The sequence below is a fragment of the Ascaphus truei genome, chromosome 5 (assembly GCF_040206685.1).
Source record: "Ascaphus truei isolate aAscTru1 chromosome 5, aAscTru1.hap1, whole genome shotgun sequence".
Taxonomy (NCBI): domain Eukaryota; kingdom Metazoa; phylum Chordata; class Amphibia; order Anura; family Ascaphidae; genus Ascaphus; species Ascaphus truei.
Window position 1 is genome coordinate 39,079,750 of NC_134487.1, and position 104,750 is coordinate 39,184,499.

A 104,750-nucleotide genomic window follows, 5' to 3' on the forward strand; every position below is an offset into this window, starting at 1 on the left:
CCCACACACTCTCGCTCTCTCCCCCACACACTCTCGATCTGGATATCTTAACTGCCCTATACTACACTGAAATAACCTATACTGCTTACTTCCAGATCTGACTCAAGCTTCACACGGAAGACATCGAACCCCCCCTAACCCAGAAGACCGGTAACGAACACCTCCCCTCCAATGTATAACATTGCGGGAATGAGGGCACCTGGACTTTGAGGGTCTGCGGATCAGGTAAGATCCCAGACGGGATTGCTGCTTTAAATATTGTGAAGCGGGGGCATCCAGACACTAGTTAAGGGGTGCAGGAAACTAGTCATCCACATCTGGCTTTTTTTTTCTAGATTTGACATTTATACACACACACACACACCAAGGACTAATTGTAGTATAATGTAATACAATAAATAAACTAATATCAAAAACGAATGTTCTTACTAGGAATTTATTCAATTTATGGCTTTTTTAAAAATGCGTGGCTGGGGGCGGGACTAGAGGCGGGGTTGGGGGCGGGGTTGGGGGCGGGGTTGGGGGCAGGACTAGGGGCGGGACTAGGTGGCGAGTAGATTTTTTGGTTCGGCGAGTAGATTTTTGGGTGATTTGTCAAGCACTGTATATATATATATATATATATATATATATATATATATATATATATATATATATATATATTTATTAAGTGCCTTCTGGACTGCCCCTTTGCAAAACCTGAATAGTCACTAAATACAAATAAATGAAACAGTTACTCTAATTGTGATTGAATCCTTTCTAAGAAAGCCAATGACACGTATAAAAGTTCCTTTAACCCAATACAAATCTCCCTCATTTATCTCCTAAATATCCAGGTAGGAGCTATCCTATCTTGGCTCGTTAGGCGCATGGCAGAGGACAAAGAGAAAGCCAATCGACTTTCACTTGGGAATTCACGGGAGATTTTTTTTTTTTTTTATATATATATATATATATTTTTTAACGTAAAATGAATGGGTTATGGTGAATGGGTTATGGTGAATGGGTTATGGTTTAAAAGGATAGAAGAAAATAAACCCACTGAAAACAAACAACATATAATTGCCGTTTGTGTTACTGAATATTTACTAAGTACTATAAGGGGACTGATGTTGAAGCCTTATTGGCTTCTCACCATATTGGGGGTAGTCTCTAAAGCAGGCGTGGCCAACTCCAGTCCTCAAGCGCCACCAGCAGGTCAGATTTTCAGGATATCCCTGCTTCAGCGCAGGTGGCTCAATCAGTGGCTCAGTCGAAGCTGACTACCTCTGATCTAAATAGCTTATTGCGTGTTGGGCTTTTCTAAATGTTGAGTATCTTTTCTATAACATGTTGCCCCGAGTTTCACCCCGTTCTACAGAAACGGTGTAACTACGTTTTCTAACAAAGTAACAAACAATGGAACCTCTTTATCTGAGATGGAGTGTTTGAAGCACGCCGTTGATAAATATCCCTATTATTACTACTCTTTCATCTACCAAAAGCCTCAGGTGCTTTTTTCTCTGACCAGCTATTTACTGGTGCATAGTTTGGCTCAGAGTTTTTAGTGCATGACCACAGCGCCTTTGTCTAAGTTCAATGTCACCTGCTGTTTGTCTGCCCTCTTCTGCATGTTGTCAATAGGAGCTATGTACTGAGCGAAGCAAATGACATTTCTGGCGTGAAATTGACGCACGTTTTATTGAGCGTATGTACAGCACTAACCTTATTTTCCTGAATTTGTCTCTTTGGCATCAAAAAATGGTTTTAGTCAAATATTTTGGAGCACAGAAATGGAATGCACAGGAATGTGCGTCAAAATGTGCGTCAAAATTATCCGCTAAATTGAACCTGGCGGTAAACTAAAAAATAGTATTTTTACATTTTTGTGCAGAATTAAGTTATGTATAAACCAAACATGTATTTGACGCCGCACGGATGTTTCATTATGTAGTTTAACAGAATGAATTATGTTCACAGTATGGCTATTATACATAAGATTTCGATAACCATGTACATTTACTAATACTAGTTATACATACAAAATGCACATCACTCCGTTTCCATTTTCATTGCGTCAATCAGATATCAAACATGGCGTGAAAAGCACAAGGTCAAAAGCGCACAAACGGTGTATATCCAATAATATATAAAGTGTACAAGATGAAAGTTAAGGTCAACAATATGACAAAAGTGTGGTGTACTTAAGATTATGGGAAAGTGCAATGAATAGGCTAAAAGTGAAAAGTGAAAATATGCCAATATAAAATATGACAAATAACTCCCCTTAGGGGAATAGGGGAGAGTCTGCGGCTGTGCACAATGAGAAGACAAGTCATCCAGATCTAGAGGAACAGAAAATAAAGTATAAAACCTCTCATGGTGCAGTGTCTCAAGTACAATGTATTAGATATTTATGCAGTGGTAAGATATGCACATAAAAAAAGGAAAAGTATAAAAGCAGTGAGTTAAAAAACATTTTAGCCAGACTGGAGACACGGTTCATTGCATCACGGTCCAAATCAGCCAGGTAATGTAAGGGTAGCGTGGGACATCCTCCCTGGAAGGCGGTGAAGGGTAGTTGGGAAAAAAATCACTTTACCAAGGAGTCGTCCACGGCTGCCGTCTTAACCTCCGTCTACGGAGCAGATCCTCCTCATGGGCTGTTCGCGTCTCCATCGGAAGAGAATTTCCACTCATTAGTCGAGTACGAGGGCTGCCTGCCCTGAGCAGGGGAAACCTCCGAACAGCTGACGCGCCTCCAGTGACATACCCAGTGACGTCTGTGTCCTCCAAACCGACAATTTCAAATTAAACAAGTCTACATCGGTGAAAGGAACTAGTGCAGGCACAATGTCTCAAACCAAGCAAATCATCCAACGTGTTTCGTGGCTGTGTGGCCACTTCATTAGGGAGCACAGCCACGAAACGCGTTGGATGATTTGCTTGGTTTGCGACATTGTGATGAGATTCTGTGCCTGCCCTAGTGTCTTTCTCTGATGTGGACTTGCTTCATTTGAAATGAAGGATGCCTATACGTCACTGGAGCTTTAGCTAGGGTTGGGGGCAACTCCAGTCCTCAAGGGCCACCAACAAGTAAGGTTTTCAATATATCCCTGCTTCAGCACAGGTGGTGCAGTCTTCGACTGAACCACCAATTGAGTCATCTATGCTGAAGCAGGGATATCCTGAAAACCTGACTTGTTGGTGGCTCTTGAGGAATGGAGTTGCCCACGTCTGAGCTAGGGGCTTTATATGTAATGGAGGAAATCATTCAGCGGGGACTCCACAATGCAGAGATCAATACGCAGCAATAAAACATTAACTATGCGAATAACTACGGCAGCTTTACTCACGTCAAGATTAAAAAACGCGTTACACAAACATTGCTCCTTAATAGAAAACAATTGCACATTATTGTAGAAAATAATATGATCGTAACAAGAAAAAGGAAACGGGCAATTTGTATAACAAAAAAAAAATGTAACTTAATGAGTGAAGCTTCACCTTTACCCCTGCGCTGTCATACAACGCCAGCCGGCAGGAAAAGGTAACATTTCTCAAGGGGAAGGTATCTTTATGGATATAGAAATCTAGGGCATTATCCACTCATAATTGATCCTGTTTAATTACCCCATGAAAAGTGAAGATTATCCAAGGATAGCAGCGGAGCACAGCTGAAGGATGGGGTCAACACCAGCAATGAAGGGGTTAAAAATATGCCTTTAATGAGACATGGTGCAAAACGGGGGGAGACAGCAACAACTCTAACGCGTTTCAGGCTATGCAGCCCTTTTTCAAGACTCTTTGAAAAAGGGCTGCATAGCCTGAAACGCGTTAGAGTTGTTGCTGTCTCCCCCCGTTTTGCACCATGTCTCATTAAAGGCATATTTTTAACCCCTTCATTGCTGGTGTTGACCCCATCCTTCAGCTGTGCTCCGCTGCTATCCTTGGATAATCTTCACTATGCTTACTTACCCAGCGTGATGCACGCAACAAATGGATCAAGGTTTCAAAGAAGAGTTTTGATTCTCCCCACTTATGGATTCAGGGGGAGTTGCTGACCAGTAACAGTGCCGCAGGTAAGAGAGTTTTTTCTAGTCTAGTGAGGTGCTTTTCTAGCATTACAAATGTACCCTCATTAAAGACAGATTACTCTATTATACCACTTCCTGCTTTATGATGCACTGGGTCCAATACTCTCAATCACTCATTTAGACCTTGTCCTAACCTGTTTATTTATATATTTTTGAGCAACAATTGCGATTGTACCCCATTTTGCTGTAGCACTGTTTATAGGGAGCCTTCCCTTACCTTCTACCCCATGAAAAGAGCGGTATTTTTTTGTTTCCCCCCCCAAGCAGTTAATGCTGTTTCAATTGAACACATAAGGGTAATGTTGTCATGTGAAGTGGTCGAATCCTGTATGTTGTGAATGTAACAATAAAAGGCAAACAGGCTGGCGGTGAGCAGGAACTCCCTTAGATACGCTTTTATCTTTGTTTGATTCTCTACTTGACAGTCACAGGAAGGGATTAGCTGACAATTAGGCAGGTGGAGCAAGACCTACCACTCATCAGTCCAGTAATCGTTTAAAGACACAGCGGAGACAGCACCGTGACGATGGAGAACCTAATACGCCTCTCCTTTCTGCTGGGAGTAATAGGACCGAGTAAGTTTATTCTTTTGCATGTGTTGCTATCCGTATCTTGTTTTGGGATGTTCGTATTATGTGATAGTGGGACTCATTTTAGCATGTTCAAGCTGCAACAGTATTGGGGGGAACACACAGAAACTTGGGTGATCATGTGTCAAAGTCCCCTACCTTCAAAAGTGGGGTGAGAACGGAGGAAAAAATGGCCCCAAATCTATCAGAGAGACAAATCCCATAGGAAACGATGGTATTTTCTTTGATAAATATGGTGCAGTTTTGGGCCACTATTACAGCCGGGAGATTTGACCCCAATATAATCTGTGGGTTCACCTAGTCTGCCCATGTCCCTCTCTGCAGTGAAACCTCAGATCCTATTTGATTCTTGTTTTTTTCCCCCACATTTATAATATTGTAATTAAACACAAGAGATGAAACCACTTCAATTCCAATGTTCTATTTGTTAAAAAGTTATCATGGGAAATAATAAATAAATAAAAAGAATATTTAAGCCATAGCAAAACTTTTAGTTCCTATGAGAAAAGCAACACACACACACACACACACACACACACACACACACACACACACACACACACACACACACACACACACACACACACACACACACACACACACACACACACACACACACACACACACACACACACACACACACACACACACACCAGGTAAATCCCAGGATCCCAGGACCACAAAGCAAGGAAGAGACAGCACACTCAGGAATATCAAAAGATGTGTATTAGAAGAAAAAACTGGCACAATCACTGACGTTTCGGTCCTAGACACAGGACCTTTCTCATATATATATATATATTCTACACTGTAGAAGACATATAAATAGCCATTAAAAGGTGACATCAATAAAATCAGTGTATTTTTACAGTATCGCAGATTGTATGTGTGAGAGTATTAGGGCAATTGGATCTAAAATAATTATTTATTAAAGTATTTTCGATGCAAAACTAGCACAAAAATGTGCACAGACAAAACAAATCAAATAACTTTTAACAGGATTTTATTCCTTCCATAAATGTGGTGCAGTATTTGTTCTCAGTGTTTGCAGCTGTGAAAAGTTGATAAATGACCCTTGTAACTTCCCTCAGTGAATGGCTCCCCAGCCCTACTACCATTCAAGGGGATAGCTAGGTTCGGACTCAATATACTAAATACACATGATGTAGTGATATTGAACTGAACCTCCTCCCTCCTAATTACATCCATTGAAAGAGATAAGATGACAGTGTAGCTATGTTTTACATATGGTGAATTAAGTACTGTGCCCTCTCATTCATATGCTGATTCTCTACATTGAATGCACATTGAATGCAGCACATGCAACAAAAACATGGCCCCCCGTTCAACATGCTTCCCAGTGTTGGAGAAGGTTTCAGCCCCACAACAGTAAAATATTGTATGGCCCAGGGAAGACAGCCTCCCAGCACATTGAACTTGGCATCTCGTTTTACATTTCAATGGTTGGATGCCATTTGCTTTGCTTTCTGTCAGCTTCGAGTCAGTGCTCATTTTTACATCTGGATGGGAGATTTACAAATCTGAAGTGCATTGCTAGCCTCAGTGATGGGTATAAGAGGGCAGCCCCCTTATAGCACCAAGGTAAACTAAATGTAGGGATAAGCGTAATGGGTTAGATGTAATATAGCTGACTGGGGACAAATCTGACAAATTAAAGCATTTGCAAATCTTTTTTTCATTTGTACTTTATTCGATGTTTTGTAGAATCTCAACATACTTTGTTTTATATTGTTTTCTATAAAAAGATGTTTTGAAGAGGGCATAAGGAATAAGGAATAAGAAAACCCTGGTGGTTTTAGGGCATAAGCAGACTGCTAAGGGACAAAACAAGTTCACTGGCTCTATTTATTCTGAGTGATTCAAATAATAATCCCATTAAAATGTGTTCGATTTATAACCCTCAATTACCCCTCAAACTCTTACTATGTGATAGTAGGGCTAATGTTAGAGTCATGTGGGGTACAATATACTGTAAGATCATGTTACCGTGCGACATAACCATCAGTTTTGCTCAACATCAGATTGTGGGACACACTCAGGACATTCAATTGTTATGTTGTAAAAAAGTCCTGATGAAGGTGCAGATCAGCGCTGAAACGATGATGCTACTGTATTGTAGCCCCCCCTTTGGGACTACTATATCATTTAATGGGTTAACTGTGTGGGCTCAGTCAGGTTTCTTCCCTCCCCATCATGTGATGTAGGATGACAACGCAGAAGGGATTGCCACTACCCAGTATGTCTGGTGACCAGTGATGTCACTATAGGGAGATAGAAGGGTTCATAGCTCCACCCAAAGTTCTAGAACAGGTTCTTCAGAGTTCAGACTGAGGCCTCACTGTGAGCCCTGTAAATTGGTTTGTGTGCATAGATTAATATTTTAAGATGAGTAAAGAAACGTGCCCCTTGAAGTGAGCGATAAAAGTATGGGTCCATGATTGTTCTGACTATTGAACTGGAGGAAGTATACTTTTAGTAAAGAGTTCTCAGTTCCGGAGTGTGTTTGATCCAATCGGAAGGCCACTAGTGCAATCCTGATCAGATAGGTATGGAAGAAGTATGCAGTACACAGTTGCGGGTTCCTATTTCAGCAGCCCGAAGTGTATTCCAGAGATGTTCATTTAACACGGGGTATCACTAACTCTATGTAAGATACTGACAGTTTAACCCTTACTGTGGGTAACAAGCCAATTACCTCCACAGAGTGAGAGCTACAAAGGGAAGATACATTCAGTACCTCTCTAGCGTAAGAGAGAGTTCTATAAAGGAAAGGGGGGATGTCCTGCATATTATTGTTTGCCACAAGTTATCAGTCAAGTGTGTAGTATGTCAATGTCTGTGAAGCATTATTGATGGATGTCCAATAAAACACTATATGTGTTTCTGGCGCCCGTCCTTGTTACATTTAAGCACCCACACCCACCCTGCACCTCCCTAGGTATGAGAGACTGAGCACAGCCATGTATATAGTCAATCTGTTGTAAACTCCTTGGGAGCCGTGTAAGGAGGGTCCCACTATAAAATCCTAAATCTGGTGATGCCGAGACTTATCTATTATATGCATTATTATTTTTTACCACCCCAGTCCCCCACTGGCTCCAGGGATATTTAATTATTCAATGTTTACTTTTTTTCTGTTACCAAAAATCAAGAGATTATTCCAAGAGCATTCCAAGGATTTAGTTTGTAATCATGATGTATTAGTTTGTACCTCAGGACAGCCCAGATTTCAGTAATATTACTATATTATTTTCAACAGCTGTGCCCATAATGTTTTTTTTTTTTTTTTTAACATACCTACAGCTGCTTTTTAAACTGTTCCCGCTCAAAAACAGTTGTTTGCCTTTAGACCCCGTATTCTGTTATTGGTCCATAAAGAAAGAAGCTCAAGATCTGGGGATTGGGTCTAAAAAAAAATCCCATTAAAAAAAAATAGGAATGTCACATGAGATTATTTTGTATCAGGGAAGCTATTTCAGATCCTTCTTGACCTGTAGTGATTGAAACCTGTGACCTGTAATACTATTTGCGGTGCCTTTTGCTGTAGCATCTGCAACATCAGTTGAAAACTTTATTTTGTTCCGACTTCCATAATTAAATACTGAAATGTCAATTGCATTTTTTAATGATTTCTTTCTATCACCCAGTTTCACTCAGGGATTTGCTTGTAGCAATGTTCCGTCTCTTTCCCTATTTCTTGTTAAGAACCAAAATCTCCCGGCTGCAAAACTGGTAGTAACACAGCATTATATTCATCGGGTGGGCAAGAAACATTCATTTCCAAGAGATGACATTTCTTTGCTGAACCTGGTGTAGTTGTTTGCTCCTGTGCTGCAGCTAAGAGACTTTCATAAACAAGAGATTAAAGGAGATAAGCTGTAAGCCACCATAGATAAGGTTCATAAATATGGCTCTAAATAGCCTACATGCATTTTTAACATCAATATGTCACGTTATTTCTCACCTGTTTCGTCAGCCAGCTGATGATTTGGGAAATGATTGCAGAATTAGTTAAGGAGCATTGATCAGAATGCATGTATTATATGTATGTATATCTTTATTTCTATAGCGCCATTAATGTACAGAGCGCTTCAGAGCAGTAATGCACGTGAAAATCATATAAATAACAAATAATACAAATAACACATATTGGGAAGACGTGCTTCAGACATAAAAGTGACACTTAGGAAAATTCATCTGTTATCCTCTTGAATAATGCTCTGCTTTAAGTAAGGTACTTAATTTTTTGGACAGATACAATAAATGCCTTTTTCCTGTGCATCTCGATCCACTGTTTGGGAATGTAATGCCTAATCTCCATTACCCATAGGAATATGGTGTAATAGGATATATCAAATACATTGTCAGCATTTTATCAGCTTGCAATGGACTATGCTGTACATCCCCCAACAATGTTACGTTTCTTACAGAACACCCTCCTACTGTCTCTGTACGTTCTTCCTACCTACCAATTAGATTGTAAGCTCTTCAGGGCAGGGACTCCTCTTCCGAAATGTTACTTTTATGTCTGAAGCGCTTATTTATGTGTTATTTGTATTATTTGTTATTTATTTGATTATCACATGTGTTACTGCTGTGAAGCGCTATGTACATTAATGTCGCTACATAAATAAAGATATACATAGATACAAGCTATACATACATTTGTTACAGCTTTTCATCGGCTCAATAAGTGGCTCAGTGAGTAGAGGCACGGACTGAAAACACGGTCTGTGAAACAGGGGAGCTTTGTTTAAATTCTTGTGACCTTGGGCAAGTCACTTCATCTCTCTGTGCCTCACACACCAACCATAGATTGTAGGCTTGTCGGATCAGGGACTGTGCCTGTATAATTCCATGTGCAGCGCTGTGTATGTAATTGTAAAGCGCCTTTAGGCCCATTGGGAGAAAATTGCTATATGAAACCAAGTTATTATTATTATTATTATTTATCCCTTTGTTGAAGTGAATCTTCTGTGCTGGCACCTACAGATTTTTGATAGGAAAAATCCCTTGTGTTGTAACAAAACTCCATCACGGAAGTGACGCCACTGCTATCAGTGACGTCAGGGGAGGGAGAGGAAAGACACTGACTGACACACACACTGACACACACTGACTGACACACACACAAACACACTGACTGACACACACACAAACTGACTGACACACACACACACTGACTGACACACACACACACTGACTGACTGACCCACACACACACACTGACTGACTGACCCACACACACACACACACACACTGACTGACCCACACACACACACTGACTGACCCACACACACACACACACACACACTGACTGACCCACATACACACACACACACTGACTGACACTCGCACATACTGACTGACACACACACACTGACACTCGCGCACACACACAGACTGACACTCGCGCACAAACACACACACTGACACTTGCACACTGACTGACACACACTGGCTGACACACACACACACACTGACTGACACACACACACACTGACTGACACACATGCACTGACTGACACACACACACACACTGACTGACACACACACACACACACACACTGACTGACACACACACACAAGCAATTCACAGTTACTATAAATATAGAAGTGAAAATAGCTAAAACACACGTTCTAAGTCAAACTTCTTTGCGTTTTGGCACTCAAATGGTATTTTGATTTTTCATTAAAAACATCACCATCACAAATACAATTTCTTTGACAAAACAGTGACAAAGGACAAATTCACTTAAAATGCGCGTGCTCGGCACACACTTTTTTTTATTAGGGTCTTGATACAAGTCTTTTCTTTTATTTGATGTTTACTATAATATGTTTATTTTGCTTACTCATTAGGTAGAATTCAATGTCAAATGTGAGTGACAGTCACATCTGTTGCAGAGTATGATTGTCTCTGATATCATCACTGCTGTACTCACGACTCTTGAACGTCAAATCTTCTTCCTGGGATGCTAAAATCAGTGTGGATACTCCTGTAGACTGTGTCTGCGAATCTTCTAGGGTCTCCTCACTGCAAAATTCCTCCGATGGTACCTCAGAGAGAAGGTGAGAGTGGCAAGAATTGATCCCAAACAACCAAATAATAAATAACTGATAGGGAATATGAGTATGAAATAAAATATTATATTAATCACTCACACGGGCATGTGTGAGTGCCCTTGTAGAAAGAATTTTGCAGACAATCTTTGAAGCTTCTGCCTCGTGTTTCATCCAATGGTACCTCAGACAAATAAGTAGAAACAGTGGGGGTTGGTCCCAGAACAGAATACCGGGAAATGACTTAGTATGGATATAGAAAATATATATATAGCCATGCATAATAATGGTATATTACTTTCTCTCTGTTGGCAGTAAGTCCTGGTAAGTACAGGTATGCCAGCAGTAGTTATGGAGGTTTTCCCTCACACCATGGTGAGGTGCCCTATGTATGGAGGGGAGTGGCTGTATGCTCTGAGTCCCTGGATAGTGACATCAGAGATGCGCCTGCCTCCTGAAGTATATAAGGCACAACACAGTTAGTTACAGTGTGTTCCAGCAGCTGTGGGAAGTTGTTGGAAAGTTGTATTTTCCTGCCTAAGGGATTGTAGGAACACTTTGTGACCCTAGTGAAGTAACTAGCGGTCCAGGTTGACCAATCGGCCTGTCTAAGCCACTCTGTGTCCAGGGACCTGGCACAGAGAGGATCTCCCCAGGAGAAGAGGGAATCCCACTTCAATTTGGAAGGGCGTACCTGGCAAAGGGACAGCACGGAGAGATGTGCGGCTAGAGCCGGCAGCTGCATGGGGCAGTCTGCTACATCCCAATCTGCAGTAAAGATGACCTTGTTAACGATACCCCCACTGTGTGAGTGTGAAATTACTCAGCAGTGGATGGCACCACCAAGAAGGAGTTCCTCACCAGGACCATCTCCCTGCGGAAGCACAGATCCTGATGAGGTGGAGGCACTGCACATGATGTAAGTTGAACTCGCACCCACTACCTCAGCTACCTGTCCTGATGACATCCCCTAATACCATCAAGCAGGAGACTCAGGAGTCCTGTTGCCTACAGGTGCACCACCAAACACAAACACGTAATGGGGGTTGGTTATTAGAGTACCCGGGCCAATGTGAGATTGGGGGGGGGAAAACCCGTTACAATTGGAGGCGCTGCTGAGAGATATATCTATTAGTACATGATAGACAGACAGAGCCCCTATATATAGCACTCTGATCCAGTGTGAAATGGTGAGATTCTTAAAATAACTTTATTAAATGACAATGTCGTTAAAATATTGGGGTTTAAAACAATGATTAAATGATACCAAGTGATTCTTACTCTATGGATAAGTGTGTCCAATTGAGTGTGCAGTGGTATATATAAATGTCCAGTGTTAGGATAACTCACTGGCCCTAGCAATCCTCTATAGAGTGGGTTAGCTAGGGTTCTTGATGGAAGTAACGGCAGTTGGAGCCACAGATGTAGTGCCCCTGTAATTTTATACTAGTAGGTGCACTCGTGAGTGGGACCTGTACTATGCTGTGTGTATACTGCAGCTAATAGTATATTATAGATTCGTTATAACAGATCTAGGTCTAAGTGCACCTAATGTGTTGTTAATTGCACTCACTTAAGTTATAGAATATGTAATTTTAGCTGTGTGGTGCTTAACACATGTATATATATTCCAGGTATATGATGGTCTAGCTGGAGTAAATACTAGTATTGCTATATATATTACAGGTATATATAGTGGCACTGCTGTAACTACTGTATATGCTTATACTGAGTTGTCAGCTGGGTACTACTCCTGGTAGGGTTTATATTCCGGTCAACTTGAAAAACCTTCCCCTAGTAGGGTATGTACTTTACATGTGTGGTGGTGATCTGGCACTTGAGGTGTTAATACCTGTGTTGGGTGCCGTTTTGCTCTATGTATGACCCCCTTGAGCTGATTGCTGTAGTGGGGGGTTAGCATTCAGGCTTCCTATATTGAAATGGTATTGTATTGCCAGTATTACTATGTGCCGTTGCTGTGTGGTGACTTATAAGATCATTGGATCTTATTTTAGTCCATTACTGTGCACGGGCTGAGATACACTGACTTTCTAAGTCTGACTGAGTCAGTGTACATGAACTCCGCCTCCGCGCGTGCACGTGGTCACGTGTTCGCCGACGCGCGCGTTTCGCGAGTGCTTTGTCAAGGCTAGGTAATCAGAGCCTCTATAGAGGATTGCTAGGGCCAGTGAGTTATCCTAACACTGGACATTTATATATACCACTGCACACTCAATTGGACACACTTATCCATAGAGTAAGAATCACTTGGTATCATTTAATCATTGTTTTAAACCCCAATATTTTAACGACATTGTCATTTAATAAAGTTATTTTAAGAATCTCACCATTTCACACTGGATCAGAGTGCTATATATAGGGGCTCTGTCTGTCTATCATGTACTAAGTTATATGCCCTTTGCAGCACCATTTCCTATGCTACATATCTAAGCTGTAGCGGGGGTAAACCATAAGTGTATACTGTAGATATATCTATTAAACAGGACAGGCTTTTGCTAGGGACACACTAGGAAACAGGGAAAGTGTATGCTGCCACTTTGTGCTGCATTGGGATGGAACCGCAGGGATAACCTGGGAACCTGAGAGGAGTTAGTGGGTCTGGAGAGGAGCTATAGCTGTCCGAGTCACCTTGAGGTCGCGCTAGGGGTAAGACGCCTGAAGGGATAGCCTGTTAACTAGGTCAGGACTCCTGGAGAGGGTCTGCACTAGGCTAACCAAGAGAGGTAGACGCCCAAGTACTGCATGGAAGCCCCAGAGTACTCTAGCCATTCCAGATCACTTACTACAGGTCACTTAAGCACAGATCCTGATGAGGTGGAGGCACTGCACATGATGTAAGTTGAACTCGCACCCACTACCTCAGCTACCTGTCCTGATGACATCCCCTAATACCATCAAGCGGGAGACTCAGGAGTCCTGTTGCCTACAGGTGCACCACCAAACACAAACACGTAATGGGGGTTGGTTATTAGAGTACCCGGGCCAATGTGAGATTGGGGGGGAAAACCCGTTACATATATAATCACTCACATGGGCTTATGTGAGTGCCCTCATATAACAGGTACTTGACTCTAGATATGTTGGTTAATACGCAGCTCCTCTTAATCATATAGTGGAAGGCAACGTGAGATTGGTAAAAGGCGGTAACAATTTTATTGGACATAAGGTTAAGAACAAAATAAAAAATTAAAATAAGAGGTGTTTCTACTTATTTGTCTGAGGTACCATTGGATGAAACACGAGGCAGAAGCTTCAAAGATTGTCTGCAAAATTATTTCTTCAAGGGCACTCACACATGCCCGTGTGAGTGATTAATATAATATTTTATTTCATACTCATATTACCTATCAGCTAGTTATTATTTGGTTGTTTGGGATCAATTCTTGCCACTCTCACCTTCTCTCTGAGGTACCATAGGAGGAATTTTGCAGTGAGGAGACCCTAGAAGATTCGCAGACACAGTCTACAGGAGTATCCACACTGATTTTAGCATCCCAGGAAGAAGATTTGACGTTCAAGAGTCGTGAGTACAGCAGTGATGATATCAGAGACAATCATACTCTGCAACAGATGTGACTGTCACTCACATTTGGCCGTGTGAGTGTATATTTGTATGATCCTTTTCCAACACCCTATTCTAATATTTCATTTGTTTTATCGCTGTTATCTTGTGTACATCTTTCATTCGAGGATCCAGGGAAGGTTCTCCTTCAGCTGAGCATCAGCGACAGTTTGGGCCTGTATAATTTCTAATACCTTCGGCCTCTCACTGCCGTTCACCCATTATCATATAACTGCATATCTCACGCCCTGTTATATTTTATTTGCACATCTAGGTAGCGCCCCAGTGTCCCCACTTTCTAGAATTCAATGTCCACTAGTATGTTATCATTATTGTCTCCAGTAAGGCCCCAACACACACCATGGAAATAATGACGCTCAACAGGCAAATAACTTAATGTCACACATTGTGTACTTCTTGACAGCTTCCAGAATAGCAGATGAATTCACTACACAGCCATTCTTATCAACACGCAAAGGCCCGAGAGCCATACAGAACTTTTGTTGCTGAAATGTTTTGCGTTTGCACAGTGCATTATTGAAGAAGAAATGTGATAACTTGTTCGGATCATCACAATGCCTCACAAAGAATGAGCCTCTTAGTTAAATATGTTTACTCCTATGGAGAAATGTTGCATGATCGCTTTATCCTTTGGCATTTCCTTTGTTTAGTTTGATGATGGAGGACGCTGCAGACTTTTCAGCTTTCGTACAGTATGTGGAAATCCTCTCATACTGTTAACATCCCTATGGTAATTGTGGCTGTGGTCATTATGTACGTATGTGTAATTTGTACGCAGAGATGACTGATCTGTAACCTGCGCTTTGTGATTGTACTGCAGGTGTAAGGTCAGCTGCAGATCAATATAGTTGGGTGTCACCAGCATAGAGGCGATAGCTGAGAGCCAAGGGAGTTAATGAGGTCACCCTGCTGACAGCGTATATAGAAATAAGTAGGGAACCTAAAGGTACATCAACAGAGAGATCCGCAGAAGAGGAGCGGGCAAAAGAGACTCTGAAGGAATGGAGGAAGTAAGAAAATCAGGAGAGTGTAGCGTCATGGAGGCCAAGAGAGTGAAAATGTGCAGGAGGAGAGGGTGATTAATAATAATAATAATAATAATAACATGTTCTTGTATAGTGCTGCTAGTTTTACGTAGTTTTACATTTTTCATTAACAATCATGAAAGCAGAGCAGAGGTTCAGAAGAATGAAAATGCAGCAGTTTCCTTAAGATTTGGCATGATGGAGAGAGCGTTTGGTAGACTATGAGTGTCATTAGACACAGAAATCCATTAAATAATAGGACAATGGGTCTTTTTTTTTTTTTTTTAAACCTCTCATACAAATGTGGGTGAACAGGTGTACAAGTCTATGATTAGTAGCATGGTTAGTGGCCTTACACCCCTACCTGTCCTTGTGTCATCCCTCTCCAATTCTTTATAGATGACAAGCTTTTGCACAACAGGGACTTCGTTGCCCAAGGTTTTAGAGCAGATAGGTAACTGGGCAGACACGATGGGCCACGTGGTTCTAATCTGCCGTCAAATTCAATGTTTCTATATTTCTACCTACTATGTCATGGTGTTTTAAGTTGTATTTATTTTTTATCTTTGGTCCTTGTCCTCTGAAAACTGGAAATAACTTTGAAAACGAGATGGCTTTTATTCTAAAGAGAATAATACTAAGGGGACATGGGATCTAAGGATGGGCAGGTTCGCGGGCTTGAAATCCAAAATCGACTGCCCGAGTCCACTTCAAAACACATTTTGAAACCGGAGAAAAATTTGAGCCAATTTTAAGAAACCGGGCAAACTTTTGGGTTCGCAAATGAAAAACCTGCAAACTTTTGCAGAAAAGTTCGAATTTTAAACATTTTTATTAAAAAAAAAATGACATTTATTTCTGTTTGTCTCCAAACTTTTTTTTTTTTTTACAAATTACAAACCAAAAACAATCACGCCCAGGAAAAAAAACCAAAATATTTTTTTTTATTTTAAAACTAACCAAAACACCAGTAAAATTGACCAACCTTAATGTAATCGTTTATGTACCGTAGAAGTACATATAGACACAATGCAAAGACTTTCCAGACCTTCCTCCTTTATAAATATATATATATACACTGTATACACACACACACACACACACACACACACACACACACACACACACACACACACACACACACACACACACACACACACACACACACACACACACACACACACGTGTGTTCTGGGCACTCAAAAGGGGAAAAGCAAGCAGTGCAGCCAGGATCACCATCCAGCAGCAAAAATAGACAGAATCCTGATACACAAAATCCGCAGCACTCACCAATTCAAATAAAAAAACCACAATTTAATGTAGTAACACAAGCATCAGGGGTGGCAACAGGAAAAAAGCTCCCTCAGAGATATATATCTCTCTCAAGTTAAAACATAAAGTAGATTATTGATTCAGGGTAAGACCTGATTACCATTGACTCAAGTCAGGAAGGAGTGTGTTTTTGTTTTATTGTTTTTTTTTTTTTACATGTGAAGCTTGTTATTTGAAGAAAAACAAATAAAATTGGAATAGCAAAAATACTGACCAAATAAAATAACCTTCATTACAGCTACTATACTGTATAATAAGAAGTCATTGCTGCCATTCGGTATTACGGAGAACTCTGTTACGTGCATTCTCCACACAACCTGTTTGCACAGTTAACACACCTCTAAACAAATGAGGTATTATTCACCCAACATGCTCTCTTGCACAATTAGTACACCAATGAACAAACAAGTTAGTCTTCACTCACACCTTTTGTTTGTACAATTAGCACTCATGTAAACAATTAGGTATTCTTCACCTGACCTAATTGTTTTCACTCTTTTATAGTACAATATCAGGCACTTATTTTCCTTGGATCTTAGACATACTGTACTTGACTTGACACAGCCGGAGGTGGAAATTCACCATTGGCCTTTTTTGTAAGAGCTTTGGTGTTCAGTAGGAGCATGGCACTGGAAATGTCATGCCATCCAGTAGTTTCATTGACTTTAAACAAGTACTTTGTACTGTGCCTCATTTCAATAAATTGTAATCTCGTTACACATTGGACAAAAGCTTCTTGGGTCTCATTTTAGAAACAACTGTGCAGGATTTATGCTAGAAAAATTGAAAGAAAGCCTTGTTTCCAAGGAATTCTTTACCATTATGGAACTCTTTGTTAATGAATAATTAGTAATACTTTGGGTTTGTACGTAAATTATTAGTGGTCTTTCATACCCATGAGTGCTACCATACTTCAAACACCATACTTCTCCGGTGCTGCTTAGGTCCTCAGTATATTGAGCAGGATAAACATCTGTTAGAGTCTCGATTGGAATGAAAGAGAAGCTCAATGGTAAGTATCTTCAAAGTGGAAGAACTCAACTGGAAATGCCGTGCCAGCATTAGAAAGGGCTTTGAGCACTTAGAATTAAGGCAGGGATTCATTTTAATTCGAACATAATGTCAGTCAGGCCATAAATAATAGGTCCATTCATAGTATTTCCAGTGTCATAATTTTACTCTAAACAGGATAAGAACGAGAGCAAAAAAATGTAGTATGAAACATGTCATGCATGCGAATCCTTTCCAAAGAGTAGCAGCTCGTATTCAATAATACATTTATTGTAAATACTTTAAACTAAACAGATTCACCCAAAGGAACAGCATACAGTGCAGTAATAAATAGGCGCCCCACCAAAGAAGCATAGTATGGGTAGCCAGGTCCCACTAGTTCACCCTCCTCTCCGCTGCCAAGGGAGAGTAAGGGAAGATTGCATCGAGTGCAGGGAGTGCTCCGGTGCACCGGAGGCTCCGCGGCAGCCCGAGTGTTCATGGCGCCGCCATTTTGGTATTAGCGCCTGCGCAGTGAGCCCGTAAGCGACGGCCACAGAAGAGAGGTTGCGCATGCGCAGCCAGGGGTTGCGGTAGCGCGCAAACCACGGACCAATCGGGCGACAGGAGCGTGGTAGGAGGTTGCGCAGGGTAGCACGCTGGTCAGAGAAGACCGAGAAGGGAAGAGGTAGGAGCTCTGTGTGTAGAGAGGCAAGTAGCCTCTACACTAGGCCCCAATACCACAGGCCCAGATACGCCCTGAGTCACAGTTAGAGTTAATGCAGGGACAGGCCCTAGAATAGGAACCTGTCACATTAGCGAGAGAAGGGTCAAGACCCAGAGACTGTCGTGGCACCATCCCAGAAGTTTGGGACCAGACCTCTTCAAGCACATCAGCAGCCAACCGGGTGGGATCGCCCCGGGCGGTACCTCAGGCAGATCTGCATCGTCGGATCCTTTGCAAAGTCTATTTGCAGGCCCGAATGCAGGAGCGCTCGGCAGGTAACGTCCTTAAGTGCACAAACTATAACATCAATACATAAGTGGCTACGCAGTCACACACACATACCTTACTTTGGAGGTGGGGTTGTGGTGTGGGGGAATTGGACACGGTGTGGGCACACGGTGAAGGGTCGCGTCCTGTGAGACGCGTTAGCTATTGTGTCTCCTAGATGAGAGACACCTAATGTATGACATGCAAGGTTATGGTTACCGGAAGTAAAGTCACTGTTTCTTTTATATGCTGTGTGCGTCGTATTATATTGTTGTCCTGTGAGGAACTACTCCCGCTCTGCTGGAGCCATCACAGGTGGAGGCGCTGCACTTGGTAAGAGATTATCTGTACACATACTTATCGCCCCAGGCTCTCCGTGGCGGAGGCTTAGGCCCTGCGAGCCAACAGGTTAGACAGCATTGGTAGCATACTGTATTCAGAAGGAACCAGGGCTACACATGATTTTTTTAAACTTGATCATTTAATCAAAGTGACAAATGGTGGATGGAGAAAATGGCGTAAAAATAAGTGTTTAATCTGAGGCGATTATTTACTTTACAGTACAGTAGTTTTAGTTTTTACCATGGTTTTTAAGTAACAACCTGAGCCTGAAGCATTTTAGCCACAGTAGAAGGCTGTGAGTTATCAGCAAAGGGATATTAAAGGTTATCGGAGAGTTAATGACGCCGTATTGTTCTGTTTTAGGTGGAGGCACTGTGCTGTTGGTTGGATTACCCAATGTGGTCAATAGTCCAGAAAACCAGCCGTCTGGCACTTCCGTCTTCACATTCTCTGTGAATTCCACCTCATCTTTGTCATCTGGATTTCCTTATATAATAAACTCAAGTCCGCTGACCAAGGCCTTTAAGATCTCTTCTACTCCAACCGATTATAAGGTAAGTATTCCTTTATGCTATGTCTTTGATTATATTTACTGTGCTTTTTTTCAAGAAAAACTCCAGCTAAGTGTAAGCCATTCAAACAAATAGTTTTTGAGTCTATGCACCAATGAGTAGTACTTTTTTTTAATTTATTTTTTACTTTCTAGATATATTGTAGATGGGGTATTTATAAAATTCTCCTGGTGGCTAAAAATTCAAATAGCACCACATTTATCAAAGAAATAAAAGTGTTTGTCAGAGTGTACCTACTGTTTGACACGCAGACACACACACACTCTGTCCTCCCCACTCCACACTGTCAGAATTGAGTGCAGGGGTGGGCTGAGTCCAAGAGCTCTCCAGCTAACTCACTCTTCCACCCACTGCGCCTCTCTCCTGTCTGCTGACCTATCTATACCCGCCTTCCCCCACCCTCGCATTCCAGACTGAGCGGAGCAATTCCCACCCAGGCTTCCAGCCTGCCCTGTTGCAGCAGTCTGATTGATCCATCTCAGGTGATCTCTGCGTTTACCCCTTGAGTGCCAGAGGGTACGCGGTACCACACAGCCACAAGAACTCTGGAAAGTTGCGATCATATGACTTGCAGACTTTTGGGTATTCCCTCCCTTCCCGCACCTACCCCCGGTGCCCTTTTCTATACGCCTACCTCTTCTCTTCTAATCTTGTGTGTGTCCTGGAGTTCTCTCATGCCATTTGGCGTTCCTCCCCTCCTTTCTCTTCCCAGCCAACCTGCTCTAGTCACTCACTCTATGCCCTCAAGGGCTTTATCGCAATGTGCCATGCATTCTTTGCCAGCAGCATCAGCCGGCACTGTATACCCTCCCTCTTCCATGGCTTACCCGTTACACTGTGCCAAACTCACCTATAGGGCTCTTTTTTATATACTTCTCCCGGGGCTGAGCAAAACCCTGCCTGGCCTTCCCACTGCTGCGGGCTGTGGGCACGCATCCGCTATCCAGTCACAGTCTTTTTGGGGGGATCTTAATTCTCTATCAACTATTCAACTAAAGTTAATTTGTTTACTAAGCCCAGAGGACAGGCGGTGTGGCAGCCATGATTTCTCATAGGTCATAACTAATCATAACTAATTTGTGCCTTTAAATATCAAACACTACCCAGACTCCTTTACTAACTGTAAAAATCAGAATCCGCCACCCACTCCTCCTTTTTGTATGCTCTCATCTGCTTAATATGAATTGAATAAACTGCTGCCAAAATTGACATTTTCAGTCTCCTATTGATTTAATTCAAAAGCTTCCCATTCATTGTTATTTGCCAGCCAAGGTAGACATACAGTATAGTCTGCGACCCTCTTCTAGTTCAATTTCATTCATTTATTTATTTATACATATGATACAATACATCTGGCTTGTGTCAACTTGTTAAACCAGGTCAACCTGTTATTCTTTCCTACATTTAAGTACACTATCTTGGCCCCAAATCCATGGATTGTGCACCTGCTTTGCTTCTATCAGTAAAAGTTTCACAGTACACGTTGTGTTTCAGGTGCTCACCACCGGGAGTCCCGTGCTGGATTTTGAAACTACACAGAACAGCTTTGATTTGCAGATTTTTGTTCAAGATGAGTTAGGAGATACTGACCTTCAGATCTTAACAGTGCTGCTCACAAATGTAAATGAGCCTCCTGTGTTTCTGGACAACTTGGCAGATCAAGGTCAGTGACCAATAACCTTAGAATAGTAAGTCATTAACACCATAACTCATGAACGGGGGGGGGGGGGGGGGGGGTCATTTAATAGTTGGGTGGAATATAGGAAGCTTAGAGACCATATATCAAGCACTAAAATCAGTGGGGGATTTCCTATTAGGCCCGGACCTAGGGCGGCAAAATTTTGGGGTGGCAAAAATGGCCGCCCCATATACATTTGCACCGCTCTCGGGTCTAGTGGACCTGTTGGGAAGGCCCTTAGCTGTGGCGCGCGCCTCCTTACATGCCACCCTCTTCCTCCTTGTGAACCCCAGCGTCAAATGATGCCATGACGTTGGTGACGTCCACGGCGCCATTTCCCGCTGTGGTTTAGAAATAGGAGGAGGGTGGCAGGTAAGGAGGCGCGCGCCAAAGCTAAGTGCCATGGGATGGCGGATTTGAAAATCACCGTTGACTAAGATGCAAATATAGAATGTATAATATGTGTACTGTAACCTTATTGTATTAAATGTGGTTACTTAAGCTGGTATTTATCAGCATTCATCTTGGGAAGGGGATATATAAAGCAGTGTCACACTGGCCCACCGGAGAACTAGGAAAACCCTGGTTGGCCTCCCTGACAATCACGGACTGTCGTCCACGGAGCTCCCCCTCCTTGTCTTACCGGACAAGAGCCAGGCAAGAGGTGAGGACACCACCCCACCTCCTCCCTTCTCCCCTTGCCTGACACCCACTCATTGTGGAGGGTTAGAGGGGGGGGGGGGGGGGGCTACACTTGGGTTCTCTGGTGGGCTCTAAATGCCCAAGTCCAACAGTAATATAAAGCAATCTGATGAGTTAAACCGGTAATGTCACCTAGCAGCAAAGTGAACTAAACATGGTTAAGGGATTCCATCTGGGTGATTGATGCCTTTCTTGCCCACGCCTGTAAGTATGTTCAATATGTTTTTTCTTTGTTATGTAAACATGGTGACCAGAGACTTGGGATTCTGGGATTGAGTTGCTCTGGTTGCTCACTTTTTTGTGATGTCACTGTGAGTTCAGCAAGTGTTTGCACAGGCAAAGCTCCTCCTCTCCCCCTCCACATAACTTTATTGGCTCTCTGGCAAAGACAGGGTAGTGGGATAAAGGTAAAGAAAACACCAGATTGACAAATATTCCCCCATTCAGAGGCCCTTAAGAAATAACATTACTAATTAATGAAAAAAAATCCAAGCAGCCAAGTTGTTGCTACTAGCATGGTTAGATTTGGCCTTTGTAGCCAATTAGACGTACATTCTTTAGAAAAGGTTATTTTCTGTGGGAATGCAACTTTGTTATTTTTCTCTAAAGCTTCAATATAAAGTATTTTAAACCATTAGGCTTGAGCTGGCAATTTTATATTATCTTTGTCTGCTGGGAAAAAACGGAAGAAAATGTAATTTAGCATGTGCTCTATACTTTAGGTGGTATAATAATCATACACATGTTGTTTGGCACTATTAGAATCTGGGAACTATTTTCTTGATATGCTCTATGCACAGTTTTAACCACAGCACTGTGCAATTGGAAGTAATAATTTGGCATTGTTAAAACCCTATTATTTTACATAAGCTATTATTTTTTATGCATTGCTTTTTTAGTTATCATTTTGATGTACTGTAAGCTTTATACAGCAGGCTTATGCATTTTTATAAAGTGCAGCTGACTGTAATTATTACTTAAATGTATTGCAATACTAGGTTATTAAAAATAACTACCAGTAAAACACTTATTCATTGTGAGAGATGGGTGTTCCCATTACTGGCTGACATTCAGAATTATGATTATTTTATCATATTTTTTCAGTTGTGATGCTTTATATCTCAGAAGGATCTAGTATTGGAGCTATTTATCAGATTAAAGCATCTGACCCTGAAGATTCAACAAATACACTAACGGTATGTATCTATAACAGTGTTTTTCAACAGAGCTTCCCAGGTCATCCCTAAACGGTTTGCGGAAATTTTCAGGTCATTTAAAAATTGTACTAAGTACAGAAGAATTTACAATGCATCTGATCTCAGACATGCTATTACAGCGGTGCGCAAACTGGGGGGTGCGAGATTTTTTTTGGGGGGTGGGCGGTTGCAGAGGTCCTGCACTCTTCCCTAAGGCATGTAAATGAAATGCCGGGGGACCGCGCGAGGCCTCTGCTACCTTTACGTACCGAGATTCAGGACCCGTGACCATGGCAATGCGGCGTCAAATGACGCCGCGGGGTCATGTGACATCATGGTTGCCCTGGTAACATGCTGCGTCATTTGACGCCACGCGAGGTAAGGAGGGGGGCGGCCAACGGAGGAGGTAAGGCAGGGCGGGCGCCGCAAAAAAAGTTTGCACGCCACTGCGCTATTAGATAGGGTTGCGGTTCCTTACAATGCATCTAATCTCAGACGGTATTAGAGAGGGTTGGGGTTCCTTACAATGCATCTGATCTCAGACACGCTATTAGAGAGGGCTGGGGTTCCTTGTGTAACGGGTATTCCCCCCCAATCGCAGATATAGTGTGGGGTGCAAGGGAACATACAATGTTACCATAGGTGTGGTGCGTTACCTGTTGGCTCACAGGAGGGCTGAGCTTCCGCCACGGGGAACCTGGGGCAATACAATACTAGGGACAACCACTTACTCGATACAGAGCCTCCACCTGCGATGGCTCCCACCAGAGGGGGAGTGGTTCCTCGCAGGACAATCAATAATAACATACACGGTGAGGTATAATAACTAAAGACTTTACTAACATGCAAACAACATATCACGGCAATACCATAATATAACCTGTGTCCCTCTCTAGAGGAGACACCTACTGCGTCGCGCAGGATGCTTCCCCAACACCAGGTGATCCCACCCAGTGTCCAATGAGTCCCACCCAATGTCCAGCACTCTTGGAGAGAACGTGGGTGACTGCGCAGTCACAGTTACACTAAGGGCCCGTTGGTGCACTTATGACTGTATAGTACCTGCCGAGCACTCCGGTACTCGGATCAGCAACTGGCTTCACAAAGGGTCAGACGTGTGATGAATCCGTCTGATCCTCCAACCGAACTCCTGGCACGCGGACCACCAGTGGCGATCCTATTCTGATGAAAGTCTCTGGGGACCCTAACGTGGGTCCGAACCGCTTCACAGGAACCGCAGCATCTGCTGAGTCCCTAACTAACACTTGGCACTAACGTGACAGGAACCCTAACCTAGGGCCTGTCCCTGTGGTACAGCAACCTAAAGTTGCTTTGGGGAAAACTCCTAGGGGCCTAACAGGGGTTAATAACCTGTCCCACTCCCTTAACTCTTCCCAGCCTGACTATGCTTAATAACACTTAACGAGTCCCAGTGCCTACAGCAGCAAGCTGTAGCTCACTGGATGCTGGCAGCCAACGTGCTGCGCAACAAGGTGCCTGCCTGTCAGGCCTCACAGCACTAACAGCCGTGACTCTGACAAGGCAGCACTCTACACTAAGGGCAGCGTCCCTATCTTGGGCCTCCCTAAGCACTTACTCACTAAGCTAGTGGGGAGTTGGGGCCTACCTGGGGTGTGGGTACCTATATGGGGCAGGAGCTGCACTCGCTCTGCGCACCCTTCTTTCCCTCACAGCTCCCTGACTCCAACTTCCTTTACCCTTTCTTCCCAGCTCCCACTAATGTAAGTGGCAGGGTCCCTAACCTGAGGGCTGTCCCTGGCAACACTCACGTCACTGGGGAGCTGAGCTATCTCGGGCCCTGGGGGTGCTGGCCTAGTTCAGGGAGTCCCTGACTCCTGTACCCTACCTCCTTCCCTGGGCTGCTCCGGTCTCTGACTGCCCACGCAGCTGCAAGCCCGCGAAAATGTATCCACTTGCCTCTCAGACTCTTGGCCCTCATTGGCCACACTGTAGCACCTGGTGTGCTTGGCCCTAAGCCTCATGGGAATTGTAGTCCTGTGGAGGCTGTACTTACATTGGGGCCGCGTGCGCACCTTCCCTGCACCTGCACTAACCCCTAATGGCCGCCACAACATCTCCTTCTCTATCCCTACTCTCGCGCGACTCTCCTGGCCTGTTCCTTCACTAGCGCGATGCCTACCTGACTCCCGGGGCTCCCTTGCGCATGCGCGATCACTGGGGGATAATGGCGACGCCCTCTTCGCTGGCCGCCGGGACCTTAGAGACGCGACCGTGGCCTTAGCGACGGCCCAATCGCGTCCCCGGCAACCGGCCCACTCGCGGAGAAGAGGCGCTGCTCCCTCCTCGGCCCCCACCCTCCGGAATGGCCGTCGGGTCTGCCCCTGGCCTCCGGCAGTACCCGACATCGGTCCTGGCCACGGAGGCTCCCTGGGAGGTCGCAGGGTGCAAAGGGTGATCTGGCTACACTCTCCCCCTGGTGAAAAACCCAACGCCCTCGCTTGGGGAACGACATAACATGGCACAATTTTACACACTGAAAAATGGCATTGCATAACCCGTACACTTAACAGATCGGCTGCAACATCCCTGAAACCTGACACATCACACCCATTATTACCCGAGGCCAGCTGAGTATCAGCTACTTGCTGAGACCATTTGTGGGGTGCCCCTGACTGATCAGGTGGGGGTACCTCACTTTTGCGTCCGTGAGCCTCCCCGGGGTGAATCTCTCGGAGAGCACACTCTGGGATAACAGTCACTGGTTTAGTACTACTTCCTCCCCCTGGTGGAAGGAATAGCACAGTGTCTTTCAAACCGGCCTTTACCTGGTCATCCATGGCCTGGAAGCAGCAGGCCAGGCGGCCAGGACCTTTCCCGCGGTCCACTACTGGGCAAATGGGCTGCTTCTTCTTGGGCGCACAGGAGGCAACTTCTACTAGCTCCCTTGCCACACAGTCCTTGTCCCTACGGACTTGCAAGGCTTCCACTGGGAAGCGAGAAATGAACAACGTCTCTTTCCTCAAAGTCTCTGTTTCACCTGGCAGGGGGTAAAGAGTAGATACCTTACCACTGTGGTGATTCGCGGTGGCCAACAGGTCCTCGGGGACGCTGTCAGTTCCCACCTTGGCTGTATCGGGACCTGTCCACAACACTTCTGGGACAGTCCACTCACTGACTCGAAACTCGGGAGCGTTGGATCCCAGTCCTGGGACCATCATTTGGGTTAGAGCGCACGGGCTCATACTCAGTCCAGGAGCCATAACTCTGGCCTTTTTCACGGCCACCTGCATCGGAGCCTGTGGGGGGCAAGGGGGTTCCTTACCACTCTACTGGCTTGCGATGGTTTTCTCTTCTTCTGGAACACTGTCAGGTATCTTCTGTGCTTCACCTGACACCACGACAGAGCTGACTGTTCTCTTCAACTGAACGGTATGCGGTAGATACTGGTCCACTCGCACGGCGGGACAGCTTTCTTCTAGGGAGGACACCTCCGCCAGATGCGATGTCGAGTGGAGCCATTCGCCCGGGTGTCCAGACTTAAGAAGCTATCGTGCTCCGCGGTCACCTGGAGGCTCACACCCAACACCCCTGGGGCAGTCAACCCACCCTTGTCGTCGCTAACAGGTACTGATCCCACGCCTGGGACCGATGGTACCTCTGTAGGCCGGACGGGCCATTGTAGGGCACACGGGCCCACAGCACCTGAATACACTGTAACTGAAGTAGTTGATTCTTTGGCCCCAACTTCACTGGTGTGGTCCGCCGGCTGGCGCATCACCACGAGTGGCTGGCGGCTGAATTCACTGAAAGAAAATGGGGGTACAGACACCTTGCCCTGTGATTCCTCTGTCTCACTGCTGGGGTGGTTCGCCGGTAGGTGCATCGCCACCGATGGTTCGTCCTTTTCTGTAGCTGGCTGGGCCTCAATCCTTCCCTCTTGGTTGCAACGGGGGACTAGGGCAGCCTTGTCTGTCAGCTCCTCCACCTCCGTGGTTGAGGTAGAGCAAGTAACAGCATCTTCATCTCTGGGTTCTGCCATCTGAGATTCCTGCTTGGGATCTGGGACTGTAGACTGCAGCAGCACAGGCTTTAGAAACTGTGCCCCGCAGCCGGCACACTTGGGGCCCCAGGTCTGTTTGCTTTCTGGGAAATCACACTGATTACAAACACATCGTATACACCCCTCGTCCTCCACCATGGCCATCCGATATTCTATTGGTAGCCTAAAATGGTTAAAGTCCATACCACCAGATAGATTCAAGTCCTTTTGTAGGCACGGGCACACCAGAAAGGATATTTTCCCTCCTTTAGACCGCCATGCTCCATATAAATGAGGGTGTATTTCTCTGCATTCTGTACTGTTTTTTTTTTTTTTCAACTTTATTTTTATTGGTTTTTAGTGCATACAATCAATAGGTTACATGACGATGGTAATTATTCCAAGTATACACGTCCCTTGCGAGGACAAACTACATATGACGGACGTACGTTGGGGAGACCCACAGGACAAGACCTTGACAGACAAACCACAAATTATGGGAAAGTAGGGTGGGAGGGGAGGGGAAGGGGGGGGAGGGGAGGGGACGGCGTAGACGAAACCCAGACTACTTGTCGAGCCGACGACCTGCGCCGGTTCTATTGTCAGCTCGCTCTAGAACTCCTCGTTTGGATCTCTGCGCTCTAACTGCTTTCTCCACTCAACCTTGTTCTGAATGGGGTAGAACCATCGCCCTGGGGGCGCCCTACTGTCCTTCCGTCCTGTGTAGCTCCCTGTCCATCATCCAAGGAGAACCCATTTCCGTCTATCAAAGCCATATGGTGGCCTCACTCATTCCCTGAATATCGGTCTGTGCCAACCACAATGACCAAACTTTTTCGAATTTATCGGCCGAGTCGTTAACTAAGCTCGTTAACTTCTCCATTCGGCAAATGAACCAAATTCTGTTCCTAATTTTGTCTATAGAGGGAATCGCGTTCTGATTCCACAGTGCTGCGGTCTCGCACCGCATAGCGGTAGCAAAGTGTGCGATCAGCTTGTTGCCCGACCGAGAAACCTCGTTTGTAGGTTTACCTAATAGAAACAGCCACGGGTCCAGCCGGATTTTGAGCCCTAAAAAGATCCTCTGTAGCCAATCTCGGATCTGGGTCTAGATCGGCACTATTTTCGGGCAAGACCACAGCATGTGTACCAGATCTCCTAGTTCCCCGCACCGCCTGGGGCAGAGCGGGGACGATCCCTGTTTGAATTTGGCCAGTCTAACTGGTGTGAGGTACCACCGAAGTAATACCTTATACGAGTTCTCCTTCAATGTTGTACAGATGGAGCTAGTGGCCGCGGCTTTGAATACCTCGGCCCAGTCCTCGTCCTCTAAAATACCCTGGAGATCCTCTTCCCATTGCGTCATGAACCGGGGTTTAACTGTCCTGTCTCCGTCCGTATTCACCACCTCTCTGTATAGGGCAGAGATCAGTCCCCGTGTGCTTGTCCCTCTCGCACAGAGCTTCTCAAAATTCGTTAGCGGTGGTCTCACCGGGTGTGCGTTGTAGTATGCCCTTACCTGGAGGTATTTCATAAAATCCGTGTTAGGAATGTCTGTTTCTGACTGTAATTCTGCGAATGATTTGATCTTACCTTTAACCTCCAGGTCCTTCAGCCGTCTAACCCCCGCTCTACCCCAGCGCCGGAAGCCCCTGTCTGTCAGCCCCGGAGCAAAGTCTGGATTGCCATGTAAAGGTGCCATCAGAGTATGTTTGGAGGTTAATGAGCTGTTAACTTTGGCGGCCTCCCAGACCGAGAGTGAGTTGAGCACAGAGGTCAATGGAATGAGAACCTCCTTCACCCGTTTCCTCGGGTACCAGATCAGGTCCGTGAGTTCCAGCGGGGTGCACACCTCCCTCTCCAGTGCCACCCACCGCCGCAACTCAGGGTCCCCGTGCCATTGTGTAATTTGGCACAATTGTGCCGCTTTGTAGTAGGAAATAACACTCGGCACCGCTAGGCCACCAGCTTCCTTACCCTTCTGCATCGTCTTTACTCTAATCCGTGGTTTTCTACCGTTCCAAATAAATTGAGATATAGATTTTTGGAGCCCTGTAATATCCGCTCTTACCACGGGAATTGGGAGAGTTTGAAACAAGTATAGAATGCGGGGAAGGACGTTCATCTTGACGCTATAGATCCTCCCTAGCCAGGAAACACCATATGCCTTCCAGTCCTGCAGCTCTTTCTTTAGAGTCCTCAGCAGTTTGGGATAGTTAGCCGAATATAAGGAGCTTGTCTGTTTTGTGATCTGCACTCCTAGGTATTTCATGGAGGAAGGGCACCATCTGAACCCAAAATTGAGTTCTACTAGCTTCTCCATCTCTCTCGGCATGTTGAGGCTTAGGGCCTCTGATTTGGACTGATTTATTTTGAAGCCTGAGATCTGGGCGAACCGCTCTAGAAGCTCAAACAGGTTAGGTAGTGAGACGAGCGGTTTAGACAGGGTTAGGATGATGTCATCTGCATACAAAGCCACTTTATGCTCCTGGGAGTGGATTTGTATCCCAGAGATATCGGCGTTGTTCCGAATTTGCGCTGCTAGCGGCTCGATGCATAGGGCGAAGAGCAGGGGCGAAAGCGGACACCCCTGTCTCGTGCCGCTTTTAATCGGGAAAAGATCAGACGGGTGTCCTTGGTGGACCACCCTAGCTGTTGGGGCCCTGTACAGAGCCTTGACTGCCTGTTGGAATATGTCTCCGAACCCAAATGCTCCAAGCGTGGACTCCAGATATGGCCAGTCAATCCTGTCGAAAGCTTTTTCCGCATCTAGGCTTAGGGCCACACTTCGGATCCCCTTGGCTCCTATAAATTCTATGATATCAATGATCCTTCTGGTGTTATCGGCCGCTTGTCTATTTCTGATGAAGCCAACTTGATCCGGGTGAATAAGCCTCGGCAGGATGACATTTAATCTGTTGGCCAGCAATTTAGAGTAGATTTTAACATCTGTATTTATTAATGATATCGGCCTATAACTCTGGCAACTATTGGGATCTTTGTCCTCTTTATGGATTACTGAGATTGACGCCTGGAGCATCTGTCCCGGAAAGGGCTCTCCTGCTAGCACTCCATTGAATAACTGGAGCATATGCGGGGCCAAAACTCCGATAAATTTTTTGTAGTACAGGTTGGAGAACCCGTCCGGGCCCGGGGCTTTTGACGCTTTTAAGTTTTTTACTACCGCCTCTAATTCCTCCCTCGTAAAGTCGCTCTGTAGTGCCTCACTCTCTGCCCTGGTTAATTGTGGTAGGGCCGCGTCTGCCAGGAATTTCCGTAGCTTACTACTTGTTCTGGCATTGTGAACTACCTTCTCCCCATTGTACAGTTGTGTGTAGAATTTCGCAAACTCTCCCACTATCACTTTAGGGTTTGAGGAACACTGGCCCCCGCTTGTTTTGATAGATTGAATATTAAAATTTGGTTTCCGGTTTCGGAGTCTGGTAGCCAGCATAGTGTCCGGTTTGTTAGCTTTCTCATAAAATTTCCTCTGTGTCCAACTCATGTCCTTCTCGGCCCTGGAGGTGAGGAGGAGGTTCAGTTCAATCCTGACATCCTTCAGCTCCTTAAGGGTGTCCTCTCTACCTGACCGGTTATGTAGTGTAGAGAGCTCATGTAACCTTTTGTAGAGCTGCGTTAATTTGGCCTCTTTTTTCTTTTTTCTATTTGCAGCGATGCTAATTAAAACCCCCCGTATTGTGGCTTTATGAGCCTCCCATAATATAGCTTGGGAAGCCACACTACCACTGTTTGTCCTAAAATAGGCTGAGATCTCAGTTTTGACTTTTTTTTGTAATTCCGGAATTTTAATGATTGACTCGTTTAGCTTCCAATTTGCTCCTGGTCTGACAAACCCAATTTGAGTGCATCTGAGCTCAATTGATGCATGGTCCGACCAAGTTATATCATGTATACCTGTGTCGGATATTTGTGGAACCATTCTGCCCGACACAAAGAAGTGGTCAATCCTACTGTAGCTGTCATGGGGATGGGAATAGAAGGTGTAGCTACGTTCACTCTGATGTTGCTCTCTCCAAATATCAACTAAGCCAGTTTGTCGGAGTCCATTCAGGAGTGCGGTATTACTTACTTTCCTTATGGATTGTTTGGATGTCGTACGGTCGACCTTAGGGTTGAGTACTGTGTTAAAGTCCCCTCCTAGTACAATATGGCCCTCGGCCCACTGTTGCAGCTTTTGGAAAAAAGCGTTAAAGAACTCCGTCTGACCCTCACTTGGCGCATATATGCATGCCAAAGTGATTCTGGTCTGTTTGAGTAGCCCGACCAACACGATATATCTACCCCCGGGGTCCCTTTTGATCTTTTCTACCTGGAATTGATTGTGATTGTGAAATAAAATAGCTACCCCTCTTTTTTTTTCCTCCCCTGAAGCCAAGAAAAACTGTCTGAAGTGTGAGTCCATAAATTTAGGGCTATGTCTGGAGCTGAAGTGTGTCTCTTGAAGAAAGACCACCTTAGCCCCTCGCCTCTTGAGCTCCGCAAAGGCGATCCTCCGCTTGTGCGGACTGTTGAGACCTTTAGCGTTCTGTGATACGAAAGTTACCGCCATATGGAGGCCAGTTGTGTGAGCAGATAGAGTGTAAAGGTGCAATTACTCTTACCCCAGTCCTGATGGGCTTGCGAACCGTTGTGTTTGTGCTTTCCGGTTGGGATCCGTCTAACGCCTGATGGGGCTGGGGAGGGGGCAGGAGGAAACATGAGGGAAAGATACAGATAAACAACACACATACAGATACAGATAACAGGAACCGTATTGGTCCTAACAGACCTCGGGTTCAGTGCCCGGCTGTGAACTTTTTTTTCTGGACCTCCCTCCCTCTTGGTCCCCCACCGTGGCTCTAGTGACCAGCCACGGGCAGCCGGGTCTTTGCCAGGAAGGTGGGTCTTACCCCATCTCCTGGAGTGGATGCACATACCTGCAGGCGGAGTGGTGGACACCCCCCCTCCCGCCGGCAGTCATGCTTAACTAAAACCTAGCCTCCAATCTCTAAACATTCAACTTGAGCTCCCTCTCCGTTCGCTAATCTACTTTCCCTCAGCTCTCAGCTACTTTGACTCTTAAGTCTTAACCCCCTTCCGCGTTCACTCTGCCCCCCTCTGTACTTTTGGACAGCCTCACTTGGCCCCCAGACTCCTTTCCTCGCGGTGGCCGATTACCCCTCTAGGGACCTGGTATCTATGAGGCTTCTCGCCCCCCTGTCCGTATGCTTGCCCTGACCCTAGCCAGGGTCCCCTTTTGCTCAGTCCTGAGTTGGGGCTGCTCCCCGGCGGCGGATCTCGCGTGCCTCCGCCGAGGAGCTCCGCATCGCATCCGGGTCGTCGCCGTCCTCCTGACGTCACAGCGCCTCTCCTCTGGCGCACCGATGCCTTCCGTGCTGCCGCTCTCGCGAGATCCTCTGCCCTGACGTCACAGCTCCGGGCGTGTCCTCCTCATTCGGAGGCGGGCTGCTGAGGGGCGAGGGCTGGTCCGTGGGCAGCTCCCTGGGCGGGTCCCACCGCCGGAGCATTCCTTCCCGCCAAGAGCTGCACCGCCATGGAGGGTTTCGCGCGTCTTCTCTGCCTTCCCGCTCAGCCAGGTAAGGGAACGCCATCTTGGGTCCTTCCGAACAATGTGTGCCCGCTGAACATGACGGCCGCCATTTGGGGCCTCCTGACTCTGGGCATCCCCTCCTGTGGTAGATTTCTCCCGGGAGGCGTCTGGGCAGCCTTGGGGAGCGCAAACTTAGTGGGAGGTAAAACAGAGGCGCAACAAGCGCAACCAGAACAGTTCATTCTGTAGTCCCTTCTGTGTGTTAAGGGCTTTTCCCGCCCCCATCTTTTCTGCTGGAGCCCCTTTCCTTCGGGGAAGAGGAACCCTGCCTTCTTGACTGGGAATCTGCGTTAGTGCCTTGCTGGACCCCCTCCGAGGAGGCAGCCGTATTTCCCTGCACCCCCAACTTTTTCAGGAAGGCTGTTCCCTCCGACGGGTGTTTGAGGACATGGGGTCTGCCATTTTTTGTGGCCACTAGTGCAAAGGGGAAAGCCCAGCGGTACCTGATTTCATTGTCCCTTAGAGCCCGCGTGACGTGGCCTACCGCTCTTCGCCGATCCAGCGTAAGGGGGGACAGGTCTTGGTATACCGTAAGGGTGATCCCTTCAAAGGTGATGTGGGGGGTTGCCCGAGCTATCTTACCCACCTCCTCCTTTATGGAGAAGTAGTGGAGGCGGAGAATCACATCCCTGGGGGGATTTGAAGCCAGTGGTCTGGAACGCAGGGCTCTATGACACCTGTCCATCCTGAAGTCAGCTTCTGTCTTATCCGGCAGGATGGAGGCCATCCAGCGTGTCAGCAGAGCCTCCAGATCCAGGATCTCCTCCGGGATCCCCCTTATACGTAAGTTGTTCCTCCTGTCCCTATTTTCCCCATCCTCCTGGCGGGCCTCCAGTTCTGCCACCCGCTGTTCTAGGGACCGTACCCGGGAATTTGTCTCCTCCTGATTCTGCCCGCTCACCTCCATGCGTTCCTCTAAGTCATTAGTTCTGGCCCCAATTTGCATTAGGTCATGCCGGAGCCCCTCCATTTCCCCCCTAAAAAACGACTTCAAGTCCACTAGGAGTCTGGAGATTTCTTTTTTAATGATCTTGGACTGTGCAGCTGTTGCTCTTGACCCCTCGGCATCCTGGGCAGAGTCGGAGTCCGAAACCGCTGACATCTCCGCGGCCCCCACCTTGCTTTGTCCGGGGAAGTAGGCCCTGACATCCGACTTGCGTCGGACTTTCTGCCTCGTCGTAGCCATCTGGGATTTGGGTTGATGTGCCTCACCGGGGTGTATTTATGTGTCTGTACTGTCCGATTTTATTATTCTGCGGTCGGTTTTAGTCTCTAATATCTTCGTTAATATGCCGGCGGTTGGTGGAGCTGAGCGACTAAGCGTCCATCACCAGCCAGCCGCGCATGCGCATCTTATTCTGTACTGTTTTTAATGGGAACAGCAGTTGCTGATGGCTGTTCACTTTGCTTGCTCCCCCTGGTGGAATGTAACAGAGGGGCCCGCTCTATCACTTATTGGCTCTGGCTCTGCACTGAGTCACTCACTTTGCGGGGGCGGAGCTCTGGTTTTCCCGCCAATCCCGGACGGATTTCTGCGACACAACTTAGTGCAGGCTTGCAGTCAGCAGCACATGTGCTCTCCTGCTTGGGCGGGAGATGCCATTTTAGGTGTGACTCCCTTGATGAGGGAGCCTCCATTTTGATCACAGTTCTGGTAATCTCACTAAGGCTCTCTGAGTATGCAAGAGGGTAGCCTTCTGGTGGGGCCTCTGGGAAATGCAAGGTCAGAGGGACATTTTCCCGGCATATTTCATGATCCGTTACTAGCCATAGTCTACAACACTGGTCAGTGGGGTCGTACCGGTGCTCTATCCTCTTCCACCCTTGGTCTATGCCCAGGAGTCTCCCTAAGGCCTCACAAATTTCCCTCAACTTCACGGCACTACTGGGAACATCCCCTACTACTAGCACATGTCGCGGGGATACTTCTGTCCTCTTGGTTCGTTCTTGGGCCTCATGGCTTGCGGGCCCAAACATGGTGAAAAATATAAATTGGACAATTTGGAAAAAATGAAAACAGGGCACCCCAGGTCTATCTCAGCAGCGCCTCCAAATGTAACGGGTATTCCCCCCCCCAATCGCAGATATAGTATGGGGTGCAAGGGAACATACAATGTTACCATAGGTGTGGTGCGTTACCTGTTGGCTCACAGGAGGGCTGAGCTTCCGCCACGGGGAACCTGGGGCAATACAATACTAGGGACAACCACTTACTCGATACAGAGCCTCCACCTGCGATGGCTCCCACCAGAGGGGGAGTGGTTCCTCGCAGGACAATCAATAATAACATACACGGTGAGGTATAATAACTAAAGACTTTACTAACATGCAAACAACATATCACGGCAATACCATAATATAACCTGTGTCCCTCTCTAGAGGAGACACCTACTGCGTTGCGCAGGACGCTTCCCCAACACCAGGTGATCACACCCAGTGTCCAAAGAACCCCACCCAATGTCCAGCACTCTTGGAGAGAACGTGGGTGACTGCGCAGTCACAGTTACACTAAGGGCCCGTTGGTGCACTTATGACTGTATGGTACCTGCCGAGCACTCCGGTACTCGGATCAGCAACTGGCTTCACAAAGGGTCAGACGTGTGATGAATCCGTCTGATCCTCCAACCGAACTCCTGGCACGCGGACCGCCAGTGGCGATCCTATTCTGATGAAAGTCTCTGGGGACCCTAACGTGGGTCCGAACCGCTTCACAGAAACCGCAGCATCCGCTGAGTCCCTAACTAACACTTGGCACTAACGTGACAGGAACCCTAACCTAGGGCCTGTCCCTGTGGTACAGCAACCTAAAGTGGCTTTGGGGAAAACTCCTAGGGGCCTAACAGGGGTTAATAACCTGCCCCACTCCCCTAACTCTTCCCAGCCTGACTATGCTTAATAACACTTAACGAGTCCCAGTGCCTACAGCAGCAAGCTGTAGCTCACTGGATGCTGGCAGCCAACGTGCTGCGCAACAAGGTGCCTGCCTGTCAGGCCTCACAGCACTAACAGCCGTGACTCTGACAAGGCAGCACTCTACACTAAGGGCAGCGTCCCTATCTTGGGCCTCCCTAAGCACTTACCCACTAAGCTAGTGGGGAGTTGGGGCCTACCTGGGGTGTGGGTACCTATATGGGGCAGGAGCTGCACTCGCTCCCCGCACCCTTCCTTCCCTCGCAGCTCCCTGACTCCGACTTCCTTTACCCTTTCTTCCCAGCTCCCACTAATGTAAGTGGCAGGGTCCCTAACCTGAGGGCTGTCCCTGGCAACACTCACGTCACTGGGGAGCTGAGCTATCTCGGGCCCTGGGGGTGCTGGCCTAGTACAGGGAGTCCCTGACTCCTGACTCCTGTACCCTACCTCCTTCCCTGGGCTGCTCCGGTCTCTCACTGCCCACGCAGCTGCAAGCCCGCGAAAATGTATCCACTTGCCTCTCAGACTCTTGGCCCTCATTGGCCACATTGTAGCACCTGGTGTGCTTGGCCCTAAGCCTCATGGGAATTGTAGTCCCGTGGAGGCTGTACTTACATTGGGGCCGCGTGCGCACCTTCCCTGCGCCTGCACTAACCCCTAATGACCGCCACAACATCTCCCTCTCTATCCCTACTCTCGCGCGACTCTCCTGGCCTGTTCCTACACTAGCGCGATGCCTACCTGACTCGCGGGGCTCCCATGCGCATGCGCGATCACTGCGCATGCGCGAGTGGCTGGGTAATGGCGGCGCCCTCATCGCCGGCCGCCGGGACCTTAGAGACGCGACCGCGGCCTTAGCGATGGCCAGATCGCGTCCCCGGAAACCGGCCCGCTCGCGGAGAAGAGGCGCTGCTCCCTCCTCGGCCCCCACCCTCCGGAATGGCCGTCGGGTCTGCCGCTGGCCTCCAGCAGTACCCGACATCGGTCCTGGCCACGGAGGCTACCTGGGAGGTCGCAGGGTGCAAAGGGTGACCTGGCTACACTTGCAATGCATCTGATCTCAGACATGCTATTAGAGATGGTTGGGGTTCCTTACTAGGCATCTGATCACAGACACTGTTGGAGAGGGATTAGAGGGGTTAGAGAATTTCACAATATAATTATAGGTCCCTGTCACGGGAGACCAGGCAATTACACCTTTATACCAGGATCATTTCACTGAGCAAAACAAGTTAATGAAATAAATCGTACATTTATTCACAGGAAAAGGCAAACACACCCAATTTACAGCTAAAAGGCACACTTACTTGGGCATTGGGGGTTGAAAACAAATTATACTTTCCAAGGTGTAGGGGCTTATCGCCAAAGCTTACCCTAAAAAGTCTTAGAACGGAAATCACCATGCCATTCCAAACAGCCCAGCTCCCTCTCACTCTCCAAAGGGCTGAAGTTCACTTACTGCTTAGAGTCTTAGAAAACTTTAGAGAGCCTTAGAAATCTGGAAAACTTAAAACTAACATAGAAAACTTAGAAGACCCTTACAAACTGAAAATCTGAGCTGTGTAAGGGTTTTTAAAACCTCTCAGGTTCATTCACAGAAAATCTACAGCCCAATCAAAAACGTTAGAAATTTCTCAGAAGCCAATCAGAGCGGGGCTCACCTAGCTGATGATGTCAGAGGCAGAGGCTTGTTGAGCCAGCTTGAAACAAACGTGTGGGCTGGAAATATGAGTCAGCCAATGGGAAATATTTCCACAAGCAGCAACTTCCCCCCAGCTAACCCCATACCGGGTCCGCTAAGTCTGGTGTCACAATCAGGGCCCCGTGGGGTGCCCTCTGTTCTCTACAACTGACACCTGGCCTTTTTCCTGCTCATCAAATGGTTCCCCACCTCCACATCCTGGATCTCCTTTGAAGGTGTGGAATCCATACGTCAGAACATCCCGTCTGTTTCTTCCTCCCATCCTACACCTCTTCCTAACTCTCCTCCTGCCTTCCTTGACTCTTTTTCCACTGTCTCAGAGGAGGATGTGTCACTGTTGATCTCCTCTTCTCCCTCTACCACTTGCTCTCTTGACCCCATTCCCTCCCATCTCCTAAAACCTCTTGGTCCTACTATAATCCCTACGCTCACACACATTTTTAGCTCCTCCCTCTACTTTGGTACATTTCCCTCTTCCTTCAAACATGCAACAGTTATACCATTACTCAAAAACAGCAAGCTTGACCCTACCTGTCTTTCTAACTATCGACCTGTCTCCCTCCTACCTTTTGCCTCTAAACTCCTTGAACGTCTTGTATTCTCTTGCTTGCTTCATTTTCTCAACACCTCTTCTCTCCTAGACCCTCTACAATCTTGCTCCGCACTACTCACTCCACGGAAACAGCCCTCACTAAAATAACGGACGACCTCCATGCTGCCAAAGACAGAGGTCATTACACTCTGCTCATATTACTCGACCTCTCCGCAGCATTTGACACCGTGGACCACCCTCTTCTTCTTCTTCACATTTTCCATACTCTTGGTATTCAGAACAAAGCTCTATCCTGGATCTCCTCACATCCCTATGCCCCTTTTACCTTTCTGGTCTGTGCTGAAGCAGGGAACTTGGCGTAACTGTTTTCAAGGAAGGATTTTGACCAGAGGTCTATGCCTATATATCCCCGGGAGTCTGACTTGATTCACGGATACATTTTTGGGGTGGCCAGCAACTCTGGGCCCCGTCTACCTAGACACAATGTGACCGCACTTTCTTCGCAACCCCCACCACTCCCCTTGAAACTCATAGCCTGTGAATCTCCACTGGTTGGTACTCCTGGAAAGGTAGAACACACATAAATTCCTTATCGTTGCACAATCACATACATTTCATGTACAACCCATGGGTCCAAGAGCTGACACTCTAAACCCACAAATATGGTTCAGAGGTAACCAGCCAGGCATAATGCCTTTATTGATGGCCTGGTTACCCCTTCAATGTCACAGTCTCCTTAACTAAAAAAAGGTTGGAAACCACTGATTTATAAGCATACTCTGCCCCCAAAAGGTTGCAGAGATATCTGTGACACCTAAGACTCCTGGGAAATATTAAAGAAAGAACGTTCCCTGGCACTGAGATAAAATCTTCATTCAAGAAGAGATTTTATTCATGCAAAATACTTGGAAATAACGTTAGCCTCCGAAACGTTGTGCATTAATTCCACATATTTTGCATCAATAAAGCATAGTTGAAATGTCTTCTCGACTCTCTGATGATTTGATATGAGTGCCAGGGAGCATCCTTTCTTCAATGCTCCCCAGAGTGAGAGTTAGAATTCCCCATATTATCTCTGGATAAGCAGTGGAACCACACGTCAATGCCTCTACCCTCTGTACTGACTTGTGATTCTTACTACTTGGGAAATAAGCTAATCTGAATATTTAAAATAGCTCTGTAATGCAATGATTCTGGATTCAGCCAATAATTTGCACACTCTGAGTCAGTAAACAGTCTTAGAAATGTAATGAAAAAGGAGTTTTACTTGGTCTCGGTTATGTTCTCAGTTACAGCTTGCACAGCTAAACAGCATATAACAGGAAAATGCTCCAAACACCCGGAGAATCCCCAATCAGTCTAGTCTGATCCAGAAAGAGCAAGGGGAATTCTTGACTTGGCACCTGCACAGTCCATGGAGACGCTTCTGGCGCTATCCCAGCCTAGGCTCTTATTCATAGCATATTTTGTTAGGCTTCCTCCAATCAGTGCTGAGTATTATAGCAAAAAATGCATACTTAAACTGACGAGTCACACTTCCTTTGTAGTAAACAACTCTATATATTGTAACAAACATTTGGCAGAGAGCAAGCTCTGCTTACCCAAAGCACATACCATGGCACACTTAAAGCTGCAGTTCAGTCTTTTTTTTTTACATTTATTTTTTTATTTCAATAGTTTTATGTGTGCAATCTCTAATTAGCTAAAGAACTGTATAGCTGCAGGTCAATTCGTTTTCCATGTATTGATAGGTCGAAATTTGGTGACATATTAAAAGCTGGGATTTGTTTATAATCTGCTTGACTGGCAGTGGAAGCTCATGAATATTCATGAGCATTCCTGCACTGACAAGTGCTAGAGGGAGGTCAGTGCTGACAAAGGGGTGTGCCAAAGCTTGTGACAGGACATGAAGGGGCAGTGCCTTAGCAAATGGCTGTTAAAATAGAATACAAGAAAATTGGTCTTTCAAAGTTGTTTTTTTATAAACAGAAAATGCTAAAAGTATTTTTTCTTACTACAGAACTGATTTATTAAAAAAAAACACACATGCAGGATATTGACTGAACTGCAGCTTTAAGCTGATGAGTGGTACTTTCCATATAGTCACACTTCCTTTGTAGTAAACAACCCTATATATGGTAGCAAAAATGTGACGAGAGAGAGATCTGCTTACCCAAAGCACATGTTATGGCACACTTAAGCTGATGAATGGTACTTTCCCATACAAGCTCATTTATATATGTTGTATAGTATAGACCGAGGAGTGTTTAGTGAGGTATATAAGTTAATGGGATCTCTAATAAATAAACCCTTCTCCCCAGTCCACTATCTCCCTCTCTTCATCATCTAAGATATGTTTTGCCATGTTTATCCCTGTAAAATTTCACACATCTTATTACAGAATAATTGAGTACATACATGTACCTAGGTAATGCAGCCTTACTTTATTGCAAAGTTAAGTAGTTCTTCCAGCTGTTTAATTAACACTTTGCTAGTTGATTACAGATGTAATCTACTTTCAGCCTATGGATGCCAGAGGCCTCTGTGACAGTAGGGGTAAATGTGACTGCTTTTAATAAAGGTCAAGCCTGCTATTACCCCTACCTGTGAGTAATACTATTCATGTATTATGTTTGTGTATATATAAATGTATTGTAAGCTTAGTTCCAGCACTTCAGGAACAAGGGGTTAATGTTATGGTCAGCTGGAATGTTGCAAAGTGGTCTGTGACCTTACCAAGTAATTCTTTGGACAAATTGTCCCACCAGTTTCCCTTGCTTCTCAAATGACTACTGGTAGTTACCAGATCAGCTACCCAGATTAAAAATAAAAAACAATAAAACTTTATTACATCCTTAAATTAGTGACTCTGGGCAATTATTTACAGTGTGTATTGTTTAAAAGAATCCCTGTTGGAGTGAAGTAGAGAATTAACATATAATTTTGGAGACTTGTAATCACATTAATATGTATGTCTTCCTGTAACATATAATATGTTTTTTCTACTTTGACATCTCTCAAGCCCACGGAATATATCCTTATATGGAATATAGGTATATATGGTGGATAAGTATAGCCTATATCTCATATATATTTCCTATATTGTAATCAAAGTTCATCACAATGAACGTAGCTTAAATATTCATGCTGTCTTGGCATACAAGTACTGGGATACAAAAAACTCCCCACATCACATATATTGGTTTGCTCGAATGATCATAAATCAGTGTGTATACGGTGGATTTATAATATCCCTAGTATGTACTTCTTAATGTACTAGACCACAGAATATGTATAATATTCCCATAGTGATGTATAAACCTTCAGGTTTTGTATAGAGAGTTGTCTCAGTTTGTCTCCTTTTTCGTGTCATTTCTAACTCTATACATTGTTGCAGTGCAGAGCCCAAGTTTCAGCAGACTCAAATAACACTGCGCAACGGTTATCAGTCTCAAATAACTCAACACACATAGGGTCCACAGATATTCCCCCACTCTCTGGTCTTGGCGGACCCAACAGTGGTAAATGGATGAAGCAAGGGAGGTCACGGCAGACCTATATGTACTTATTATCTGTCAAGCGCATTCAGACATATTTAGATACGAGCCGTGCTCCGTGGGGTAGAGATGTCGCTCCGATGACGTCAGACTCGACGTCCAAGACGCGTTTCGCGTGTCACGACGCTTCTTCAGATGGGAGGAGTCTTTTAAACAATACACACTGTAAGTAATTGCACAGAGTCACTAATTTAAGGATGTAATAAAGTTTTATTGTTTTTTATTTTTAATCTGGGTAGCTGATCTCGTAACTACGAGTAGTCATTTGCGAAGCAAGTGAAACTAGTGGGACAATTTGTCCAAAGACATAATAATATATATATTAACATAGAGTGCATTCTAGTGGAGGATTCTTCGTTTGGATCTTCTTTGATCATATCTGGTATTAATTGTATCTATCCTCATGCACCATGTTACTTACCTGAAATAAAAGTAAAAGTAAATATTATTAATAGGATGAGCGATTTATAAAGTTTATTTTTTGTACAAGTAATTCTTTGCATGTAACTGTGTTTGTTGTTGCATTTCTGTTTGTTGTTGCATTTCCCCCTCACCAATCAGGGGCTGGGTCATATTGCAATCACCGGGGGAAGAGGGACCCCTAGCTAGATCAGATAAGATCAGCTCAGCTTTAGCTGTGAGTTCAGAGTTCTTTAGCTGAGGCAGCTGGGAAGAAGCTGTGAGTAACTGGTAGAAGCTGCAGTTCCACTCCGGTGCTGGTGCCAGGCCTGGAGTCATATTCCAGAGGACATTGCAGGGAAGAAAGAACAGGGGGTATCTCCATAGGGAGGTCCCTGTACGCAGGTCTATATGGTATCCCCAGTTGTAAGTGTGTGTTGGTTGGCTGTAAATAGTTGTGTTTCTGTCTGATGAATTGATCCCTGGTGTGATAGTCCTGGTCTCCCGTGACAGCCTCTAGCAGTCTCTTGTTTGGAACCTAATAAAAGTAATTAGGAACATCTACTGTTTCTCCGGCATTCTGTTCAAGTGACAGTGAGCCTTCCTATACACATCATTATAGCATGGATTATCGGAAAGGCCAAATTCGTTTAACTCTTTGGGTGCCCTAAGACATAGTCACTATGTCATGGGGTCAAGCACTCTAGTTGCCAGACCCTTTGGCCTTAAATCATACCATGGCAGTGTTTTTGTTTAAGATTGCCTCCTGAGTTCCCCTGGAGCGCCAGATGCAATGTGCACTGTACGGAAATGGAAGAGGACTCCTCCTCTCCCGTTTCTGCGGACTTAAATCTCCGGCAGCACAGGAGCCAATAGGAAGACCCAACATCATCTGTCACAGCTTTCTATTGGCTCGCGTGCTGTGGGAGATTTCAGAATAATGGAGCAGTGGCAGCACCTGTGGAGGAAAGCATCTCTGGAAGAATGGGGTTATCGGGGCTGAAATGAACGTGGTTCAGCTCCAAAGAACCCCTGCCAACACAATAAAAAAATAGTCTGGTATGCTCCTTTAAGATGAAAGATTTTATCTTGGCTCCCTGTGAACAAGAAAACTGTAATTAAAATCTCCTCTGTCACTTGCTGTCCTCGACTCTTAGCTGTTCGTCTAATTCCGAAACAATATTTACTTCCCAAGGAGAAGAAAGGAAGGTGTGGAGGATCATAAGAAAAAATAGATTAAGATCACAAAAACTTTCCGGTGCTTCTGGTTAACATAAAATAGGACGTATTGAAAAACATTTTTAAAATGATTATATTTGTGTGGCCTTATGGCAGGGGTGGGCAACGCTAGTCCTCAAGGGCCACCAACAGGTCAGGTTTTTAGGATATCCCTGCTTCAGCACAGGTGGCTCAGTTGAAGTCAAAGACCGAGCCACTGATTGATCCACCTGTGCTGAAGCAGGGATATCCTGAAAACCTGACCTGTTGGCGGCCCTTGAGGACTGGAGTTGCCCACCCCTGCCTTAAGGCATCAATCACCTACATTGAACCCATTAAATGTATAATTGCCATTAGTCTCCTTTGGACCTAGGTGCTACTGCATCTTTAAACTATTCATTGAAGGGAGTAAGTCTAGCCAAAATAATTTCCTTCCAGCCCCTGCTGATACATTTGAGTTAAATGAAGAATTGTGAATGAATTAGTGAAGAGTAGGCACCCAGAGTTATCAGATATAGGGCCTCATGCAGAGAGCAGCGCTATGCAGAATTGGAGAGGGGGAAAAATTTTACCTTTTTTGGAGAGTTTTTATGTCCATATGCAGAAAGGGCAGAAAACTGCCTTTCTGCATATGGAGAGTTTCAACCAGCGCTATTAGCGCTATTAGCGCTGTTGAAACTACTGGGGAAAAAATCGCGTTTTTTTTTTTTCCCCCTCCACCGGCCGCGGAGCGCCAGCTGCTTGGTGGAGAGGGAAAATGTTGAAAATCGCGCCATTTTTTTGCCGCGAACAGCCACTAGATGGCGATCGCGGCTCTCTGCATACGGCAGAGAAAAAAACTGGAGAGATTTTAAACTCTCCAGCCGCGCGGCGAATTTGAAGGGGGAAAAAAAAAATGGCGCTTTTTTTTAAACTTGCCGGTTTCTGTCTTTCTGAAGGCAGAATCCGCCAATTAATGCCGCTTTCACTTTTTGCGCTGCTCTCTGCATGAGGCCCATAAACTCAAGTGGAAAGTACTTGATTAGTCATTTTTTCAGGTCTGTGCTTAGGCTTGTCATGAACATGAGTTTAATCAGCTACAGGGAGAGATTTCTCAACTGCAGTGAGTATATTCCTCCTAGGATCTAAGCTAGAAACCATTGTAGTGCCTGTTGTTTGCTAATAAGGAGACAACAAACATTGATATAGTGCATGAAATAGTTTGTATCAAGATTATATTTGTACAAATGGATCATGTAACAATAAATGCAATCTCAAATTCCAAACTGAAATGCAATGTCCACATTGCTTGAGTAGTCGGTTGTCGGACACTTTCATTTCTTGACCAGCGTCTGAGTAGCTAATTGTTTTTGTCTTTAGAAACTGAAATCTGAGAACTCGTGCTACATAATGATAAAGAATTAAATTATGAATTATAAAAATAATTTGCTAAAACAAAGAAAATAAACGACATATACGAGCATCAATCATGTCTATGTCTCTGTTTCATTCATTTTGGGAATAGTAGTACAGCTCAACCCTTTTATAGCGTGATCCGCTACAACGCGAATCCGCTTATAACACAGTTTGAGCATGGCTCCCGATTTGAAAGCCTCCATTTTGCCGCCTTACCGGCATCTCAAATCCTCCATTTTGCCGCCTTACCAGTGCTCTCCTCTTCCAGCTGTCCATGTACTCATCGGCAATGAGGAGGGAGAGCTAGATGCCAGTGAAATTTTAACGCGACCCTGGTTATAACGCGGTCTCGGGGTTGTGGACCCCAAGGGGGTTCAGCTGTATATATGTTTGAATAGCAAACATTTTCCTTAGTGGACAATATACAGAGCTATAGATGCAAAACCCGGCCTGGCTGAGCCTATTCCATGTTGTTTGAACCTGTGGGAACACATTGCAGTATTTTTGGAACTATATTTTAAAAATGTAAAATCTTACTATAACCTCAGTTTTTTTTAAATTTTTTTTTTTTAAATGTGGTTGAACTTTTACATGCACGAAACAAACTTGTCCCTCCTTTGTAAAAATGATCATTAACTGTCCATATAATTTTTGCAGTTCTCGTTGACGCCTGCGTCCGCTCCATTTAATGTCTCTCCAATCGGAGCGATTAGTTCTACAAAGATATTTGATTATGAGTCCGACCCACACAGGTAACAATGCTCAGGCCAGTTGTCATAACAAATGAAAATGAGATCTGGAAGGCTCCGGTGCAAACCCTCCTGTTATTGTTTTGTATAGTTATTCGTTGGTTGTGGAAGTGAAGGACCCAAAGGGATTGTCTGTTAATGGAACTCTGATCATCAGTATAACCAACCTCAATGATGAGACGCCCTACTTTACTACGTGAGTAAAAGGTGGCAAACACCACAGGGGGATAAACTATGCCCATTCAGTATGTGTACAACTTGGTTTTAATGGCCATAATTACTAAGCAGTGTGTGTATATCTTTATTTATATATAGCGCCCACAGTGCTTTACAAGAGACAATACAGTACAGGGAATTATAATACAATAAGTGCAACATCAGACAACAGGAAAATCTATGGCACCTAACAATCCATTTAAATAATAACTTTATTTGATATAGTGCTTTTCTCCCAATGGGAATCTAAGCACTTTACAATTAAAGTACAACGCAAAGTACGCAGCACATAGGAATTGTTACAGACACAGTCCCTGTCCAGGTGAGCTGACAATCTATATTTTTGGTGAGAAGCATGGAGACAAAGTGACTTGCCCAACATCACAAGGAGCTGACACTGGGAATTGAACCAGGTTCCTCTGCTCCAAACTCGGTTGTGGTTTACAGTCAGTGTCATTACTCACCAAGCCACTCCTCCTCCCTCTCAAATGTAGTCATACATCTTTCAGTTCTGTATTAGCCCTTACTGCTATTCCTTTTTTAAATTAAATATATAATTTTAGGGTGTGCACGTCCACAATCAGGATATATTTGCAGTATTGCCAATCTGTGAATATAAGTTATATTTTGAGGACCAGATAGGACATATAGATGCACTCTTTAGTGTGTTCTGCTTTTGAGTAACTTACTTGGGAATTCGTGGAAATTCACTACAATTTGCATGTTTCTTTCTTTTTTCATAAAGTAATCTGTTGCGTTACATACGGTAGTTATGAAACAGATGAGGTAGAAAGAAGACATATGTCCACCGAGTTCCACCTATGATACATTTATACTAGTGTTGGACCGGATCCTACATTTTTTAAAACCGGGTAACGGGTACCCGGAGGATTTGGGGCGCCTTGTACCCGGCCGGGTACCCAGCTACCTGATTTTTTACTTACCTGGGGGTGGAGAAAACTTACCTGGGGTGGAGGAAGCCCACGGCGACATCTGAACAGGTAAGCAGAGGTGCGGGAGCGGTTGGGCAGCGTCAGCGTCAGTGTGGAGCCCGCGCGGGAGCTGAAGGACTCCATACTGCACTGTGAGCTGGGACCAGCCGGCTGTCCAATAGGAAAGCTTCTTCTCCTGCTCCGGTCACATGGTCCCAGCTCACAGTGCAGTATGGAGTCCTGGAGCTCCCGCGCGGGCTTCACATGACTGTGATGCTGCCCGCCCCCGCACCTCTGCTTACCTGTTCAGATGTCCGCCCGGGCTTTCAGCAGGTAAGTAAGAGATACTTTTCAACTACCCTGACATTACCCGGATACCCGGCGCAGAGTCCACTTTCCAGCTACCGGGTCCGGGTACTTGCCGGGTAGCTGAAAAACCGCTGGGTACCGGGTGGTACCCGGTACACGTTACATCACTAATTTAGACGGCAGATAATCATCCTATGTTTGTATTTACATTATATTGATAGAGAGGAAGGCAAACAAAAAATCCCAGTGAAAAAAGTTCAATGACACTACAGTTACTCTATTAACGACTTCAGTGTATAACCGACTCCTTTACCATTGGAATGTTTCATTAGATGTAAAAGCATTATTTGACAAAACTCCTGCCTTATAGGATGCTGATCTAGGAATCAGATGTCTTGATGAATGTGAATCACGGTGATTGAAGTGTAGTTTACAGAGAACCACTATATTGCTTCATTTACAAATCTATATTTCCACCCACCCCCTCCAAAAGGAAAATATACACATTTGACCTTGTCTATCTATTTATCTATCTATCTATCTATCTATCTATCTATCTATCTATCTATCTATCTATCTTTCTATCTATCTATCTATCATTTTTTAAGGCTCAATTCATTCCTGGTCCTAATGCATTTCTAGTCTCTGGCAGTGACGGGGTTAATTACATTGGATCCGATGATGATCCTTGTGTATGTCTTGTGAATAAGCCTGTGGTTTTGATTTTGTGATAGAACAACTACAACATACCCAATTCCAGAGGAACAGAGACCGGGGACTATAGTTGCCAATGTCACCGCCCAGGATCCAGACGGTGTTGGTTTCATTAACACACTTCTTTACAGGATCAACACTCCAACTGAGTACTTCACAATAAATCAGCGTAAGAGAAATGTTTTATTTGTGTGACACTATGGTGCGATAATTTCCATATATTAACTGCAAACTTAGTGATCCTTAAAGCAAGCATCGTACTTGTTTGATTTCTTTGGACATTAAGAATGTTTTTATATTCACTAGTGGCTATGAAAAGAACATTACACAACTCAGTCAAGGGCTTCCTCCATCCTCACCCTGCTCCCCACTAATTCGAGATTGTCCCAGTGTAAGAGCTACTGTATCTCTACGCAGTGACCTCACGCGGGAGCCACAGGAAGTCAAACAACACCTGAATTTCAACTCACTTTGCTTACAAATTAAACGAATAAAAATACTTAGAGGTGTTTGATATTTCGTTTAAAAGGACATTCATTATCCAAATTGAACCCTTTGAACAACTCCCATCTGGTTCTGCTTTTGGACCGTTTTCAAGGTGTCTAAGTCAGTACCAAACCTTAAATTATATGGCATGCGACCAGTGATTAATTACTTACATATTTACAAATCAAAGTACAATCGTTATCGTCGCTATAAAAATAGAATGTGTTTTATTAGTTTCACTGCGCTTGTCATTCTACTTACACCCTCTCCATGGGAACCATATTTTTGGATTAGTGTATAGATATTAAGTTACTGGTGGCTATGTAGTGTGCCACATCGCCCGTATTTCACAGGGAAAATAAACAGCAAGGCGAATAATGCAGAATGGCGGGGGCACGCAAATGCCAGTTAAAAGCATGAATTGCTTTATATGCCCCAACTGTATATTTGATTGAATTAGGAAAAGTGAAGAACTAAATTCTAAGGGGTACCAAGAAATGTTTTATTTGATGCATTGCACTAATATTTGGTTGCTGTTGCATGAAATGTAAGAAACTCCGGCCTCTGTTTAACATGCTGTGAAACTGCTACTGTATGTCAGCGAAATCCATACACTCCATTCACTTGAATGGCGCTCCACAGTTTCCTTACATATTAGGGTTGGCAGACGTCCCGTATATTCGGGATTGTCCCTTATTTCATTCACCTGTCCCAGAAAGGTCTGTGAGGACGTATAATTGTCCCGTATTTGATGTGAAATGCCTAAACTTAAAATGACTGAAATTAAATTAGTCATAAAAATGTAATCGATTTCTACTCGAGTGTAATAGTTACCTTTTCCGTGCTAATTATTAAAATAATAATGGTAGGACACGGCCTGGTCATCTCATAATACCATGATACCTCCCCTATAGGTTGTTACTCTTTCTCCGACCGCTATGTTAGTTCAGTGAGCGTCACTCCCCATCCGGCCAAGAGCAGAGATAATAAAAACCAAAGAGTATAATGGTCAAGCGGGAGATACCATTCCGCTCGAAGCATTTGCTCATTATGATGTCACACTTTCATACTGGATTTTTGGTGTCCATATTATAAAAACTTAAATATGGCCACCCTATTACATATGGAAGATGCTTTACAGCATGTTGATTAAGGGCCTTGTTGATCAAGTCTGTGTCTGGTGGAGCTTATTAGCTAGAGAGGTTTGTCACTCCAGATCTTGGCAGATTTTTTTTTATTCCAGGAAAAAATAGAAGAAAAGGATGATAGGCAGAGAAGCCAAATTTGACACATCCCCAATGTACTGTACTATGTGCACGGAGTAACCTCTCACGCTGCACACATTAAATGACATATAGCACAAAGGTCAAGATAGGACTAAAGTGCATTTACACATAGACACAAGAGGAAAAATGCCTCTTTCCAGCAGTTCTGCTTTTAGCATTTGTAATATTCCTGTTTTTTCTTTTCAGTGACTGGCGTGATTCAGATTTCCATGACCATAGACCGTGAAGCTGTCCCGTTCAGGCTGCATCCTAATATAATCCTAGAGATTGAAGTGCGGGACAGTCCTAGTGGTGGACATTCTAGCACAACCGTTATAACATTCATTGTTCAAGATATGAATGATAACCCTCCTGTGTGCTCTGAGTATGCATTCAGGTATGTCAGGTTTCACTAAAACATGCAGCAGAAATGTCAACTGTCACTGATTTTCGGTGAGTCTCATTGATTTGGACTCAGTCTCACTGATTTTTAATATAAAAAAAAATCTCAAAGGGTCAGTGGAGTCAGGGTCTTACTGATAAAAATCGGCAGTTTTTAATGAAAGTACCATGTTTTGGTCCACAGCACAAAGATTCCCGTTTTTGGAAGTTCAAATATTGATGTAAATCTTACTAATACCAAATCTCTGCATGAAATGGGGGCTTCTGACATTTCCTTAAACCAGATCAAAAAGGTGTTAAATCACTGAAAGCTGAAGCCAGAACCAGCAAAGAAGATATTAACAGAAAAATAGAAAAATCCTAAAAAAAAAGGAGCATAAAGCCACTTTTGCAAGTTTAAGCCCGGACTGTACTAAAACCAGCCCAGTCATGACTCAACGCTGCCTTTAGTGCTCTGTCTCACTGTCTCAGGCAACATGAGGTAAATCTCACACTGATGGGAGACCCTGAGACAGACCCCTAAACCCTGGCACCATTGTCATAAGCCACCCATTGTCCCATATCCAGCCTCCGTACATCATAACCACACCCCTTTATGTCACCTCCCCCCCCTATCTTCTGCTCCGGAGGTGAGAAGCGGTTTCATGCTAATCTCATGCACGTGTGAGGCCCCTTCTCACTCTCCGGAGTGAAACCGTTCTGCTTAAATGTATTGGTAACCCATATTCTATGCAAATACGTGTTAGTTTGTATGACAGTAAGTTTATCAGATAAATTGGAGAAAAAAAAGTCCTTTAAAAGTAAAAAGTTTCCACACCCCATACAACCTTATCATGAAAATGTGTTGTGGGATTCACTCATGTTTAGCTGCTCATCATGTAAACAGTTGACAAGCAAGTCAAAAAGCACCTTACAGCAGCAAAACATGTGACATGTTATGTTTAAAAATAAAATTAAAAATCAGTTCTGTAGTATTAGATAGTGACATTTTTTATTTAATTCAACTCTTAAAGCAAAAACACAAATGACATATGCTGCTCACAAGTTGTGTGAAAAATAAGTATTGAGTTATGGATTCGTCCACTAATGCTAAGATTGGCATTGGGTGCATACTATGAGCTATATATGATAAATATATCAAAAATTAGAAGAAAATATGTTTTTAACACCTATATCTTCTAGCTAGAAGCTCATTCAGTGTAGCACTCCTGGGACAGTTAAAATATAACTTTTATTAAGTCTCATATAAAATAAAGTGTTCATATATTGAAAATAAAGAATACAATATTCAAATACAATGGAGGATGTTGCAGCGATGGAGTGAGGTTGAAATAAATTAGCCAATAAGCGTTATCTGGATATATATATAAATAAATACGCACTCAGGGACAACCAAAAAAACTAATTCTAGAAGGATAAGGTATCTCAATGCTGTATAGGATTGTGATATAGAAATGTGCAATATAACAAAAATGCAGTCACAAACACAGCATACCGATCAAACCAAACTCTTAAAGCAGCATTACTACTTCCCCTTCCCCCTTTTTCTTTTTATATGTAAAGCATGTGTCAATGTATAATTCTACATTCTTACCTAAGCTGGTAATCGTTTGGTGCTCAAACTGCTGGGAACACTGGCAACAAATTATCACAAACAGGATAGTGTTGCAAAGATCTTGCACTGCTTGGGAGGTGTGCTGAAGCCTGCTATAGAAATCACAGCATGCTTTAACACTCAATAAAAATGGCATTAAGAGTTACATTAAAAAAAAATGCAGTAAGTATTATCTAATACTACAGAACTGATGTATTTAAGAAAAAAACCATATAAGATTTCACATGTTTTGCTGTTTTAATGTCATTTTTGAGCTTTAAAGCATTCTTTGATTTCTATAGCAGATTTTAGCTCCCCTCCCAAGCAGTGCAAGATCTTTGCAACACTTTCCTGTTTGGGATCATTTGTTGCCAATGTTTCCAGCAGTTTGAGCTGTAAACTGTAACAATAATGTTACCTTAGTAATATAAGGATACATTGTAGCTGTTGTGTTACATTGACTGAAGGAAGGTTGAAACTGAAAGGCAGCCATTTTGTTAGGCCCACAATCAGGATTTTTACAGATTTGTAACAGGAGCACCAAACGATTGCCAGCTTAGGTAAGAATGTAGATGTATACATTCTCACATGCTTTACATATACACAAAGGAACACAAAGGGAATATAGAATTGTTGCTTTAATCCATCTCCTACGCAGGGGCGGACTTGCAAAACACTATGTTGCAGTCCCCTCTGGCAGCAAAAGGGGTAACAAATATGAGTGTTTGTGCATTAGATTCCTTTGTAATTTAAATGTATTTCAGATGTAAATAATAAAATACACACAAGATGTTCTAAAACTGGCACTCCCACCACGGATGTGCAACAATATAATGTATGTATATTAGTGGTTCTGTATATCAACTTGAATTCAAATCATATACCGTGATATACCGTGCAGCACCTGTGACTTTAAAAAGTAGTTCAAATGATATGTGAAATAATCTCAAATAATGTGACAAAATAGTGGAAAAGGTGACAAATCAAATATATAATGAAGTCCTTGCTGCTCAAACCCAGGTGATGAACTGTTCCTCCGATTCTTAAGGGTGATCAATTTTCTCCAAAAACAGGGGAGTGCAGGGAACCGATATAGAAAAGAATAGAGACACAAAATAGTGTAATATATTGTAATAATAGTGCAATATGTCCTCACAGGGGAGGAATGATGTAGGGTTTCGTGAATAATCCTACTTACATTTTCTGAAAATAAAACAGGCACATATCCTAGTCTGTGGCAGTCTTGTTAGCTGTGGTCTTTGGACCCCGATCTCGCCGCTCCTGCCTCTGTCAGCGTCCACGTGATCTCCGTGTCACTGTCGGACACCCAGATGCAACAAGCAGTAATCAGCACTGTGTCTCTCTCCGTCTCCAACGCTTGTTTTGTTTTCTGATACATAAAGATTTTGATAGGCAGCCTGCACTTATGTTTCCTCTCTATCTCCTTGAGATTACCCCTTCCAAAGGCCACAGCAAACAAGACTGGCTCAGAGAAGGATATGTGCCTGTGTTATTTTGGGCAAAGAAGGGTGGGTAGCCATGTTGATCCTTTCTTCTATGTAGTAACAAAGCTGCTATACCTGATGAAGGACCGCGAGAGACTCGAACGCTTGTAAAATATCAACTACTTGTTGGTCCAATAAAAGGTATCATACCCCCAACCCCCTCTCCCTCTTTTGTTACTACATGTTTTGTTTTGAGAAAATATGAGTGGGATTATTCACCAAACCCCACACCGTTCCTCCCCTGCGAGACTATATTACACTATTTTAGGTCTCTATTTTCTTCTATACCGGTTCCCTGGGCGACCCTGTTTTTGGAGTAAGTAACAAACTGTTTTAACCTCTGATAAAAATAGAACTTTTTTTTCAATTTATTTTACAGCAAGTCAGTACCTGAAACGGAAATAACCGGCACCCTCATAATAGATCTAAATAATTTCTGCAAGGACATTGACGTTGAATCCCCCAACAATGTGTTCAACTTCTCTGGGCTCGCTGGACTGGGGAGCAGTGAACGATTTCAACTGATCCCAGCGGGCTCTGGAAAAATAGTGGTTTGTTCTTTTTCTGTATTTTTTATTTTTGTGTCTTGTCGTGGTTTCTTGTTCCTTATAGCAGAAAATAAACACGGCCTCTTCCTTTGACCTGCTGAATGTTCTCCTGCACATAGTTTATTTGTGTGTATTAGTGTTCGAATGCTGGAATTTATGAAGACTGAACGTTTGCGTAACTTCTCAAAACCATATATTATTTTTCTCTCCTAGCTAACTGGTAACCTGGATTTTGAAGACCCAAATAATCTAGCAGTTGGCAATGAATATAGCCTAACTGTGGTAGTGCAAGATGTTGCACCTCCATACTATACAAGTACGTTGGCTGATTAATTTGGATATTGCTACATACATTGGACAATTTTAAGTAACAATTACAAATGTTCTTCGGCAAGTCTGAAATAGGGTGAAGTATACATTTCTCTGTCTTTCTCAGATAATATCTACGTATACGTGAAAACAATACCCGTTAATGAATTTCCTCCAGTTTTCAGTAGCCCTTCCTTTGTGTTCAACGTTTCCGAACTCTCCCCCCGTAAGTAATGAATGAAACAAGAATATGAATGTCTCATTAAAATCCAGTAACTTGTATGTTTGCAAATCATGAATGCTTTGTAGTCTATGCATCAGCAAAAGGTTCCGTTAGTATTATACAGGTATTAAACTAATCAGTGGTTTTCAACATTTTAAGAACAATGGAACTACTTAAAACTATTTATTGGGACTTCCACGTATCCTAGGTACATAAATACTATAACTGTGGTAGGGTTTATGCTATTTAAATACTAGAGTTTAGAATTATTTAGAACGTATAACAGTATTACTCTTTTTTGATTTATTCTATATATATATATATTTTTTTTTTTTTAAATAAAATAATTGTCTTGCCTTTTTTCTCAGGGAACCATTGGGCTAAATTATCCCCCTTGCTGCCCAAGGGGCCTGGTTTATATTTCTTAGTGAATTCAAGTGCATGTGCATTATGGTGTCCCATGGCTTAGCAAGTCTTAGTAAATAAGGTGCTAAATATCAATCATGGGTATATGTACATTATCTTATCTCAATGCAAAAGCTTAAGCAAAGGCTTATCTCATATGTGAAGAAATTGCCTATTTGGTCCCAAGGGGTCTTGCATGTCTAAAGGTCACAATTAACCATGGTTGGCAATTAAATGACAATCTGTAGATTTTCTCCGTACAATACAAATATTTGAGTAAATGTTCCGCACCATATAAGAATATAACAATAACATAACTATATTCGTGATAAAAACTATTATCTTTTCAGCTGGAACAAAAATTGGTCAACTGTATGCAACAGATAAAGACTTCCCATTCATTGGGATCACATACTCCATAGTAACTGGCGGAAGCACTTTGGGCTCCACTGACATATTTTGGATTGATCCAAGCACAGGGAATTTGCAGCTGGCTAATTATGCAGACTACGAGACAACACCAAAATATGTATTTACTGTCCAAGCTGAAGACTCAGGATCACTGGTTTCTACAGCATCAGTGAGTAAAAGTCTTTCCAATTCATTAAATACAGCTTATTTGAATTGTTTTTTCCAACTACACTAAATAATTAAAATTCAAAGGAGTCCGTATAACAAAAAAGGCAAAGTTCCCACAGTATTTCATTTTTTTTTTCATTTTTTTTTTTAATTTTGTTTGTAAAAACCATCCAGGGTAAAAAGTAAAAAAAATAAAAATAAATTTAGAAATACTTATATCTCCTTTTTGTATTTATTTAAATGATAGTTTTGTGTAGAGATGAGCACATTTGTCCTGATCCGCTTTGCAAAAATTCCCACTATTTTTTAATTTATTTTTTTAAATTGTAAAACCTTAAAATTTTTGAGCAAACTCAATTTGTTTATTACAATGGATACAAATGGGCAATTCCTGATTTATTTATGCAAATATTTGTAACCTTTGGCAATACTCGCCAGTATACAGCAATATGTTTGTGCAAAAAAAGTTAGCAAAAGTTGGAGTCATTTGTTGGCTTTTAGGTCCTATCTGTGCGACAACTCGCCAGCTGAGAATATCTAGATTTTGCACAATTTGTGAACTTCCATGAATATTTTGCCCATCTCTAGTACTGGGAATGCACTTTAACTGATCGTTAACACTGTTTCAGAAAGACATCAATTATTCAACAGACATTTAGCCTTCATTAATGCTAGAGGGGTTTGCAACATTTGTAGGTGAAATATCTCAAAGTGATACATTCACCAACTAGAGCAAGAGTGTCTCATCAAGTCTTTCTTTCTGATTTAGGTTACAGTGAATATTTTGGAAGCTAATGATGAAGAACCAATCTGTTTACCTAATTCATATGCCCTGTCTGTCCCTGTGGACCAAGCTATAGGAACAAACATTCAGGGTTTCAGGCTGACGTGCACGGACCGTGATTCTGGTCCCAGATCTTTCCGCTACTTCATTAATTCAGGTATCTTGCAGTCGCCGTCAGACTATACTTGTTTGTTCAGCAGATAGACGATTCACATCTTTAAAGTACATCAAATTCACTCAAGGGTTTGATTTGCACCAGATTAATTTATTGCATGTTTTGGTGGAAAAAAAACAACAAATGTGCTTTCTTCCTAACCCTATAGAATGCCAAAATACAGCAGCTAAAGCAGCAACGCAGCCTGGGATTTAAAAATAATAATAATTTTGTTACATAATTGTCATTGGGGGGGAGGGGCTCATCCAGAGCTCAACTGAGCTATTGTCAGCTTTGGGCAACCATAGTTTCCGAGACAGATACTGTTGCTTTCTTCTGGGGAAACAATATGGCCGCCAGATCTTGTGGGTTCCGCAGACCAGTAGAAGGACGAATTCTACATGGGAAAAACTGGGGATGAAAACAGTCATTATCTCTGGAATCTGGGGGGGTCCCCGGGGCTGAGTATAGCACGGTTCAGCGCCTGTGGATCCCTGATTCCAATTATGAAAAAAAAAAATCACATAACAGTTCTGGTGAGATTACTTCATTAATAAACCAATAGCTTTCAGAATGCTCCTTCATCATAATATCGTTTTAAATCCTATATAGCGCTGATAGTGTACGTACATAGATTTTTGCTGTCACTATGAGTCCCTGACCTGTAGTGCTTACAATCTAATGCTGGTGCCTGAGGCACAGGAGATGTAGAAGAACAAGGTCGCACAGAGGTGACACTTGGATTCAAGCCAGGTTCACCCATGGCAAGAGGCATTGGTCGTTTGCCTTTTTTCCTCAATGATAAAAGAGCGGTTTGCATTTGCAATATCTGTGATAGTCCTAGATGGAGATGTGTCAATATTTTCAACCTTGCTTCACAAATTTCTCCGTATTGTTTTTCCTTAAATTTCACATTTTCACAAATGTTACCTGAATTCCACAAATGTTACCTGAATTCTGCCCATATTTTCCCACTTACTACCAGAATTAAGGGAAAATGGCAGAAAATAAAGTGCCACCTGACCTTGCACATTGACATTTAATACTTGGCCAATTTTGTTGTTGTGATCTTTTTGGGGGTGGGTAGGGGGGAAATAAATCTAATTTCGTCTGGCTCCCAAACTTCAGCAAACTACATATAACAAGCAGATTTCTATAAAGAGGCTACGGCTCCTCACTAACTAACGTGTGTATGACAGGGAGCTTGAACTTTTCCCAGTGCAGTTCATGATCATAGTAAGAATTGATACTAGCCAAGTACTGGATGCCAGAAATGACGTTAGAAGCTGCAGCCTTAAGAATCCCTACTCCCTAATCACAACCACCTTTCCTAGCAGTCAATGAATAAAAAGCCAGAGAAGTTGTGACTTGACGACCTTGTGTGTAATGCACGGTTTGTATTTGTATGTGACTTGCAGGTAACATCAACAACCACTTTGCCTTCTCACCGGATTCTGGCTCCAATATCTCAAGCCTGGTTCTTGCCCGTCCATTTGACTACTCAGGAGGCAGTGACACCACTTGGGACTACAGTCTCAGGGTTTACATAACAGATGACAACTTACTTTCCGCTACGGCAAGATCCATTGGCGTCATTCAGACAGGCACTGTCACTCTAAACATCCACGCGTATATTCCTGGACTGACCACCCTTAGGACAACGACCACAGTAAGAATGCACATTATTTACCTTTCTTTAGCGTGCTGCTTGAGGATCTATAAACACATGGCTCTGTTTGTGGGGAACTCACAGGAATGCTGCTCCATCGCTTAGTTATTTAGAGACGAAGAAAAATTATTTCCAAAGTTTGTCCTTCGAGTGACTCTGAAATGATTAGGAATGGTGCTGAAATTCTGTATTCAGTTCAGTACTGATGGCTTTTCTACCACATTTATTTATTTAAAGCGGAATTATTTATTGCACTTTAAATATACAGTACATTTATTTTTCTTTGCTTATGGTTTTGGTACTATGTTCCCTACAACAAAAAAACACCACTGCATAAATGGAACGCAATTCATTATATATTTAAAACTGCCTTATTTCTAGATTAAACAATCAGGAAGCTGCCCCCATGCCTCTCATATCAGCCTAAAACTTCCACATACAGTATAGACTGTACATAGTTATGTGTCAGAGAGGGAATATATGACGATTCCTATTGCAATATGACTATACAGACAAACTTCCAAGTACTGCGGTTACAAGCCTCTCTTCTCTATGTTGTTCAAACAAATTTTCTGATGTAATCTTCCCATCATACATTTTGTCCTTGTCATGGTCTTTTGACATCTCTTGCAATCCTGTCAAGTGCCATCTTTACCCAAAGATGGTAATGACTTTGTGTGATACAGTATCTCCGGGCCACTGCCATTTAATTTTGTTTACCCGTGTGAAGATGCCACTGACTTCTGTATGATTTTGTACCCATCCATTCGTTTGCTGTCTCTATGGGTAGTGACCATCCAAATGTGAGCACAGGCATGGTACTCTGGTCTAACACTTTTCTCTTCAGGCACAGTGGATGGTTCCCTTGAAAGATTGTGTTTCTGCCACATACTCTCCATCCCATCTTCATGCTCCTATTAATTTCATTCAAATGGTTCCCATCCATTGATACCATATTGGTCCGAATATAGTGCAAGATTTTTTCCTGAAAATTGCCTTTGCAAAACCAGCACTCGTAGTATATGCGCAGCCTAGTATTTACACTGGGGGGAAGAAGCTCACAGGCACGGCCGATCCAAGATGGCCACCGGGCGCAATTGAAAACGGGTAGTCTTGACACGGCGGCGAACAGAGTGGGGCACTGAACGGAGGAGGTGAGAGCCGTAGCAGCGGGGACCCGCCTGGCGGTAAGGAGAGGCAGCCATTTTGTCCTGGCGCTTCACTGCAGTGCCGCCAACTCCCCCCCCCCCCTGCTCATCAGCTGTTCAGCCGGAGGGAACCCTGCGGTGGCCTCCCCGAACGGGGTAAACGACTGCCTGGGAACGGAGGAAACACACCTCGAGGTATATTCGAGACCTTTTGTTTCATGTAGAAAAGGGGTCGTATTATGTGCGAGGTCGTACTATATTCGGGCCAATACGGTACTTGCTGGTCAAGGTAGACATTATTTTCAACTTTTAGTTCTAATCCATTTATTTGGATCTTTTTAGAGTTCACACATTTCTTAAACTTCGGTCTTGCTGAGATTGATATGGAGGCCACCTTCTTATTTATTTCATCTGCATATTGTAGGGCAGGGGGGCGCAAACTTTATTCCTTGCGGCCCCCTGCCGGCAGTTCCTCTCTCTCTGTGCCCCCCCCCCCTCCCAACTCTCGCTTACCTCGGCTCCGGCGGCATGACATCACGTTGCCATAGCAACGTGACATCACATGACCTTGCGGCTTCATTTTATTTAAGTGCCTTCGGGAAGCGCGCGGGGCCTCTGGAAAACCCCTGCGCCCCCCGCAGTCAGTCTTGCGCCCCCCCTGGGGGTCACGCCCTCCACTTTGCACATCGTTGTTGTAGGGGACTCAAGTAATCACTGTTGATTTTGGTTTCTTTTTCTTCCCAATTCAGTGTCTCCAACAATTCCTAGTGTTGCTGTCAAAAGCTTTAGTGACGTAGTGTTTCCCCTATCGCTGATCATTATCTTGCTTGTATCGTCATGTAATCTAATGGTTGATGTGGCATTCAGGTCAATGTTTTTTTTAATAAAATCAATGTACGTTTCTTCAACACTTTGTCTTCCTAATGTATTTAAAATGGCTGAGGTGTAGACAGAATCAAATGCTTTTTCATAAGCTATGAATCGGTAACTGAGTGGTAGATCACTTCGGGAAATCACTTCTTGCATAATTTGGATGTGGTCCATGAGTTGTATCCACTGCAAAATCCTGCTTCTTCGCTAGGCAAAGTCCAGGGTCTATTGCAGGCGATTAACAAGTAACTTCATAAAAATCTGTGATTGGAAGTAGACTGATTGGTATGTAGGGCTTATGTATCTTGAGAAAGCTGTATCGATTCTTCAGCTCCAGTTTAAATTGTGTGTTGTTATTCTTGGGGTTCTTCATGGGAATGGTTTTTGTCTTCTTTTTAATTTTCTTTCTTCCATCTTTGGATGTTATTTGCAGCGAACCAATCTGTCAAAACGGTTATGAACTCTGCAGTCTTCAATCATGTGTTTCTTGTTAGCTAGGATATAGTCAATTTCATTCTTAATTCTATTGAGTCCACTCAGTGTCTGTTTTCTATTTGTATTCTTCATGGAGAATGAATTCACCATGTAGAAGTTTTCACATTCTCCAAATTGTGTCAATCTGTTTTTACATTCACGTTCATGCTGTAACCATGCTTACTAACTGATGTATCATCTTTCTACTGGGCACCAATAGTACATTTGAAATCTCCCATAAGGATCTTGAGGTGACAATTTCCTTTGTTGTTAAGTTGGTTGATTTCCTGTTAGAAGTGTTCCACTTCATTGTCCGTGAGACTTGATGTTGGGACATACACTTGGATAATTTGAAGCTTATATGTCTTTGTGAACCGAAGGATTCTGGCTGCTCGTTCTGATAACCGTTCATAACCTTTCATACTCTACTGTTGCTGGCAAATAACGTTACCACTTTACTTGGGTATATTGTTCAAGCTTTCATCGTATGGTTAAACCCACCAGCGCATGTGTTCTTAAAGAACCTGTGTATATGTTTATATGTGTGTGTGTATATACAGTATATAGCCCCCTCTAAACAGCACGGGCTATACCTATCTTCCTCCTACTGTGGTAAGTCCTGTTAAGGGCAGGCACCAGTAGTCATCATGGGTTTTCCCCCTTCCAAGCCCTGCCCTGAGTGGTAGATGCAGGCCCCTGACTCTGCTGCAGGCATGAGACAGAGGGGAGGTTCTGCTGACATCATGAGGGGTGGGGCTGACTCTATTTAGGAGCCAGCTCCTGTGAGTAACTGTCTGTTCTGTCCGAGGAGTTGGAGGAGACAGTGTGGTCTCACCTGTGCAGTCGTACAGGAGCAGAGAGAGGAGAGGAGAGACTCAGCCACTTTGAGTAGAGCTGATAGTATCATAGACCCGGTGGACCAATGCCCCTCACCCCCGGTCTGGGGTGATGGGGAGAATCCATTCCCCACCCAGAGGCTAACCTCTGAGGTGGGCCGCGGGGTATTGACACCCCAGCCCAGACCATCCTGTCGGAGGAGAGACTTGGAGGGAAGGAGAGGAGGAAGGACTTGTAAAGGGAGGAGAGTGGAGTGCTAAGCAGGACATTGCTGTTGTTGTTGTGGCTGCTGGTCGCCACTACATTTGGAGTCGCTGATCTGACCAATAAAGAGACAATACTTTTATACAAAGACTGTTGTGTGAGTCTGGAGCATCCACCCTGGGACCAGGGAGGTTCTTCTATACAGGTCCTATCCCATATCCCTGGGAGTATAGAGGATGGAGGCGCTGCACCACTAAACCATGGAGGCTACCACCCCAGAAGCCTGGTCCTGTCTCCCCAATAACAACGCGGGAAGCTCAGGCCCTCCTGTTCCACGCAGGTATGCACCACCACTACGCATGTAATCTGCCCTCATGCACCCTAGACACCACAGATGAGTCTGGGGGGGGAGAGGGGAACAAGGGTTATATATATATATATATATATATATATATATATATATATATATATATATATATATATATATATATATATATATATATATATATATACTAGCTGATTTAGCTGGGATGCCCGGCATTGAATTTTACCGCTCCCCCTCTCTCTCGGCACACCCTCTTTCTCCGCTCCCCCTCTCTCTCTCCCCCCCATTGCCCTCTCTCTCTTTCTCTCTCCCAATTGCCCTCTCTCTCTCTCTCTCCCAATTGCCCTCTCTCTCTCTCCCCATTGCCCTCTCTCTCTCCCCATTGCCGTCTCCCCATTGCCCTCTCTCCCCCCCCCATTCCACTTTCTCTCCCCCTGTCTGTTTCTCCCCCGTTAAACCCAAGTGATTCAGAACGGCGCTAAACAACTAATACAATCAAGTGTAGTGAAAAACAATTGAAAGTGAATTGTAAGATGAAATAGAAAGATTCTCAACCTTCACAGGGAATTTGTACAAGTTCCCTTATAAACAGTAATGGATATCCAGGGTTTGAAGGGAGCGATGATTCAGGAACACCCCAAAAAAAGAAAAAGAAAAGGACAAATATGGTGTAGCAAAGTCACACAATATCATGAAGCAGTGGAATCTTGGCTCATATAAATTGCCTACTTACAGCAGGTCAGTGAAGAGTCAGCATAAACAGGGGACACGGTAAGTGGAAACTAGCAGGTCAGTGAAGAGTCAGCATAAACAGGGGACACGGTAAGTGGAAACTAGCAGGTCAGTGAAGAGTCAGCATGAACAGGGGACACGATAAGTAGAAACTCTGAAGGGTTCTCACGCAGGGCAGCATTCATGGAAAACAACGAAGAGAGACCATGGTGTGGACCAATATAACGAATTTATAGCAGTTTAAAAAGCATAAGAAATGTACTCACAATGTGTACATCAAAATAGGGCACATAAGGTTTTCTTGAGGCAGTAGATCTCACATCAGGAAAGGTGGTAGTCTGCTTGTTTGTTTCGGAACTCCCTCTGTCAAACCGCACTGAATGGCGTCTGACGTCACATCCGTCAGGAACCGCACTTCCGGTTGGACGGAGGGGGAGGCAGGTAGCAGAACGGCACGGCAGATTCTTCACCTTCAGACCGGGAGCAACTACTGGTGGTTTTGTACCTCTACACGTTTCGCTGAACTGGCGGCAGCTTTCTCAGGAGAAATAAGCAAGGAAGCTGACGCCAGTTCAGCGAAACGCGTAGAGATACAACACCACCAATAGTTGCTTCCAGTCTGAAGGTGAAGAATCTGCCGTGCCGTTCTACTACCTGCCTCCCCCTCCGTCTAACCGTAAGTGCGGTTCCTGACGGATGTGACGTCAGACGCCATTCAGTGCGGTTTGACAGAGGGAGTTCCGAAACAAACAAGCATACTACCACCTTTCCTGATGTGAGATCTACTGCCTCAAGAAAACCTTATGTGCCCTATTTTGATGTACACATTGTGAGTACATTTCTTATGCTTTTTAAACTGCTATAAATTCGTTATATTGGTCCACTCCATGGTCTCTCTTCGTTGTTTTCCATGAATGCTGCCCTGAGTGAGAACCCTTCAGAGTTTCTACTTATCGTGTCCCCTGTTCATGCTGACTCTTCACTGACCTGCTAGTTTCTACTTACCGTGTCCCCTGTTTATGCTGACTCTTCACTGACCTGCTGTAAAAGGCAATTTATATGAGCCAAGATTCCACTGCTTCATGATATTGTGTGACTTTGCTGCACCATATTTGTCTTTTTCTTTTTTTGGGGTGTTCCTGAATCATCGCTCCCTTCAAACCCTGGATATCCATTACTGTTTCTCCCCCGTTGACAGGAATCTGGGCCCGCACATGAATGCGTCCCCCATGTTAACAGCTCCGGCTCCCCATCACACCTCTGTTCCCCCCCCCTTCACATGTCCAATTCCCCCCCCCTTCAGAGCTCAGTGGGTGGGTCAGTGAAGTGACTGGGTGGGTGGGTTAGTGGTTGGGTGGGTTAGTGGGTTAGTGACTGGGTGGGTGGATTAGTGGCTTCAGTGGGTGGGTCGGTCAGTGGGTGAGTGACTGGGTGGGTGGGTGAGTGACTGGGTGAGTGAGTGACTGGGTGGGTGAGTGAGTGACTGGGTGGATGAGTGACTGGGTGGGTGATGGGGTGGGTGACTGGGTGTGTGGGTGACTGGGTGGGTGGGTAACTGGGTGCGTGAGTGACTGGGTGGGTGAGTGACTGGGTGGGTGAGTGACTGGGTGGGTGAGTGACTGGGTGGGTGAGTGACTGGGTGGGTGAGTGACTGGGTGAGTGAGAGACTGGGTGGGTGACTTGACTGGGTGGGTGGGTGACCCTGACCCTTGAATGGGTGGGTGACTGGCTGGGTGGGTGACTGGCTGGGTGGATGACTGGCTGGGTGGTTGAGTGACTGGGTGGTTGAGTGACTGGCTGGGTGAGTGTCTGGGTGGGTGAGTGACTGGGTGACTGTGTGGGTGGGTGAGTGACTGGGTGGGTGGGTGACTGGGTGGGTGAGTGACTGGGTGGGTGAGTGGGTGGGTGAGTGACTGGGTGGGTGACTGGGTGGGTGACTAGGTGGGTGACTGGCTGGGTGGGTGAGTGACTGGGTGACTGTGTGGGTGACTGGGTGGGTGGATGACTGTGTGGGTGAGTGACTGGGTGTGTTATCTCTCCCCCCCTGCATTTCTCCCCCCACCCTGCATCTCATCTCCCCCTGCATCTCCCCCCCCTGCATCTCTCCCCCCGCTGTCGCCCATACCTGAAGTGGAGGCTGCAGGTAGGAGCTGGGGAAGGGAGAGGGCAGTGAGGCAAGCAGCGACACCCCTGGCAGGCAGCCGCAGCTGAATGGAGGGGGGTGGAAAGCGGTGCGGGGGCTGTGAGGCGCGGTGATGCGAGCTGCGGCGCCCCTGGCAGTCAGCCACAGCAGGATGAGGCGAGCGTCGGCGGCCGTGGCAGGCGTAGCTGAAGGGAGGTGGGAGGACTGCGGCGCGGGGGCGGTGAGGCACGTGTGTAGTGGGGTGGTGGTGTGAGCGGGAGGATGGCGGTGCGGGGGGATAGGGGAGACAGTGAGGGAGGCTATGGAGTAGCAGTGAGTGTGGGGTCCTGGCAGGAGTAGGAGTAACTGTGCTGTCTGGCAGTCACAAAATGGACAGTGAGGCCAAGAGGGGCACGCAGTGTGAGGGTGGTGTGACTGTCACGCCCTGAGTAGGCGTGGCCGTGACGTCAGCCCACCCCTCAGGCCAATGAGGTGAGGGTGCAAACACACATCCAGACATTTTTCCGTTATATATATATATATACTAGCTGAGAGACCCGGCGTTTCCCGGGATGTAATTTTGGGGGGGCGTACGACAGGGTTAGGCTTCCCCCCCCCCCTTGACAGCTAGGTGGGTGACTGAGTTGACTGAGTGTGTGGGTGACTGGGTGGGTGTGTGACACTTGACTGAGTGGGTGGGTGGGTGACTGAGTGGGTGGGTGACTTTGGGTCGGTTTGACTTTGGGTCGGTGGGTGGGTGACTTTGGGTCGGTGGGTGGGTGACTTTGGGTCGGTTTGACTTTGGGTCGGTGGGTGTGTGACTTTGGGTCGGTGGGTATGTGACTTTGGGTCGGTGGGTGGGTGACTTTGGGTCGGTTTGACTTTGGGTCGGTGGGTGGGTGACTTTGGGTCGGTGGATGACTTTGGGTCGGTGGTTGGGTGGGTGAGTTGGGTCGGTGGGTGGGTGAGTGGGAGACTGACTCGGTGGGTGAGTGGGAGACTGACTGGGTGGGTGAGTGGGAGACTGACTGGGTGGGTGAATGGGTGACTGGGTGGGTGGGTGACTGGGTGGGTGGGTGACTGGGTGGGTGGGTGGGTGGGTGACTGACTGGGTGGGTGAGTGACTGACTGGGTGGGTGAGTGGGTGACTGACTGGGTGGGTGAGTGGGTGACTGACTGGGTGGGTGAGTGGGTGTCTGACTGGGTGGGTGAGTGGGTGACTGACTGGGTGGGTGAGTGAGTGACTGACTGGGTGGGTGAGTGGGTGGGTGAGTGGGTGACTGACTGGGTGGGTGAGTGGGTGACTGACTGGGTGGGTGAGTGGGTGACTGACTGGGTGGGTGAGTGGGTGACTGACTGGGTGGGTGAGTGGGTGACTGGGTGGGTGAGTGGGAGACTGACTGACTGAATGGGTGGGTGACTGGGTGACTGACTGAATGGGTGACTGGGTGACTGAATGGGTGGGTGACTGGGTGACTGAGTGGGTGGGTGACTGAGTGAGTGAGTGGGTGGGTGAGTGGGTGACTGACTTACTGAATGGGTGGGTGACTGGGTGACTGACTGAATGGGTGACTGGGTGACTGAGTGGGTGGGTGACTGAGTGGGTGGGTGACTGGGTGAAAGTGACTGGGTGGGTGACTGGGTGGGTGACTGGGTGGGTGTGTGGGTGGGTGACTGGGTGTGTGGGTGGGTGACTGAGTGGGTGACTGGGTGGGTGACTGAGTGGGTGACTGGGTGGGTGTGTGGGTGGGTGACTGAGTGAGTGAGTGGGTGGGTGACTGAGTGAGTGGGTGGGTGACTGAGTGAGTGGGTGGGTGACTAAGTGAGTGGGTGACTAAGTGAGTGGGTGGGTGGGTGGGTGACTGAGTGGGTGACTGAGTGAGTGGGTGGGTGACTGAGTGAGTGACTGGGTGGGTGGGTGAAAGTGACTGGGTGGGTGTGTGGGTGACTGGGTGACAGTGCGTGGGTGGGAGACGGTGTGTGACTTACCTTGACCCCGTGGCATCTGGCTGGGGCAGGAGGTGAGTTCGGGAAGCTGGGGGGAGGGCAAGAGTGGCAGGAGTCCCGCGCCGCGCTTCCCCTCTCCGGTAGCGGCGCACGTGATGGGGAGAGCAGGCGGCCCGGCCCGCGCTTCCCCTCTCCGGTAGCGGCGCACGTGATGGGGAGTCCCGCGCCGCGCTTCCCCTCTCCGGTAGCGTCACACGTGAGGGGGAGAGCAGGAGGCCCGGGCCGCGCCGCGAGGAGGAAGGAGCCAGGGCCGCGCTTCCTCCGCGGCACACGGTGAGGGTGATGGTGCGGCTGGGGATGTTGCGGAGCGTGGGGATTTGGGTGAGGTGGGGAGGGGGGAGAGAGTGAGGGGCACCGGGAGAGGAGGGGCACCGGGAGAGGAGGGGGGGGGGGGTGTGTGGAAGGTGAGCTGCGGTCCAACTGACGGGGGAGAGTGTGTGTCCCTGTGTGTGTGTGTGTGTCCCTGTGTGTGTGTGTCCCTGTGTGTGTGTATGTGTCCCTGTGTGTGTGTCCCTGTGTGTGTGTGTGTGTGTCCCTGTGTGTGTGTGTCCCTGTGTGTGTGTCCCTGTGTGTGTGTCCTTTGGCCGTCACTCCGCCTCAGGCCAATGAAAGGTGTGCGGGGGCGGCCCAAGGGACCAATGAGATTTCCCCTAGGGACACCGGACATCCAGGCAGGCAGGCATGCATGCAGGCAGGCATACAGTGCTTTCACTAATATAGTATAAGATATATATATATATATATATATATATATATATATATATATATATATATATATATATATATAATATACATATATACATATATACATATATACACATACACATACACACACACCTCAAAGCATCAAATTGCTTTAGTTGCACAGCTAAGCGTAGGTTAAGGTTAAATCAGGTTTCAATACAATTTCCACAGAATTTAAATTGGACAAAGGCAAAAATAGGACCACTGCATATTTATCTACAATATTTCTATGGCCATGACATCAATCACAAGATTGATTACACATTCCACATCTTACTTGTGTGTCTCCTCTTTGTCTATGTTCCTATTACAACTAGCCTTCTGCATCCGCCCTGTCATAATATCTCACTTACTCTTCATATACACTGTAACTAGATACCATCTCTCTACAATACTGTATAAAATACCCTCTGCTTCTGCTATACCCGATGAAGATCCCGGCGAGGGTTGAAAACTTGTAATGTATCATGTATCTGTTGGGCCAATAAAAGGTCTCGCACTCATTCTCCTACTTCTGTTATTTTATTACATGAAAGAGAGGGCCCACACGGCTGCCCAGCCTTCTTTGCCTGAAACAAGAAACAGAACAGTCCTTCCAGCACCATTCCCTTATTCTGTTTGCAGAACAAACACGGAAATATTTATTTGAAATATTTCTAAAGGCATTTTCTTCTCTGTTAACTCTGGATGTTTTTAATGGCAGCCTTTGAATAAATGTGTTTTTGTTTGCCTCTGCTAAATGAATAATGCCATTTGAGCCGGCACTTTCTTTATTACCAAAAAGATTAAAGTTCACAGCTTCACACAATCACTTTCTGAACCAACGTGTCTCAGAGGGGGATTAAGGATTTTAGGAAGTATTTTTGTTGGCTTTGACTGAAACACGATCCTACTGAATGTGCTTATTTGTTACCGATATCTCCAGGTGATAACGATAACCATGCTGCTTTCACATATCACAACTTCTATTATACAAGTTAAACCACATACGCAGTCCCTGAGCAAAGGATATTTGGAGCCTATACTCATAACACACTGTAGGGGTGGGCAAGTCAGGGCATTTAACCACTTGGGTGTCTTGCAATGCGTTGCAGGACCTACTGATCCTACAACACCTATTTTGGAAACAATATTTTTATTATCCCCCTAAATACCCTTCTAATTTCACTGAAGGTCAAAGATGTCAGGGGAGGGGATTGTGGCTTTAAACTCACCTACAGATGTTTGAAGTTCCCTCAATGTGTAAAAATATATTGTGAAACTGCAAAACGGTAGACAGAAGGCCCTGTATCGTTTTGCAGGGTCTGGCATTATGTGTTTTTTGTTTTTTTTTCCATCCTAGTATTATATATGTGATGTGTTCTTTGTATGTTTCCATCCTAGTATTATATATGTGATGTGTTCTTTGTATGTTTCCATCCTAGTATTATATATGTGATGTGTTCTTTGTATGTTTCCATCCTAGTATTATATATGTGATGTGTTCATTGTATGTTTCCATCCTAGTATTATATATGTGATGTGTTCATTGTATGTTTCCATCCTAGTATTATATATGTGATGTGTTCATTGTGTGTTCGCAGTCTGGTATTGCATATGCCTGTATAATGTTATTTATATAGCGCCAACAGTGTACGCAGCCCTTTACAAAATGACAATACAAGGTAAATAAAGTACAGACAATGGGGATAAGTGCAGCAGGTAACTGACAACATAAGGCAAAGGGAGACCCTGCCCCGAAGAGCTTACAATCTAAGTGGTATGTTACGAGACTTGCAGACCCTGTAGGAGTAAAAGTGCATTATTCAAAGTGCAGTTAGGGGAGGTCAGTGGAAACTGGAGTTCGTAGCAAAGCGCAGAAAATGTAATGAGCTGCTTCTTTGAAGAAGTGGAATTTCAACTGGACTTTCAATGTACTGTAGAACAGGGGAGCGCAAACTTTTAGTGCTGCGCCCCCCTGTCTCTCTCCCCCGGCACTCGCGCCGCCTACCTTCATCCGCGTCAGATGACGCTGCAGTGTCATGTGACGTCACGTCATGTGACCCGTGGCGTGATTTGACGCGTGTGACATCACGTCACATGGCGCCGCGGCGTCAGATGACACTACCCGCGCCCACCCAGCAAAATCTCCCGCCCCCCTGGGGGTCACGCCCCCCACTTTGCGCACCGCTGGCATACAGTATGTGATGTGTTCTTTGTATGTTTCCAGCTCGGCATTACATACAGTATGTGATGTGTTCTTTGTATGTTTCCAGCTCGGCATTACATACAGTATGTGATGTGTTCTTTGTATGTTTCCAGCTCGGCATTACATACAGTATGTGGTGTGTTCTTTGTATGTTTCCAGCTCGGCATTACATACAGTATGTGGTGTGTTCTTTGTATGTTTCCAGCTCGGCATTACATACAGTATGTGATGTGTTCTTTGTATGTTTCCAGCTCGGCATTACATACAGTATGTGATGTGTTATTTATATGTTTCCAGGTTGGCATTACATACAGTATGTGATGTGTTATTTATATGTTTCCAGGTTGGCATTACATACAGTATGTGATGTGTTATTTGTATGTTTCCAGCTCGGCATTACATACAGTATGTGATGTGTTATTTGTATGTTTCCAGCTAGGCATTACATACAGTATGTGATGTGTTCTCTGTATGTTTCCAGCTCGGCATTACATACAGTATGTGATGTGTTGTTTGTATGTTTCCAGCTCGGCATTACATAAACTATGTGATGTGTTATTTGTATGTTTCCAGGTTGGCATTACATACACTATGTGATGTGTTATTTGTATGTTTCCAGGTTGGCATTACATACAGTATGTGATGTGTTCTTTGTATGTTTCCAGGTTGGCATTACATACAGTATGTGATGTGTTCTTTGTATGTTTCCAGCTTGGCATTACATACAGTATGTGATGTGTTCTTTGTATGTTTCCAGCTTGGCATTACATACACTATGTGATGTGTTATTTGTATGTTTCCAGGTTGGCATTACATACAGTATGTGATGTGTTCTTTGTATGTTTCCAGCTTGGCATTACATACAGTATGTGATGTGTTCTTTGTATGTTTCCAGCTCGGCATTACATACAGTATGTGATGTGTTATTTGTATGTTTCCAGCTCGGCATTACATACAGTATGTGATGTGTTCTTTGTATGTTTCCAGCCTGCAGTTACGTATGTGCTGAGAACTGCAAATGTCTATTCAGCATCTGGTTGGTATGTGCCGTTCGTGATCACACTCGGCTGTTTACTTCTTCTTGGCCTCCTTGGGTATCTGACCTACATTCTGGCAAAATACATTCGCTGTAGACCAAGTCCCAAACCAGACACCCAGCAGCTGTGAGTACTGTATCTAGAATCTAAAAAAATAAGTGAAATGTATTTTACTATAAATCTTTCCTACAAAAGCAGTTTTTTTTTAAAATTGTTCACACGTGTTACTAGTCAGGTAGCCATTGGTCACCTGTTGAAACCTAATATACGGGTTGCCCTTGTTCAGTAAATATTCAGACCTGATTTATCAGTCTTACTTTTTCTCGTTCCACTGTTATTTAATACACTGGGAAGCATTGGCTCGAATGGAGCTGAAATCTTCCCGAATAAGGAGATGGCGGCTTCGTAGAACAATGCATAGGGGTCTCTGTTTTATGCTCCCTATCACGTCTTTATCTCTCTCTCTCTCTTTGGCCCTCATTTAACCCTTTTAGTGCTAGCACGACGTGTTCTAGCACCCTGGGTGCCCCATGACGCAATATTTACGTCCCCCCCAAAAATGCTAGTTTTCTTAGGGGAGATCGCGTTCTGCGCCCTATGCGCTATCTGAATGGGGAGGACTCCTCCCCTTCCGTTCCATCATCAGTGATGGAGCAATCCATAATGTGACCGTTTCTTTATTTTTATTTTTCCAGAATCGGAACCGTGGGGTCTTTTTGAGCGGAACCGTGCTAATTTCTTCGCTCTGATGGTCCTCTCTGGTTCCTCAGATATTTACCTTTTTAGGTGCTGGTGTTTTTGGTGTCTCTTGGGAAATCAATATGGCTGCCATTCAAGTCTCACACTCCCACATACCAATAGGAAGCCACAATGGCATCAAAGCGTGACATGGCAGCTTCCTATTGGATGACTCCGGTGGCCATCTTTGATTTTACTTTAATTTTACCAGCAAATAAAAAAGTAAATATGTCAGGATCCGGGGGGATCCCAGAGCTAGAAATAATAGCTGTGGAATATCTCACAGTTCTGATTTATGCAAAAAAAATTAAATGCCAAAAATGGGGGAATTGCTGCTTTAATTTGCTCTGAAGCTTTTCCCCGTTATCAGAAAAGTTTAATTTTCAATAGAGCGGATCTCTTTTCCTGGGCTGAGAATTGGCCTCACAGCATATTAAATGCGGGCTCTGTCTCTGTTACATGAACACCTGATAAATGACATTGTTTAAATTAAGGTAATTTTATATTATCTGATTCACATTGAAATAAATATTTTAGTTAGCCCGTGTGCAGCAACTATTTCATTGCATATTTACACGGTTTGTGTTTTCTTTTACACAGGATAGAAACTCCAGGTATGTATCAGCCTTTTACTTATTTCTATTATATACATGCATCTCCATTATAAAGTTGACTGAGTGTTAGTTAAGATGTTTGCTGTCTAGTCATAGTTTAAAAGGGACAGAAATAAGGAACAACCCAAAGGGTGTACTCAAAACAGCACTCCAGGGTGTGGGGAAAAATATACAACGTTTATTACATAATCACAGCAGTGAGGAGCAAACAATTAAAGAGAAAAACACCAATAGGGTGTCGTCCTAATTACAGTATATGTTAATAGCATGGAGATGCGAGAGCCATAGATTTAGAGAGATAGGCACAAGGAACCCCCTCTGAAAATATGTACAACCAGTATCTGGATACTCGGTGTAATGCAGGAGAACACTGATAAACACAAACCAGGCAGGTCAAATAGACATCACTTAAATATACATAAATATGCAGCTCACACAGTGTATTCAGGCGAATCAAACCTGCACACAATTGAGCAGTGGGTACTCCGATCCAGAAAATCACACAGATTTGTCTGTGCCGATCTGGGAGCGCGTGGATGTGACTAGTGCCGCTGATACCGCAGATGCTTTTACTTATCTGATAGTTACCTACTTTGTCTTGAGGACACTAGCCTCCAATATTTTTGAACCTTTTACACACATCCTTGTGTAGGTCTTCTGGATCGGACCAAACGTTTACCGGAGAAATAAAGGATTATTGTGAACCAGGTCACAAAGGAATTAAAGTTACAGATAGCGAGGCTCACTTTCCCTGGGCCTACTCTAGTAGCTCCAAAGTGTGCGAAACCGCTTCTAAAGAACCTTTTGAAAGCGGATTGGCATGCTGCGCTATCCTGTAAGCCCTTCTCGCATGTTCAATCCGTGTCCAAAAGGCATTTGTAGAAATGGTTTCACTCTGGTTCTGCCAATCCGATCGGTTTGTCAAAAAATTCTCCAACTCACATTTTTTTTTATACTAAAACTGCTATTGTCGTAGCTCTGTTATGAAACAGCTTCTGAAAAACTCCCATTTTTCTCACGCCACCTCAAGGGTGGTGAGATTGGTATTGTGTGATACATGCAGTTATATGGATGAAGGACCCCGAGAGGTTCGAAAGCTTGTAACATTTCAACTACTTGTTGGTCCAATAAAAGGTATCATACCCCCTACACCTGCAGAGCCTGAAATATGGGTTTGGCTGAGCGAGCAAAACCCATAAGTCAGACAGGGGATGGAGTTGGCACCACCTCAGGCTATTCTGCTTTTAAAGCAAGTACCTCCACCCGTTTTGGCTGTTAAACCATGTGGTTTATCACTTATTGTTAGAAGCGTTTTAGAATGATTGGTTTGCAATAAAGAATACGGGTTTTCTCATATATCATTCTGCTACTTACGAATATGCCAAACCGTCCGGTTAGGCATGGACAACTTCGGAGCTACGAGAAGAGGCTCCATAGTCTGGCTACATCTGTAGGAAACAAATACTGGACAGAAATCGCATTCAGAATATCAACACTGGAGACACAAAGAGTTTACAATTACATTTTTCTATCCAGAAGTACAGGTAAATACACAGACTTGAACTAGGTAGTTCTTCAACCAGGTTATCCCATTTCATAGTTACTCTTTTAGTGCTCGATGAGTTAATATTAAACCTCTATTGTTACCCGATTTCCAAATCACCATAATATGGCATATTTATCGAAGACATAACACATAATTTTTTTTATCTTGTAGAAAAGAAAAAGATTAAGCATGATGTCTTCTGGGTAAGTTTAAAGGTTAAATTACAAAAGTGTTACGCCCTTCTGCTGCATGTCACTAAACATGTTTTTATTGTTAGATACCTACACTTACTGTAATAGTTTGGACATCCCATAAAAAATAAGAGGTTTAAACTTTAAACTAGCTGTTTATAGATTCGGTAATTGATACTTAGCGGGTTGCTGAACTCTATCTCGATGGGAGCTATACAAATATTGACAGTATCAATCTTATGTTATGTATTCACAGACTTAAGTACAGAAAAAACAGAGGGCGCCCTCTATTTTTTCTGTTTTTGAGTTATATTGAGGAGGGGTGGTATCCTGACATCTTGGGCTGCATTGGTTAACTTAGGGTTGCGCAAACTTCTCGAGTTGCGGCCCCCCTGCGGGAGCCGCAGCGTTCGTGCCCCCTCTCCTAAGACTCGGCGTCAAATGACGTAGTGGGTCACGTGACGTGACCCTGCCGCGGCATTTGACGCACGTTACCATGGCGACGCGTGACGTCACATAACCCCGCAGGGGCCTTTGACGCTGCCTTGCCATGACGACGCATCGCCGAAGACCGGGCAGAGACCAGGTAAGAGAGTTACAGAGCCCTCACGCCTCCCCCAGCATTTAAATGAAATGGCGCTCGTCAGGGGGAACCGAAAACCGAGACAGCACCCAAAAAGGTTAGGACAGAGCCCTAAAAACCGGGACTGTCCCGGCTAAACCGGGACATCTGGTCACCCTAGTTATGGGTAACTGAAATAGCATCCAATAGCCATCTTCATATGTTATATGTTTGTTACTTCACAGGAAAGTACCAAGATAAACACTGTCTTTGATGGGGAAGCACAAGATCCAGGTAAGATCCTCTGGTGATACAGCGGAGTCAATGCGCCCCTGACATAATCTTGTTTGACACATTCAGTGAGGAAGGAGCCAGAAACACATTGGTTTGCTAAGGAATCCTTCGCTGGGCCCTTCAACGTTGCAGATGTTGAAACAGCAGTTCAGTGAGAAAATGAACCTGGTGCTTTATAATAAAATGATAGAGTATCCCTAGGCACACGCAAGGTCCCTCCAGCACAGAAGAAGCTAAGGAAACGAGCTACACGGATCCTCGCCGCACCTAACACCTGATACATTTGCCCATATTGACTAAGCAGTCTTCTGCCATTAGACACCTTACAGCTCATTGAATGGGTGTTTCAGCGCTTGTAGGCGTCTTATAGCAGAAGACAGCTTCGTAAATTAGCCCTCCTGGGTCACAGTCCACCCATGATAATGATTTCGCTGCTGATGTTTGCTTTAATTAAAGGGCAGGAGTCCCAACTGTAATAATTGGAAAGAGCCAAACATATTTTTTGAGATTCTGTTCTCTAAGTACTGTATATGAAGCTTCACAGGGTTAGAAATGTATAGTGATGCTCAGTACCGCTTTACAATGCAGCATGTATGAACTGCAACTTCAAATTCTCCTTTTGCATACTTGTTTGTTGGCTGCCTTGTGACAAGCTTGCTTGAAATTCTACGTGCTTGACTGTGTGGGGGCTGTTTATTAAGGCAGAAAAGTGGAACCAATAGCAAAATCGTGGCAATTAGTTTGTCATAATTGCTTTATTTCTTTACTTTAAGATGTATTTTCTTTCCCTTTCCAACGCTGTCGTTATTTTTAAAAACTGATGCTCTGTTCAGGCCATATAAGCATTTATATTACGTCTACAGGTTACCATGGTAACCCCAGAAGCTAGAGATTAAAATCATGTTTTTTAACACTAGAAAAACTTTATTTAAAAAAACAAACAGAGGCGATGCTCGTGGGGCATTAAACTAATATTATACGAATTAAACTCATATAGGCTACCGGGGGTTATTACTGCTATACAGTAATGTTTGTCTGAACCCACGTCATCATGGTATCTTGATCTAGCTCTTTCTTTTACTCTTATCCCCATCTATTCTGTTTTTCATTAGTCCTATATAACATATTTGTTTGATTAAAAGGTCACAAATATTGAGTTACCAATGTTTTTTTTTTCTGTTTTTATATGACAACCATATTATTCTATCTGTGGAATCCTGGTTTTTGAGACTCTGTATCCCAGAAATGTAATATGGCGCACGCATACCACAGAACATGGTTTCCTGGAGCAGGAACAAAAGCCTCAATGCATTGCACGGGGTGTATTTCAGTGGAGTACCCATTGACTAACGTAGCTCCACAAACACTCCTTTATACAATACGTGGAGAGATCCTTGGGAAATGTGCTAATTGGGTTATGTCCCAGGTCTTTCAAGTGAGATCTCTCTCTCTGTCTCTCTCTTTCAAGGTGGAGTTAAGCCTATGCTAATGAGATATATAATGGCTGATGTTTTTGCATATAGATAGATTTGTGGATTTGCGTTAACCTCAGGGAAAATAACGGACGTTACTGAATTAGGTTACGTGCCGTTATGAGCCCCGATTTAACACAGCTCTGTGGATCTAATCCAGTGTGTGTTCTGCGCCTGCTCTGGGCACGGAGAGAATGCTGTATAATCTTCCGTGACAGAATGAAAGCGTCCAACAAACCATTAGACAGATCTGTGACAACAATAATTCAGGGGGACAAAAAGGCAGATTGTCCTGTGATGAACGAGCTCCAGCTTTGTGTTCAGAAGTGGAAACGTATGTTTGTATAAATGTCACTGTCTGTCCAGATGTAATGCATTCCTTAGGGGTGTTCTTTCTTCTTTTTTTACAATGCGTTGGCATTATTGTTTTACCTGGTTTCCACAGGTTTTGCAGTTGGGAGATTTTGATACATAACACACATTGTTTAAATTTTTTTTTTTTTAAATAGACCCATTTAAAAGATTTCAATTTAAAATGTAGTGATGGCTATAGTATAATTCATGAGAAAACAAATCATTTTTTCAGGTAGAGTTCTTGGTAGAAAGAAGAGACTATTGAGGTATTTATAGACGATATCTAAGAAGACCTATTAGAGATTGCGTTATCAAGCCCTGCATACTACTTACTTGGAGTTGGCAGGTACAGATGTAGCGGGCGTTATTACCCTCGCTAACTTGGAATAACTATGTAAATATCGCATGTAATATCATATTTAAGGGAGACAACGCAAGTGTTCCCATTGCTTTCAATAGTATACAAATATACAAAGGTCAGCACGCCCAAGATAAGTAGCAAGGTATAGCAAAGGTGCAGGAACGCAAACGGACCCCTAAATCCCTCAATATATACGGACAAAAATGGAAGGAGGGAAAGGAGCTAAGTATTCTTTGCATATGGCTTACTCTCATTCTGAGTCCGGTTTGTTTTATTTCAGCTCACTTTATATACTTATCTGTGTGTCTGTATTCACTGTGTATGGCGTTTCAGTGTAAAACATTTTTTTGGATTCACATACTTTCTCTGTTTGCCTTTTTGAGTGTGCGGGTTCCCTTCCTTCATTATTGCTTTTAATAGTACTCGCAGTAAATCTTGCGGTAATAACTGTATCATTAATGCATCCCATTAATGGGGTGAGGGGGCTGGCAATAACGCCTGCTACATCTGTACGGCAGCATCCAGGTTGTAAAATTAGGTCAGTGGTAGAAGTGTAATACTGTAGTACTAGGGAGTAAAGAGTACCATTACTTTTTAATTATACGGCCGCTGAGTACTACTACTTTTTAATTGACAGACAAATAGTTACATCTTCCGTTTAAAGAAACTTTGATTTCTAAGCATAAACATTGAATAAAGCTTCCCAAAATGTGGTGAAAATAGCTTCTCCCCAGTGTTAAATGAAGTCAAGCACAGAACCTCACCTCTTGTTGAAAGCCTCTTTGACGGCTCAATGGGGTTAATACTTTCTCTTTGCTATCTACAAAAACAAATGACTGTGCTATTTTTTTTTGGTTTTTAGTTACGGGACACATCTATGAATACAACTCGAAATCTGGGGCCAGGCGATGGAAGGACACGAAGCAGCCAATTGCGGCAGAACAAACATCTCCGCATGTAGCAGTCACTCCGAGTGGACCTACCCCAAGGGCTACTCCGACCAAGAGAGAGAAAACTCCCAGCAACCCAGTGAAGGCTGATGAGATTGCTTTAAGGCCTGTTACTTCCAACAGGCTTCAAACGCCTGGACAAGCATCACCCAAAGTGGAATCTGCAAACGAAGGTTCCGCCAACAGGTCACCATCTCCAAGAACACCTCCCAAAGTGTCATAAAGTGTCACATCAACAAAGAAGAGTGAACCTGGTAGAAACGTTGGTTTTTGCAACTGGGGTCATCTTTATCCCTTTTGAAGCAATGCATTGTGGGCAGGAAAATTAGTTAAATTGAGCATAAGAGCCTCCACATCTTTACTTTTAGTTCATTTAAAGTGTCAGTCCCACGTAGCAGGTGGAAAGATAAAGCACCTAATATCAAAGTACTCTTAAATATATACAACCTCCTGTTCTTTTTTTACATTTTTTTTATTCCTGTTCTTTTTATTCCTGTAAATCTATGGGAAGGAGTGGTTCAGTGAGTAAAGACACTGAGTTTGGGGCAGGGGAACCTGGTTCAATTCCCAGTGTTGCCTCCTTGTGACCTTGGACACTATCTCCCTGTGCCTCAGGCACCAAAAAAAAAATTGTAAGCTCCACGGGGCAGGGACTCGTGCCTACAAAATGTCTCTGTAAAGCACTATGTAAAACTAGCAGTGCTATACAAGAACATGCTATTATTATATTGGTGGCTAGTTTAACAAAACAAAAAAAAATAAGTACCTGGGACTGTACATTTAAAAAAAGGTTATGTTCCTAATTAGTACGTGAGCCTCTTTAGCAGTCATGGCGTATGCAGTGAACTGCAAAAAATTCCCTCAAGAAAAGGGGGGGGGGGGAATATATATATATATATATATATATATATAATCTATTTTAATAAAAGTGGGTGGATCCTTACAAAACTCTTTTAGCACTTTATGGTACCATGCTTTTTAATTTTTTAGTCCAACCATTGAGTTTTTAACTGTATACTCTATATATTTAATCTACTGAACATATTGTAAAAGCCTTTTTTGTGTGTATTTTGATGTCATTAATTTAATTAATGTAGGCGTTAAATTGTACTGATTGTGTGAGCTAATGAGTCACTGGATCACTTCAGTAAACATCCTTTATAAAAATAGATTCTATAACATTTCCCATTTTTATTCTGCAATCATGCGTGCAGCCAACGCTGGGGTGGAACTGTGTAGCCAATTTGCTGTGTCTATCATAGAGAATAGGGCAGAAATATATAACAACCCCCAGTTCTAATAGAGTAAGGTGGGGAAAATTCAATTGATTTCTTCAGAACTAACTGTATTTGTGGCAAAGGGCAGGTATTAAATAAAATAACCATATATTTTTATATTAATTAAACTGCGTGGTCCAATGTGGGCAAAAACCACGGGTTCCTTATCACTGGAGCCGCCTGCTTCACAAAGGACGTATTCACCAGGGTAGTCCCAGCTCCTGGTGCTAAGAGTGGGCACTGTCTGTTTCAGCCAGTCAATTAGGGCAATGACTCACACCATGGGGACATTCCACTCTCCTGGCTCGCTGGCAATGACATAAACCAATGGAGATTCTGATTGTCCTTTATAGTGGTAGAATGTGCCCGATCCAGTTAAAATAATGTATTACTTTTGCTCTTTGGAACCCATGGTTGAGGTAAGCAAACGAAAAATTACTCACGTAAAATACTCAAGGAAAACATGCAATACTGTGTGTGCTTTTATTACTCATCTATACTTTCTATCACCTACATCATTTCCTGCCAACAAAATGTCATTATGTTGCTATTTGGACAACTAAGTAATTACCAATATTTGTGCATATTTATGGATAATGATATTAAAATGAATTGTAATTGAAAGTTACATACAGTCTAATTGTTATATAGCCTTGTAGTGAAAGTATGTCTGTGTTTGTACACGGAAATGACCAGCCTTTAGTTAAATCATTTAAACAAATACTATATTTATATGGTATTGAGTTTCAGTGCTTGCCGGGTACTTATAAAAGTTCTATGTGCGCACTTTTATCCCAAATCCTTTCATTGTTCTGATTTAAATGCAGGTACAACCTTGCTGATTGCTGACTGATCCAGTATTTGTCTGCTTGTACATTAATGTCTTATCTCCTCATTGTTCTAATATGAGAATAAACACAGTTTTGCTTTTAATGTGCACTGTGCATTACCAATAAATAGGGGTGCTTGTTTGCCAATCTTTTATGTATCATATTATAATCCTAAATGTTTAACGCTCCTTGTTATCTGTTTAGCTTGAACTTTGCTAGCTGAAAATATTTGTTCGGGGGTTGAAAGTAACCGCACTGCTGGAGTGGTCGACATTTTTCTGCCATGAATAGATGGTCCCTGCAGCAATGATGGGATTAAGTTACAGGACTCGCAATATTGTGTGTGTGTGTGTGTGTTTAAGGTGTTGGGCGCTAGGCACTTTTCTTTGCGATATGACCACATATCCCTAGTGCAGCAAGGACAGGCATATCCAGTTTTGCCTCTTTGAACTACAGTACTAGGCTGTTAATGGCCCGCAGGTCTCACTATTTGATGTTCCGTGGCTGCATCACCCAGTGCTTTTGTTCATATACCACACGCCAGTGTGGTGCTATTTAGCGCCGGCTCATGCATTCAGGAAAGATTGCTCATGGAAAGTCTTCTATGAAAGGTAGCTGATCCAGAAACAACATCTTGTAAAGAACGTAACAATTGTATTTTCTTCTTTAAACAAATGTTACCAGGCTTAAAGCAAAGATTTGGCTGGTTTTGCTTATTTACAAATAAGTGACTATATTTTGTTCCTTTGGGACCTCTGATTGGTGGAATTTTTGTCAATCTAGTGTTACCTCTACCCTTACTCCACCCTGTTCTTGCTAGGCAGTGTCAGATTTCCCATTAGGCCCATGCGTAGGGGGCAAAATTTGGGGGCGTAAAAATTCCCCCCCCCCAATATGATTTTGCCGCGCTCTTGGGCCTATCGGACCCAATGGGAATGCACTTGCCCGTGTCAGCCGTCTCCTTTCTGCCGCCCTCCTGCTCCTTTGGAATCCCAGCGTCAAATGACGCCGAGGACGTCATGAACGTGGCATCACACGGCATCTCGTTGCCATGGCAACGTGACGTCGCGATGTCAAATGATGCTGTGTTGCCATGGCAACGCGCCACCATACGACGTAACGTCCGCGGCGTCATTTGACGCTGGGATGCCAAGGGAGGAGGAGGGCGGCAGAAAGGAGGCGGCCACACAGGCAAGTGCCAAGGATTTCAAAATCCACCGCTGGAGCCAATAAAGATAAGGAGGGGGAGAGAGGTTTGATGTGCCCGTGCAAACTCTTGTTGACCACACAGTCACATCAAACAAATGGGAATAACCAGATTAAATTAAACCTCTCGCAAGACTCAGCTGACTATTTACCGGCTAACTTTAAACTTTAAAAATGAATTAAACATACCTAGATTACCCAGATCTAACCTCAAACAGGTTTCTTCTTAGAGACTGTACCTTTAAACAACTTCCATTCCAACGAGAACAGTCTCTAAACCAACTGCTGGCCTTCAGCTGGGGACTTATTCCTGGACCAGGACATTTAGTCACTGAACATCACTTAACTGATGGTTTATGGAAGTAAGGCTTTCCAATGAAGGTGGCCAGGAGGATCTCTTGTTCTCACTGGTATTTTCTAGGCACATGTTTACTTCCCATAAAGTAGCAATCCCCCGCAGAAGCCTACTTGTTTCACTCCGATGATGATAGCATCTTGCCCCCTGACCAAGCCTGTCACATGGGCCAATAGGAAGCTGCAAGGGATGACGTCACGGTTTCCTATTGGCCCTCAGGACGCAAGACTTTCAAACTGCCATATTATGAACCCTGCTGGGGCTCCTGCCGGCAGCACCTACGGAGGAATGTATCATGGGAAGCAGGGCGTCTCCAGAGCTGAAATCACCACTGTTGAGCTCCGGAAACCCCCTGCTTCAAACCTATTTTTTTTAAAAAGAAAAAAAGGTGACGCCAGGAGTGCTGCTTTAAAATTAACTGTTTTATTAATCTTTGGGGTTTGAGGTTACTATGATAACCTTAGACTGTACAGGGCTCTGGGGAGACATTAATTAAAAAATTATACTGAAATACGTCTCCAAGAACAGTGATGCTAGGGCTGTGTGCATATAAGATTGCGTCATCCGCATACATGCGCATTGCAGCTCCTTTACAAGCTGTAGATAGGTCATTAATGAGGAATGAAAAGAGTAGGGTCCCCAGAACAGAGCTTTGTGGGACCCCACAGATGGCATCCAAGGGGTTGGAGTTAGAGCCGGAGATAGACATATGTTGGGATCTACCTGATAGGATGAAATGAAACCAGTTTAAAGCATGCTTCCCTATTCCAGAGCACTGCAGCTTGTTTAACAAGATGGCAAAAGCAAAATCTAGGAATATTGCCCCAGTCAGTTGTCCCAGTTCCATTCCACACTGGGTCTCTTTGCAAACGTTTAAGATAGTAGTTACAGTGGAGTGATTTGGGCGACAGCCTGATTGAAGTTGGCTAAGGAAATTTGTCTTGGTATAGTAATCGGTTAATTGGGGGTGGACACTTTTTCCCATGATTTTGGATAGTATTGGGAGAAGAGAGATTGGTCTGTAGTTGGAGACAATATTTTTGCCCCCACTTTTGAAGACTGGGACAACTCTGGCGGTGAGTCCAGTTGGTGTGTGCATTTAGCAAATAGCAGATGTGTGCCTTTTACCTATTACTGAAAGTGTGTCACATCTGGCGGTGCTAGGGCATGTTAAGGGATTGCAGAGGGATTTGGGTAATGGGAGAGGAAGTGTTGAGTGTGGGCACAAAAGTGTTGGGAGAGACTGCAGTAAAAGAACGTTGGGGGGTGTTAATTGTGCAGACTAACAGGCATGGGATAATAGTGTGAACAAATGAGCTCACCATTTGCGGTCTACTAATATCCTTGTGTAGGTGAATTTGCAGAAGAATCCAGTCTCCAGTCCACCTAGTCTGTCTAAATATTCACTTAAAGATTTTCATTTTAAGATGCTATGCGTCCCATGACTTATTTGAAATGTACTGCAGTCACATGACCTCCCCCCAATCTATCTGTTACAGGCTGAACAATTAGCAGACAACTCAATGACAACCAAGCTTTCGAAGGCTAAGGCCCCAGTGCACGGGCTCCCGGCATCAGCATAACCAGGTGGACTAATGGCGATGGGGAGGTGTGGCAGGGGCGCGGCATGACATGACATCACGCTGCTGAACTGCCGCTGTGATGTGGCCAATGCTCGGCATCGCACCTTCTGCGCGCACGCCGACTGTGACCTGCCCCATAGAGGGCTGTGCCTTGTGTGCGGCATGCGCAGCTGTGACCACTGGGGTCCTAGCTTAATCCTTACCCTAACCCTAAGAAATACATTCGGGGTTGGGGTGATTCTTGTATACAGGGTGTTACAGAGGGTTACAGAGGATTGAATGTGTTGAGCATACCTGTGGGTGCAGAGACAATGCAATTAGTTCAGTGTCACACCAGCTGAAATGTTCTATATATTGTTTTTTCTTATGTAGCGCTGCTAGTTTTATGTAGCGCTTTACAGAGACATTTTGCAGACACAGTCCCTGCCCCATAGAGCTTACAATATATGTTTTTGGTGCCTGTGGCACAGGGAGATAAAGTAAAGAGAGCAGGTAAAGGTAAAGGAGCAGACATCGGGAATTGAACCAGGTTCCCCTGATTATTATATTATATAATATAACTACTGTCTAATTACATATTCACTTAAAGATTCTCACTTTAAGATGCACACTCTTAAAATGCTCTGCTACTCATTGGCTATTAAGGATGCTCTGTCACCATTTATTGTTTTCAGGTGGGGAATGTGCCCTCTAAAGTTAGTGCCCGTAGTAATAGACCATATTATTCTCATTCCAAAGAGGAGTAAGTAGGTGCTCAGCAGGGAGTTCTCAGAATAGTAGCTCTGGATCATAAATCAGACCAGCCCCAAAGGATAGTCCTCAGTATACTCCAGATCCGACAAGTATATACTAAGGATGCCATATACCGAAACGGGGTAGGGTTCCCTGTGAATAGTGTGGGTCCTTCAACAAGTGTCCACCTGAGATAGGGAATTATTGAAGCTGTGCAGGAGGTTGACAATCTAACCAATACTATGGGAAACAAGCGTAAGTACCTTGCTAGGGAAGGTATGAGAGCTACCAGGGGAAGAAGCACAGTGTAACCATATTGTTTGACACCAGCTAATGTCTGAAGGGAAGTCTTTTACATGATGAGCATTGTGGGCGTCTGTGAATAAAGCTTTTGTTTGTGCTATAACATTTCCTGGTGCCAATCATTATTCTATCTGCATACCCACGCCCAGCCTGCATGGATCCAGCACCCTGAATAGGTGTGAGAGACTGAGCACAGCCATATATATGTACATCTCGATGTAAACTCCTTTAGAGCCGGGCAAGGAGAGTTACATAAATATTTTTATTTTAAATTGCGGTCATTAGTTCAGTTTAGTCCTATATGGGACTGAACAGTACCTTTCAGTCACAGGGGCATTCAATGATAGCCCACAAAAAAATAACATGTTAATAAAAGTTTCACAAAATAAGCATTGTATCTGGATGATGCCTTTATTGGCTAACTTGGGCTGTTTAATAATTTGTCACATAGCCCCCAGGGCACTAGAGGTTACAATGTACCACATTTCCTCATAATAACAATAATAAGATAACCTTTTCTAAATACAATTGCTGTGTGGAAACAAACCCATTGGGTGTTGCAACTTGTTCAGCTAATAGCCTGTCAGTGTCTCTTCTGCCCCTTCCAATAACACTGTGTATTGCATAACAAAGTATTGAAACAAACGTTCTGCCCCGTTTCGGCATGTTGCAAGTTTACGGTAGCCTACTGGTTACCATGGCTCATCTTATACTTTGATAGTAACCATGTAGCAGCTATTTAGAGCAGGACATACTTGGCCTACCTTTGTTTGTATGGGTCAGTCAACACTGATAAAACCTTCATGCTCCTACACGAGACCGGAAAAGGCAATAAAGACCTTAGTTGATTTACGACCTGCTATTTTTACACAAACAATTGTTTTGCAGCACATAACTTCTAGAAGTGCACTGTATGCTAAGAGATAATGGGGAAAGGCGGGTCTGTGGACCTGTCTGAGACGTGTGAAGGTGCTCACAAGAGGTCATTTTATTTGCTGTACACTGTACGGTGGAGAGTTTTTGTCGCTTTTTTTACCCACCATAACTTGTTTTGTGTCTGATAAGTGCAATGCGCACAAAGACACACACACACACACCCAGACACACACACGCACACAGACACACACGCACACAGACACACACGCACATGCAACTTTTCTTGTTTAGCAATCAGGTTTTACCCGTCTCACAGAAGAGGAAACTCCTCGTAGATTTGAATATCTCTTCAACTTTCCCTCTATCTTCCTTTGTTTGATTGGGGCCTTTGGTCTGCCAAACTATACAATCTCAGGTTGCAGCCAACGGTAACATCTGTACCACTCGAAAAGAAGAACTAGTAACATTAACGATCATGCATTTGGTTCAATAGAATAATGCAGGTGGAGCCGGGGTAACTGTCCCCTCTTGGACGTTATGATGGGATAATCATATGTTGTGATAAGCTGTGGGTGACACAACTGGTGACTTGTGGCTCCCCAGGTTTGATATCGGCCAACGTTTTTGCTGTAACGCAGGGCTGCTCATCTCCAGTCCTCAAGCCCCCCCAACAGGTCAGGTTTTCAGAATATCCCACCTTCCGCACAGGTGGCTCAATCAGAGGTTCAGTCAAAGACTGACTGAGCTACCTGTGCTGAAGCCGGGATAGCCTGAAAACCTGACCCTCGGGGAGGGGGGGGGGGGGGTTGAGCACCTCGGCTCTAACGTGTGTTTTAACCACTGCTATGCTGGAGGGGCCAGAAGCTGTTAAATTGAAGTCAGAAGTGCTGATCTCAGAGTGCGAAGGGCTGCAATCTTCTCCAGCTGTGGGAAGATGCCTTCCTCGTATATTTAAACAGGGACACACATCCTCCCCGCATCTAAAATGAGCATTTTGCATCATTATGAATTATCTATAATTACAGCAATGAAGTACACAGACAACGCTGCTGCTGCTGCTGCTAAACACTCCTGTAGCGATTCTCTGACAGACGGGGTTATTCCCTTTACTGACGATGGATAATACAATTTGCGGAAACCAACGATAGCTCAAAGCATTCTCTGTACTGTACAAACCGAGGAAGTTCTAGAGCGTCAGTGCAATCTAATGGGATCGAAATGCTCCGATGTGTCTTGTTATACTTTATAATTGTTCATTTTCTATTCAGTTCCCTGTTTACAGTACTAAACCTGTACATTTCCACACACGCCATTTGATGCAAATAAGATCCCTAATTTTAAGTCAAACCACTTTGATAAATAGGTAGAATAGACGGAAGAATAGATGGGGCTTAAAAGACTCTTCGGCCCTTAGTCTAGTACCTGCGTTTAGAAAGGTCAGTGGGGCTTTCAATGCAGAATAAGCGCCTCAGAATAATAGGGATTCAATTATTATCAGTGAAAAAAATATTATACTGTGTATATTGTCTCATGGGGAGAGATGTCAACCCAACGTCGTTTGGAGTGTACCCACTAGTGTCAGTTAAGTTAAGGGACTTACTTTAAAGAGTTGTCCTTCTCCGGCAGCGTCGCGGTGTCATGGTGGCATGTGATGCCACATTGCCGTGGCAACGTGGTGTCATATGACGTTGCGGTGTCATTTCATGTCAGTCACCATGGCAATGTGACGCTACAGGAAGCGGCCCGCTCAGGACAAGGTAAGACCTCTCTCAAAGAAAGAAAAAACACACACTACTTGTGAGGTGGCCGTGCCGGTCCGGGGGACCTGCGCTCCCTCCTCCTGTCGGTGCCTGGATCCATGTGCAGCCTGACAGCAGGGGGCAGCTGGAGGAGGGTGGTCCCCGCGCTCCCTCCTCCAGCTCCCCTCTCCCGTCGGGTGGAAGTTGGATCCCGGCATCGACAGGAGGGAGAGAAGGGAGCGGAGGGTGTATGCGGGGACCCCCCTAAGGCTGGCCTTTCATTGCTAATTATCCTAATTAGTGCCTATAAGCAAGTAAAATCTAGGCAAGAGCATTACTTATCCCCTTGAAATTTCACACCTGTGTCATAATATACTTACACTATACTGTTTTTTCTATTGTTTTTATTTGTTCACTTTGTACATGCGCCCAAGGATTTAAAACTATTTTTTAATCGCTTTCTAATTGTAGAAACAAGACAGAAGCAATACTATGTTTTCTTCCTACGATGTACTGCTAGGTAATTTGGCAGGCATACGGCATCCATGAGCCCAAGAGCTAATTCTGGTGCCTGAGGTCCAGAGAAATAGTGACATGGCCAAGGTCTTCAGAGGACCTGGCACTGGAATTCACACCAGGTTCGTGTGTATAGCCAAAACAAATACCATACATGCACCTTTTACACGGAAGAAATTGAGAGCAGCTGACATCATTACACGTGTTTATTGTCATGACATGTTAATTAATGGCTTTGCTGGGAATGTAGTGAACAAAGTCTTCATTTTTTCCCCGATGCCATTAACTATCTATTAAGAAGTTGATAAAGTGCAACTTTCATTGCACGAAACGCGTAGAAGGTTGCAGCCTTCCACATTTTAATGCCTCTTTAATAAAGAAGATTTTTGCCAGACCTGCTGTCACCCCCTCTTTGCTGTGCGTTGCATCAACCTACTCTGTACTTTAATGAAAAGACTGATATATGCCCACCCTTTGCACTTTTTTTTATTTGTAATTCGGATTGAAATAATTGTGGGACTGCTAGATGCAAAGTAGGCCTAATAGATAGATATTCCTCACTGTACACATAGTCAGGAAGCAGAAAGCTGTTCCAAACCTTAGCCCAAGATTGCACGTGTGGAGAATTATTGGCTTTTTCGAATTTCATAAAGAAGTTGAGAATGTGTTGAAAATTGCCCAAAAGCTCATTTTTTCCTTAAAAACATTTATTCAAATTTGGCGATTTTTATTTTTTAACTACACTCAGCAAAACTTGCAAAGGCAATGAATGTACGTGTAAGTATAACGAAGTGACACTACAGGGTGTGTTTGTTTGCTTGTGAACGTCAGACAAAGTTCGCAGACCTTTTCGCCTTCTGGATTCTGACAAATGTATTAGAAAATGTGTAAATCTAACGCAGAGAGAGAGAGCTCTGCACAGCTCCAGTCGCGATGTGTGAAGAAACACTGACATCTATTGGTTGTTGTTGTAGTTGTAAAAAACAGCTCTTGTAAGATTTAATGAAGAAAAAAGTGATCTGCGCTCAAAAAATTGTGATATTGTGCTCTTAGTGATCTAAGTGATTAAATAAACAATGATAACCTGTTTACAAAAATGGAGATTATGCTGCTGCGCTCGTGGTATCGCTCCACAAACCGAACTAGTGCAAAAACAAAAAGAGAGACAGCGCAAAAAACCTCATTGTGCAATATATAAACAAAATTGTATTGGTAAACTGGTAAGTATCACACGTACATCAATATGGTAAAAATTAGGCAAGACATGTTATGGACATGTTACCACTCTGTGCTCTGGAATTCTTGAATAGGGGACACCCGGATCAGCTCACTTCCCGCAGGTTCCGTGGAATAATTGCAGACCGTTTTGTAGATCAATCCAGGACCTCCGTTCGGCAAGATGCAAGCACAGTGACTGCCGCCACAGAGGCAGGAACTGCTCCGGTTCTAGCCACCGCAGTAGGAAGTCTCACAACCGGTTACTCACTCCTCGATCGCCAGCTGCAGGCACAGTGACCGCCGCCACACAGGAAAAAACTGCTCCGGTTATAGCCACCGCAGTAAGGAAGCCTCACAATCGGCCACTCACTCCTTGATCGCCAGACGTACACCTGTGACGTCACCAAGTGGCGTCAGCATAGGATCAGTGTCGCACGCGAATGAGTCACCGTTTAGGGGAGATAGAAGTCCCGAGAATGTCCAGAGTCACAGATTAACATAAATAAATGGCATAAAAACCTCAAATAGGTAAAAGAAGAATGCGGCCTCAGTCCAACGCGTTTCGTGTATCAAACACTTCGGCAGGGAATGGAGGATTTGTTGAAGGGGGCGCTTGATATACCCACAGCCCTCTTGTGATTGGCTGATGACAAAAGTCCAGCCTCTCACATGGGAGGTATAACGTACAATCTAGATCACAAATACTTATTAAATAAACATACATAATACACAAATTATTTATTAAACTAAAACATATTTGCGATGTTGCTAGAAGATAAAAAACATAAATTAGTATTGAAATAAAAAACAGAGTTAATTATCGGTGAACTGATCTAAATATGATAATGATAGTAAAAAAGGAAAGAGAAAGAAACCGATAGATCAAGAGAAAATCTCTATAAAGGATTGGCATCCATGTGTATTAAAAATACATATTAAAAATCACATAAAAATCACAATGGAGTTCAAGAGAGAGACCATACATCGAGTTCTTCATTTAACCCTAACCCCCATGTGAGAGGCTGGACTTTTGTCATCAGCCAATCACAAGAGGACTGTGGGTATATCAAGCGCCCCCTTCAACAAATCCTCCATTCCCTGACGAAGTGTTTGATACACGAAACGCGTTGGACTGAGGGCGCATTCTTCTTTTACCTATTTGAGGTTTTTACGCCATTTATTTATGTTAATCTGTGTCTCTGGACATTTTCGGGACTTCTATCTCCCCTAAACGGTGACTCATTCGCGTGCGACACTGATCCTATGCTGACGCCGCTTGGTGACGTCACTGGTGTGCGTCTGGCGATCAAGGAGTGAGTGGCCGGTTGTGAGGCTTCCTTACTGCGGTGGCTAGAACCGGAGCAGTTTCTTCCTGTGTGGCGGCGGTCACTGTGCCTGCAGCTGGCAATCGAGGAGTGAGTAACCGGTTGTGAGACTTCCTACTGCGGTGGCTAGAACCGGAGCAGTTCCTTCCTCTGTGGCGGCAGTCACTGTGCCTGCATCTTGCCGAACGGAGGTCCTGGATTGATCTACAAAATGGTCTGCAATTATTCCACGGAACCTGCGGGAAGTGAGCTGATCCGGGTGTCCCCTATTCAAGGATTCCAGAGCACAGAGTGGTAACATGTCCATAACATGTCTTGCCTAATTTTTACCATATTGATGTACGTGTGATACACACCAGTTTACCAATACAATTTTGTTTATATATTGCACAATGAGGTTTTTTGCGCTGTCTCTCTTTTTGTTTTTTTGCCCTTGTAAGATTTAAAGCTGCAATACTGGTTCACTTGAAAAAAATGTTTTTATTACGTGTGAAGCAGGGGGTCTTGGGCGCTGAATCCCATTAATTTCAGCTCCGGGGACCCCCTGCTTCCGGAGATACCGCCGTTAGGGGAGTGCCGGTATCTCTGCAGAGTTTAAAGGTCCAGGTCACGACTCGGGCCAATAGGAAGCCGCACCAGATGATGTCACAGCTTCCTATTGGCCCGTATGACGCGGTAAATTTAAAGCGCAATTAGATTAAGGATCATAGTTTCTCTGCCTGCAGAGTTACCAGCATCACTACGGAGGTAAGTATCTCTGGAAGCAGGGGATCCCTGGAGCTGAAATTAATGGGGTTCAGCTCCGGAGACACCCTGCTTCAAACCTGTAATATATATATATATATGTAACCATGCTGTAAAATGGCTGCAGTCATCTCTCCTGCTGACAATAAGGCCTGGTAAGTTATGGGCATGCCAGCAGTAATTATGGAGGTTTGCCCTCACACCCTGGTGAGGTGCCCTATGTATGGATGGGAGTGGTCACATGCTCTGAATCCATAATTAGAGATGTCAGAGTTGTGTCAGCCCCCAGAGGTTACATAAGGCAAAGCACTGATCAAAAGTTAGTGGTTGCTAAGCTGTTGAAGGATTAGGTAATAGTTCTTCCCAGTTATGGAAGGAGTTAAGAGTGATTCTCTTCTAAGCTGCTGAGTATGAGACTGTGACCAGGGACCTGGCACAGGGTAGATATCCCTGCGGGGATAGGGAATCCCTACATTAGGAGGACTGTACCTTTCAAAGGGAAGTACGGTGAACAATGGAGGGCTAAATACACCCATTGTGGAGGGCAGCTGGCCCACCGTATTCAATAAAGATGTTCCTGATTAAAGACACTCTCGTGTGTAAGTGTGAAATCATTGCACAGAGAGGAGCACCACAGAGGAGTTCCTCACCAGGACCATCCACAAGCTCACGCTGGGATCCTGATGAGGTGGAGGCGCTGCACTGGATCTAGGTAGGACTCAAGCACACTACCTCAGCTGCCTGTCTGGGTTGGCAATCCCCACACAACATCATGCGGGAGACTCAGGAGTCCTGTTGCCAACAGGTGCACCACCAGACATCACACTGTAATGGGGACTGGTTAGACCACAGGGGCCAATATGAGATTGGGTGGGTCAGGCCAGGTCAGAAAACCCGTTACATTTGGAGGCGCTGCTGAGAGAACCTGTCAACAGGACAGGCTTTTGCTAGGCACACTGGGAAACAGGGAGAGTGTCTGCTGCCACTTTGTGCTGTGTTGGGACGGACCTAGGGGTAGTCAGGGGGCTGATGGAGTTTGTCAGTTCGCAGGGACGACCTAGGGGCCTGAAAGGAGTTGGGGGTTTGGAGCCGGGCTATAGCTGTCTTAGTCACCTTGAGGCAGTGCTAGTTGGTAGGATGCCTAAAGGGATAGCCTGTTAACGTGGTCAGGAATCCTGGAGAGGGTCTGCGCTAGGCTAACCAAGATAGGTAGACGCCCCAGTACTGCATGGAAGCCCCAGAGTACTCTAGCCCATTCCAGACCACTTACCGAAGGGAGCACAGACTGGGAGGAAGAAGATACAGCAGACACTGAGAGAGTGAGCCTAGCCTGAGGTAGTACATACACGAGTCCAGCCTACATTAGGTACCCATGGTGGTGCATCAGGGAAATCTTTATTGTGCCGGTGTGGTAGCTGCCCCGCAGAGAGGAGCTCCATGTACAATAATTACGGAAACAATACATCTATGGCGACCGCAAGAGTGGAGGATCTGCGCGGTGCGGATGGTCCAAATAGGCGACTGGAGGCTGATGGGGAGAGCACACCTGGCGTGCGCCCCGCTGAAGACCAAGCTGTTACTGATATGTCTGTCACGAGCCTGCTATGGAGTGGAGTGAGAGCAGTGGCCGCCCCGTTTTTGTCCTGCCTAGGACAACGAGGTGCTAACCTGGAGGACTGTGTTGAGGACATTGCTATAACAGGAGGAGAACACAGTGAGAGTGACTGTCAGTCGGCATACAAACAGATGAACGCTACCTCATTCATTGACCAGACTGACAGTGCAACCCAAAATGGCGGCTCCCGCTTCCCTGGGAGACCGCGTGGGCCGATTGCAGAGAATTCTGCAAATGCAAAATTTGCACGGAGTTGGCCAGGAGCGGCGCCAACAGGAGAGAACTGCCCTGATGAGGGGTATGGCGCGAAAGCTGCGGCCGTGCCTTCATGGACAGTGACTCACTCAGCCCTAGTGCTGAGTCAACCGATTAGCCTGTGGGACCCTCCCCTAATCTCAACCAGGGGGAGTGGTTTCCAATTATGCCCCGTGGGCCTGAATCCGGCGGAGCAAAGCGCTGGTGAGGTGACAGCTCTGCTACCAAAAGTAGTCCCTGTAGCTGGTGTTGTGTGCGGAAAGGAAGGGTATTTTGCACGCAAGGCAGCTGCAAGAAATTGTCTGGGATTGGCGCCAAAGGAAGAACCCCACCCAGTGGGGGATAAGGGAGCGAAAGCTGTGGCCGCGCCCTCTAGGACTGAAAGAGGTGCGGCCTCAATTAAAGGACATCCTATCCCATTGTGGGACCCGCCCATAATCGCTACTACTGGGGGCGGGTTCCAATTGTGTCAGATAAGGGCGGAGCTGAACAAAGGAGTGGCTGACAGTCCAACCTCTGTTGGTCACTCACGCGGAACCAGCTTCCAGAACAGACCATTGTTGAAAGTGGCTCCCACCAGGACAATGGCCTGCTCCCCAGACGTGAATATGATGGTGTCCACTCAGCCCTATGCAGTACCAGGGGGGTACTGGTGATACGAGTAGCGGGCGCTGAGACAGTGGTGGGCCTCTGCCTGCAATGCAGACTGCCCGGCGGTACCATGGGTACAGCGGCACGCTGCCCACAGTGTGGCACGCAGTACCTGTGGCCTATGCCCACGTTTGTGCCAATCCAGGCAAATGACCCAACGGGGGATACGGCTAGGCTGTCCGCCGAGTCCCCCGGTGCATTGTGGACCAAGGGTGCAGATCCCGGAGAATGGGGATCGGAGCCGGTTAATACGGCTGGGTCCGAAGAGAATGGAGCGATCGGTCAGGCGACTGACCGGGAGAAGAGAGCAGGCGGTCGCCACGATCGGCGACCCCAAGTACCCTTAACGTGGATTCCTCGGACGAGGGACCCAAAGAACTATCCAGTACCCTGGTCTGGCCGGTGGCAGTGTCCTGTGGAGGGAACAGGGCGGCAGAACCACTTACCGGGAGTGACGGCCGGAGTGTCCCCCGTGGATAGAAAAGTTGAAAGGCGGAGCCCATCCGTCCCCGGGGTCGGCGGGACCAGCGGTGATGGGCGATCCACGCCCACCCTGCGGACTGGTAAGAATAGTCCTTGTTCTTGCCAGACTCCGGTGCTGACACTAGCGGAGGAGGGGCCGTGCCAGGCCAGGACGGCGCACGTGGCAGCAGGTGGACTTCCGGATGCCATCATGGAGGAAGAGATCCCGCATGGGGGTCCATCCCAAGATGGCGGCACCTCCGCGTCCAGTGATGACGTCGTTTCCGGCGGAGGCAGCGGAACAACCGGAAAGAGATCGCCAACGCTTCGGCGATCGGGCAGTGGTCCCCGATCGACTAGGAAGACCAAGAGCAAGCAACGGACCGAGAATGGTGAGGCTCAGCCGGCGGTCCCACTGCTCAGTGGTACGGGACAGTCCGATAACGGAGAGCGGGTCGGAACCCCGCGGCTGCCAACCACCTACCCCTATGCCCAACCCCACGCCCTAGCTAATGACCCTGCCCCAATCACCTTTTCCTGGGGATCCACATCCAGTTTGGGGATATCGGAGGGGTCCTTGGGAGTTGGTGAGGAACGGACTGGGGAAGGATTGAGCAGTTATGCCTCCGAGGGTGGTTCGAGGGGAGGAGGGCAGCTGGGAAAAGCGTCGGAGTCCAGGTGGGTGCCTGAAGTGGCTGATGTGCCGTTGAAGGAGACGCCGAAGCATGAAAGGTGGTCCAGACCCCGTTTAGCGGGGACCTCCGGGATATGCTCTTGGGGGGGTACCGAAGAGGGAGACTCTCTAGAGTCTGGGCCCGAGCGGCCTAGGGAGACCCGTTGGTGGGCTCCCTTATTTGAGGGATATGTGGGGTGGATGTACCGCACGTGGTTTCTGTTAGAAAAGGATGATGTAGTGGACTACTGGTGGGCTAAAGGGGAGTTCACGCCCGCCGAGAGAAGGAAAGAATTACAATTCAGGTGGTTCCTAATAGGCTGGAACGAGATTGAACCAATGGGTCCTGAGATATTATCAGACCCTGTGGACCCAGATGAGCCCTTGTCCTGGGTATTACCAGGGAGAGCGGGGAACGCCAATTTGACTAGGTGTAGCCGGGCTGAAAGGGCCATTACAGCCAAATACAAGTACTCCCATGGCTTGGAGTATCCATATGTCCCAGAACCCCTCATGCAGGAGATTGAGGATAACAGGGACCAATGGTTAAGGTAGACCATAGACGAATACATGGTCAATAAGGGGGGTGCCATTACTGGCAGTAAGGCGGAGGAACGAATTGAACACCTAATAAGGGTGTGGAGCATAGGGCGGAGTGTTTACAAACACAAGGTGGTGTACCGGCCTGAGAGGGGTTTGCCGCGTAGTTACAGCGTGACTGTCCTGGACATGGGGGGTCGGGAGGTTAAGAAACCCGATCCCCGGCACTATTATTAGGAGGTACTAGATAACATTGCGCGAGTTCGTGGCTGCTGGACAGGGCGTGCTTGGCGCGATGTGGTTTGTTTTTCATGAATCTGTATGTTCTAATGATTATGTGTGTGTGATCATTTTACAGTGCTTCCTGGAGAAAGGTACTTCAAATTTAGGTCCCAGCCGGAACGGTGGGATTCACCAGGGGGAGAATGTAACCATGCTGTAGAATGGCTGCAGTCATCTCTCCTGCTGACAATAAGGCCTGGTAAGGTATGGGCATGCCAGCAGTAATTATGGAGGTTTGCCCTCACACCCTGGTGAGGTGCCCTATGTATGGATGGGAGTGGTCACATGCTCTGAATCCATAATTAGAGATGTCAGAGTTGTGTCAGCCCCCAGAGGATACATAAGGCACAGCACTGATCAAAAGTTAGTGGTTGCTAAGCTGTTGAAGGATTAGGTAATAGTTCTTCCCAGTTCTGGAAGGAGTTAAGAGTGATTCTGTTCTAAGCTGCTGAGTATGAGACTGTGACCAGGGACCTGGCACAGGGTAGATATCCCTGCGGGGATAGGGAATCCCTACATTAGGAGGACTATACCTTTCAAAGGGAAGTACGGTGAACAATGGAGGGCTAAATACACCCATTGTGGAGGGCAGCTGGCCCACCGTATTCAATAAAGATGTTCCTGATTAAAGACACTCTCGTGTGTAAGTGTGAAATCATTGCACAGAGAGGAGCACCACAGAGGAGTTCCTCACCAGGACCATCCACAAGCTCACGCTGGGATCCTGATGAGGTGGAGGCGCTGCACTGGATCTAGGTAGGACTCAAGCACACTACCTCAGCTGCCTGTCTGGGTTGCCAATCCCCACACAACATCATGCGGGAGACTCAGGAGTCCTGTTGCCAACAGGTGCACCACCAGACATCACACTGTAATGGGGACTGGTTAGACCACAGGAGCCAATATGAGATTGGGTGGGTCAGGCCAGGTCAGAAAACCCGTTACATATATATATCAAATACACAAGTGTCGCAATCAAATCAGCTCCCACAAAACCAGATATAAGGGTTAAAGAAATACCCCCTGGTGATGCTAACGACCCAGTAATAATGGAGACACAAAAGAGAAAAAAGGGGTCTAATGAAAGCACTCAAAAGTGGTGAACATAATAAAATGGATTTTATTAACAACACTGAAAAAATTAAATCATTAAAACAACACCAACCGCTAAACACCTATATAAAGCTACTGATCAAAAATAAGTGTATAAATAATGAAAGCAAATGTATAAATACACAGATAAAGAGAAAATAAACAACCAAGAGTAACAAATCAATGAACTACTAGGAAACGTAGAAATACAGATCCAGGGGGAAAAATGTGATAAAAAGACCGTCCTGTATATATATATGTAGCCGTCACCCCTGATTCACCCTGAAAGAGAGGGAGGTTGCGCTTGTACAGAGTCGTTGCAAAAGCCCGCGAAGGAGGAGAGTTCATTTGGTGGGAGGGAGCAGTCCCTTGACCCAGCAGCCCCGCGGGGAGGGTCAGGTGAGGGAGTTGAGCCAATGGGCTGAGGAGGTGCAGGAGATATAGGGAGGTGGTTGCACGCACGTGGGGCAGAGCTTGTTAGAGAGGAGACGGAGAGTCTGTGAGGGGAGGTTGAACTGCCCTGGCGCAGGCTATGAGCCCCAGGCCCAGTTAGCCCTGAGTCACGGTAGAGTCATGCTGAGCTAGGGATCGGCCTAGTGAGGTCCTGTTCCCATAGTATCTTTATACCTTGATCGGGACTATACTTTCGAGTGGGAGGTCTGGGCTCAGACCCCACAGGTTGTTACCGGAGTCCGGGTGGGATCACCCCGGACTCACGCTAGAGGGAGAGGACGTTGTCGACGTACAGAGACCCTTTGCAAAGACCGTGGCAGTACCGAGCACTGGAGTGCTTGGCAGGTATTTCAACAAGTGCACCAACGGTACCATTCATTCACTCGAGACACAGTGGCTGCACAGTCACCAATACACACATATAGTGGCTCATAAGGAGCGGGAGGACTAATCCGTTAAGGATCGGACACGGGGTGGGATCACCCGGTGGAGGGTGTGGGAAGTATTATTGGCGTCCGCCGTGGTGCATGTTTGTGGGGCGTCCGCCGTGGCGCGATATATAAAGCATATATATGTTGGGATGTTATGGTATGTAATTGACTGTGAGCTTTGTCTGCAAGTAAAGGAGGTTGGTTATAGAACTTGGCTGTGTAATTGTAATTCTTGCATATACGTGCTGCGAAGATCCACTCCCCCGTTGGCGGGAGCTGTCGCAGGTGGAGGCTCTGCACCCATTATACCTATTGCGCGCACCCCAGGCTCTCCGTGGCAGAGACTTAGGCCCTGTGAGCCTACAGGTAACACAGCACAGAGTAGCAGCTTGCTAGTGATAGGAAGCAGGGCTACATTTGGAGGCGCTGCTGAGAGCTTAGACCTGGTGTGCCCCTCGAACCTAAATTGTTATCACCATGGCTCTGCCTACCCATCTTAAGTTACGAGACTGGGCCCGCCAAGTACGCACGCCTACCCGTCGCTCTGTAGTGTTGGCCCGAGTGCCCATGGCCTTAACCTTAGAGACTTTACAGACGGCCTTGCGACAACTCCCGGGTTTTTCCAAAGCTCGCCTGGTAGATTTACTTGTAGATCACGACTCTAAGTGGAATACCTTGCTTGTGGACTGTCAGCGCAACCTGTTAGCGCTCGAACCTGCCGTTCCTCAATCTCTGGCCCTGTCCGATGCACCGCTCGGCGGTAGTCCTTTTGTCTACCCCCTCCGGGATCCCCTCGTACGTCCGTTGGATGAGGATGACCCCACCCTCCCTTTGATTCACTATGCCGCTAGTGACGTCGGTAGCTGCCGGTCCGTGTCTAGTGATCCAGGATCAAGCGCCTCCGCTGAGGCTGGAGTGAGTAGTAATATGCTGCAGAAACTCAATGACAAGATAGACCAGTTATCTAGCCCCACCAGTTTGCCGCCGCTAGTCGAAGCGCTTACATTAGCCACCCACACCCAGAACTAACGGAAGCTAAAAGCCTTCTCGGGGACCCTCTCTGTGCCTACCTGGGAAGATGGGGTAGAAACTTGGAAAGAGCACACGCGGGGAGTGATGGAAGAGTGGTCGTGCACCGATGTGGTAAAAAGACAGAGACTCATGGAGTGCCTGCGGCCCCCAGCGGCAACTCTGATCAGTATACACCGCGAGCAGTACCCCGATCTAACCTCCCGCTTGATGATAGAGTTCCTGGCAGAAGCCTATAGTGCGAAAGAGGATGACGGGGCGTTGTGGGCCAAGTACTATGCCATAAATCAGAGAGAGGGGGAAGAGCTGTCCGCCTATATACACCGTGTGCAAATATCTCTCGGGCCGTTGCTGCATTATAAATATGTGCTACCCTCGAAGATGAATGAATATCTCCATAAGAAATACCTCCGCGGATCCAGTCCTACTCACCCAATAGCCAGCATGATTCGTGATCACCTCACCCGGGCCCCCCCCCCCTCGTTCATCCAACTACTGCAACAGGTGAAAGAACACGAGACGCATCTAATGCTACACTCCCCTCAGAAGCCGAAAACTAGCGGTAGCACTAAACTCAAAGGAAGTGTTGAAAAGAAGGAGGAGCCGCCGGACAAGCCTGGCTCAGAGAAACCGTATTTCGCGGGATGGTCATCCCCTCCGCCTGATCGCCGAGCTACCCCCAGAGATATGTCATGCTACAAATGTGGGAAGCGGGGGCATCTATCCTACGACTGTTGCCTGGGCACTTCTCGACACCAGAGTCCCTCCTCCAAGAAGTTCCCTCCCCAGGCTATGGTCTGCGGGGTGTATGCGACGGATGCCGACCAAGCCGGGACCCCTTCCAGAGGGGCAGAGCCGGTAGAAGATGGTAGTCGGGTGGGACCTGTAGCGTTGATCCGGGTCCTAGTGATGGAATCTACTCCTCTGCACTACTAGACACCGGATCCCAAGTCACCATCATATACAGATTGTTCTATGATCGTCATCTTCACAAGCGTCCGCTGCGACCGGCTGACCACAAGGTACGCGGGCTAAGCAATGACGACTACCCCATCGATGGGCTAGTGACCGTGGATCTGGAAATACAACAGCTCAACACGGGAAAATCTCACCACATGAAGGTGGACGCTTTGGTGTGTCCGGAACCCCGAGATACCCCCAAGTACCCTATTATACTCGGTACCAATGCTGATATTGTACATGTGGTCATCCGGGCCTATCTACACGAGACTAAAGAGCTCCCCATGTCCAGCCTACAGCTGCAATTGGTTCAAGCAGACCCAGCCCCGCCCCCCTCTCCTTCGGATGACTACGGGCTGTTGTTCTGCGGACGGAGGGGTTTGACACGGCTTTTCCCCGGAGAAACGCAAAGAATCCCCGCTTGGTGTGCTTATGCGGAGCGCCTAGCCGAAGACCAGCAATTCTCGCTAGAGAGTACCCCAGGGGAGGATGTACGGCAAGGGTATCGGCTCATACCCGAATTCCGCCATGGGCAGTCCACCATTCCTCGACGGATTGATGTGATGGTACAGAATCTATCGCCCTTCCCCCTGGCCATCGATGTGGGGCAGCGGATAGGAAGGATCTATCCTGTTAGTTCAGTGGAAGAAGCCGTGCAAGTAAACACGACTCGAGTGGAAGAAACAGGGACGGCCCTAGACTTCGATTTTGGCTCGTCCGAATTGCCTGGAGCCTGGAAGGAACGGTTACGGGTACAACTGGAACAAAGACGATCCGTATTCTCTACCAGGGAGATGGATGTGGGGTGTAGTCGCAACGCCCAGCACACCATTCGCATGACGGATGAGAAGCCCTTCAGAGAGCGTTCCCGCCGACTCGCTCCCAGGGATGTGGAGGATGTGAGGGCGGTTATTAATGACATGGAAGCCCCCGGGATTGTCAAAGAATCCCGAATTCCCTACGCCTCACCTATAGTAGTTGTGAGAAAGAAAAATGGAACCGTAAGACTGTGTGTAGATTATCGGACGCTGAACAATCGGACGGTGCCGGATCAGTATAACCTCCCTCGCATAGAGGAGATCCTCGATACCTTACATGGGAGCCAGTGGTTCAGTGTACTGGACCTACGGTCTGGGTACTATCAAGTCCCTATGAGCCCTGAGGATCAAGAAAAGACAGCCTTCGTCTGCCCTTTGGGGTTTTATCAGTTCACCCGCATGCCCCAATGCATATGCAGGGCACCAGCCACCTTCCAGCGGTTAATGGAGAAGACGTTGGGGGACCTCAACCCCCGAGAATGCCTGGTGTACCTGGATGACATCATAGTCTTCGGGAAAACCCTGGAAGAACACGAAGTCCGTCTCTTGATGGTACTGTATAGACTGTCCCAAGAAGGCCTCAAACTATCTCTGGACAAATGCCGGTTCTGCCGGACCTCCGTGACGTATGTAGGACACATAGTGTCCGGAGCCAGAATTGCCACTGATCCCGCTAAAATAGAAGCTGTCGTTAACTGGCCTCGCCCGGAGAATGTGGGGGAGCTGCGCTCGTTCCTGGGATTCTGCGGCTACTTTTGCAGATTTGTAGAGGGGTACTCCCGTAGGGCCAAAGCCCTCAACAGCCTGCTCCGCATATACCCGTCGGAGGCGGGCCAGAAGACCAGCTCTGCCAGACAGCCCTTCGGGGATAAATGAACCCCCGAGTGCGACCAAGCCTTCCACGACTTGAAGCAGAGCCTGACGGCTGCTCCGGTATTGGCCTACGCCAATCCCAACCAACCCTACATCCTACACGTGGATGCCAGTCTGAGTGGCCTAGGAGCCGTGTTACATCAAAAATATCCTGCGACCCATAGCGTATATCAGCCGTAGTCTCACGGTCAGTGAGCAGAATTATCCGGTACACAAGCTCGAGTTCTTGGCCCTTAAGTGGGCTATAGTGGACAAAGTTCGGGACTACCTGTACGGGGTGTCGTTCGAGGTACGCACCGACAACAATCCTCTCACCTACATCATGACCTCTGCCAAACTTGATGCGGCCGGACATCGCTGGCTGACCACGCTCTTCAATTACAACTTCACCTTGAAATACAAACCTGGGCCCTTGAACATTGGAGCTGACGCCTTGTCGAGGTGACCGGGGTTGAGCCCTACACCCGACAAAGAGCAGTGGGAAGAGATTCCTGGACCCGGGATAAGAGCGCTCTGTTGCACGGCCGCCATCATAGATGAGCAAGTAGCCTTTTCGAAATTGCGGGTAGCTGACTCCCTAGGGTGCGCCTCTACCGCTATACCCGAAGCCTACCGTGACCCGAGTGGAATGCATGTTACCCCCGATCAAATCATTGCCTGGGAGGATATGGTACGTTACCAAGAACAAGATCCGGTCGTCGGGACTATCCATGATGCCATTCGACAAAACCAACGAGGCCTGCTTCGCCAGACTCTGGGGGATGTTGGGGGTATCCTGATGCGGGAGGCAGACAAATTTGAAATCCAAGATAGGTTGTTGTACCGAGTGGTGAAATATCATGACCACCCGGGTCGCCGACAACTAGTGTTACCAAAACGACTACAATACTTAGTGTTGAAAGCTCTCCATGTTGAACACGGACATCTGGGGGTAGACAAGACTTCTGGACTAGTGAGAGATAGATTTTTTTGGCCAAAAATGAGAGAATCCATGGAGCATCACTGTCATAGGTGTGTGCGGTGTATCCAACGCAAGACTCTGCCCACTAGAGCTGCCCCCATGAGCCACCTAAAAAGTACGGGACCTATGGATTTAGTCTGCATGTACTTCTTGTGCATCGAGCCCGACACCCATGGCATAGGAAACGTGCTGGTCATCACTGATCATTACACCCGCTACGCCCAGGTCTTTCCGACCAAAGATCAAAAAGCCATTACTGTGGCTAAGGTACTCTGGGAGAAGTATTTCATACATTATGGGCTTCCTCAACGTCTGCACTCCGATCAAGGATGGGACTTTGAAAGTAAGCTAATAAAAGAATTGCTGAACCTCCTACACATCAAAAAGTCCCGTACTACCCCTTACTACCCAGAAGGGGATGCTTTACCCGAACGGTTCAATCGCACTCTGCTGAACATGCTGGGCACGCTAACCGGTGTAGAGAAGACTAAGTGGAGTCGCCATGTGGAGACTCTGGTCCATGCTTATAATTGCACCCGACAAGAATCTACCGGGTTCTCGCCCTACTTCCTCATGTTCGGCCGTGAAGCCCGTTTACCAGTGGATATCCAGTTGAGAGTCTCCACCGATGGGGTACACAATACCACCCATTTTCGCTATGTACAAAGATTACAAGAGAATCTACAGAAGGCATATGGACAAGCCGAGAGATCCACTGAAAAACTGAATGCAGGGAACAAAAGGCGTTATGATCACAAAGTAAAACATAGAGACATTAAACCTGGTGATGCCGTACTTCTCCGCAACCTGGGAGTACCGGGGAAACATAAGTTGGCTGACCGTTGGCGGGAGGGGGTTTACGAAGTAATCTCTCAAATGCCTGGCCTTCCAGTCTACCGCATCAAAGAATCGGAGGGTCGGGTAAAGACGTGGCATCGCAATCATCTGCTCCCTATTCCCCAAATAGAAGAAGGAGACTTGGAGTGGCCTACATCTCCCCTGAGTGGGGAAATGTCATCAGGAGAAGAAGTCCGGAATGAAGAAAGTCTGGAAGATCCAACGGAAGGAACCTCTCAAAGGGGTCAACCGTTAGATCCACAGAGCCCGTGCTTTGTACCACAGAGAGACTTTATAGATGTACCCAGCCCCTCAAGGGCAGAGATGGAAATACCCGGTGAGAATTGCTACTGTCCAGAAGAGGTAGCTGAAGAACCAATTCGCAGAAGCCAAAGAGCTGGCCAACCTCCAACGAGGCTGGCTTATGATCAGTTCGGGGCACCCCATTATGAGGCTCAGCAGTGGGCTCGCAGCCGGGTCCAATACGTTATTATCATGTTCAGTGAAATGTACAAGTTGATATAGAGACCAATGTATTAGTGTTTTTCATTATATAACTGGTTGTGCTGTTGTCGTTGTCCAAGCGGGGCCATTGGAATCCACAGGGGGGAGGATGTAGCGGTGACCCCTGATTCACCCTGAAAGAGCGGGAGGTTGCGCTTGTACAGAGTAGTTGCAAAAGCCCGCAAAGGAGGAGAGTGCATTTGGTGGGAGGGAGCAGTCCCTTGACCCAGCAGCCCCGCGGGAGGGTCAGGTGAGAGAGTTGAGCCAATGGGCTGAGGAGGTGCAGGAGATATAGGGAGGTGGTTGCACACACGTGGGGCAGAGCTTGTTGGAGAGGAGAGGAGACGGAGAGTCTGTGAGGGGAGGTTGAACCGCCCTGGCGCAGGCTATGAGCCCCAGGCCCAGTTAGCCCTGAGTCACGGTAGAGACAAGCTGAGCTAGGGATCGCCTTAGTGAGGTTCATGTTCCCATAGTATCTTTATACCTTGATCGGGACTATACTTTCGAGCGGGAGGTCTGGGCTCAGACCCCACAGGTTGTTACTGGAGTCCGGGTGGGATCGCCCCGGACCCGCGCTAGAGGGAGAGGACGTTGTCGACGTACAGAGACCCTTTGCGAAGACCGTGGCAGTACCGAGCACTGGAGTGCTTGGCAGGTATTTCAACAAGTGCACCAACGGTACCATTCATTCACTCGAGACACAGTGGCTGCACAGTCACCCATACACACATATAGTGGCTCATAAGGAGCGGGAGGACTAATCCGTTAAGGATCGGACACGGGGTGGGATCACCCGGTGGAGGGTGTGGGAAGTATTATTGGCGTCCGCCGTGGTGCATGTTTGTGGGGCGTCCGCCGTGGCGCGATATATAAAGCATATATATGTTGGGATGTTATGGTATGTAATTGACTGTGAGCTTTGTCTGCAAGTAAAGGAGGTTGGTTATAGAACTTGGCTGTGTAATTGTAATTCTTGCATATACGTCCTGCGAAGACCCACTCCCCCGTTGGCGGGAGCTGTCGCAGGTGGAGGCGCTGCACCCGTTATACCTATTGCGCGCACCCCAGGCTCTCCATGGCAGAGACTTAGGCCCTGTGAGCCTACAGGTAACACAGCACAGAGTAGCGGCTTGCTAGTGATAGGAAGCAGGGCTACATATATATATATAGTGTTCGACAAATAGGCATAACCACACACCGTGGCGAGTGAATTTAGGCTGCTGGCGAGCCGTGCTGCGGCTCTATGAATTCCCCTGCTCACGTCATTTTTTTTTTTTTCTAAATAAATAATCCCCCTCCCTGATTTGGTTGACGCAGGGAAGAGGGCCGGCAAGCATCTGTGGGTTAGCCCCTCCCCCTGATCTCCTCCCCCTGATCTCCTCCCCCTCCTGCCCCCCGATCTCCTCCCCCCAGCCCCCAATCCCCGCTTGCTGCCCGGGGCGGGAGGTAGGCTGGGGGTGTCCCCGCTTGCTGCCCGGGGCGGGAGGTAGGCAGCGGCGGTGTCTGCATCTGAAGGGGGTGCGGTGTCCGCTTGAGGGGGGGGTGTGCTGCGGTGCTGCGGCGGCGTCCACTTGGGGGGGTGTGTGCTGCGATGCTGCGTCGGTGGCCGCTTCCGCTTCAGGGGGTGGGGGTTTGTGCTGCGGCAGTGTCTGCCTCTGGAGAGGGGGCGCCCCCCAGCCTTTCAGAGGCCCTGCTGCCGTGCGGATGCCCCTGCTGCCATGTGCGACCCCCCCCTGCCTTGCAGAGGCCCTCCTGCCGTGTGGAGGGCCTACTGCCGTGCGGAGGCCCCACTGCTGCCATGTGCGACACCCTGCCTTGCGGGTAAATGTGTGTGTGTGTGTGAGTGACAGTGGGTGAGTGTGTGTGTTACAGTGTGAGAGTAACTGTGTGTGTGTGACTGACTGAGTGACTGTGTGTGTGTTTGTGTGTGTGTGTGTGTGTGTGTGTGTGTGTCTGACTGACTGTGAGTGTGTCTGTGAGTGAGTGTGTATGTCTGTGAGTGTGTGTCTGTGAGTGAGTGTGTGTGTGTCTGTGAGTGTGTCGCCCTCTCTCCCTCTCCCTGTCACCCTCTCCTGTCACCCTCTCCCTGTCACCCTCTCCATGTGTCAACCTCACCCTCTCTGTGTCACCCTCTCCCTGTGTCACCCTCTCCATGTGTCACCCTCTCCCTGTGTCACCCTCTCCCTGTGTCACCCTCTCCCTTTGTCACCCTCTCCCTGTGTCACCCTCTCCTGTGTCACTCTCACCCTCTCCCTGTGTCACCCTCACCCTCTCCCTGTCGCCCTCACCCTCTCCCTGTCGCCCTCACCCTCTCCCTGTCACCCTCTCCCTGTGTCACCTCACCCTCTCCCTGTGTCACCCTCACCCTCTCCCTGTCGCCCTCACCTCTCCCTGTCACCCTCACCCTCTCCCTGTCACCCTCACCCTCTCCCTGTCGCCTCCTCAC

The 104,750-nt window shown here is 45.7% G+C and overlaps 1 protein-coding gene across 1 annotated transcript; it reads left to right on the forward strand.

The window, feature by feature from the left end:
* The first annotated feature begins 4,512 nt into the window (after window positions 1-4,512).
* On the forward strand, window positions 4,513-79,374 carry CDHR3 (cadherin related family member 3). The gene is made up of 19 exons (XM_075599694.1): window positions 4,513-4,651; window positions 19,401-19,591; window positions 21,104-21,272; window positions 23,094-23,185; window positions 45,209-45,303; window positions 45,392-45,496; window positions 47,492-47,640; window positions 49,430-49,619; window positions 53,103-53,274; window positions 53,485-53,587; window positions 53,708-53,806; window positions 54,559-54,788; window positions 55,557-55,728; window positions 57,144-57,394; window positions 70,033-70,208; window positions 71,421-71,434; window positions 73,152-73,183; window positions 73,979-74,027; window positions 77,077-79,374. Exons 1-19 carry the CDS (start codon window positions 4,603-4,605, stop codon window positions 77,385-77,387), a joined length of 2,649 nt encoding a protein of 882 aa, XP_075455809.1. The 5' UTR covers window positions 4,513-4,602; the 3' UTR covers window positions 77,388-79,374.
* The last annotated feature ends 25,376 nt before the right edge of the window (window positions 79,375-104,750 follow it).

Bases quoted from the DNA above. Each gene is read 5' to 3' on its own strand.
- CDHR3 (XM_075599694.1), top strand. From the start codon at position 4,603: ATGGAGAACCTAATACGCCTCTCCTTTCTGCTGGGAGTAATAGGACCG. The intron at 54,789-55,556 runs GTGAGTAAAAGT...TTTCTGATTTAG, and splicing joins CACTGGTTTCTACAGCATCA to GTTACAGTGAATATTTTGGA. The intron at 73,184-73,978 runs GTAAGTTTAAAG...GTTACTTCACAG, and splicing joins TTAAGCATGATGTCTTCTGG to GAAAGTACCAAGATAAACAC.